The sequence below is a fragment of the Perna viridis genome, chromosome 13 (assembly GCF_037379345.1).
Source record: "Perna viridis isolate PV_CMFRI_1.1 ecotype Kerala chromosome 13, ASM3737934v1, whole genome shotgun sequence".
In the NCBI taxonomy this organism is placed as follows: Eukaryota; Metazoa; Mollusca; class Bivalvia; order Mytilida; family Mytilidae; genus Perna; species Perna viridis.
Window position 1 is genome coordinate 5,977,106 of NC_142457.1, and position 141,490 is coordinate 6,118,595.

Sequence of the window (141,490 nt, forward strand, 5' to 3'; positions counted from 1 at the left end):
TGTTGATAATTTAATGTTTAAAAATCATATTCATAATCTAAATTGAAAATGATAACTTTTTTTTGTCTAAAAGTAACTTTTAAAATCATTAGCAACGGCAATAAACAACATGATTCACCTTTCCGCCTCAGCTAAACGAGAGCGCGACTTCTATTGTTCTCGTCGCGGTAGGTTTCTGTCTGTTATACTTTCATAGAATTTGTGCTTCATATCACGAGGTTTGTACCTGAACACCTTTGCATGTTTGTACTTGTTAGTATTTCCTGCCAATATGATGACAATATTACATAAATGCCTTAACAATAGATGGAAAGGATTCTTATCCCTCAAAAGTTAGTACTGCATTTCAGTTTGTGAGGAAGTAAGCCGCAATAAAAAAAATACGTACTTGGCAACGCAATCAGAGAATCACCATGAAAACCCACCCATTAGAAGAAAATGTTTATTCTCTTTGTAACCAAAGCAAAGAGCTGATCTGTTCAAAACAACTAGGCTTTTTCTAAGTATTTGAATGTTTCCTTTCCATGCCGAAACCTCTCATTACTAGGTACTTCTTTAGAAATTTACCACAGATTATTGTTGAGCTAATATGTAAATTTCCTACGATTGACAGAAAGCTAATTCTTTTGTGTACTGCATTCTACAAGCATAAATACAGTATCAGTGGTGTACTGATACATGGAAACAGACATGTCTACCTTTTTTTCTGTGCATCCTGAAGCGTATATTTTCAGTGACACATTCTGCGGCTTGCTGGCTTTTATACTCTGCAGTGTTTTAATTAATACTTAGGAAAAAATGGGGATATGGGAGTCTTTGATATCTCTTGGTAGATACAGATTTATAAGCAGTCACTCCTGTTTACCAAATGCTTTCAGGAAAACAATCCAACTGTGTCGTACGAAGATTCATACTCCTGTATAAGACATATTGTCCACTGGATCTGGTTTTTTAAAGGTTTTACCTCGTAACAAGAATGTCTTGAAATGCCTAAAATGACGCATACAACGTTTGAGCCGTTCTCTCACATGGACAATTATCAAAATAAAAAAATCATCAAAAAGCAATAAAAGCGACGTCGGGTAAAAAATGAAGAAATTTGCAGAATGGACATTAATTAGCTGTCTTTGTAAGAATCATGCAAAATCTAAAAAATGTGATACACCCCGCAAAAAGGCTACATATTTTTATTTTTGTAATTAAGTTGTTTTATGGGTTTATATTATGAAATGTGTCATCATTCATTCAAAACTGCCTGCTCTTAGGAGATAATCAACTTTGAAAATCCAATAGATTCTGTTGTATTTGAGTATCATTTGTAGAGTTATCTTCTTAATTTTCAAATCTACAGTGCATTCTATATAATTTTTATCTCCTAAGAACACGGGTTATATGAAAAACTGAATGTTAGTTTCTGTTTACTATGGCAATTCAAACAAAATATCAAAAATAAAAATATGTAGGCTTTTTACCCATGAATCACAATTTGCATGATTCTTAGCTGGAGTGATACTTAATAATTAGCTCTTAACTTCTTGAAACATTAAAAAGTTTTGCTAATTAATTTCCAAGTGAAAAGTGAAAAAAAAATTATGGTCTTCATTTGCATTTGATACTATCAATGCTGCCTTACTTTTCTGTTTCCAATAAAATACGTCCAGACGGACGCTCGGAAAGACGGAGGGATAAACATACGGACGTACGAACTGAAACTTTAACGGACCAAAACATCAAAGCTCTGCAACTCTTCGTTGGATATAATGAACACGTTTATTTAAATTTATTACTTAAAAGTTAACGCTTCAATACCTTTTCCCGCGTTTTTGCGTTAAAAAAAAAACAACATTTCAAGAATAAAGGGACGAATGAACCACGATCCTAGGTTTACAAAGAATAGATAAATATGTTCTTGTGACGAAAACGTAAGTTTTTTTTATGTTTATAAGGCAATAGAAAAATGCCAGTCGTTTAACAGGGAAACCCCCAAAATTTCCTTTTTTTTAAACAAAATTATGCGTTTTTTTGACAATTTTGATATAATTTTAAAAATATGGTTTATTTTTAAACGACGTTTTTATTTAAATATAATTTGATTTTGAAATACTCAAATTTTGCTGTGTTTGCAGTTTAAAAAAAATTGTGACCACTTCCCATTTTTACGACCAAGCAATTCTGAAAGTACAATAAAAGACCTTTCCAAAGATATATAATGTAGCCGTGTGTTGGGTAGGTGCATTAAAAACCTCGAATCCCCTTGTTCGGTAGTCGCCTATTATTTGTAAAAATAACTCAATACCATAAAGTCTAGAAATTAAAAAAAAACAAACTTTTATTTTCCCGTTTAAAACGAACTGCAACATTTATGTACTTCGAAATGTATCTATAAAACTTCCACACGATACCACGACAAGATCCAGTCCTCCGTGGGCTAGTACATGTTATCATACTTTAATTCCTCTACAAATGGAACATGAATAACATATCTGATTATTTAAAAAAATATATTAAAAATTCAGCGTTCTTAAGTACCAGTCCACATAAATTCAGACACTACCTACAGTAGAGGGGAAAAAACAACACGAAACAAATGATGCTTTTTTTCGGTCAACGTATGCTATATTTTTACGTTAGATAGCTTTTTCTGTGTTCAGATCAGTATTTTATTTTAAAGAAAACCTTAAATTCATATCTCACTAAAATTAAGCAATTCAAGAACGACAACTCATGATAGTGCCAATTTCATACAAAATCTATATAATTTTATCTCGAAAGTGAAACAGCTTAATGAAAAACTATGACTGTTTTAGTGGTCTGTAACTCTTAAGTGAATAAAAATAAAAGTTTCTGACATGCATGAATTACCTCCCTTGGTTTTCGAATATAGTTCCAACTTTGGTAGTAGGTACCTTCCACATTTTTCATATTTTTACTGGTAACTTATTTGCTGAAGTTTTGCCTCTAATTGGTAGAAAATAGGTTAAAATTACATGGGATTTTTTTTCATTAATCAATTCTGACTAAAAGTTGTGATTTGTTTCAGTGGAAGAAGGTTAAAATTTAGGACTTTTCACTCAGTTCATTTGTCATGTTTACACCATCTCCGAATTATATGTATTCATTTCAGAAAATGATGGTAAAATTTTCTACAATTTATATATAAAATCCTGTTTGTACATATCTTTAGGCCAGAGAAGTTTTATTCAGTTTGCGCCGATGAAATTTTTTTAATCTGCTCAAATGTGTATATTTAAATGCACTTGAAAATTAATTGCGGTCTCGTGCCTGCTACTTAAATGCTCAGCACACAAGTTAATATTAGAATTATACAACACAGTTCTGAACTCAATGGAGAAAAAAGAACAGTTGTTTCGTCTTCTGAAGACATAGAAAATATAATAAATCACGATTTAAGAGAATTGAATGATTGGTCCTCTAAATGGCTTATGTCATTTAACCCAGATAAAACTGAGATCATGCTGTTTTCCAATAATGAATTACAGGAGCCTTTTGCTGTCTCATTCGATGAAGTACAAATACAAAATACAGCTAATCATAAGCATCGTGGATTAACATTCTCTGATAATGGTAAATGGAACACTCACATTGATAACCTTATTCTAAGTGTATCCAAACACTTGTGTGTACTACGAAAATTAAAATTTAGGTTAAGTAGAAAAAATCTCGATAAGTTATATCTCGTCTTTATACGCTCCCTTAGAATATGCCAGTGTGGTCTGGGATTATTGCGTATCACCTACTCTAACAAACTGGAAAAATTGCAATTAGAAGCCGCGAGGATAGTAACAGGTCTTCCAGTATTTACGAAATGTAGCTATTTATACGAAGAAACAAGTTGAGAAAAATTGTCTGAAAGGCGAAATACGAGAAAGTTAAAAATGTTTTACAATATACAAAATGGCAATGCTCCAAGCTATCTCCGCGAACTTATCGCCTTCTTGTTAAGAGTACAACAGTCTATCCGCTACGTAATGGATCTGATATTCTTTTACCCTTCTGTAGATTATCATTGACTAGTGTATCATTCATATCATCTGTTATAAGAGAATGGGACAATTTAATTGAAGACACCCGAAATGTAAATTTAATATCAAGATTCAAACGTGCAATCCGAAGCGAAAGCACCTTGCATAAACTAGACATTCCCCAATATTTTAATTTTTAAATATTTGTTTGACCCAGCTACGATGTTCTGCGTCTTTCCTTAACTACGATTTACACAGAGTCCATATTGTAGCTGATACAGCGTGTAGTTGCGGTGCTCCCATTCAAACTGTCTACCTTTTTTTTTCGAATGCAAAACATATACTGAAAACCGTTTTACACTATTTGAAGGTTTACGCTTAATTCCTTTAAGAATGGGGTTTACGCTTAATTCCTTTAAGAATGGATGTAACACTGTTCAACAGGAGCAGTACTGACCTAACGTACAAAGAAAATATACTTATTTTTTATGGTGTCTTCATATTTATTTAAAGGTCAAAAAGATTTCTGACCTAATATTATGGAGGTAAAATCAATGTCGAACAAGAACAGCGCATCCATCCGTCCACTTATGTTTCTCTTCAGTTTTGCACATATATTTTTGGTGTTTTTTTTTCTTTTTTTTTCATTGTACTGGTGTTTTTCTGTTTTTTTTTGTATCTCATTGTATTGATGTTTTTCTTTTCTTTTTTTCTCTTCATTGTCCTGTAAAATCTAATTCATAATTGCGTTTTTTAATATTCATAATGATTTAATGTCCTCAATGTTCTACTTTATGTATTATGTATCATTGTTGGGAGAAGACTTCATAAGTTGGTACAACTTATGTCCTATCCCTTTTGTAAAATCAACAAATAAAATTGTTGTAAACTAATGAAGTAGAAAAAATGAAATATCAATTTTTGTATTACCAAAGAGTTCAAAATGTCAGTCCAAAATGCATCATAGAGAGTTGAAGTACTGTGAAAAATAAAATAAAACCAATTGTTCAGTGGTATTACTCTACCTTAGTCTTGTTTTGACAATAAATTAAAATTTTATCTCCCAGCGGAGTACGTACAAAAAATGTATTTTGTAATAAATGTTCAGGCGATCTTGTAAACCAGCTGGAATCAATGATAATAAAATGTCGGCGAATGCGGGGTTTTCCCTATAACTTTCATTCAATAAAACTGCATGAGGCGATCACTCCAGACTTGTGTAGAAGGTTAACAATGTACAGTGTGTAGAAGAAAGTAGATAAGACCTCCTCGTTGCAGCACAACTCGATTTATTTAAATCCTCCGTGAAGGCACATTTGTCAACATAAAAAAATGTGAGAACTTACCTTACTTGTATTAGGTTCCCAAAATTTCATAAAAATCAGTACATAGAAAGGTATATAGTTGGATGCTCATCTTGCTCCACGGAGGAGCAATCCATTTACCTTACAAAGATATTGCCTGTAGGGAAGGACGGTCAGCAAGCTTGTTGCAATACCATCTACTCTCGCAGTGGCATATATCATTTGTGGATAGTTAAAAAGATTTACATTAAAACCTAAAATCCCGCAGATTTTCGGAAATTAGTCCTCTTCAAATTTTGACTTCTCAACTCTTTACATTATGTTGCCTCATTATAAATTAAAATCTTGTTTGAAAGGACTTATTTGCAAATCTCTTGCTGATTGGAAAAAAATTATGTTGTTCTTGGTAACAAATCCACATATTTTTCTAAAACATCGCAGAAGGGTATAGTGGTAATTATACTAAATCCTCTAACTTTACATACTGATGATGTATTGCTTATTAACAACCCTTCTTTTGGAAAATGGTTACCTTAAATATATCCATCAGAGCTCGAGATAAAGGAGACTACAGAGACAGCTTGTTCTGCATTTTTGGATCTTCATCTCGAATATGACAACAGTGGTCATCTAAGCACTAAGATTTTTGTTAAAAGGGGACGACCTTAATTTTAATATCATAAATTACCATTACCTGTGCAGGAATATATATCTTCATCTGTATATGCCATTGGCATAATAGTTTCACTAAACACAAACGACAAACATCTAAGTAGTAATCATTAAAATTTGAGAGGATAAATATGTACTGTAAATAGTTGTTTTCGCGATGGACAGAAAACCGCGAAAAATAATACCCGTGAATTTGATTTTAACACTATATAACGCTAAACATTTTTGGTACCCGCCAATATGGACCTCAAAAATTAGCAACCGCGAACATTAATACGTTTACAGTATTTATTTGACTTCTGAACTCCGAAGGGTAAATATTGTTTCAGGTTCCGTATCCTGTGAAGTGGATTTAATGGAATACACAAATACCAATCATATACATGGCACATTTCTGTATATTGTACACGTGTATCACGGAGTAACCTCTCAGCAGCAATAGAATGCAAAGGAAGAACTAAATCAAATATATGATTGTTTACAAGAAACATTCAAAACCAAAACAATAGAAATAGGTTCATCCAAATCCACCATCGAGAGATTTAACCACGTGCAATATAAAGAATGAAGTCTCAGTGTTTTAGGCATTATGAAATTTGTAGTAATGGAAATTTGGATAATTAATAAACATAATCGTATATATTTCGGGATTAGCCAAATCTGACTACTATATTGGGGAATACTCCAGTGGAGCTACGGTCTAACAGCAACAGGATCGACCCAGTGGTTACTAAATACAAACGTGCCAATCGTAATGTGAGAATTTGGTAAAACTGTCATGTAGACTGAGTCTTTCCTCAGACTTGTCCTTCATATATATCAGAAAAATCGGAAACAATTTTCCCTTGTAAAATGGATTGGAGTAATCACACTTTGCATATGGTGACATATACTAGTTTCGTGTTTACCAAAACCTTTACTCTTATCGTTCATTATTAAGACTGTTTTAAAATAGAATCAATGAGTGACAACAAGCAATACCGAATGAAAAGTCATCACGTTTGTCGTATAGTTTGGTCATGAGTTTTCCTTTTCCATCGATCTCTAAATGTAGGTCAAGATGTGAGCCTGACTTTATATTATAGTATTTGAAGTGTCTTTTATCTGAAGTTATTAAGTCAGCTTCATAAAAGTGAAGGAATAGGTCAGCGAATAGCGGAGCACATTTTGGTCACATTGGAATGCCTACTGTGTGTTGAAAAACGCGTCAACCACACTTGACACATATGATTTTAATAAAATATTCAAGCATTTTGACAACATCTACTTTGGTATATAAATGGAAGATGAATTGTCTTTTTTAAAGCATAAAGAATCTTTACCAAGTACTATGTATTTGTATCTAGGTGTACGTATTGTTTGGAGTAACGAATTTAAAAAAAAAAACAAGTTTGTACGTGAATTTCTACTAAGGCAAGGTATCAACCTCTCCTATTCGCAAAATAAAACAAAACAGACTGCAGTGGAGAAAATATTCACACAATGACTTCAATTCTGTATAGTTACTTCAGGTAAAAACACACCTACAAGTATATTGCTATTATACAAAACCTGGTGCAAAGTTTCATTGCTACAGCGATCCCTCATGGCATTTTCACCTGTCGAAGTGACTAAGAGAAATGCTGATAAAGTCCGTTCAAGTCATCATCTATACAAAAAATCCGAGAAACAGTTTTTAGGATACATTATTCACAAAAAAAAAAAAAAAAAAAAAAATCCAAAAAGCTGAAAAAGAAAGTGGTCTGAAAGTTTAAATATGACACTGGAGATTTTGTCCACATTTCCCATAAACATCACAAATTTCAACGAGGCTATCAACAACAATGAGCGGAGAAAGTGTATTAAGTACTTCTCCGTCTTAAAATCAGGTAAAATGTGTATAAAGTGTGGCGCAATTTGGCCTCCTGTGGCGGAGCGCAAATGTTCCTACTCCTATCGAACATACCACAGCAGGGTTCTTTTACGTGCGAGGAACGTGGCATCTTTCCCAACACGGTGCACCACTATGGTTAGAGGACAGGTTTTCCATATTATAGCCTGACAACCCCAGCATGTAACATGCCAGGGGTACCCCATTCCACCACCTGGGGCACACATACCAATTGCTCTGTGGGCAGAGCGCCTAGTCCCCGGCTAGAATCCTGAACACTATTTAGTCACTATTTTACGACAAGCTTAGCGCTGCTGCAGGCCTATTCTTTCGACACCCGGATCTGCACGGAAGAGAGTTTCTTCGGTTCGACAGAATTATCCTCTAACAAGTATACGTAGAATTCATTAAAAGACACATCGCCATTCGTCTTAGATAAGACAAAATACTACTATCAAATTCATTTGATATTATATTACTGTGTGTATAGGACATCTCAATCAGATCAATACTTATATAACAAGCTTCATTCATCAAGGAAGCGTGTACGACACTTTACGTGTGTTTCTAGAAAAGCAGAGGACGCTTCCCTACTGGTGCACCTGGTCCATGCTCCCAGTTTTTAGTGGAGTCCGAGTTGCTCATTTACTTTTGTTACTTTTGTATGTATGATTTTAGTTACTTTATGTTCTTTGTTGTGTATGTCTGTTTTCCATGTCTGGTCTTTGTCCCTGGATTACATTCTTTTGATTACCGCTATAACCTTGGTTCCCCTGATTACTCTTTCATAAAAAGGAAAGTAAGTACATGAGCAATCCAACTCCTCTCAAACATTGGAGTATAAACCATGTTCACCAAAATGGTAGGCGCTCTCTGCTTTTCGAGAAACATCCACCGAGTTGCTTACAAGATATCACATCTGGATATATAAGACGAAAGAGGAAAGTCAAAAGGGATTATTCTGCATTCCCACCTATAATAAATATTTTGATGTATTTATGCTGGAGCTATTGTATGGACACATTGACGATAAGGTTCAGTAATTTTAATTACAACATCTACAGAACATTAAAAATGTTAAACATAAAGTCAAAATATTCAATAAAGAATTTATAAACTCGCAGTTGACCTTGTGCTACAATAGAAATTAGCTTCACCAATTTAAAAGTGAATTAAATGTAGAATTTTTTATGACTTTTGAGAACAATATAGAATTTATCATTCAAACGTTGATTTCTTTTTTATCCAATCAAATCTGAATTCCCAGAATTAAGATATCAATTTGCAGACAAGTATTGCTCAAAATGAAAAAAATGCTATACCATTATATGTTAATTTTCGCATTTCAATATAGTGATAATTTACTCCACTGCATTTAGAACATTAAAAATATTTTGTCACAGCAAAAACGCGAAGATACATACCACTTTATGTGTGTTAAAAAACCAAAATATTCATTACATTAAGATAAACCTACAACACGAGCATTCTTTCACTTAGATAAACCTACGACACGAACACGATTATTTTCTACACGTAGATAAACCTACAACAGTATATTAAGAAACGCCAAACGAGCATTCTTTCACTTAGATGAAACTACGACACAAACATTTCCTACACTTAGATAAACCTATAACAAAACATTTGCTATACTTAGATAAACCTACAGCATGTAGATGTCTTACACTAAGGAAAACCTACGACACTAATATTTCTTACACTCAGATAAACCTACGACAATAACATATCCTAAACTTAGATAAATTTATGACGCGAACATTGTCTACACTTTGATCAACACACGACACTAATATTTACTACATTTAGATAAACCTACAACAGGTATATGTCTTAATCTGAGGGAAAAAATACGGAAAATAAAAAATGTGTTGAACGTAGATACAATTACGGCACAAACTTTTCCTTCACTTAGATACAACTACGGCACAAACCTTTCTTTCACTTAGATACAACTACGGCAAAAAACCTTTCCTTCACTTAGATACAATTACGGCACAAACCTTTCTTTCACTTAGATACAACTACGGCAAAAAACCTTTCCTTCACTTAGATACAATTACGGCACAAACCTTTCCTTCACTTAGATACAACTACGGCACAAATCTTTCCTTCACTTAGATACAACTACGGCACAAACCTTTCTTTCACTTAGATACAACTACGGCAAAAAACCTTTCCTTCACTTAGATACAATTACGGCAAAAAACCTTTCCTTCACTTAGATACAACTACGGCACAAATCTTTCCTTCACTTAGATACAATTACGGCACAAACCTTTCTTTCACTTAGATACAACTACGGCAAAAAACCTTTCCTTCACTTAGATACAATAACGGCACAAACCTTTCCTTCACTTAGATACAACTACGACACAAACCTTTCTTCCCTTCACTTAGATGCAACTAAGGCACAAACTTTTCTAAACTAAGATGCAATAACGACACAAACCTTTTCTTCACTTAGATACAATAACGACACGAACTTTTCTTCCTTCACTTAGATAAAACCAAGACACAAACCTTTCATTTACCTAGATAAAATGACCTTTCTTTAACTTATAAAGATATGATTTAATGCACAAACCTTTCCTTAACATATATAGATACAATTACGACACGAACATTTCAAACAATTATTCAAAACAAAAACACTAGCTAGCTTAACCATCACTGTTATGAAATTACAACACAAACGTTGTTAACACTAAGATAAAACAACACATAAATATTATTTCCACTAACTATTCCTACACTAAGATAAACCTACGACAATAACATTTCCTACACTTTGATAAACGTACGACACTAATATTTATTACATTTAGATAAACCTACAACAGGTATATGTCTTGATCTGAGGAAAAAATACGTAAAAAAAAATTAAAAAAATATGTTTAACGTAAATACATTTACGGCACAAACATTTCCCTCACTTAGATAAAACTACCTCAAAAACCCTTTTTTCACTTAGATATAACTACGACACAAACTTTTCTTCCTTCACTTAGATAAAACCAAAGCACAAACCTTTCCATTACCTAGATAAAATTACGACACAAACCTTTCCTTCACTTAGATACAGTTACGACACAAACCTTTTCTTCATTACGATATAACTAAGGCACATACCTTTTCTAATCTAAGATGAAATAACACACAAACCTTTCCTTCACTTAGATACAATTACGACACAAACCTTTCTTCCTTCACTTGGATAAAACCAAGGCACAAACCTTTCCTTCACGTAGATACATCTACGGCACAAACCTTTCCTTCACTTAGATACAATTACAATACAAACCTTCCCTTCACTTAGATATAATTACGACATTAACCTTTCCTTCACTTAGATACAATTAAGGCACAAACCTTTCCTTAACATATATAGATACAATTACGACACGAACATTTCAAACAATTATTCATAACAAAAACACTAGCTTAACCTTCACTATTATAAAATTACAATACGAACGTTGTTAACACTTAGATAAAACCACACATGAATATTATTTCCACTTAAATAAAACTACAACATTTAATTTCAATTTTTGCTCCTTAAAATATAAACGATTTTTTTTGTACTGATACCACAGTGTATCATGATTATGTTTCACATTTTACTTACGAACATTTATCAGTTTTTAACAAATTACAAGAACATTTTTCTCAGTCATATTTCCCTGACACATAAACATCTAATACACTTACAAAACAATAAACAGTTATGTTACTTTCTTAAAAAAATACAAACATGAACATGTATTACACTTTCTTCAAAGAAAATTCCTCATAAATTCGACTTTAAATAGGACTAAAACGAACTATTATTACACATACTTCAAACTAAAATGCTTTCTATATTTTTCTTCAATTATAAATTTATTTGACGTACTTAAAACGGGTAAAGAAGGGACCAAAAATTTCGTTCTATTCAAGCACATGTAATAAACAAACAATTACTTTACTGGCATACAAGTACTACTCACACTTTTCAATACTTGCATTAAATGTAAGTTTTTATAAGAATCGAGGAAAATAAAAAAAAATACAAGATACATGCATTTCAAAACCCCACCGATTTCACTCAAGGATACTTTCTGTAAAGACTATTATTTGATTCACTGGATTAGCTCAGAAATTTTACAATGAAATGTTAGATAAAACCAGTTTTTGTCAGAGTTATCTGCCCTTGAAATGATCATTTTGGGTGCATATCAATGAAATATTAACTAAATCTACAAAACTGATATGGAAAATATTGTCCTTTTTGCTTGATTTTGATGGTGCAAATAGTAAAAATACACTTTCAAAATAGTCTTTATATCATACCATGTTCAACCCACTGCCTGATTTGTACAGAGACTGACACTTAACATTTACACCACAATTGATGTTTAAACTTACACACACGTATATGTAAATCACGATTACTTTATATACTAACATACATGTACAACACAAACATTTTCTATATTGCCATAAATATTCATGTGCAATACAGGTGAACTAACGCCATACATGTACACTACAAACAATGACACACACACGAATAAACAAAGAAACAAAGAGCACATTTCACATATTTGTATAAATATTAACATTTTAAAATGAAAAAAAAAATATTATTACGAATAAAACCATGCCAAATTTTTGCAATAATAAATGCATTACAAAAAAATCCAAATAATTTGGTGTCTAAAGTACCAAGAAAGTAAACACGTACCTAAGTCTATCTGAATATTGCATGTTATAGAACAGTGACATCAGCCTACACAGAGATCAACAGTGACATCAGCCTACACAGAGATCAACAGTGACATCAGCCTACACAGAGATCAACAGTGACATCAGCCTACATAGAGATCCCTGTGCTGAAAATACAGTCCACATTAAGACTTATTTACACCATCAAAGTTTGTCATCAATTTTTTTCAACTAACATTAAGGTCAAAAAAACTACTTCAAAGTTGTCTGTTTAACTCGAGCAAGGTTTAGTAATCAAAATCTGCCATAAGAATGGGAAAGAAATCAGGCACCTGCTTTTTGTCTTTTATTTACATTCCGAAAACACATTTTCAACGCTCCAAGTTCGCCAAAGTCGATTAAAATCGATTTAGGATTGTGTGAATGGACCGTTAAGTCAAATCTATGCAGAACGTTGGCATAAAGGAATTGTGTAAATGTATTGTACATACAGATGTCTAATTTGAAAGTTCGGTTTAAACTTGTATAACTGTAATTATCATAAATATGATAACACCTAACTGATAGGAAGAGCGACCAAGGCAACCAAGATGTTTGAAAATGTATTGTTCAAACAGGTGTCTGTTCTGAGAGTTCGGTTTGGCTTTGTGTAACTGTAACAATTATAAGCGTGTTAACATCTAACTTATTTGTTTCCTCTATATCATGTGTCATGGAATAAACATTCTTTGATTATTTTTTCGGAATCTGGTTTGTGTTTCTGAGAAGAAATCTGGTGAGTGTGCCAATGTCTTCAATGTCTTTGTCACTTTCACTCTCACAGGAAATGCTCTTTTTCGGTGAAATGATCTTTATCTGAACAATTTTCTGTAAATGGAAACAGAATTAATAGTCTAAAAATGGTTATACTAAAACAATGTTAGAAAATTTTAATCATTTTTGCCGTTTCTTGTATTGTGTAATTGAAATAATTAATAGAAAGAAACGTGCTGCATGCATGTAAGTAGCTCTCCAGATAAGAATCATGCAAAATGTGAAACATGGTTGGAAAGCCTACATATTTTGTTTAAAATGTTACAAAAATTAGCATGTGGTTTAACACGTAGGACCATTGTTCATAAGAGATAAGTATTAAATAGAATGCACTGTAGAATTTAAAATCGAGGGAGATAACTCTGTAGATGACACTAAAATACATTAGAAACTATTGGATTTTCCATGTTTATGGTCTCCTAAGAGCAGATAGATTGGAATCAATAATTATACACTTCATCATATAGACATGTAAAGCAAATTAAAACAAAAATAGGAATATGTAGCCTTTTTTTTAGATGTACGTATCAAGTTTCGTAGAATCTCTATCATTTTTACAAAGACTGTTACTTAAGTCAATTATAATTTTTGTACTACCCACTGTTTTGCCCTAGCAAGCCAAAGTAATATTTCTGTCTGTACTGGTATTCAAACAATTTGACAAAAGAAAAACAAAGACTAATTACACTCTTTTAAAATTGTAGGTAAAAAAGTTGCTATTTGTTCTGAGATGTGACAAGATTATTTGTTCTATTATGTTGTTTTGGGGAAACTGCAGCCTGCCCTGTCGTGTGAAATTTTCTTCGTCGATGAGGAACCAAGGGTGCCATGAGTGGACATTTTTCATCCCGTTGGGGTTGCTTTCTCTCTGACATATTTACCATATCCATTCTCGTTATATTGTATACTTAAAACGATATTCTTTATTACCTCATTTTTAATCATGGCTATGACTGAGTCTGGGTTAATGCTTTTTTTCAAGGTATAACCATTCTGATGCAGGTATGCAACTGTGCAAACAACAGTAGACAATAGAAAATAACTCTCCTTTGGTTTTAAACGCCTCATTCCAACCAATTCTCTCACACTTCGACATTCCAAGTATAAGTCATCACGGCGGTCTACTAAAACTATCAACGCTTTGTATTCACTTTCCAAACCTGTAAATAGTTCAGTGAAATGCTGCGGTCTTTTTTTGTATTTGAAGTACTAATAAGAATATGGGACAAGAAAGGCAATTGAAATATGACAAACTAGAAATAAAATAACGGCAAATAAACATGATAAACACCAGAATTGCCAATTAAAATATTTCTTTGCATGCAATAAATTCAAGTTAGTAAATCAATTGAATTCTGTTTATTAAAATATTAATATTACGTCTATTTCTTTTTCTGCGAATTGTTGACTTGTTCATAACTTTTGCTGTTAGACTCCTCAGAGCAGGAATTTTCTACGTTGAATATAAAAAATGTCATAATATGTTACTCATATATTTGCATAAATTTTCAGAAGTAACCAGCTTTCTGATTAGATAAAAAAATCGTCTTGATATTTAATTAAATCATTATAAATGTCTGATATTTTGTTATATCAATCTAGAAAAAGCTCAATGTATTTGGTTAACAAATGAAAATAACCCACTTCTGAAGTTATAAATAGAGCACCACGTCTTTAAAGTTATTTTTTCAAAGAAAAAAGGAAAATAGACACAAGAAAAATGTGTTTTCATTTGTTTAAAAACATATAGAAATATATATTTAGGACCAGTATGGTTAAATATGTTTTTGTACTTTTAGAAATATATGAAATCATATGTTATATGGAATAACATGAAAACCAAACCCTCTTCATATATGACGAAATCATATGTTATATGGAATAACATGAAAACCAAACCCTCTTCATATATGACGTCCTATTGAAAAGATGTTAAATTTTCTTTAATTGTATTTCATGAATTAATTTGTTAGTCAGAAACATATGTTTTCATGGTGGTCCTGAACATATGGAAAACATATGATAAACATATTCTTTTTCAGAGAAATCAAGGGAACCAAGGTTATAGCGGTAATCAAAAGAAAGTAATCCAGGGACAAAGACCAGATGTTACAGGTGTTTCCAATACATATGAAAAACATATGTTGCAATTCGCATGTTTCTTATGGTTTAGATTATTTCATCATCTACATATACAATACAACAAACAATACTCAAATGAAATCATCTTTTTATGCTGAACGTTTCTTTATGTTTAGTTCATATTTTTTGTCAAGCTCCGCAGAGCGGCAGACGTTCGTTTTTTCTCTTACTAACCGCTGCAGACATTATTCAAATCAAACGTTGTTTGACAATCGGATAACGTCGCGTACACAATCTTTCACTTTTCTTTCATTTTCTTGGATGGCTGTGTGCAGCCTCAGAATTGAATTTCGAACGTCAGTCGTTTTTTGGAACATGATTTTTTGTATTTTATTTCTTTGATTTTGACAAAAAAATGTATTTTGACTGTTCCAGTCAGAAACTTCCACATTGAGAATGTATGTCTTGACAACATGATTGCATTTGATATTGATTCACTGTCAGTGATTAAATTAGAACCATGTTATAACTGGGATAACATCAAATTAATAGTACTGATTAAAATCGGTATAGGTTAGTTATGTTAATTTTATTAATAGATTAAGTTCTACACCGGCAGTACTTAATCTTTACTTACCTCTTTCATAACGATGGAGAATGTGTACAACAGTGGATTTAAGGCAGAATTTATTGGCAATACGAACACAGCTACCCACAAATAAACATCAGAAGAAAAATCATGTCCTCCTAATGCAAAGATGCCTAAAAATAAGTTGAATTTTATATGTAAAATATATTGTCTTACTAATGATTTACAATATTTTGAGATTAAATTCACCAAAATTTAAACATGAAAGTATCAATCGATTACTTGTACAATAATTATGAAAAAAACTGTTGTAGGTAATACATTGTGTTGTTTGTCAAAATCTTTTCAGCTTATCATCTGTTAGTAAATGAAATACCCCTCTTTCCCAAATTTATGATTTCATCTTTTGGTAATACTATTGTGGTAGTTTAATATATACATAAGCTGTAAAAACTACAACCATACAGCTTGCTGATCCATTATATTCACTACATGTATAAACTGATAAAGTCGGTATATTTTTTTTCTGAAAAAATTTCTAAGCTTCGTTTTCCATTTTAATGTCAAATAAGAAACGAGAAGGAAGAAGAAAAAGGGTATTTCATATGTCATTTGTTTAACATACCCATCAATCCTATCGGAAACCAGCACAAAAAGTCGGTCAAAACGACAAAAAAAAGTCGTCTAGCTAGAGCTATATCCTGTCTGGAATTCCTAGCAATTACTCTGTTGCTACTATTTGCAGATTTGTAAATATTGTTTTGGCAAACTACAATCGTGAGAAATGCCATCGAGTTGTAAAAGATGAAAATAGCTGCAGAGTATTCCCAGCCATACGTCTTTCTTCTTGAAAATGGGAGAGCTAAGCACACAGCAGTTCTAGAGTAGAACTCTTCAGAGAAGTAAGTAGTGTAAACAACTGGAAGAATGCTGAGGAAAACAACAACTAACCAGCATATGATACTGGCAATTTTGGCCCATGTCATTGTTATGTGTTTACCTCCAAATGGATATTTCACCTTTAAAAGACAGTCAATCGATGTTAACATTAAAAATGTAACGGACGCTTCTGATGACACCATTGATAACACTCCCGCAAACATACAATACAAACTTTTTCGCCACGTACGGTCATGAAAAACATAGTCTCCTTTGAAATAAACATCGGCAACAGCAATAATAATGAGATAAATACCCATCAGTGAGTCGGAAATACTCAGATTTAGAACGAAGAACCCATGTGGTTTGCGCAGAGTTTCGTGTGGAATTGTAAGACGGTAGCATATAACACAAGCGTTCCCTATCAGTGCGCTTAATCCAATTATCCAAAGACTAATGCGTAAAATATCACTTTTCATAAGATCTCCGCAAGATGAAAACTCGTCCTTTTGTGGATGACAGTTTTCATGTGAAACTGATTCGGGTTTAAGGCAACAGAAAAGGTAGGAATCAGTTCTCATAGTCTTCAATACACTCAAATTGGTAAATACGTCCACGGGAATTGTTTCTATAACATTGTGTGTCATGTCAATATGCTGCAAGGATTCTAAACCATTAAAACCATAATCATTTATGGTTTTTATCATGTTTCTCGATATATCAAGAAACTGTAGACTTTTAAGACCAACAAAGGTATTTTTTCCTACTATTTTCAACTTTGTGTTAGTAAAATTGAGCTTGGTAATATGATGTAGTGATAAAAATGCGTAAGGTTCGATCGTATGTAGTAAAAAGTTTCCTGTAATATTCAAAATTCTCAGCTTTTCAAGACCGGAAAATGTTCTTGAAAGCAATATCTCGATTGCATTGTAACTTAAGTCCAAATATAACAGGTTAAAATTTTTTGAAAATGACGCCGAAGATAAAGTCTGTATGCTGCAGTTGTGCAATATTAATTCGCCCAGAAACTGGTAGTCAGGAATCGAAAAGTTGTTTTCTATAAAGTTTGAATGACTCAAATCTAACTTCCTAACATTCTTAGTCGCAGAGTTGTAAACAAAACGTACGTCAGTGTGTTGGCATACCAGGACATTCATACTACAAGAACAGCCTGGTGGACATATTGATATTGAGTCACATTCAAATTCATCATCCCTCATTGGACAGTCTGTGTTGCCATCACAAACTTTGTCTATCGTCAAGCATGTTGTAGATCTCTGACATCTGAATAGTCCAGGACATTGCAAAATACCTGAAAAATGTAATAAAATTATCATAAATAATTGAGAAAAAATCAAATACCCTGTAAATTTTCAGATTTTGTGTCAAGTATATCACTGATTTGTTTAATTGTCTTCATACAGAATCGTTGTCATTTTTGTTCTTATCATTATATCTATTATCAGTGTTGTCTGTTGACTTCTCATTATCTACATTTATCAAAATGTGTATACATGTTTAAAAGTATAATGTTATTTATTTATATGAGAGTTATCATAAATGTATTCTACTCCATATATATGTACATAGGAAAAATTGCAACATATGTGTCTATGTCTAGGACCATCATTATAACATATGAAAAACATATGTGTAGGACTAACAAATGAATTAATAAAAAAAAATCAAATGGTAGTTATATGCCTTCCGTATGACTTAAAGTATGAAAAAGGTATAATTTAATAAAATATTTCTGTTTCCTTATGTTGTTATAGACAAAAAACATAAATTTCCATATTGGTCTTAAACATATGTTTCAATATGTTTTAAAACATATGGAAACCTATGTTACAATTTTGTCCTGTGACGCAATTTAAGTATAAAAATTTCTTTTCAATTTGTAATGTCGATAATCAATAATTAGTTTTGTTTCTAACGATTACATACAAATAAGTGTCAATCTCTGTAAGAATCAGGCAGTGGGTGTACATGGTAAGGAAGAACCCAGTAAGAATCAGGCAGTGGGTGTACGTGGTAAGAAAAAACCCAATAAGAATCAGGCAGTGGGTGTACACGGTCAGGAAAACCCATCATTTTAAGAATCAGGCAGTGGGTGTACGTGGTAAGGAAGAACTCATCATTGTAAGAAACGAGCAGTGGGTTACATGGTAAGGAAAACCCATCATTTTAAAAGTTTGATTTGATTATTTGCACAAACAGAACCAAGAAAGAAAGGAAATTTTTTTATATCACATTAGTAAACGGGGTTGAAATGTCATTGAAATGCTCTGAAAATGAAAATTTAAAGGGAGATAACTCTGTAAAAACCTGATTATTCTAATTCTATTGAAGCATGTCTGTGCAAAGCCACTATACGGAGATCAAACAATGATATTTTATGTGTTTCTAGTGTCTCTTACAGCTACGCTAAGACAACAAGTAGTTACATTTTCAAACAGAAAAAGAAACTGCAGAATCTAAACATTGAGGAATACTTAAAATCCCATCTGACATAGGACTGTGCTTCTTATCTTTTTAATTACAGCTCATGTCATCACTGGAGATTTGAATGAACCTCTAGTTAAGGTAGTTTCTCATGGTCCTAAATTAAAAATATCACAACGCCTCAATGGTAAACTTTATTTCAAAACCATAATGGATGTGTTGAAGTTTATACCAGATCATGGATAAAGAGAGAAAAAGACCACAAACTAGAAATGGAGTCCTTGTCAAATTAGTTACGTGCCATCCGATCTTTGGTATAGAATCGTGTTCACAATCTCTAGAAATGTGTCAAAAAAGACCCAAATCCGTATTCAACAATTGTGAGGCACTTGAATGCCTTTCCTCACTACATGAGAAATATGTTATCGCCCCTGCGGACAAAGCTTCAATCAATATTATATTTGTTTGTAAAGCGCATTACCTCAATTGCATTATTAAAGAAAATTGGGCATTGATAGTAACATTCCAGGTAATGCCACATACAAACGTACTACTTTTGATTCTAAAGATTTACTTCAAAACATAAAATCCCTCAGCTTTTCGGAAATTAGTTCACTTCTACTTGATAAATTAAAATCTCGTATGAAAGGACTTATTCGTAAAACTTTTGTTGTTTCAAAAATATATGTTGTTCTTTGTTGCAAATTCACATATTTGTTTTAAACAATTGCAGAAGAGCAAAGGGTGCTACACAGAAATGCAGTTTTGCGATATGCTTGATTTCCTCATTGATAACATATTTGTCATATTTGGAGGACCTATTTATCAACAAGTTGGCATTCCAATGAGCACTAACTGTGCTCCTCTCCTAGCTGATTTATTTTATATTCATATATACGAGACTGAATTCCTTCAGATCCTCGTAAAGAATAAAAAAATAAAAGATTCTAAATTCTTTAACCTTGTATACAGATATATTGATTATGTATTGTCCATCAACAACCTTTCTTTTGGTAAATGATTACCGTCAATATATCCACCAGGGCTCGGGATAAAGGAGACTACAGACATAACCCGTTCTGCAGTTTTTTGGACCTACATCTCAACAGTGGTCATCTCAGCACTAAGATTTATGCTAAAAGAGACGACTTTAATGAGTAATGCTTGATTTTTGTAAAATGTTAATCTCCACTGGTATAGTCACGCTGCAATGGAAGAGGGAGGTTAAGCGCTCTATAAAACCTAGATTTAAGCAACCATTTCGTTTGAAGTGCCTGTACCAAGTCAGGACCATGGCAGTACCAGCTGCTCTAGTGGTGTATTATCTATTTTGCCAGATTTATTTTGGAATTGACTTGATTATGAATCGGATTAGTGTTCGGTAGTTTTGTTGTTTAATGCCGATTTCCTTACCTAAGCAGCAATATCCCTTCATCACCTGCATATGGTGTTAATATTTCACAACTGATTCGCTAGATTTAACCTACCATTTTGCTTGAATTGTTTGTTGCAAGTCAGGATAGATGTAGCAGCTGCTCCGGTTTAATAGCAATTTAGCCAAATTTATTTTGGACTTGACATGATTATGAAATGTATTAGTGTTCGGTTATTTTGTTGTTAGCCTTATTTTCAAATAGGGAAGTATCCTTGAGTGAAATTGTGTTATAAGATCGGTGGGTTTTCGATATACATGGCTTCGATTTTTCCCATATTGCCTGATTCTTACAAAAAACTTATACTTAAAATACCGATGTTCATATTTACATTTGCTCCGACGGCTTTATAAATGCTGCAGAAACCAAGTCAACGTCTAAATGAATTATATTTTATCTCGTCAAAAGGTGTTCATTTAACTACGATTGTCAATCGTCAACAATCATAGGTAATCTATCGTTGTCATTTGTGACTTTCCTTGTTGCATGATACCACAAACAAAATAACATTTCAGTTAACGCTATGTACCTTATTTTGAACTTGAAATATTTTACTTTTTGCAAATTAGTTAGATCTTTAATACGGACTTTTAATTTGAATTAACACCAAAAATAATTATAGCGGGCATAGCTAAAGATACGTCGAAACCGCAGCGAGAACGGAAAGCTGCACGTCAACATGTTCGTGGAAGTTAGCGGGTTACATAAAGATAAGACAAAAAATCTGAATTAAAATGTGGCGGAGAGAATGTAAAATTACAAGTGTCTCAAAAATTACTTTAAAAACTAAAACGATTTGTAGAAAGTCTACAAATCTATCTAAAATAGCAATCAAGATCGAATGTACGAACATTGTTTTACATTATGAGAACGTCGCATTGTGTCAATGAACAAATGCATTTACAATTCTATATACATACATAGATATATTTATATTTTATATATTTTATGAATAATTTATATATTTCAATGATAATCTAATTTCAAATGAACATGAATAGTCAACGTTCGCTGCTGACTAAGCACTTCTCATGCATGTGCCTACCAATATTTGCCATTTTCAGCGAAACTTTATACTGGTAAAAAATGCTGTGATTACTATGTCTAGTCCATATCATAAATTATTAACTTTCTCATTTTACTTACCGCAATTCAATTCGTCATTGCCATGTTGACAATGTTTGATGCCGTCACAAACCATTTCAGAAGAAATACAGAAGCTTTTAGGACATTTGTAGAATCCTGATGGACATGGAAAATGCTCTTAAAGTAAAAACAAATGTTAGGACCATTGACGTTGACTGATTGAAATTAATTTAAAATTGACAATAAAAAAGAAATTTAGTGTTTGTTTCACAACATACTATTTTTCATACTAGAGTTGCCTTTTTTGGTCGATGTTTACAATAAACAATGAATTACAATGCCACTTTATTGAAATAATTGTCTTATTTGAAAAAAAAAATCATTATATGTAGGAGGAGGTATACTCAATACTTAATTCAAACACTGATAATTAAATTATTTCTGTTTATTACATTGTATTTCTATACACACTTTTAGGAAACGGGTTTAAGAATAACAAGGATTTCAAAGTGTTGTGAAATCAGTTAAGATATTTACGTTAGAACAATATGAATAGAAAAAAAATGATGGGTTAGTGTGCTTGTTTTTGAGATATAAGCATTTGAAATTTTGGCGGGAAAAGGATTTTTCTGGATTTTCCAATGGAGTTTGTCTTTGTAGGTTTTATCTACTAAAACACAGATTTCATAAAATCTTCTTAAATAACAATTCAAATCGTGTTTAATGAAATTGTAAAAAAAGAAAGAAGGGCTCGCTGGGCAAAGCATATTCATGCTATGAAATGGATGAAATCAATGGAGTCCGAAACTCTTACCAAAAATAACCATAGTAAAGCAGCGAATATCCTTAATATTCATTCAACGATGAATTGTTTAATTTTACGTAGATAATTCGTCTGTGTTAATTGTTTAGTACATTAGTACTAAGTATGCATTCAAAATTATAATTAAATTTTGAAAACTTTTGTCAGGAGCTATAAGCTTAATCTATTTTTTTGTGAAATGTCATGCATTGGTTCATCTTAGAAATGAAGAGCCTAACTTACCACAATATTGGACATGAGACAAATCTCTGCAAGCTGCATAATCTTTATATAAAATGCAGTGATCTGTTAAGTTGTACATTACTCCATTTTTGCACATGCGAGTATCTGAGGTTGAATTAACAGAAATATCTGAAACAGTATTTTGATAGTGTATTATCACAAAATTGAAAGACATACGTGTAATGTAAAAACACAGTAATTAAAATAATAAAACATCCTGAGAAACTGCAATCCCAATAATACTGTATTCGGCCAAGTTATAAATTCTATGAAATGCGCTGTCCTGCATGCATTTCCCGAAGAGGTTTGGTAAAAATTAACATTGTTTTCTAAAACTTATACTAAGAAAAGGAGGTCAACGGCTAGGTTATTTTTATCTCGATCTGAACTTCCTGTTCGGAAATGCAAATAATGTTATGTTTAATGAGACCGGCAAAATATTAGCGATGAACTTTGAGCTGGTCTTGGACTTAAGAAGAATGTTAGGGCAAATGCAGATTTTTATAAGAAATATGACACAAAAATTAGGACAGCATAAATTTGTGCAGCTTCTTCGTTTTGATTTCCTTTTGTTTTCGTTTCATGATGTTTTTTTGTATGAATTATTGGACCTGATAGAAAAACTTAAAAGAGGACAAGACACAAACATTCACACAATATATACAGTACGTTACGATATCAATGTCATGTAATAAAAAAGTAAGTTTAAAGATTCAGTATTATCGTTTTTTTAAGATATCGTAATATTTTTTTTGATAAAGATGGCTAAGTTCCTTTACATTTGCATATTCTTTCGGGATTTGTGTGTAATATATTGTGATATACAACATACGCCAAGATTTTAAATATACTTATTATTACAAACAAACATTTTTAAAGGTAGTGAAATTCATTCCCAAACTATAGTTACAAAGAGGGCAGATCCTGTTTTGTCTTGGTATTCCGGACCATCCATCCTCCAGTTTCAATCGGAAATTTGATATTTGAGCAAATAAGTTTTGGCTATGTATTTTCGACCAGACGTGTTGAGTCTAAGTAAATAACGTTCATGTTTATTTTTTTCTTTAAAAAAGGGTATTATTCTCCTGTCGAAGAATTACTCCTTTAGGAAAATCAGTTCTGAATAAATTGGTCATTCAGAGTATGCTTCATGAGACTTTTTAATAACAATCTGTCCATCGGTATATAGATATTACATGCAATTCATTTAAATATCAACGGATTCCCTATATGAAGTTTAAACATCAGCCTGTACACATATATTGATGACAGTTTATTATCATTTATAAATTTATTCCGAATCATGATAATTTTTTGTATTACAATAATTTCCATAATTAAATACAATCCAAAGATAAGAATATGAATAAATACTTTCTATGATGTTTCCATATATCTTATAATCATGAAAACGTTTGAACTTCTTCCTGCATACAATTTCAATTTTAGTCTTTTTTGTATTGATTCTTAGTTTTCATATGTTACAATATTGTTCAAAGGATTTCAGGGTTCGTACAAACCCTCTGCAGTTTTAGATAATAATACTATATCATTAGCATATAGAATGATAAACAACTTAACATACATAAGTAATGACTATTGAAATAAATCATCTTTTGTTTTTAAATTTTCAAAATTTTTTTTAAACAATATTTTTAACAAGGAGTTGTCTGACAAATTTGACTCATAAAGACTTTGGTAGGATTTATTATAAGGATCATTTCAGCAATTGCAAGTTTCTTCCTACCTACATGTATTATAGTTTTCAAGATATTAGCTAAAAACTGTTAAAACATATTTGTTTGCCTTTCAAGGGCAATAACTCTAACAAAAAGTGGTTCGACATCTAAGATCTCTTGCAGACTATTGTTGGCCTTATAATAAGTATCATTTGGCAATTGAAAGAATTTGGCTAAAGCTGACTGTTTTGGAGAATGATGAGAACAACATCGGACCCCTCTGCTCTATTTTAAATAACCGCGGCCATGTTTTTTATGTATCAATAATCCCCACATCAGATCTATGTAGAATACCCTAAACAACATGCATACCAAATTTGGTTCGAATTGGTCCAGTAATGTCAGAGGATAAAAATGTAAAAAAGGGCAATACTTCCAACATAGCTTAATAGATTAGAACAATAAATTGACCACATATATATCTCGTAATGCAATGCACTTAAACCCCGAAAGAATTTGACTAAATCTAATGGTTTTGGAGATATAATAAAAAAAAAACCCAAAAAACTTCTGTTTGAACCTATGGGCTATTTTTACTAACAGCAGACATTTGTTTCAACAAAATAGAAATCCCAACATCAATTCTATTTCAAATATCCGAAGGAACATTCATGCCAAGTTTGGTTTTAATTGGTCAAGTAGTGTCAGGGTAGAATAGTTTTGAAAAATAGGTAAACGACGACGGACGAAGTACGCCAAGTGATGGCAAAATCTGACATGGATTTTGGCAAGGTGAGCTGAAAAGGTGATAAATTTTCTCCCTGTTTTACGCATATATCACAGATGAAAAAACATCTGACTGTATTTTACCTTGTTTACACACGTTTTCAAGTTTTGATACATGTTATAAATGACATTTATCAACATTCCTTTTATGTCATATTTCTGCTTCTTTTGTCATAGCCCTGACCTCCATACTGTATCGAATGCACTTTTAAAATCTACAAATGTGCAAGAAAATTTTTTCCAAGAGAAAAGTAAATTGTTATTAATGCATGCAGGACTAAAATATTGTCAACTGTAGAGAAACATCTTCTAAAACCAGTTTTTCCTTAGATATAAGGTCACGTGGTCTGCATAACTATTTATTCTATTATTCAAAATTGCATAAATAGTTTTGCTGAAACAAGAGTTAAGGGTAATTCCTGTATACATTTCCGGAACCATCTTAGATGCTTTATTTTTGAAGGTAGTAATCATTATATTAATAGACCAATATTCAGGTATTAGACCAGTATCCAAAATCAAATCTTTAAAATAATAACACTAATGAGCATGAAATCACATAGAGTGTCTTCGGTATATTCATTTATCACATAAAACACAGAAACATGAAAGTACAATGTATTCCATAACAGTGAGACCGGGTAAAATTTCAATTAAAATCATATTTTAGTTCTCAACGCTTGTGAAAATTTTACAATATATATTAATCAAGGTTTGAAAAATTATCACACAGATGCAATGTACATATGTATTTTGATATATGAGCTTATATGACATATGTCACTTGGGTAAGGCGGGTTAGAATATTTTTCTTTAATAAAGTTGTCTATTCAAGTTATTCAACAAATTAAATATGACAAATAGTCAATCATCAATACTTGACATTCGAAGAGAAAAGCATATTGTTAAAATGTATGATTAACGAGATTTAAAAATATCGACCGGATGACCAAAACGAAGAATCTACTACTGAAAAGACTACTTCATTAAAAAAATATTCTGATCCGTATTTCCATCCTCCGTTTCGGTCATTCGTTTTAAACTGTCAAAGTTAATTGACCTACCAGATTACCTTCTACGTCTATGCTTCAATTGGCGACAGTTTCATTTTATTCATAGAGAAATGAATACATCCATGCTCCTGTTTTGTGCTAGAAATGGGTTATCATACTAAACGCATTTTCAGCGTAATGGGTGATATAATCTCACTTTGATTTTGCCTTATCTCATATAGAGCTGTTGTAGAGCTGTAAATGGTATTTATAAATTTTATCCAAATATGATATGTAGGTAATAGAAGAAGTAAAAAAATTCACCTCTTTCAGAAAGTTAAACAAGTTTCGCATACGTTTTGTATAACGACAATTTTCAATCATTTTAATGAATCATTATTTGAGAAAACATCATTCACGCGCTACCGGAAATGTTATCATAACGAAGTTAAGGGCGCGGAAGAATTTAACATAAAAGTATCTCCAGTAAATCGCTGACTATCCTGGAAAGAATGATAGTGTATTAGTGTTGAATTGTGCTCCCTAGACTGGAGACATTGAAATCTTTGTCCAAAATAAGAACTAATATTGGCTAATTAAAGCAATTAACTTGCATAAACTTCCATTTCATAATGTAAGTGAACACATGTTATAAAAAAAATCAACAATGTTTCTCATCTTTTCAGGCAAATTAAAGATTAACAATTTACTTCTAACTGAGGAATTACATGGCTTAAGATTTTGAATCTGATATCATGTTTTTGCTTTCATTTTTTACAAGGATCGTGAAACATTTATTTGATTAAGTGTAGAACTACAAAAATATATATTTAAGATCCTGTTATTTAATTGTCAATACAGCAGTGGCAATTGGAACAAGTAATATGTATGGAGCATCAACAACGTCCTAATTATGTAGAATGTAGGATCCACACGTTGAGCTCAGTCCATTATAGGCATTGCCTAAAATCACATTAAGACTTAAGTTTCCTTCTTGACTTTATGATATATTAGACAGAGAATAATAAATATATATTGGCATATTTGGTTTTCCTCGTTGATAAATTTGCAAAATATTTTCTGACCAGTTTCCAAAAACTGCTATGGAATACATTCCAACAGAAACGCGACAATCCCTGGTTCAATAATACAATCAGGCGCGAAATACGATAGCGAGCTCACTTAAGAAAATCAGTACTAAAATCCAAAAGTGATAGGCATGTAGAGAGATATAAAGGTTGATAATCTGAAAAAAAAAACTGAAAGAAAATATGGACACTATCATTAATAAAATGTATTTTCACCTAAAACATACGGAAAATAATGAAGAATCTGATTAAGTAAAGTAAAGGTTCATCAAATATTCCCATTTGAAAAATGTAATTTCTGACCCTGTACTGAAAATCGACGCGTATGACAATATTTGCAAATGTGCACTCTTAACTTAACATTTTTCATCAATTTTCTGACTTGACAATGTAAATATAAACACTCATTCAACACTTTGAATTAAGGAATGAAAATCACATGGAAACGATTTACATTGATTTAAGTGAAATCGTGAACATTATCAATTTATTAAAATCAAATAAAACATTGGGTCCAGATACCATAAGTCATGTAATGTTAAAAATATGCTAAAATAAGAAAGTAGCTAATGTAATACCACTATTAAAAAAGGATGACTATTCATTACCTTCAAATTATTGACCAATGACGCTCATACATATGATTGGCAGGATTATAGAGAAGATTGTATATCAAAGAGTAACCAAGGGAACCAAGGTTATAGCGGTAATCAAAGAGTAATCAAGGGAACCAAGGTTATAGCGGTGATCAAAAAAATGTAATCCAGGGACAAAGACCAGACATGGAAAACAGACATACACAACAAAGAACATAAAGTAAATATGTACATAACCAACTTTTTGTCAAATTCTCTCATACACGAATATCAATCAGAATTCCTATCTAAATATTCTACTATGCACCAACATGTTGAAGAGTAATCAAGGGATCCACGGTTATAGCGGTAATCAATAGAATGTAATCCAGGGACAAAGACCAGTCATGGAAAATATACATACACAACAAAGCACATAAAGTAACTGAAATCATACATACAAAGTAACAAAACAAATGAGCTCGGACTGCACTTAAAAATTGGGAGCATGGACCAGGTGTACTGGTAGGGTAAGCCTCCTCTGCTTTTCGAGAAACACTCATCGAGTTGTTCATAAAAAGTCAAGTCCGGGGTAGACGAAAGAGGAAAGGAAAACTATGACACATCGAACAATTCCGTTTTCATGGCGCAGACGGATATATACATCGTAACGATCCACGAGTTCATGATGCCCACCATAAAAGTACTTGTGTCCAATCCATTTTGTTATTTTTCAAATGAAATGTGTTTAAACTATACTGAAAACTACTAACTTACTAGACTCACACACCACAGGGCCAACTTCAACAGTGGAAAAGCTTTCTTTACTAAAGTTTTTTTCGCTATAAGAAATACTTCTGATTGGTAAAATCCTTTTGTCTGTTAGAGTTATCCTGTCCGAAAGTGGTGTATTGATGTCTTTATTTGTCCAATTTGTTCCTCCCATGCACTGGCTTCTACAAGTATCAAGAATAAATTGAGCATTGAAAAGAAGTTTCAACAATCAAAAGAGCCGATATTTAATTTGACTTGCATATATGATTTCCATTGAAATAAAAAAATAACACAATTCGCAGGTGCATAAAGAATGTTACAAAAAATTAAAAGAAAGTTGACCGTAAGGAATTAGAAGTCATTGCATTTGTTTCGTATAGTTCAATAGTTTTCTTATACCACCGATATCTAAGTGTAGGTCAAGATATGAGACTGATTTTTCATCTTCTTCTTTCTGATCATGTACATCTAACATAAATTGAATATTTATGTCAATAGAGATCAAAAGATCTGGCCGAACGATGTTAGATTAACGAAGCAAATTTTTGGCACTCCCTCCGCGGGACTGGAACACGTACCGCTCTGACATCTATGGCCGGGTCATTCCTCCTCGTAGGATTAATCTAGGGCTGTAACTCAGTATCCAATGTATGCTAGTACGGGACAGGTCATCTAGGTGTTTTTATCAATTTAACAATATATGTCACAACAAATCAATCATATACAAACGTCTCAGAATGTGAAGACTCCATTCGCTACACTGCTTCTTCGGATCAAATTGATACAGTGAAGATCATGTAAGCATAGATGTTTCTGCACAACTCAAATTTGCGATGGACTTTGTGCAGGCAGTGTTATGCTTACGTTATCTTTCCATGAATTACCAGGGCAATTTGCAAGGAGATCTTTTTGCAAATCTTTTGAGATAATACTAACATTGAATATATAAACATTGAATATATATTCTGCTTGAAATAAAATAAATCAAAGTTTCTAGAATGACGTTTTAATATTAGAAAACACTGGTGATGTAATAAAGACCCATGTTCGTTTCCCTATGTTTTGCCGTGTCGGTACCAGTGGTAATTCTTTTATATCCTCAAGCTTGAGATAAACATTTTATAATACAACAAAAAACAGTCAAAATGAAAAAGTTTGTTCTCATACCTCCCGTGGCAACACTCTCTAGTCGATGTTTCTGCCATAGTAAAATTCAAATAAAAATCGACAATGTCCTGGTAATAACACATCAGATCTATGGTTTGTCTACAGTTGTAAGCTGGATCAGAAAAGAACAATCGAAGAATCGTATTTGACAAATAGCCTCCGGGTTTAAAGTTGATTAGTTTTGATATAAAATATGTCCTTACGTTAACTCTATCGTCAATTATCTCGAATTTACAAATAACTTGAACGGCATCTGAAATAGAAGAAGTTTAATTTAGAGGTAAGATTCTTGCATATTCAAATTCACATGAAAAATGTATAAACATTTCAGTATTTATACATGTGACATTTCATATTTCATCCCATATATTTCCATTATAAATTCCTAAGTAACACTATCTTCTACCTGTTAAATGCAACATATACGTTCCACTATTTCTAGCTCCAACTCTCCACCATTCTTCACAAGACCTTTGGGTATAACGAAATCTTGGACACCGATTTGCTGAATTAATTACAGGTGTATAGCGTTCATCTTCAAATTTTTTTCCGGAACAATCAACAATTCCATCGCACTGATATTTAAAAGGTAAACAAAATCCTTCGTTGCACTGAAAGACACTTCGGGAGCACCCATTTACTGAAATATACAATCTGTGATTTAAGGGTCATTGATTCATACGATGAAATGTTTCCTAACATAAAAACTTACGATATTTTACTTTGACACTTTTTCGTGGACAAATGTTTTATACATTGCTATTAAATCATACGTGTTGTGTAACTGTCGGAAGGTGTAGCAGATGTGATGCAACGTTATCGTGGGTTACGTTACTAAAGAATGTCGGAATCATTTTTTTCCAAATAACTGTACAGTTTTTCCCCTAATAATTTACGATCACTGTCAATGTTTGTGTGAGTTTTTGTATGATCTTAGATTTGAGCAACGATCACCAGTAAGAAAATGCTAAATTTATGTCATTGAGATGCGGACAACAAAGCGCAATGACAAATGTATTTAAAATATTCGAGGAGGTAGATTTCGACAACGACAATAACTTACGACAGTTTTGTTCATCAGAACCATCAACACATTGTTTGACAGAGTCACATCTTTGTATTTTTGGTATACACTGGCGATTGAGACATGTCCAGTCTTTCTCTGAACAGTCAGGCCAAGCTGTATATAAATCAAAACAATCACAAACATAATGGTGCACGCGTTGTCGTGCTAGGTTTACCCCAACTCGTGAAGGAAGTTCATATTGAACAGCAACCAGAATCGTTTTTATCCAATGCCTCATCCATATCAAGTTATATGCCTAATCTAAAATAATTCCATCCAGTGGAAATCGAGATATAGTGAAAAAAAAGTTTTACAAACAGTAGGTTGATTTCCGACAGCACTCAAAATCGCTAACAACATGTGTGCCTTGTATGTATGGCGGAATTCGGATGGACAGAAGGACGTAGGGATGGACACGTAAATAAAAATTATCATGCACTCGTTGAGTTGGGTATCATGCTTATATTTGTCGTAAAATTAAGACCCAATTAACAAAAAAATGTATTCTATCAACAACTTAGAGATCTCGAAACAGCTTTAGAAGCGATCTGATATTAAGAAATAATAAACTGAATTATCCTCTTTTAATCAGGAAGAATGACGATTGATAATTTGATCAAAGAACAAAAATATAAAAATACCACATGATTTAAACTTTTCACCATTTTATAGACGACTAAGTTTTTTTGTAGCTGAAAATTCAATTTTGCTCTAATTTACAAATTTTGTTTACAACTTGAAAAGTGGAAAAACCCATTTTATTCCAAAATCTTGATGCCGGTTAGATTTCTCTTACTTTCAAAACGAAGTATATGTTTACTTTAACTTCATTTATTTCTAGCACGTGAGCTACCCCCCATGTGCTCCCTCTCAGTCATCATCCTCAATGTGAATTTCCTAGTACCCTAATATCTCCTATCCACAAATCAATTTGTCGCCAAAAATTAAACTAAAGCAGTTATGTACTTTTTGGTCACTTTTTATTCTTCACTAAGTAAAACAAACATTTTTTTTTGAGCAGTTTGAATCTCAAAACTTTTACTTTCCACAAAACTTTGTTAATTGATATATATGGATATCAACACGCTGCAAAATATCTCAGATTGGTAATGGTGCGTATGAACAGATGGTTTTCAATTAATTACCAAAATTTATCCCTACTCTACCATAAAAAATGACTGGCGTGACATCACTCCGTTAATATTTATTGTAAAACATGCATATTTGATATTTTCTGTTTGGAAACATCACACTTGCAAATACTCGGGTTCTTTTTCTTACTTGTGGCCATTTACATAGTTCAAATTTCTCATAACTTCATAAAAAAAGGGAATTTTGCATAAAAAGTCACATAAATTTTCGACCAAATCGTCAATAAATTATTCAATTTTATCAATTATCAAACAAAGTAAAGCATATCACAACAATCATTATTAAAAAAATCATGTACCTAACTCATACTTATATGTCTATCAAATGACTGGGTGATGCGTACAGTGTGTGTGTTGTAGTGTTTGTGCTTGTCACTCCCGCTTTCAGCCACACCGTTGGATGGCAGCTTGCCCCAGTCTCCCAGTTATAGCCTTTCACTCAGTAAGACCTATGTGTCCTAGAAATAGGACACTCTACGAGGTGGTAGATGGTAACTGGGTACCCAGGCTAAAACACAAGGTCTAGGAGGAGGCAAGGCCCACTGGTGTGTGGACCCGCCCTGATGCCTACTTTATAACAGATAAAAAATCCAAAAGGTCATTTTGTTAAGGATGCCTATACCAACTTTCAGTGCATTCTGTACAGTAGTTTCTGAGGAGAAGATTTTTTTAAAAAATAATAACATTAAAAAAGTAAAAAACGTCCAAAAAGGGCAATAACTTCAACATGGGTCAACAGATTTTCACCAAATTTTGACCACATATAGATTGCATCGTGCCGAACACTGTTATCCCATGTCAGAATTTGGCTAAACCTAACGGTTTAGGAGATATATGCGAAAAACTACTGTCTGACCCCTATGTTCTATTTTTAGTAACGGCGGCCTTGTTTTTCGACGGATAAAAAAATCCCCACATCAGCTCTATGCAAGATACCCCAAGAAACATTCATACTAAGTTTGGTTCAAATTGGTCAAGTAGTTTCAGAGGAGAATAGTTTTGAAAAATTGTTAACATCGACGACGACGACGGACGACGATGGACGCCAGGTGATGGCATAAGCTCACATGGCCATCGGCCAGGTGAGCTAAAACCCGATCCTTCAGTATGTTCACGTAGAAAGTTGTCATAGGGCTAACTATTCTATACGGAAACCTTTTGTTAAAGAAACGTCAAGGTGGAAAAATCATTCAAACAACGAGCTGGGTAAAATAGGTAGTATTGATAGTACTATTATGAAGCATGGAAGTCAAAACCGAAAGGAAGCAACCATGCAGACGCCCCTGTTTTCACCTAGACACAACAAATTATTTGGCACATGTAATGCTAAAACAATGCATGAAGCTTGAAAAACACACCAAAAGGCAAAAGAAATGCAACAATACCAACTGTCTGTTCTTGGACTTTGTTAGACCAGGTGGATTGACGTAGGAAAAACGAAATCAATAATAGGTGAAACACTATTATACTCAGGCCATCAAGAAGCAGGAGCACCACATACTGAAGGTGTCGGGTTAATGTTATGTAAGAGTGCATCAACATCTCTGATAGATTGGAAGGCAATATCATCACGTATTATCACAGCAAGGTTTTACACCAAACTCTGAGAATTTTTCATAATAGAGTGTTATGCACGGACGAATGACACAGACGACCAGATTAAATCAGAATTCTACCAACAGCTACAAGCAGAGATTAACTCTAAGACAAAGAAAGATATACTCACAGTGATGGGAGATCTAAATGCAAAAATAGGAGATGAAAATACAGGACATGAGTTGGTTATTGGAAGAGAATGTCTTGGAGAGATGAATGAAAACGAAATGTTTACACAGACTCCTTTACCTTTAACAGCTTGGTAATTGGTGGAGGTGTATTCCCACACAAAACAATACATAAAATAGAATGGTATCACTTGATCACCACACAGAAAACCAGATAGATCCCATTTGTATTAGTAGCACCTTCCGGAGATTACTTGTTAGAAATAAAAGAGGGGCTGGCGTTGGATTAGATCATCACCTACTAATTTGTAAAATTAAATTGAAGTTTCAGAACTACCAAAACATAGATAGGAAAACCTGCCATAATTATAACACCGACCTAGATATAGAAACATCGAACTGGAATACCATCTAGAACTTTCCAATCGCTCTCAGGCACTCTCAGATATTTCTGATAAAACACTACAGTGGAACAGCAATGGGAGAAGATAAAATATGTATGGAAGGAGACATGTGACAATGTCATAGGGAAAAAGACAAGGCAACACCATGAATGGATTAGTTTACACACACTGTCTAAGATCAAGGATAGATCATCATTTTGGAAACTACTACACCATCATGGCATTCCAGAAAAAAAAGAATATAAAAATAATTAGATCGGCATATATATGAACCAAGCATATGCCAAGTTATTCACAAAAACACACTTACTGAACCTTTCAACATATTAACAGGAGTGCGCCAGGGATGTCTACTATCACCTTTTCGTTTTTTGTTGGCTTTGAACTGGGTTAACGGGAAGATAAGATTCCAAATGAAGAAATATGACAAAGGACGAACCAGTTTCCTGCAGAAATACAAATAAGAAGGAGAAAGTTGACCTGGATAGGGCACACTATTAGAAAGCCAAAAAACACCGTTGTAAACCAAGCTCTCAAGTGGAATCCACAAGGCCAAAGGAAGTAAGGACGACCTAAAAACTCATGGAAAACGATCAGCGTTACAAGAGGGAAAACAACAGGGGAAGACATGGGGTCAAATTGACAAGCTAGCCCAGGACAGAAGGAAATGGAAATCTTTTGTCGACGACCTATGTCCAGGAATGGAAAACAGGGTTTAAGTAAGTCAACACATATGAACAATACAGTTTTCCACAGCTGGTTTCAATAAATCATAAAAAAGGAGTTTTCAAAATTGCAGATTTTCTTCTTTCTTTGGCGGTTGATTTGGCCGTCGTAAAATTTGGCGATTTTGAAGCAACAAGATTTATCAAAAACTTTAAAATGAAAGTGGAAATTTTGAACTTTTCAAGTCTATTTAATTGAAAAATTGCCGCCCGATCCCAGACGAAAGTACCTCAACATGAACCGCAATGCAGATTTTAGAATATAATGATGTAAAAATAGACGTTAACCATTTTTATTCATATTGGGGTTACTAAAGCTGGGTAAGAGTAGTATTTATGTTTTACTGGTGTTAAAGAAGTTTAATGTTTAACTAATAATTGCAATATTAATGTTTTAAATGTACAAAAGGTTGTTTGAAGTATTATATTTGAAAATGAAAATTTCAGGTGAAAATCTGAAATTTCGATAATATCTTCTACTTGTTCATTTTTGTAAACTTAAAACCGAAAATTAAGCCATTGAAATATGTTGAAAACATCAAACTCAATAGTGCCCAACATACCTTCTACATCGGTTACATGCTAAAATAAAGCATTTTGGTTTTATGTTTAGATAATTTTTTCATGTAATTGTGGAAACCAAGTCTGAATTAATACAAAAGTTACAATAAGCGCTTTTCATCTTAATTTTTTGAAGCGGTACATTGTGTAACCTACAACTTTTGGTTCCGTTAACATGTCTGTAGGTCTGCACACCTGTCTTTGGAAAATAACAAAAACAAAGGCATCAGATAATATTCTTTGACGACAACTTGATTCGTAAATATGAGATATAAAGAATAATAAAAATCATCATGACTGGGGTGCACGGTTGAACCCGCCATCCCATGGACTCTAATTTTTAGACGGTCTTCTCCGTTATTTAAACTTCTTTAACAAAGGTAGATTAGTGACTTTAAAAGTGCCTTATGTAACACAAAAATATATTGGGGATTTTAAAAGTCGAATTACATAAAGTTCATTCAAAGTCGAATTTGAAATTATTAAATCCTGTTATTATTGAATGAGAACAATATATTTAACTGTGAATTCAATTGACAAATATTAAAATTCAGCAAAGACGCTTAGGGTCAGATGCCATTCATTTTAGAATATCCGTAATATGAGATAGGCTATCCCTAAATTGCTCACGAAGAATAGCAGCATATCAGAGAACACACTTTCATTAGCAAAATTAGGGAACATTCATATGTAAATAGCCCCTGTTCCGCCGTAAATGTTTTGGGTCGTATTTAATACAAATTTTAAAATTTCCAATTTAAATAAAAAAGTCAATTATCCGATGTTCTGACATGGTGTATACGCAGCATTATTTTAAGACAACGATTATCATGCCCTTCTTCTCACGTGATGAATATTTGAAAAGAAAATTGTTTTTTTGGTTGTTTAAATATGATTAACGTTTAATCTCACAACAGAAATCTTCATCGGATCCGTCTTTGCAATGACGCACATGATCACAGTAGTGTGTCCAATGAATACTTCCACCATTACCACATTGAAATTGGTTGGCATTACAACTCTCGTCTTATGAAACAGATAATTATAAGTAAGCTACCTTATCAGTGTGAAAAAACACACACACACAAAAAAAAAAAACAAACAAACAAAACAAAACAATGTCTGATTGGCATATATTAATTAATACAAAGAATTATCGCATGTTTACTGATGATGCAACTATGATACACAAAATATCGAATGTCTTAAGTTTTGCAATTATAGGCGAGCCTTGTAGATGCACTACTGTTGGACCTATATACTACATATAATTTGATTCTCTTATGTCATATACTCACTACAATTGTTCTCATCAGAGTTGTCAGAACAGTCTCGAAAACAGTCACAGATGACAGAAAATGACACAATTTCACCACTGTTGCACTCAAACAAATAAGAATTTAATTCACTCTCAAATCCTTGTGTTTCGTGACTAATTGTCCAAGAATAATCTAAATAAATATGGAAAATTTGAATGCATGCTGTGATTAATTGACTTTTGCAGTGTTGAACTTTATTAGTATATATATATATATATGTATATATATATATATATATATACATATAAGGGTCTGAAAAATTCCCAACGATGTTAGAACTGTCAAATTTGCGAAGCGAAAAATTTTGGTTGTACCCTCCGCGGGACTCGAACTTGTACCGCTGTGACATCTATGACAACACCGCCAGCACTTAATCCAGCGCCCTAGACCACTCGGCCAGCTAGGCTATATAAAAATATAGTTTTCGCTGGCCGGGTCATTCCTCCTCGTAGAATTGATCTAGGGCTGTAACGTAGTACACGATATATGGTAGTACGGGATAGTTCATCTAGGTGATATTATGTAGGATAGAAGATCAAATTAATGATGCATGTCACAACAAATCAATATTATACAACGTCTCAGAATGTGAGTCTACTCGCTACACTGCTCCATTGGATCAAATTGATACAGGGAAAATAACGAAAACTTATAGAAGGGTATGAAAAATTCCCATCGATGTTAGAACTGTCAAATTTGCGGAGCAAAGTTTTGGTTGTTTCCTCCGCGGTACTCGAACTCGTACCGCTGTGACACCAATTGCAACACCGCCTGCACTTAGTCCAGCGCCCAAGACCACTCGGCCAGCTAGGCTATATTTTTTTTGTGTATTGGAAATAAGAAATGTCAAAATTGAGAGGATGAGAAGATATGTTTTATTCAGAAGGTCGTATCCAAAAAAAAAAAAACCAAAAAAAAAAAAAAAACCCCAAAAAAAAAAAACCAAAAAAAAAAACAAAAAACAAAAAAAAAAAAAAACAAAAAAAAGCACGAAATTAAAATCTTCTGAAATAAATACTAAACAATAAACTATATGTATATCACCTGTTTCTGTCTTGTTAACCGTCATTTCTTTTTCACATACAAAAAAATGAATTCTAGAGTATCCACAAAGAATATCATGCCAATTCCATACATTATGGCCACTGTTAAACACCATTGCTGTGCATAACTCATCTTGAAATCCATCAGGCTGAGGAAAATTGCGGGACGAACCTTCAAACCTAATGCATAGATGAAAAAAGTACATAAAAGAAAATTTTAATCGTTTAAACTAAATAAGTTTGCCTTGTGTTTAAAGGTGATAGTTATTTCATGTCTCTTTTCAGTATAAATTCGAAGTAGTTATATCGAAGATATATGAACTAAAGGGAAGTAAATCTTGTACAAAACAATGCAGGAAATACTCAATGAAAACTCACAAACAACAACTCAAACACTTAAACAACATAACACAAAATAGTTGGTAAATTAGTCAACCTATGCCGGAAATGCTAAATGAAACGCAAATGATGGTTTTCCCTTTGTGCTTGTCATTTACTGATTTAAAAACTATTGCAATCGTAAATTTGGGAAACTCTTCCTGATGATATTATCAAATGACATTAAGTTTATTATGGAAACCAAACAAATGGTTCAAAACCATATTACCATGCTGTGTAGACCATAGTTTCGCCATTTGTCCAGCGAAAATCTGTGAATAGTTTTGAGGAATTCTGTTTGAGTAGTCCTGTGTTAAAAAAAGTTTTTACAAATTTCAAATTTATTATTAGAGCAATTGGTTTGTTGGTCAACAGATCAATAAATAAATAGATATGAACACTCCATACTCAGGTGCTGAGGGGATGTTCCCAAAGATGGAAGGAAAGTTGACAATTCTGAATGAAAAGTCATCACGTTTGTCGTAAAGTTTAGTCAAGATAATACGTCATCTATATGGCGGAAGATGAGATTAAGAGATCTTGCTAAACGAAATTCTTTCTTTCCGATCAGATCAGCAATAAAGTCAGCCTCATAAGAGTGAAGGAATAGGTCAGCAAGTAGAGGAGCACAATTTGTTCCCATTGGAATGCTGAGCCTTTGTTGAAAAACGCAGCAACCACACTGGACAAATATGTTGCAGTATTTTGTAAACATATTCTTCTGTATATTTGGAAGATGATTTTGAATTGTTTTTCACAACTTATGAGGAATCTCTACCAAGAACTATATATTTGTATCTAGATGTACTATTTCTGGGGAAAAACAACGATGTATAATGTTTTCTTTAAGTCGAGATTTTAACTGAGTATGGGGAATAGAAGTATACAATGTTGGAAAATCATAGGTGTTAAAGCTATTATATTCTGATAATAGACTTGAACTGATTGTTTCCAAAAGATCTTTCGAATTTTTACGGATCAACATTGAATTATTATCACTACGGGAGTAACAAGTGTTGTGGTAACAACTTGATGGCAACAAGTCTGTATAATTATGAGGTAGGGTCAGAAACAGGAGTGTCAAGACTTGTTTTGTAAAGGGAGTGTAGTAGAGTTAGAGGTTAAGAGCTATGGAATAAAGTTTGGTTCTAATGTGATGAAGTCCGAGAGTTTTTGTATGAAAGAACACCATCTATGCAGACATCATGTTACTTAGGTGGGCTTGATTCCTCTCCCGTCTTTCATTTTTGTCAGATAAATTAATCACACTAATGTTATAATTATATTGGCTTGAAAGGTTTCCTATACTTTCGATGCTGTCCTTGCATTCGTAAGGTATTGCAGTACCTAGTCTGCTATACAATATTTGTTTACATTATATATGTGCGTTATTTAAACTCGTGTATGAAAACGTTCTTTAATTTCATGTAGTTTTACATGCATGAGGAAACACATGTTTAAAAATTGGTGCAAAATATTTGATTCATCATATAAAAAGACAAACACATTAAATACGTTTACAAATATGTATGTTCAGAAGTAAAATAATTAGTTCATGGAATTAGTATTTTAGGATTATTGCATGCATACTGGGAAATATTATACTGATTAGAATTACATATTGAACGAGTTAACGCAGGGTATGATTCCCCAGTATTCATGCAATAACCCTTTTATTTTATGGCAATACAATTAAGTTTCGCTTAAAATGAACTGTAGTTAGTGGATAACGTCACAAACCGCATTTGTAGTGCAATATGGAAATGTAATACACGCTGACGTTGTATTGCTTTCTATATTTGGGGAAAATATTATGCTGTACAATATTTGTTTACATGATAAATGTGTGTTAATTTGAACTCATGTATGAAAAGGTTATGTTCTTTAATTTCATGCGGAAACACATTTTTAAAATTCGGTCCAAAATATTTGATTCATCATATAAAAAGACAATGTGCAACTGCTAGAACAATTTAGTTTGTGAGTCAAGTAGTCTGGTTTGTTCCCAAATTATTCCTTTAAAGGCATTCAATCGTACAAAAAAACTTTTTTGTGCAAAAGGGGGCGATACAATACCACTTCATTTTTATAGTCTAAGCTCATATGACATGACATATCCTTAAGGTAAATAAAAATCAAATAAAAAAAAACACAAAACTACTTGTTTCAATTTGAATGCAATAAGAATAAAGAATAAGAAGTACTTGTACCTATATGAACCGAGAAATCTGTAGTAGATGTAGACGATACCAGATGTAGTAATATTGAAAAAATAAATTTCTGTTCGTCTTCAGAACCAATGACAACTAGGTGACTACCATCATTCTTACATTCTTTCTCTGCTCTATGATGATTAACATAAGAAATGTTACTAAACGTATAACAGCTCTGTTGAAACCAGTACTGACCTGGATTACAACCTAACAAAGGGATAAATACTTTCAAAACACATAAGCTATGCTATGGTTGATATATCTGAATACCTAGCTGTGACATATATTCCATCTGCAAGTCTTTGGTTATGGACAAATATTGTACCAGGAAACGTGGATTAAAAAGGACACTTTTGTTAACGATACACTTCAGTATAAAATTAGACAATCACAGTTTAAAATGTATCTTAGCAGATTAAAGTAAATAGGCAATCGTCCGGCGCATTGATTTACCTGTAACTTAACATTTGAATAATTAGTCAGATTTAAAAGAGAACGAAACTTTTACTTTCAACATTTTAATTTTTTGATGAGTTTATTTTTTTCACTTATTATTCTGATTTGTACTTACGTTCATTTGCAAAATTCTGGAACGGTTGGAATCCTTTAGTTTCGTACCGTCCGAAGAAACCTCTACCTGTTACGCCACTACCAATACTATATTCTATTTCCATTCTATGCCAACTTGATTTCAAAGTTTTATGAATTAATGTATTATAAATCCTACCGAGTGATTCACGCCTTTCCCCACTTTTATCCAGGTCGAAGATCTCTATAAAAGTGTCATTTCTAGTTAAACCAACTACATGCAGATCTATAATATATAATTCAATGTACTGACCAGGCTGTCCTTCTAGTTTCCATGTGTTAGACTCTGAAGTTGTCCAGATCGATGGATATAGGTAAGAACCAACGTAAGCTGACTTTAATTTGCACTCCATATGAACTGAACCGTCAAAGCCACATCCTGGATAATCTATAATTGTATGAAAACAACCCAAAATAATTAGCTCATAGTAACTGATAGGATATTATGATAATAAAACAGTAAAATTAAATAATAAAAAGGATGAAAAGCTGTGGGTAAATAGATATTAATGTTTCCATTCTTTCTGTCAGATCATGCAATTAAAATGGAAAACATATTTAGGGATACCGATTTATAATTTGGGCCATCTTTTCGATAGGCTTGATTTACTTAATGACAAATCAACATTGAACTATAAAAGTTACGTATCCCCATTCAATGAGGCTAAAACATCGCTAAACGTCTTAGTAATGTTGTGTTCAAATGTCTTGGTTAAGTATTGTACATTTTTAAATGACTTTTTTTCCAGATTTTTATTTCTTCATTAGAGTTAAGGTAGTTTGGTATAAACTCGAAAGGAAATACGGCATCTTTACCGACAGTTTCGTACTGAAGTTGAAACATTAACCCATCTGCTAGTTTATACTGGAAACACGTTGTGAGTATTATGTTTACATGGTGTTCTGAGGATATGAAGGAAGCATATCGATATTCCTTCTGGTCTTCATAAGTAATCATAATATTCTTATTAGTGCCAATATCGATAGCTAAATTATCTTTACAGTAACTTCGGTTGATATCTGTATTGCCTATCTGAAAAAAAGAATTAGTTTGTCTTCTTTAATAATCAAATGACTTGACAAATTTCATTAATATCGCCAAAGGAATAAATTACATTCAAACATTAGCTGATCGGACAGAAGTTACGTACTCTTTTGTATTTTTAGCTGATATATTGACTACAAATTTATTTTTTTACTGCAACCGTTCTATTTGAGCAGTCAAGATGCATTGACTTTATCTGTACAAGTGAAATCTGAATGTATTTATCTGTAATAAGTCACAAGAATTGCATTGCTTATAAGTTGCAAGGATGTCGGCCGCTAAAATAAATATAAAAAAATAACGTTGTTTTTTCTTGATTTAAACCCTCTTAGCATAGTCAGCACTTTCTGATTTTTATAATTATATTTTCGACAAATTCTATGATGCTTATACAAGTATGTTTTAAAGATTAACACCGTACATAACAGTTTAATATCTCATTTAATTATATAAAAGAAGATACCTGTCTCAGATACGGCATGGTAGCCGTTTCAGCAAGAGACACATATACTATTGTCACTTTTATATACTGTTTGTGTCCATCAAGTTTGAATCTCATTTTAATTCCTCTGGGGTAATTAGATGGAAACATAGGTGATAACAATGTACCACGTTCACTTCCAACATGTATTATTGACATGTTACTTAGTTCGGAGGTGATTTCTAGAAAGAACATTAAATAGTATTTAAATATTTAAAATGATAAATTAGTGGAAAGTCATTAATGTGCCCTCTAAATTTAAGTTTGAAGATTTAAGTGGCATTAATTTGTGAACATTTGCTACTAAAACAAACCATCAATGAATCAGTTTGTTACTGTATTTCGCTTTGAAAAAAACTGCTTTTAACGAAAGGATACAAACACAAATTACACGGAACGGAAATTAACACAACCAAACAAAAGAATACCCATACTCAGTTTTTCTCTGGATCACAAAAGTAGGTCGGAATCATCCTAGGCAAAGACGGTATAATGGTTTTAATCATTAAAGATATAATTTGTTTTCATTTGGATTGGGGTAAAAAATGCAATTTTTGAGTTTTGATGGGAACATATAAATATATATCCATTCTGGTCATAAACATATGTTTCCATATGTTTTGAAACATATGAAAACATGTTTCTATTTTCCTGTGTAACGTACAACATGAACATACAATGCTAATTCACGTGAAAAAAATCAAATATATTGACAAACTTATATAATAAAGTAAATGCATTTTATACATAGATATTACTGAACATATGAAGAAAAAAATTATTCGTACTTAATATTTCTTCTTCACAAACTCCGGTTCAAAATTTACCAAATAAGAAAAAAATCTCACGAAAAAAACCATAACGATACAGCATCCACATTTCAATTTTAAATTCATAGTGTTAAAACGAAATTATTTTTAAAAATTAACGGATCAGTGTGCTTTATACCTGCTAAACAAAGTCGTTCGGATACAACAGCACTGTCGCTTTCAACTGTTTTCCACAAATCTCTAAAATGTCTGTTATCCATTGAAATATTGACAAAGCAACAAATCTTAGTTTTGTTATCAAACGAATTTCCTATGTAACCATAACTGATAGTTTTATTCTGGCATTCTAACAATGATGCAGTGTCTTTCTCGCAAATGGTTTTAACTTTGTCACTTCCCTTAAATTTCAAGCCTTGAATACGTGCAAAACCTAAATCGACCAGACTTTTTTCGCCATTGCAATTTGAGCTTCGACTAGCTACAATAAAAGTTTAAAGGTTTAATATTCTATGAACTGATTTTTCAATACTGATGAAATTAAAAGACAGACGTTATTGTGTGTAGTTAAGTAAATGATGCATATTTAATGTTTTTTTCTTCGACATTTAATAATGCAGTACATTTAATTTAAATCTAAAAAAACAAGAAATTTGTACATTTTCTAAGCCTAACCCAATGAATGCACATTCTTGATCAAGTTGACATTCGTTTCATCTTTTACTAACCACCGGATGACGTCGTGTCAAATCATTAACTTTTCTCGAGTTTGCAAGATTCTTGCATTTTCTGAGAGGGCTGACTGTAGCGTCTAGGGTGACCTCAGAACGTTGGACGCTGTTTTGACCTCATTGCTTCAGGTGAAAACGTGTCATTATTCTGAGTAAATGATATAGATGTTTAAGCAAAACCATTCTTATTTGTAAAATCCATATGCAAATACATGTAGCTCTTAAATCCTTAAAAAAATTGTGTCAAATAAACATTTAGAATCACCTCCTGCATAAACAGTCAAAAGTGCCACAAATGAGATTCATATGGATTGAAACATATGATTATCATATGAATCGAGCGCCATATTTTTATTATATGACGCCTGTTATATTCGTATCGGGTTTATTATCATATGAATCGAGCGCGATATGTTTATCATATAATGCACTTTTGCCTGATATATTCGTACCGAGGTGCAAAAAGTAAAATTAATTTGCTCATTGAAATAAACTCCAAAACATACTGAACTAGAACTAGAGGTTATGGAATTCATCGACTCACTGTAGGCATACTTTTTACATTGACCTGCAGCCAACTAAAGAAACAGACGACTTTAACATCTGTTTTGCCGACTACCATTTACAATGTGGCTATATTCCATATCATTTAGAGTATAAGGTCTTTCAGCACAAACGATTTATTTAGAATTTCAATATAAAAACAATTAATTTTCTGGAAATAGCTCACTTGCACGGTTAAAGGCCGTGAGGTCTTTTATTCTGAAACGAATGAAAGTGTTTAGTAGGTCAATGAGTGCCAAGTCTACATCGGTTTTCAAAGACCCCGATGTAGCAAAAAACATTGTCTACTATACATGACAAGTATGTTGTCGTCCCAGCAGACAAAGCCCAAAACAACATTGTTTTTGTCTGCAAAACGTTTTGATTTTTGATTTGTTCCATTTCGTCCATAGGTGGACATAGGGCGACTACAGTTTCTCTCCATTCGCTTCGGTTTTGGGCGATGGTGTTACAATTCTTCCACGTTAGTCCTACTCTCTTCAGTTCAGAGTTCAAACCCCTCCTCCAGGTGTTCTTTGGTCTTCCTCTTTTTCTTTGCCCTTGGGGATTCCAATCTAAAGCTTGCTTTGTAGTGTTTTTATTGTTCTTCCTTAAAGTATGACCAATCCATTTCCATTTTCGGGTTCGAATGGTGTTTTCTATTGGTTGTTGTTTTGTTCTTTGCCAGAGTTTCTTGTTTGTTATTTTTTCTGGCCATCTGATATTCAGTATATTTCTTAGGCACTTGTTAACAAAGACTTGTATAGATTTCATGGTGTTTTCTGTTTCTCTCCAGGTCTCGCAACCATATAACAGGACAGACTTAACATTGCTGTTGAAAATTCTGATCTTAGTAGCCGTTCTCAGTGTTCTACTTTTCCATACTGGCTTTAGAATGGAAAAAGCCTGTAATGCTTTCATCTTTCTGGCTTGTACATCTTCGTCAGTGCCTCCAGTTGTACTCATGACACTTCAAAGGTACGTAAATTTATCTACATTCTCTATCTGTTGGTTATTTACCAATATTGGATCCATCTGGTTTTGTTGGATTCTCATGGCTTTGGTTTTGGCTGTGTTGATATACAATCCTGTTCTTTTAGCTGTTTCTTCGAGATGGTTGACCTGGTGTTGGGAATCTTGAAGACGATGCGATAGTGTGCATATGTCGTCTGCAAATTCGAGGTCTTCTAGACGAGATGTTAGTGTCCATTGTATACCATGAGGGTCGTTGTAAGCTGTTGTTGCTATCCAGTCGATGACTATGAGAAAGAGAAGGGGAGAGAGAATGCATCCTTGCCTTACGCCAGTTGTTACAGGGAAAGGATCCGTCAATGTACCAGCATGTATGACCTGACAAGAGAATTCTTCATACAGTAACTTAATCAACGAAATAATCTTAGGTGGAATCCCATAGTGTCCTAGAATGTTCCACAAGACCTGATGATCTATGCTGTCAAATGCTTTCTGGAAGTCAATAAAGTTTAGATATAGGGATGACTGCCATTCGATCGTTTGCTCAATAATTATTCTGAGTGTAGCAATCTGGTCGACACATGATCGTTCTTGTCTAAATCCAGCTTGTTCATCTCTCAGCTTGCTATCAATCTCTTCTTTCATTCTTTGTAAGATTATACTGCATAGGATTTTACTAGGAATGGACAAAAGAGTTATTCCTCTCCAGTTGTTGCAATTGGATTTGTCCCCCTATTTAGGTAGTTTTACCAAGAGTCCCTTTTGCCAGTCTTTTGGATTTTTTTCTTTTTCCCATATCTGGTTTAATAGCCCAAGAAGATATTGAATGGTAGTGTCATTCATGGACTTGAGGGCTTCTGGTGGTATGCCATCGATTCCCGCTGCTTTCCCATTCTTAATATGTTTTAGGGCTTTTCTTACTTCATTTTCGGTAATTCGGTAATTTTGTCAGTCTCTATGTTAAGTGTTGGACCTTCTTCAAGTATTGGTGGATTTGTTGGTGGTGGTCTGTTCAATACCTCACTAAAGTGTTCTTTCCATCTGTCAAGCTGATCTTCTAGCTTTGTGAGGGTATTGTTGTTTTTATCTTTGACTGGTAAATTTTCATTTTGAGAGATCTTTCCACTGAGTTGTCTTGTGATGTTATACAATGTTTTGATGTCTCCTTTTAAGCAGGCATTTTCAGCTTCTACTGCTAACTTTTCAGCATGGTTTCTTTTATCTCTTTTACAGCTTTTCTTCACTTCTCTGTCTTTTGCGCTGTAAAGGTCTTGCAGGTTTTTCTTTTGCTGTCTGGTTTTGGCACTCATCAACTTTTCTTTTATTTCCCTTCTTTCAGACATTGTATCCCATGTTTGATCTGACATCCATTTCTTTCTTTTCACTTGAATGAAACCAACTGTTTCTTCGCATGCCTCCAGAATGACTGTCTTTGTTGAGTTCTAGATGTCATCAATATCATTGTTCATTTCTTCGTTGTCAAGATCTAATAAAGTACTAAATCTGTTCCTGAGTGTAATTTGGAAGTTTTCTTTCACTTTCTGATCTTTAAACTTCTCAACATTAAACTTCCTTTTTGTAGTCTCTCTTTTCTTTGTTGTTAAAAGCTTGAGTTTAATTTTTCCAATTACAAGGTGGTTATCTGATGCTGCGTCTGCTCCACGTTTTGTTCGTACATCTCGTAATGAAGATCTCCATCGACGGCTTATTGTTATGTGGTGTATTTGGTTTTCAGTGTCTCCAGATGGTGAAATCCAGGTGGTTTTATGACAAAATTTATGTGGAAACCAAGTACCGCCAATTACTAGACTGTTTATAGCGCAAAAGTCAGCAAACATCTCTCCGTTCTCATTCATTTGCCCTATTCCATGTGGTCCTATCTCCCTTTCTCTACCTCCTCTGTCATCAACGTTTTACACCCAATGTTTATTATCAGAGGTAGACGTAGAAAATAATAGCAGTGATAAGACCTATACTGCAACCACACTCTCCAATGAAGAGATTGTGGAAAACCATAAATCTGTGCTTTCCTCTTTGGTCTCTCTACCAAAGACGATGATTGTGATTTGCCGTCTATGTACTGGATTCCTAAACTCAACAAGAATCAATACAAACAACGTTCCATAGCTGGATCTGCAAAGTGTACCACCAAACCTCTTTCAAAACTTTTTTAATTCTATACTCACATCTCTCAAAGAGGGCCTTCAGTCTTACCACAACACTTGTTACTCTTGTAGTGGTATTAATTTCATGTGGATCCTGAAATATTCAAAAGATCTTTTGGAGACAATCAGTTCAAGACTATTATCTGAATATAATAGCATTAAAACATATGATTTTTCAACATAGTATACTTCCATTGCCCATACTCAGTTAAAGTCCCGACTTAAAAACATTATACAATAATTGGTACACCTAGATACAAATATATAGTTCTTGGTAGAGATTCCTCATACAGTGTAAGTTATATCATATACAGAGGAAGATGTTTACAAAATGCTGCAATTTCTAATAGACAACATAATTATCCAGTGTGGTGGTCGTGATTTTCAACAAACAGTCGGCATTCCAATGGGAACAAATTGTGCTCCTTTACTAGCTGACCTATTCCTTCACTCTTATGAGGCTGACTTTATAGCTGATCTGATCCGAAAGAAAGAATATCGTTCGGCTAGATTCTTTAATCTCAGTTTCAGCTATATAGATGACGTATTGTCTTTAAACAATTCTAATGTTGGGGATTTGATACATCACATCTACCTCCAAAAAACTTGAGGTAAAGGATACTACAAACACTGTGAAGTCAGCCTCATATCTTGACCTAGACTTAGTAATTGATGGTAAGGGAAAATCATTGACCAGACTTTACGACGAACGTGATGACTTTTCATTCAAAATTGTCAATTTTACATTCATTTGTGGCAACATCCCTTCAGCATCTGCGTATGGACTGATAATATCACAACTCACACGTAATGGCAGAGCTTGCCGAAACTACGCAGACTTTTTGTATCGCGCTAACAAATGACTCTTAACAAATAGGCTTCAAGAACAGGGTTATGTTGCTACAAGATTGAAGTCATCACTACAGAAGTTTTATAGTCGTCGTCATGAACTCATGGATCGTTATGGTATATTCATCTGCACCATGAAAACTGATTTATTCAACGGGTTATAGTTTTCCTTTCCTCGTTTGTCCACCCGGACTTGACTTTTTATGAGCAACTCGGCGGATGTTTCTAGAAAAGCGGAGGACGTTTATCCTACCGGTTCACCTGGTCTCAGTTTTTAGTGGAGTCCGAGTTGCTCATTTGCTTCTGTTACTTTGTATGTATGATTTTAGTTACTTTATGTTCTTTGTTGTGTATGTCTGTTTTCCATGTCTGATCTTTGTTTCTGCATTGCATTCATTTAATTACCGCTATAACCTTGGTTCCCTTGATTACTCTTGTATATACAAAACGTTCTGGGACAAGACTCATCATTCCAATTGTTTATGTTTGCTGCCATGACTTGATCAACCTAAATGGAATTTTCGTCTGGACAGTCAAAAAGCTGCACTTATTTTATTATCTATATTTTTTGCATATATCTTCTTTTTTCGTGGACAACTTAGTGTGAAAAGACTTATTTAATGTTATGTGATTGAAGTCATCACTACAAAAGTTTTATGATCGTTATCATGAACTCGTGGATCGTAACGATGTATCCAACTGCGGCATGAAAACTAATTTGTTCAACGTGTCATAGTTTTCTTTACCTCTTTTTTCTAACCTGGACTTGACTCGGCGGGTGTTTCTAGAAAAGCAGAGGATTCTTACCCTACTGGTGCACCTGGTCCATGTTCCCAGTTTTGTGTAGAGTCCGAGTTGCTCATTTGCTTTTGTTACTTTGTATGTATTATTTTGGTTACCGCTAGAACCTGGGTTCCGTTGATTACATTTAATTAAATGCTTCAAAATAATTTCCTTATTCCCTTTCAATTTGAACATCGAATAACACTTACTATAGACTGGACATCCTACAAGTTCTACTTTCATACATGCTCGAGACTTATCTAAGTCGACAACATTAATCTTGATGTATCTAGCAACAAGAAGTTTCCAAAACCAGAACGTCTTAAAACTATTAACATTCACTTCTGCATTAACATTGAAAACCTACAATTAAAACAAAGAAAAAAACAATTTTTTTCTGGTCCATGTTGAACTATTTTCCTTTCATAATTAATAAACTGATTATTATACTATAGTTTATCTATTTTAACAACTCAAAATTACCTTTGGACGTCCATTTTCCTCACTGTAGAAGGACAAGTTATTTTTCATGACACCGTACTCAACGGTAAACTTGTTGATTAAACCTGATTTTTCTTGTTGAAACCAACCATACAGTATTACTGCCTGGACTTTTGTGGAGACAATCAAATCTATCTGTAATACCCGATTAAACCAAATTACTAATCATTTTGTAAATACGTTTTTGCTAATATCGTATAACATACTGAAGGAGGTAGATCTAAGGTAAGGGGCACAAATCTTACAAATCACTTGAATGTTTGTATTCAGCATTTTGCATCAATCTTATGTAAGCATCAAAGTATTTTGGATTGATTTCATTCTGTTTCGTAGTGAAATTGAATATGATACAAAAATACCATTGATTTCAAGAGTCATGTCCCTTACCCTAGGTCTACCTCCTTAAATATCAATCTTAAATTATGTACTTTAAGTTTAAAATGCTGAATATATGTTTTTTTAGCGAATTATATCGTTTTATTAGAACTATATACATAGGATAATTGATAATTAGAAAAAATCAGCACTCTACGGGAGGTGCTCGCAACTGCAAATATATTCCCTTTACTGGTAGGTTTTAATCACATCTTCACATGAGGATTTTAGAATTAGACAGAGTCATATTTCATTTCTTAAAACAAGTCACTGATATGTGATTATCAAGTTATGTATTAATGAAAGTTTTGATCTCGAACATTCCATATACAGTCAAACCTGTGTTAACGACCACCTGTATTCAGCGACCACCTGTTTTATGCGACCTAATTTACGTCCCCCAATTCATTTTTCTATTATTTTTAACTGTATTAAGCGACTCCCTGCGTAACGCGACTAGCGACCGTATTATTCATGTCTAAATGGTTAAAAAACCTGACTTACGCGACCTTCTGATTTTAGCGGAAGTGTTCGAAAACCGGAAGTAAAGTAATTTTAAAACAAAAAATTCCGTCAAAGTTACAAAAATATCCGGAAACTCGCGGAAATAAATACTGACGTATGAATAACAATCAGTTGAAAACAGTTTACATTAGATAAGAAAATGGCGACGAAAAGAAAAGTTTTAACGTTAGAACAAAAAGTAGAGGCAATTAAATTGTTGGACAATGGAAGTCCAGCATATAAAGTAGCTGAAAGTTTTGGAGTAGGAAAAACACAGATTCAAAACTTGCGAAAGCGTAAAGCTGAAGTTCTCGAAGATTTGGAGAAAAACATAGCGGGCTCATCAAAACGGAAAAGACATTAGACCGGCAACGAAGATATAAATGACTTATGTTTGGAGTTTTTTTTTTAAAGATGCCGTCAGTAGAAGAATTAATGTGACAGGACCACTTCTAAAAGAAAAGGCATTACGATTTGCAGAGGATTTAGGGATTACATGTACTACATTTAAAGCATCTAATGGTTGGTTAGAATCCTTTCTTAAAAGAAACAACATCAAATTTGGAACAATGAGTGGAGAACGAGGGGACGTGGACAACGAGACTGTGAATAAGTGAAAAAAGAAACTTCCTACACTTTGTGAAGGTTTTCTACCAAAGGATATATTTAATATGGATGAAACCGGACTTTTTTTATAAGGACACAAGCAAAAAAACTTTTCATTTTAGTGGTGAGGATTGTGCAGGAGGTAAGCAGTCCAAGGAGAGTATTACTGTTGCCTTGTGCTCGAGCATTTTAAAATTATTTTCCATCATTTCCATATTATTCACTTTTTGAAACTTTGTAAAATTATATAAGAGTAATCAAGAAAACCGACGTTATAGCGGTAATAAAAAAAAATGCAAACCAGGGACAAAGACCAGACATGATAAAAGACATACACAACAAAGAACATAAAGTAACTAAAATCATACATACAAAGTAACAAAAGCAAATTTGCAACTCGGACTCCACAAAAAACAGGTTCACCGGTAAGGTACGAGTGCTATGCTTTTCTAGGAACACCCGCCGAGTTGCTCATAAAAAGTCAAGTCCGGGGTAGAAAAACTATGACACCTTGAACAAGTCAGTTTTTATGCCGCAGATAGATACATCGTAACGATCCATGAGTTCATGATGACGACCATAAAACTTCTGTGTGATGACTTCAATCTTGTAGCAACATAAAACTGTTTCAAAAGATTATTTAATAGAATAACAGCGTGATACAAAAAATTCTGCGTTGTTTCGGTAAACTCTAGAAAACGTATGAGTTGTGATATTAACACTCCATACGTAGATTCTGAAGGATGATGCCACAGATGAAAGGAAAGTTGACAATTTTTAATGAAACGTCATCACGTTTAATGTAAAGTTTGGTCAATAGTGTTCGTTTACCATCGATTTCTCAGTGTAGGTCAAGATATGAGATTGACTTCACAGTGTAGTATCCTTTATCTCAAGTTCTTTGGAGGTAGATGCGAGGTATCAAATCCCCAAAATTAGGATTGTTTAAAGACAATACGTCATCTATATAGCGGAAACGGACGGGGATAATAGGATCTAGCTAAACGATATTTATTCTTTTGAATCAGATCAGCTATAAAGTTAGCCTCATCAGATGGAAAGAATAGGTTAGCAAGTAGAGGAACACAATTTGTTCACATTGGAATAGTTGTAAAACATATGTCTAACCAATCGAAATCTACAAAAGTACTTTTGGATAATTTCAAATATCTAATTATTAATCTTTTTATGTAAACTAAATAATAAGTTTGATTAATGACACATTTGCTTTCTTGGTTTTACCTTACTTGATTTCTTATTTTTCATATATACCATTAACCAGGGTTTTATATCATTTTCATGAGAGCACCATCCTTGTCTTCCAAACAGAGCCCTGATAAATCGAATGTCTCTTTGATTTGAAGACGTGACCAACTGGTATTCTTTGATATCACCAGTAATCATTCCTAAATGTTTCCCACACCCAGTTCCTAAATATATATGAATTTTCCTGATATATAATACTAGTGTAGTATAGACGTTAAAAAGTAAGCGTTTGTAGTGCAATACATTAAACTGTTAGTGATATATCAAATCGATGGTTGAATTATATAAATTAAACGTATTTTCAATACATATCTTCAGATTGTGGGTGTTTTTGTTTGGCTTATTTTTTTTCATGTTTTTATGTTTTTTCTTGCTTTGTTTTTGACTTTAGATTTTAAAGTCAGATGTCTGTGTTCTTCTTTACAATAAAGGATTTGATAGTAAATTTTAAACTCTGTACATGACAAAAATACTTTTTGAAGCATTTCTATTCAAGCTTAATAAATATTGATTGTATATCTTACCTGAGCCGTACACGTCGATGTCAGACACAACTAGAAAAGTTGTTTGGCCAATATTCTCGATGACTAATGTTACATATTGTCCAGTAATTGGGCGACGACACGCACATTTGTTGATAGGCCTGTCATTTAGATTTAGTTTACAAAAGTTACATGTCTTAGCCCCTCTATTGAAAAAGTCCCACTGTTCCATACTAATGTACACTAACACGTATTCGTCTTTCGCTGGCAAGACTAACCAATAATTTAAAAACAAATAATAAATGAAAAAAAATGAGATTTGCATTCGCATTAATCTGTGCTATGTTTAGCATTTGTATTTCTTGCAAAAGAATGGTTTCAACTTTACAGTTTCAGTACAAAGCTGTATTGATCGTACATCGTAGAATACTAACTACGACCTTTCCCTATTTTTTCAGCTGTGTTTGAAAATGAAAGTATTAACTATATAAATATCAGTGATTTACAGAATTTTCCTGGTGTAAAAAATTTCGATAATTCACACTGTGAATTAATTTCAGTAATATCACTATTAAGTTTATTCCCGCAAAAACGTCACAAAACGCCACGACACAAATATCAATCCGCCGTTCACAAATTTTAAAATCTATGTTGAAAATAGCAACCAAAAATGGCGAAAATTTATATATTAAATGTGATAACATATTGGTTATCGTGAATAATAAGAAAGCGAATTAAGATTATCATATTTTTATCCAGTTTTTCCAATAAATTATCCTATTATTCTTAATATGCAGTAAACTCCGATTAATGTTAAAGTTTTTGTGATTATTATTGAGAATTGTATTGTATTTCAATAGTACATACAATACCAATTGCTGGAAACCCCATAAACTTTTACAAACTGTTGTAGGTCTATCTGAATCCATGGTCTATGCACACTGTATAGACGAAATCTCGTAAGACCGAAGTCGTAAACAACTAATAAAACAAATATTAAAAAATGTTAATTTTGTCTTTGGTAGTTTTTTTTTTATTTTCATTTGTACAAACAAGGTAAAATTTGTAGCCTGGTGTTTTTATTCAAAGGATTTGGTTGGTTTCCCGTACATTTTTGTAATGACATTGTATTTTTTTCAGATAATTGAGTAATGCCGGTCATTTAACCAGTTAGAAGTGTGAATCGATCTTGTGGAAATTCAAAAGAAGGCACATATATGCTACTGAATTTAAACATCATATGATGCTTTCTGTATTTGATCTCTGCATTGTTGGATTTTCTCAATAATTTTCAATTATTTTTTTTAGAAAATGACCTCTAAGACAGTGTTATTCCTTGCTGTTATGTGTTATGGGCATGGCAAGATCATTACTTTTGTCTTAATTAATCCATTTACAATTTCTGAACTTGCGAAAACCAAACTCCGACACATAATGTTGAAAACAATATTTCTCAGCATATTCTAGATATTTTCCTTCGCGGTGGCTTCCGGTTGTCCAACTTTGTAGTGCTTTAATACATGAGTAGGTTTCTCTCAAATTTTGAAATGAATTTTTTTTTATCTTAAACACTTTTTAAGGGTTGACTTTCAAAACCTTGCAAAATATTTTAATAATACCGACTTGGAAATTTTTGGTCATTTAAGTTCACATGTTTGTTACACAAAACTCGCATAATTAATAGCATTGTTTGTTAGAACGAAAGCGTAACACTTCGAAATAATATATACAAAGCAACAGAATTAGCAACACGGACTCCAATAAAACTGGGAGCATGGATCAGGTGCACTGGTAAGGATAGCGTGCTTGCTCTGCTTTTCTTCGTCTGAATATAGCTGAAATATTGCTGCTCGGACGTTAAACCCCAACAAACAACAAACAAACTCTGCTTTTCTAGAAACAACTGCCAAGTTGCTCATATAAAGTCAATTTCGGGGTGAATGAAAGAGCAAAAAGAAAACTATGACACGTTGAATAAATCAGTTTTTATGATGCAGATGGATACACGTAACGATGTACGAGTTCATGATGACGACCATAAAACTTCTGTAATGATGACATCAATCTTGTAGCAATATAACCCTATTCCAGAAGCCTAATTTTAAGAATCTAGCGCAATACAAAATTTTTGCGTACGTTTAACGTCCAGCTCAGGCAAAACGTATGGGTTGTGATTTGACGCATGTGCTGAAAGGATGATGTCACAGGTGAAAAGAATTTTGACAATACTGAATGTAAAGTCATCACGTTTGTCGTAAAATTTGGTCAATAGTTTTCCTTTATCATCGATCTTTAAGTGTAGGTGAAGATACGAGGCTGACTTCACAGTCTGTAGTGTCCTTTAAAAGATCTAGCGAGACGATGGTCTTTCCTTCGGATCAGATCAGCTATAAAGTTAGGCTCAAAAGAGTGAAGGAATAGGTCAGCAAGTAGATGAGCACAATTTGTTCTCATTGGAAAGCCTACCTTTTGTTAAAAAACGCGTCCACCAAACTGGACATATATGTTGTCGATCAAAAATTCTAGCATTTTGAAAACATCATCTTCGGTATATTTAGAAGATAGTTTTGAATTATTTTTTTACAAAGTATGAGGAATCTCTACAAAAAAAAACTACATTAATGTATCTAGGTGTACCGTCTATAATGCTGATTTGAATTGACAGCATAAAATACCCAAGAGACGTTTATTGAAAATGAATTTATTTATAACTGTTAAATTTCGTTCATATTTTTTTAGAATAAAAGAAATAAAATTGCACACATCTAAAGAAGTAATCAGACCAGGCATAAACAGAAAACAGAAACGAAACGACAAAACGAAACGTTTCGTCATTAAGATTCTAAGCGTGTAAATTGCAAGGAAAGTCATGTAATATCATAAATTACAAAATAGTATTAAATAACGCATATTCATATTCAAGAAATGGTGTTTTGTATTTAAAAATTAAGGTGTAAATTACAACTCAATAAAATAATGAATAAGGGTGGGTGGCACATGATGGGTTCCAAATTGTGATTGAATTTGCTTTTTAAATGTTCATTTAAAATGGTGAATTTAAATTATTTGAAATACCACTTAGTTAAACTTGTACTACCAATTTGATTGGTGAACATTTTTAATTTGTAATTGTTTATGAATTATCTCCCTTTTTCCTGCATATTCATATTCAAGAAATGGTGTTTTGTATTTAAAAATTAAGGTGTAAATTACAACTCAATAAAATAATGAATAAGGGTGGGTGGCACATGATGGGTTCCAAATTGTGATTGAATTTGCTTTTTAAATGTTCATTTAAAATGGTGAATTTAAATTATTTGAAATACCACTTAGTTAAACTTGTACTACCAATTTGATTGGTGAACATTTTTAATTTGTAATTGTTTATGAATTATCTCCCTTTTTCCTGCTTTTCCTTTGTAAACATGCCTTAAAATAGTAGAAAGGTATAAGTCTAAAGATGATTTCTTTTAATTGAACAAGTTAAAATAATTAATGTATGTTTTTTAATGATTACTCTCTTTCATAAAAACATTTTGCAAGAAATACCGAGTATTGCATGCAAGGCTTACGATAAACGGTCAGTCAAACCGGAATAGGTATAAAACCGACCCACAGGCCGGCATAAATGGGTCAAGGAAGTAAATTCAAAGTGGAAGTAGTCTAGAAATTGATCTAAAATTAAAATATATCATTCCACAACCTGAAAAAAAGTATCTAGGTCCGCTACGCTGAACTAATAAGGGAAACCGTTTACCTATCCTATCTACCACCTTTAAGCAATTTTCCCTTTTTCAATGCCTTTACCAACTTAAAGCCATGCTCGGTTGTAGGCTGTGCCTAACTCATATTATTCATGAATTATTGATCTAACATGAGTCACAACCCTGACTTACTCATAAAGCATCTTAAGTTTAAGAAGTTATAATTCAATTTTATTCTGTTCTTATATCGTATGGGAAGTCACCATTATTGAAAGGAGTTTATAACAGACTCATTTTAAGATATTCATTTGTCCCTAATCAGAATTAAATTTACAATAATAGTTAGAAACTAGTTTTTGAGACGCTTTTCACTGTTATTACATGTAAATGACCAAACCTAATCAGCAAACAATAATGTACAATATAATATTACTAAATGTGTTTGTTTGTACCACTTGAGCGAACATGTTAATCTTACAAAAGATACGAATATAAAGGTCAAACAGTTTATAAATAATTACTACACCATATCTTACATGCATTATTTCTTTTTTCTCTGACAAAACAATATTTTTGCATCTGAATCGAGTAGATATATCATGTATTATATTGTTTGACGTTGCACTAATATTAGAAAACAATTTTAATCACACGCTTATATATTACTATTTCCTCTAAAAAATAATGTTGTAGTAAATAGTTTATGCCAGTGTTCCCTTTCACAATGTACTTAAATGTTTAACAAATACATGAAAAAAACTGTAAATACTTACCGGTGCCATACAATTTTAGGTTAGGTGCGGTATAAATAGGTTTTTCGAAGCTGTATATTTCAAAGTTTTCGAAACCTGCAAAACACAATCCCAATATACAGCACTGTTGCCCCACCCCCCTAAAATGTAACTTGTGTAACACGTGTAATACAGTTATAAAGAAATCTATTTAAAACAATTAAAACGACATGAAAGATAAAAAATGCAGAAAAGAATGACACTAACAAATACAAACTTGAAATAATGGTATGTGTTATCTTTGAGAGTTGTAAAAACGAAGAGAATGAAGAAAAAGCTAATGAGATAACTACATTTAATTTAATTCTGTCTGTCTACTAAAGAGTTATTACCTTCTTGCAAGATCGTTCACAAATATATCAAAATTATCAATCTGCGATGTAGAATACACTACTCATAGTCATCATATAATATTTCCAAAATACCTTAATCCCCGGTTCCCAATACAAACCGTAGAACTTGCCATCATTATTCCGAACTTTGTTTTCACTTTAACATTGAGAAGTTAACAAAATTTTAATGAGTGCTAAGCTAAACGTTATCTTGATCACCAAATTTCTATTCATTGCAATACATGTAAAGTGTAGTTGAAACAATATGTTTTCTTTATCAGTGGCTCATAGAAATAACCTTTATATAAAAGTGTTTTAAGTTCTTCTCTAAGAACCAGAAAGAAAGATTTAGCACACGAAGAATAAAAACACAGATTTTTTAAGTACTTAAATAATGTTTGAAGCAAGAATTGGTCTTGCCAAAGCATCAGCTGACAAGTAGTATGTGTGAATGCAATTTTCCATTCTTTTTCAAGTCATTCATAATAATGTAAATATATGCACCATTATGCCTGAATATGGAGTAAAATTGTTAATGTAGGAAGCACGCATTAAATATTTGTCACTAATGTTCTTTGCAAGAAAATAATATTATCATAGCATTCATTTAATTACTTTTTCACTAACATGATTACGTCGGCAGCTATTTTATATTCTTGACATTACTATACATAAAAAGTAACAAAATTAATGTGTAACACGGACTCCACTTACAACTTGGTGCACCGGTTGGATAAGCATCGTCTGCTTTTCTAGAAACACCCAACGTGTTGCTAATTAAAAGTTAAGTCAAGGGTAGACGGAAAGGGAAAAGAAAACTATTACACATTGAAGAAATCAGTTCTCATTGTTCAGATGGATACATTGTAATAATCCACGAGTTCATGATGAGTTCGATCTTGCAGCAACATAACCCTGTTCCTGTTGTAAGAAGTCTCGCGCGGTACAAAAGTCCTTACGGCAAGAACTGACAAAACTAGTGATAAGAAAACGCTATACGCAGCTGCTTATGAATTATCAAGTGAACCAAGATTCTAGCGGAAATCAAAAGAATATAATCCAGGGACAAAGACCAGACATGGAAAACAAACACTTACAATAAAGAACATAAAATTACCAAATTAGTACACACAAGGTAAAACGCACAACGTATGAGTTGTGATATGAAAACTCTATACGTAGGTGCTGAAAGGATATTGCCACAATACTGAATGAAAAGTCATCACGTTTGTCATAAATTTTTGTTCATTAGTTTTCCTTTACCATCGATCTCAAGAGTAGGTCATGATATGAGACGTCACAGTGTCTGTAGTATTCTTTATCACAAGTTCTTTTGGGGTAGATGCGATGTATCAAATTATAATACGTCAACCGTATAGCAGAAACTGTGATTAAAGGATCAAGCAAAACGAATCAGATCAGTTATAAAGTCAGCCTCATTAAAGTCTCCCAATAGAATGCCGACCGTTTGTTGAAAAACGCGTCCATCACACTGGACAAATATGCTGTCGATAAAAAAATTGCAGCATTTTAAAAATATTTTCTTCTGTATGGTTGGAAGATAATATGGATTTTACAATCTCTACCAAAACTACAAATTTGAAAGAGCAATCAAGGGAACCAAGGTTATAGCAGTAATCAAAAGAATGTAATCCAGGTACAAAGACCAGACATGGAAAACAGACATACACAACAAAGAACATAAAGTAACTAAAATCATACATACAAAGTATTCATATTAAAAGACCTCACAAGCCTTTACCACGCGGACAGTAAATCAATTTCTTCTTGTTGTCGTTATACCCATTTTCTTGCAAAGCCCTTCAAGGCACCCATAAAAACTTTAAAATTATTAAGTTATAATTTCAAATTATAGGGAATAATTCACGTTACTTGGGACCTTTAAAAATGACCTTACGGAGAAATTCGTTTTTGTTGATGTTTAAATCTCCCGTAATGTCGTGATCGGAAGGACTATATTTGAATGGAGAGTTTATACACGAACAGTCAGGTGGTTTAGCCTTGAAGTCCTTGAAGACAAACTTTGCATTTGTTTAACTTTGTATAGTGAGTAAATGTCTTATTTACATCAGACAATCAAGGTAGACAATTGAAAAAACTTGGCAATCGGCTGTGGCCTTGTGAAGTCTGTATGAACATAGGTATTTATTATACAAGAACGCTAAATTTCTTGGAATTAATTAAGCCTACGAATTGTTTCATTCGTTATATTAATGATTTGAGGTTAGGTGTATTGTATTTATTTTTATGCACTTACTTTCTTGTTCTTGTGTACTGTTTGGTTGGTAGTAGCAAAATGTTAAACCAAGATGAGTATTTGTCATCAAAAGTTCAGGTAAAGATCCTGACAATGATGCAATATTTTTCGGTAAATATATGGTTTCCTCATGGACAGTCATACTTTTCATTCGCGGGCACGGCTGATAACTTGATCCCTTCATAAAAAGAGTTACTAATATAAAACGGGAAAGAAAAGATTAGTACTTAATTGCACAAAAAATAATTTTGTAAGACATGTAACACATTATGTGTTTAATCTTGTGGAAGACTTTAAAGAAGTTTTCATTATTTATGTTTACAATACCTCATTTACTAAATGTACATGTACAGAGTTTATTTAAGCACATGAAAATGTGTATACTTACTTTAATTAGAACAAATGGGAAGTCATTAGGCAGTGTGTCCAAAGACAGGTTTCTAGCATTATCTTGACAGCAAAACGGAACAAAAATGTCTCCAGTATTGTTGACACCATTCATGAATCCTCTTGCCTCGACATTCTGTCCTTTGATTGCCATGATACTCTCTTTAAAGCCTTTTGTAAATACATGTGTTATTTATATTAAATTTAAATAGAACAGGCATTTTCAATTGCAAGTTTTACTGACAAACTGTAAAATTCATTGGCTGACAGGACCTGCCATGCAATTATTACAAATTACCAATTATTAACTAAATGATGACGCTCATGAAAATGCCTTATAATTCACTAGCTAAACTTGTTTTATATCTTTAGATCAATTAAATTTATTTTTGAGAAAAAAGGGGGATGGTGGAGAGGAAAAAAGGGGGTTCTTTGAGGTTTACAATTTCGATGCTCCTTTGTATTTTGCATCATATATATCAAATGCCAGCATGACAGCCCAAACTTAGGTCTTTGAATAAATTTCCTTTAAATACATTTTCATACATAGGGACTTATAAATGAAACATTAAGCAATGATGTGTAATGTATTAGTGAAACCATTTTAGGATGCCAATTGTTGAAAAACTTCGATATTTTTCACTCAGAACAGATTTAGCCAGCCAGACTGACAAGAAGTTTGATGAACTAACATACTACAATCATGTACATGAACAAACATCACTTGTACATGTACATGTATTAAGTCTCCAAAACGAAGTATTGTTTTGCTCTGTTTATTATTATTATTATTATTATTATTCCTCTGAATGTAAAGATACCCTGACAATTTCTTAGAGACTGTTCATTCCGTTCAAACCAAACTTGGCCCAAACATCAATCATCTTTAGAGGATGTGCAATCATTTTTGAATTTTAAAATGGCTAATGCATTTAAAATGGCCAAATTTCAACATTATTCGATTTTTGAATTCAATGGCGGATTCAGAATATATTTCCCAACCCTGTGGTGGGACCTCTTTGTGCATTTTGATGCGACCCCTAGGTTTAACCTAGTACAACGAAGTGATGAGAGTTGTTCTTGTTTGCTGTTATTAAAGGATATATCAAATAAAGACTTAAGAGTGATATTAATACATGCACGTGTGATTTGCATAATTATATATTACTGCTATACATTAAACTGCTGATTGGTGCCGTGTTTACAGTCATATATTCATAATTCAAGCTTTAAAAGAGATCACAATGTACCTCTTAAATGTCATACACATGTGTTCAACGGGTTTTTTTTGCTTGCATGAGAACGGAAAGTTTACATTAATAGATAAAAATATCGGTTAGCATTATCAGGGTTCCGCCGATATGCAATCTGGCTCCCTGGTCAATATCATAAGCGATTTAAAAATTTGACAAGAACTTGTGGAATGAAAACATTACCCACGCTTCCTGGGGACCGTGTGTTTCGATTGCAAAACATTCGGGTCTTCACGGTTACGAAAGAGTAATCATATAGAGAGCACCAACATTCTTGCGGAAGTCATCCGATTTCAGAGCATATCCCATTCGTGTCATTTCAGTGACAAAATCAGTGGCATAGAATATTTGACAATTAGCGAATTTGAAGACTTCAGTTGTAGATTTGTAAAAGTGTCCACAATAAAATTTATCGACACGAAATTCGTTCAGTACATAATATGCTCTTACAAAGAGTTATTAAAACCTTATTTGATATTCAGGTAACCTTAACTTTTAAAAGTAGTTATCTCTAGGCATCAAAGGGGTAAATACATGCTGGAAAATTGTAAGTGTCAGATTTTCCAAAAATTGGTATATACATGTATGTCCATAAAGGGACTGTATTTAAAAAAAATTATATCAAATTTCTAGACACACATTCGATTTCCATTGAAACCAATGAAAAACCCAAAGATATTACTCAATAAAATATCCGAAAAAAAAAAACAAAACAAAAAACAAAAACAAAAAACAAAAAAAACAAAAAAACAAAAAAAACCCAAAGATTATACTTTTGAATTTTTCAACAATCTACCTGACAGATGGTTGAACATGATGATTTGTTTAAATGTTCAATGTAGTTTGGACATAATATTTCACGGATTATGTAAAATCAGAGCATACTCTGACTAATAAGTGTATGTTTCCTTTACAGGATTGATATTTATTAATGCACTTTAAGTAAGGATACAGTATTGAACAAATACCAAATACAGATATACTTTAAGACGATTAATACATATGGGTATCGCCTCCAATGCGCCTTCAACCAATAAAACTGACAACAAAATAACATATATGTATGTAAGGGTTTGAAAAATTCCCAACGATGTTAGAACTGTCAAATTTGCGATGCAAATTTTTGGTCGTTCCCTCAGCGGTACTCGAACTTGTCCCACTGTGACATCTATGAGAACATCACCTGCACAAAGTCCAGCGCCCTAGACCACTCGACCAGCTAGGCTATATAAAAATATAGCTTTTGCTAGCCGGCTCATTCCTTCTCGTAGGATTAATCTAGGGCTGAAACTTAATACACGATGTTTGGTAGTACGGGACAGTTTATATAGGTATTATTATGTAGGATAATTATGTAATTCTAACTAAAATATGGAATGGCAAATAAACGTTCAGGGAGTTAAGACAAGTCATTTCCAGTTGCATTATCACACCAGGTAATTTTGAAGTTGTTAAGCGTTGGAGATTACCAAGTCAGCATATAAGTAGTTGATATTGAGACATTCAATGATCAGTAAGCTAGAACACATTAAACACCGTACACTATCAAAGAAATCTTTCTACCTATCGAACATTTCAAAGTGTTAACTGGCCATTTACACTGTAAAACGTGCACATACAGAAGACTCCCGTTACACATTCATTTGCATAATTATATATACTTTATAATAATGTTAATAATACTAATACCTTTTGGGCATTGATTCTCTGTTCCAAACAAACAGTAGTTCCCAACTGGCCAGGGCGAGTTTTGGTTTGTATCGTTTCTGCCGCAAAAATTAATTTGGAATGACCTGGTAGAATATGGACCTAAGATCTGTAAAAAGCTTGTGTTGTTGAATTCAGCTAAACAATGATCTCCTTTACATCGAAACAAAACGTAAGTAGTTGTCCAGTAAATGTCGTCAGTCGGAAGACTAAGGTTGATGTATTGTATTATCCAACCCGTCTCGGGACAACCAAACATACTTGCAGGAAGTGCATATTTTCCTAGGGGCCAAGCTGATTGGTTAGGTATGTCTGATATATATATATGAAAAAAAATGAAAATGTTAAAAAAAAACATCTTAAACTGATACATTCAAGAATGTCATCAAAACAAATATGTAAAACAAGTAATTAATAGTGAGAAAATAAACAAGAGTATATCATAAGTATGTGGTATTGTCTTTTTTTTGTTTTGTATTCGTTTGACAAATTGTTTGTGTTATCTCATGCAGAATGTACAATTCTTTTAAGTAAATGACATAGCAGATATTTGTACTTAATTTGATTCGTCAGATATATACATGTATTGCAGATTTCAGGCGGTACACAATTTTTAGTGCGTTTTTTTTTCTGGTCAGTCTTTGTAGTCAGAGAGTAATCAAGGGAACCAAGGTTATAGCGGTAATCAAAAGAATGTAATCCAGGTACAAAGACCAGACATGGAAAACAGACATACACAACAAAGAACATAAAGTAACTAAAATCATACATACAAAGTAACAAAAGTAAATGAGCAACTCGGAGTCCACTAAAAACTGGGAGCATGGATCAGATGCACCGGTAGGGTAAGCGTTCTCTGCTTTTCTAGAAAAACTCGCCGAGTTGCTCATAAAAAGTCAAGTCCGGGGTAGACAAACGAGGAAAGGAAAATTATGACCCGTTGAATAAAATTGTTCCGATGTTTCAGTCATTTTGATACAATTTCTTTTTTGAGGCATGTCTATTATTATTTCACTAACCTGTAAGAAATTCAAGTTTATATAATTCCGGAAACCTTAGTAAATGGATTTTATAAATATTTTTACAATTTGATGCGATTGGGTAATTTACTTTAGGTCTGTGTGATTGAAAAAAAAGTAATGTAAGGAACCACGATTCTAGCAAAAATCAACGAATGCAAGCCAGAAACAAAGACCAGACATGGAAAACCGACCTACACAACAAAAAAAAAAAACATAAAATAACCAAAACTATACACACAAAAAAAAAGTAAATGGGCAACTGGAATTTCCCTTTAAAACTGGAAGCATGAACCAGATACACCGGTTGAATGCATGTTTAAATATGTTATTATATGTGTTGTCATAAAGTCATTACATTTATATCCATGTTGCTCCAAAGCGCTTTTTGATGTAAAGAAACTTGTAAAAACATATTTGTAACATAACAAAGAAAACAAGAACGACACTTCTGATGTAAATGTTGTTGACCTTAATTTAAGACTAAGTGTATATGTTATTTTATATAAGCATCCAAGAAAGGAAAGTTATGAAACTTAATCTCATTGTACCATTCACAATTCATCATAACTAAATTACATGAATTGGATCTTTACCTAATTTAGGTACTTTATTTTCTATGGAAGTTTGAATTCCACATATCTGTTGATAAATTGGTACATGATAGCCTAGTGTCAAGGATAGTATAATGAATTAAAAACATAAATAACTGCAATATTAAATTTCGTTACCTGTTTCAGGATCCATGGGAATACTGAAAGCGTTTATGGAAACTAAAAATGTCCCAAAGTACATCAATATGAAAAGCATCCAAATTTGAGATATTAACATCTTAGTCAAATAGATGTTTGGATTATTTTTGCTGAAAAAAAAGTGATTGAATTACGTTACCCAGTAAGAGTAGAAGGGGCACAAACACACTCCTTAATAAACACGGTATCAAAATTAAAATCAGTGTTCGTCTCTGTAAAAATCAGGCAGTGGATGGAACATGAAAAAACCACCATTTTGAAAAAAAAAGAGATATATTTGACTGTTTGCACCATCAGAATCAAGGAAAAAAAGACAAGATATTCCACTATGCGCTGAATTGACTGAAAATGTACATATCAAGGGCAGATACCTCATTTTTCTAACATTCTATTGAAATATTTCTGAGTAAAGCCAGTGATGCAGAGATCAAATAATGATCTTTTCAAAACAGAAGGCATCCTTGAGTGAAATTATATTCTCAGATCAGTGGGTTTTTGACATGCATGTTTCTGATTTACTTACACTTAAATTTTCAAAAAATGTACAGTAACTGGAAGCCCTGGAAATGATTTCTTACCAAACGTTTGTATCAAATATGAAGGATTTACAGCGACGTTTTGTTTTTATTGACAGGGATGATATGAATATAATGTGTTTACATTATACGTATTCCTTTCCAAATTTATAAACGCTTCTTTCAAAATACTTCATTTAATTATCTTTTGATACAAATATCTAAAAATGTCTTCAGCTGGAAGAGATCTACAGAATTCTCAATTTTTGTTAAAGTTGTTTGACGACGACAGTTTGGAGTTCGTGCTCTTTAATTTCAAGAAATGGTAAATTTTGAAGATTTTAGCGCAAAACCAAAATACATAGAAAGAAACCCTCAATCGTTGAAATATTCTTTATGAATAAGCTTACAAAAGTTCCGATAGAAACCTTGTTGTATAATAACTCTTTATTTGAGTTATTGCCCATCAAAGAACAAAAATCAAATAGACAAATTCTTGGCTTTTAGCATTAAACTTAAACACTTTCATAGAAAGAAATAAACGTATGATTATTAAAGGGGTCCTTTACAGGACAAAAGGACCTTATGATAAAACATGTTTTTTTGCTTAAACTTAAAAAATCTTATGCCAGTCTGTTCCGCTAAAACTTTTCAAACCCCTTACCCATTTGTTTGTGTATGTCACAAAATGAACTATGGATACAACTTTCTTACAGTATTGTTCGAATCGGTCTGGAAGTTCATATTGGTTGAAGACCTAGGGCTACATATATGTCCATAAGCAAACATTTCTTATTGATAACTGTTCGGTTATTGTTAGAGTCGGTTTATAAAGTCCCATTTATTTCTAAAAATGTCTGCCTGAATCATAGAGATCTGACAGTTCCATTTTTAGTTTAATTTTTCCGTTAACATTTTCACGGTTTCGCCTAAATATTATCAATATTGAATTTTCAAACAACCCTGTATCCATGACTTATTACAATCATGAGAGGTACCAGAACATATCGATAGTCGATGGTGTATGTATTAATTGAAAAACTGGTGACATATATGTTGGCAGTAGTTTGTAATTATTAAATCCGAGTTGTTTCTGGATCAAACATGTCTTACCTCTGTTATATTTTTTTAAAGATTTTATGAGACTTGATATGGTAGGATGTATAAAGTATGCTTGAATATGCATTACGTTGTAAATGTTTTATTACCTGGTTTTAAGTCGAACTAGCAATGTATATATCACCAACATTTTAACTGTTTTAATACCTAACCTCTCTGTTAAAGTTTATCTCAAATCAGTTAATAATTCTAGCTTCAAAATGCAAACCTTATTGTAAATGTTTAATTGTAATTACCTGGTTTTAAGTCCAAATAGCAATGCATAGCAAAAAAAAGTTTTAACTGTTCCGATACCTCATCTCTGTCTTAAAGTCTGTCTTGAAATAAGTTAATAATTCTAGCTTCAAAATGCAAACTTAGTCCGTTAGGAATCTATTCCAAAAGAACCTCGTAATTGTTTCCACTTTCTGGATGTATTGTTTCAATTATCCAATCAGATCCCTTATAGGCAACTGGCTATTCGCTTGTACCACTAAAAGGCAGTAGATCGTCAATACTTTTCTCCCCTTGAAACAATTGTTTGCAGATAAATTACCATAATCTTTCATAGTAGAAAACAGATTTTGGATTCCAACTGACATTTGAAGTATGAAGTATGACATATTAATAGCAAATGAGAAGAGATATTTAACTAAATGTTATAATTCATCCTTTTTTCTCATTTGTTTTTATTGTTTATATATATAAAACATATGCATGTGTCATCGAATAAATATATGTTTACTTCCAGATTTTTTATTATTTACAATATCAGTCCTTGGTTGAAAGATACTCAGATTTTTTTCAATTATTCTGTATGCTTATATGACTACTGATTTACCAATTAAGACACTATAGCATGCAAATGCTGATTAATCACCACCGGTATTTTCACGCTGCAATAGAAGAGGGGGAGGTTTGACGCGCTGTAAAACTTAGATTTAGGCCACCATTTCGTTTGAAATCCCAGCTTCAAGTCAGGACCTTTGTTGTACCAGCCGTTCCGGCGGTGTAATATTTATTCTGTCATGTTTATTTTGGACTTGCCGTGATTATGGATCGCAAAATTGTTCGGTAATTTTATTGATTCATGTTATTTATGATAGAAACATATCGACTAGTAGATTGGCGTGCACAATTACTGGGCTATCAGAACGTCGATAATTTGTTGAAAAAGTGTCCCTTTTAAAGTAAACAAATGTTGTCAAACCCTAGCAAACTGATCACTTGTTTTGCCAATATTCTTTCTGCTGCAAATAAATTAAGGGTAATTTTTTTATGGTATACCAACTTACAGACAATCTAGACATTATCATCTTATCATTTCAAAATGTAACTTTAAATTATTCACCGAATCCATTTATGATAAAATGTTTCTCTGAATGTCAGTTTTAAAAGCTATGAGAATATTGTCATTGGCAAAATAATAAAAGATTAAACATGAAAAGCTGAAGTAAATGAAACAAACTAATTGGTTACTAATTACTTCTCTCTTCTTTTAATTGATGTAAGCAATATTCGAGCTAAGAATCATGCAAAATGTGATACATAGTTTGAAAGACTGATTTCAATTGAAAAATTATTTCATAGTTTACATATATACGCACAATAAGCCCGTAAACTGGCCTTGCTTACAAATGTCCATTAACTGGTCTTTTACGAAAATCGATATTTTGTTGTTATTTTACGCTATATATTGCTTAAATTAACTACTTTAACATTATTTTGTGTTATTTAACGATTATGTATTTGATTGTATTAAATTTGCACTTTTTGGAAGACATAACTGTTTTTTGCCAGTAAACTGGCTTTCTAGAGGCCAGCTTACTGCTAAAACCTATATACGGGGCCAGCTTACGGCACCTATTTTATGTTCATGCACAACAAGCCCGTAAGCTGCACTATGTACCTCGTGACCCCAAAAAGTTAGTGGGATGAACTGGATTGAGATATAGCATTCATTGACGTCATATATAAGAAATGAACGGATCAGCTGGACCTAATTTAAGTTGTTTATATTTAAATAATGGTGTTGTTGGATCTGATCTCCATGTGCACATGATGAGTACAGATGAGAAAGGGGTAAATCCCACACTGTGTGTTTGAAGTTTAAGATGTTATTATAATTGTGATAAGTCTTATTCGAAGGAAATATCATGCAGTAAAGAAACGTCTGTTTATTATCATAAAGCGTGTGCCGATCACGTTGGCGCCGATATGGACTTGTAATATATACATGTATCCGTAATGAATCCAGTGACGGGATCTTGAATTCAGTTTTATTCAGCAAGATATAACATTTCACCAATATGATGAAACAAAATGTGAATAGCAGAATGAAAGTTTATTGATAGTCATGCCTCAAGGTAAGCAAAACTGTTACAAGGTCAAGATCTAGGACATTCATTGTAAAGTCAGTTACAATACTTAAACAATATTGATCTCAACTTTTGAGACAGTGGGATTAGCAAACAGAAGGGGTACATTGTACACAGGGCTGTCACTTTAACTGTGAAATATACTAGAAACATTATTGATCCAAGAAGAAATTGACCATTTAGAAATTATTGAAATAAAAGCATCATATGTAGAGTGTGGTGTGGAAAAAATATAATAGGTTGGTATGAGCGTCTTGACATTGAAGCTTGGCCATAGTCATTTGATAATCAACGGTAATTTGACATTATATTGGTGAAAAATGGACAAAAATTTCAAAAATCCCCGCACGTTAAAGAACCCTACTGTGGTATTTTCCTGGAGTAGGAACCATAGGGCTCCGCCACAGAAGGCTAAATTGCCTGACCCTACCCACCTCTCCCTATTTCCAGTGGCAATCAAAATTTGTTGACCCCATTATCCTTGTCTCCCATCTCATTTTTCATTTCATTTCATGTTCATTTTATCATCCACCTCATGTTCATCACCTAAATATAACTGAAATATTGCTGCTCGGGCGTTAAACTCCAACAATCAATCAATCAATCAGTCAAAAATCGTAAGCATATACTGTAGTTGCATGTATGTGCATGTACATGTATGACTTGTGGATCTCACACAACCGAACCTTACAGGAATTTTGTTAGCTGTTAGTCTATAATCAATGAATGTTGGTACATTTGTAGCAATTGTGGATAGAGCCAGTCTGACTTCGGAATACATGTACTGTTCAAAATGTACCTGACCGACAAACTTGTCAGGGTATGTCCTGCATTGCAAATGGCCCTGACAAAGACCATAAGGCCAACAATTGTAGCCCATATTCTTTGTTTTTTTTTTTTTTTTTACATTTTATCGATACATGTATTTTATTTACATGTAATTCCTTTTTACCTTTTAAAAGTGGCTTTTGTTTACTTATACAATATTCTTATTTACAATGTACTTTTAATTTGAGCCACTTCACAACATATATGTTATTTCAAACCTAAAGTAGGAGGTGAATATATATGTACATGTAATAAAGATTCTGTGAAAATTCATACATATTCTATTCAGTGGTGTAGGAGGATTAATGGATGAGTCCAACTTTCTGTAACAGAAGGAAGGAAGTATGGACAGAAGGACTGACACCCCTATCATTATGTACATAAACATGTACCCCCCCACTCTGCAATCCAGGACTTGTTATTGCTAGAACATGTTTAAAATTGGTCCTTGAACCTGGGATTTATAAATAACATTTAAGTAGCACTCCAGATATGATTCAATCAGTTGTGATTCATTTATTGGAAAGCGTACATATTTTTTTTGGATACAATTGTATTGTGTTTGTTTTAATATGTTTAAAAGTAAACAGAAATTGATATGTGGCTCTTCATATCACCCTTGTCTTTAGGAAATAAAAATCATAAAGAATGTACTGTAGAATTCAAAATTAAGGGAGTATACTCTGTAAGCAGGTGCAGGTCCAAAGACTGGCGTGCTGGGTGTACACCCCCCTTAAATTGATAAGAAAAAATTTTTCACCACAAGTTTCACCGCACAATATTTTTGCCTTGCTGTGCATGGCATTAAATTCAATTAACACCCCCACTAAACTCAAATCTTGGATCAGCCCCTGGTAAGTGACACTAAAATACAACAAAAGCTGTTGGATTTTCAATGTGAATTATCTCTAAGATCAAACAGATTGGAATGAATGCTTATATAATTTATCATATAGACCTATTAAGTAACATAATAACAAAAAAATGTGTAGCCTTTTTTAGGATGTACAATGTATCAGGTTTTACAGAATTTGCATGATTCTTACAAAGACTACTACTTAAGACCTTTCTGGAACTTTTTATCTCATAATTTTTGACTTTATAAGTTGACAATTAATTTTGATAGTACTGGCTACACTGGGGAGCTAGGTAAAGATTTACGCCTATTGACTGGTTTCATTATACATGTATTCAGTTTCGTAGTTTTAATTGGATATGCGCTTTGAAGATATGTGACAGACAATTATTATTATAAATACAGTGCTTTCATTACTTTTACCCGGCTACGGTAACGTCTGGCAGAATAAAATAAAAGCAAAAAAAAAATCATTAGGAAAACTAGTAAATAAATATCTGAGATCGTTCTGTCTGTAGGTACCAGTATCGTATTGCATATCCCTAAGCGGGTGTACGTCAAAACATGGATGCTATAAAAATATAGTGCATTTTCTTTTTGCCTCTCGACAAACTAGTGTTTTGTCAAAAGATATGAACAATGACTTATAAAATAGAGCTAACATCACACTGTAAGATGAAGAACTTTTTTAAAAGAAAATCTAACATAATATCATAAAAATGTTCCACTGAAAAGGTTGGTTTGGTGAGTGCAAAACGAAAGTGAGGGTAGGGAAAACGGCTATTTATAGTTCAAGACTACTTTTCTGTCCGATCTTCATGGACTCACCCTATTTTCTTTGCGGGAAATTATTTTTTCACATGTCCTTAGAAATGCTACATAAGTGAAAGTTTTATTGAATCAATTTACATATTTTTTAAAAAATCCTAAAAATATGCACTTCACTATAGAAGTCTATGGGAAAATTAATACGATAATGAGACCTGTAGGCTATGTCTCCAAAATCGCAATCTTTAGTTTTTATTATTGTTTATATTGGTGTCTTCGTCGAGGTCTGCGTCGGAATCTAATCGGTAAAGCGCTTTAACATAGGACGATATAAAGTAGTATCCATTTGTTGAAAACATGTGGTGACTTAACCACCGATCATTTTTTGCTGAACAAAAAGCTTAACACAAGTAAAGATTCTATGAAAACGTGTAAAAAAAATGCCGTTCGTAGTTGGAATTGCCCCATACCCGTCATTTTTCCCGATATTTGTTGTGATTTGTGCAGACGAGAATAGGAAGTTTTAGTGTTGACAACGAGTCAACGTCGTGAAACAAACTTGTACAGAATATAATTTAAGAGACGACCATTCGATTCAGCGGGGAGGGGGAGTTTTTGTAAAAATATTCTGGCAACCCTAAGTTGAAAAAGAACATGTCTGGCCTTTGCTCAAAAGAATTTAAAAAAAAATATTGGATCTGAGATTCAACACTGCTATACGCTGATCATTAAAAATGCCTAATGCCCTCACGTTTTACCGAATTTAAAGGAGAAATGCCTATTTTTTTTTCGGATTTACATATTAAATTCGATGTTCCGAGTTAAATTCCGACTTGTGCCGTATAAAATAATTAAATTAGGCTATCAATTAAAATTCGGGAAGAAAAAAAAATGGCGGATGAGTGAGTTGACAGAAGTATACGCTGTACATAAAAAGACTATTCTTGTGTGTTTTATGAGGAGTTATAAGTGCTTAGAGTGATATTGATGTATTTTAAACATTTGAACATCAACTGAACATTTAAATGAGTACGAAAACTAACCAGAAGCGACAGAAAAACGATCTTAGCCACTCAGGGGAGACACCACCATTCAAGTCAAATATGGCGGCCTCCATACAACAACAACAAAATGAGACCTCAAATGTTATAGCCCAAGCTCATGAGACCTTATATAAAGCTCCTAATTTGAACATAACAGGATCCCCTGTCCAGCCACAGCAACTTGTGTTTCAATCTACACCAGTCCAACCACATATTCAACATAGTACACCTGTACCAAATCAAAACATTATACAACCACCACAGTATAATTATACTCAGTGCCACCTCCTCCTCTAAACACTGTGAACAAAGAATACATGCAGATCCCTCAAATGACATCATTGAATCCAAATAAAACATACTCTGTATGTGCACCACCAACTTTAGATAATATGCAATCTGTAAACATTGTTAAAGATATTCATATAATCTCACAAAAGATGCAACATCTTGAATCTATCCTACATGAAAAATTACAGAAGCTTGATGTTCTAGACTCAATCCCCAGGAGATTTGATGCACTGGAAGAAAATATCATCAACATGAGAGGTGAGATTGACAATATAAAGCAGGCTCAGAAAAATCAAGGTGAAATTACTACAAGAAAGGAAAAGCATCATCATGAAATAGAAGACAGAACTCAAGAGTTGAAACGACAAAACCAATATCTTGAGGCTAAAAACTATAACTTGAGAGAAGACTTTTTGAAACTTCAAAGTCACTCTATGAAGTATAACCTGATATTTGGTGGAATTAGACAAACCAATGAAGATGAAAATACTGAGGTGGTAATTCGTGAGTTTCTAGAAAGACAACTTCATATTGAAAACGTGGAAGGCATACAATTCCAAAATGTTCATAGATTGGGTCAGCGAAACGATGACAAACCAAGGAACATCATAGCTAGATTTACAAAATATAGTGATCATGAACGAGTTTTAAGAGCTGTACCAAGGGCCCTTAAAGGAAAAAGAGGCTACACCGTAAATCAGCAGTACCCAACAGAAATTGCAAATAGACGCAGAGCGTTATTACCAGAACTCAAACAACTTAAAAGGCAAGGCGTAAACGCTAAAATGGTGTATGACAAAATCTTGATAAATGGCAAACCATATGAAAGCGCAACCCCTGAGGGACCCCACGTCGACTTGAGTAAATAGTACAGTCACTCGGACACAATCAATACCAACGAAACATCTGTAAATAATAACACTGGACATTTAAATCCCAATGAATTAAACTGTTACGATAAAAAACTAAATGTTACATATCTTAATGTATGTGGATTAAAATCGAAATTGTTAAATCCTGACTTTTCAGAACTCATATTAAAATATGATGTACTTATTTTTGTTGAAACAAAACTAGACGAACTTGATACTATAGATTTACCAAACGATTATCTTTTTTATTGTAAAAATCGGAAAGGGTGTAAACGTAAATCTGGGAGTATTATTATTATTTACAAAAAGTGTTTATCTAACTTTATTAAGTTTATTGATTCAGAATCAGATGTTGTTCAATGGGTAGAATTAAATCTAAACCTTGAGAGTAAAGTTTATCTTGGTTGTGTTTATATACCTCCAGAAAATTCGGTCTATTCGTCTGAAAATTCTTTTATTGAACTAGAAAATGACATCATTAATTTTTCACAAAAATCGAAGTATGTGCCACTAGTTGGCGACTTTAATGCAAGAACCGCCCGACTTCCAGATTATGTTACACCTGATGAAAATTTGTTAGAAGAAATACTCCATATTGTAGATGATGATTTAACTGAAAACATGTATACTCACAAAATTTTAGAAAATATAGGTATTCCTCTTGAAAGATGTAACAAGGATGAAGGTAGAATTAATCCATATGGACACAAATTATTAGATCTTTGTAAACGGTGTTCTTTATTTATAGTTAATGGTAGATTACACGCTGATAAACTTTGTGGTAAAACAACTAGCAAAAACATTAGCACTGTTGATTATCTAATAATGTTCCCATTGTTAATCCAATATATTATAGAGTTTGAAATATGTGATTTTAATCCCATGTTCTCTGACATACACAATAGAATACACTTTACTATCTTGTCCAAAATTGACAAACATGATAATCGTGCTAAAGTTAGTGAAGGGGAAAAAATTATTAAATGGAATCAGGTGAAGAGTCAAGAGTTTGTGAATAATCTTAATTCAGATGAAAATGATTGCATTAAAGAATTAGATGAAAAGGTCAACTCCGTTTGTATAGAAACCATTACCAAAGGTGTTATAGATGATTTGTTTTTAGATCTTCAAAATATTTTTGTTGATAATGCAAAAAATACATTTGGGACACACACTCCTAAAAAGAGATTAAATGATCATAATAAGTCAAAACCATGGTTTAATAAAACTTGTGCTGAAAACGCAAAGAATTTAATAAACTCAGAGATAAATATAAACATGATAAATCAGATCAAGTCAAAAATGAATTAAATCTAAAAGGAAAAGAGTTCCGAAATGCTATGAACAAAAGTTTTGAACTTTTTCAAGAGCAGAATGCAACAAAACTTAGACAAACCTCTAAATCTGATCCCAAAGAAATGTGGAAAATACTTAATAATATGAACTTTTCAAATAAGAAAGATGCTAATATTGATATTGATAAATTATATGAATTCTTTAAGAAATTAAATGATACCAGTGAAGATGTTGTTGATGAAGATGATTCGGACGCTTTCCTTGATAACATATGCGACAATGATCTTTTTGATGTAATAATTAATGGGGAGATAACTGAAGATGAATGTAAATGAAGCAATTAAAGGGTTAAAGAATGGTAAAGCTTCAGGTATCGACGAATTTGTAAATGAATATTTTAAATGTTCCTCGCCGCATCTCGTCTCTATTTTTTGTAAACCTTTTAATATTGTGTTTGATTCTGGTATTGTGCCAGATACCTTGTTAAATGGAATTATTCGTCCGATATACAAGAATAAAGGTGATCCAAATGATCCAGATAATTACCGAGCTATTACACTAATTAGCTGCTTAGGTAAATAATTTACATCAATTATCAACAGTAGATTAAACTTTCTTTCTAGTGAGTTTGATATTATTTCTAAATGTCAATCCGGCTTCAGGAAGGGTTACTCAACCACAGATAATATTTTTATTATGCATGCCCTGATTTCATTATATTTGACTTATGGTAAAAAATTATATTGCACATTTGTCGATTTTCGCAAAGCTTTCGACACTGTATGGCGAGTTGGTCTTTGGAAAAAGTTACAAAATTATGGTATCAAGGGAAAGTGTTTCCGAATAATCTATAACATGTATGATAATATTAAATCTTGTGTGTCATTTAACAACCAGACTTCTGATTTTTTTCTGTGTCTCAATGGTGTTAGACAAGGTGAAAACCTTTCACCTTTTTCTTTTTTCAATATTTCTAAATGACTTAGAAAAGTACTATGAAGATCTTAATGTTCTACAATTGACAGTCATTAAAGAGAAAATTGAAAACACACTTCACCATTTAATTAAAATTTTTGTATTGTTATATGCTGATGATACAGTTATTTTTTCTGAATCTGAAGAAGGAATGCAGAAAGCACTTGATATTTTTCAAGAATTTTGTACTAAATGGAAGCTTTCGGTAAATGTATCAAAAACTAAAGTTATTATTTTTAGCAAACGTAAATCCAGAAAAAATCCTGTATTTGAACTAAATGGTATAGAGTTAGATATTGTTGATTCGCTGACATACCTTGGTATTGTTTTTAAATTTAACGGCAATTTTAGCGATGCAAGAAAAAAACTTGTCGAGCAATCACAAAAATCTTTGTTTTCAAAAAAATTAGAAACCATAGTATACCTGTAGATGTGTAACTTAAGCTATTTGACTCCTTGGTTGAACCTATTTTACTCTATGGATCTGAGGTCTGGGGTTACGAGAATCTTGAGATAATTGAAAGAGTGCACCTACAGTTTTGTAAAAGGATACTCAATCTCAGACCTTCGACCCCAAACTCCATGGTGTATGGAGAACTTGGACGTCACCCATTACATGTTCGAGCAAATATGAGAATGGTCTCGTTCTGGTGTATACTTTTAACGAATGAGACAAAACTTAGTAGCATTCTTTACAAGTTGATGCTAGCTTTAAACATTAACGAAGGCATGAACTTTAGATGGATTGCCCACATCAGATCCTTATTTGACAATACTGGCCTTGGATACATATTTGCAAATCAACTACACATTGAATGGAATACTCTAAAGCCTGTTTTGTATAACCGCTTTAGGTATCAGTTTATTCAGAGTTGGTTTTCGAATATAGTGAATTCATCTAAAGGGGATTTTTATGAAACTTTTAAAACAGATTTTGGCATCGAGAATTACCTCTTACGGCTGCCGGAGTCAACAAGAAAATATATTACGAAATTAAGAACATGTAATCTAAAACTACCAATCGAAACGGGTAGATGGACTAGGACCCCTCGACATGAGAGGATATGTCCTCTGTGTAGGAATGGTATAGGAGATGAGTACCACTATCTATTTATCTGTGATAATGAATCTATTGTTCAGCTTAGGCAAACATACATACCAAGGTATTATTATGTGAATCCCAGTGTTTATAAGATGAAAGGAATGTTAACTTTTTGTCATGTAAAATTGTTATCTTATATTGCAACTTTTGTAAGCAAACTTAACAAATATTTTGTATGATTATTGTATTACTTTCTGTCAACTTATTCTTCCTGTCATTGTGTATTTATATATTTATTATTGACCTCATGTTACCTTAATTGTGTCTGAGTGTATCAATAAAATCTTGAAATCTTGGACCTAATACCACTAAAATATTAACGACAAAAAAAAGACGCGGTAATTTGTAAAATTTGAACGTGAATAGGCTAACGTGAGTAATAAATTAGCGTACAATAAAAAAAAGAAGTATTTTTATCATATATGATAATATTAATTAATTATTGAAAATAAATAAAAAGTAATAAGTAAAAAATACATTATAACGGGTATTTGTAATTTCAGCTCCTCATTTTTAAACATACGATTGTAAAAAAAATATTTAACCATCTTTTACGAAAATGCTCAACAAAAACATAATAGTCTGGCTATAAGGAATAACGTATTAATTCAGGACTTCAGTCCCAATAATAAAAAAACGAAAAACAAAAAACGAAAAAACACTCTATCTAAAGTCAGTGGTCAAAACAAAATGTGAATTATTTGCATGTGAACGAAATAATAAATACTTATTAATAAATATATCATTTGATAGTCTGATCTAAATTACATTTCGAACATGAAGATTACATGCGTTGTCGCGCTAGGTATATCGCCACTTGTACAGGAAGTTAATATCAGACATCAACCCAGACATCGTATGTATGCGCCATCTATATAAAGACACCCACCAAATTTAAAACCAATTCATCAGTTGTGAGCCCTAGAAGTGAAAATTTAAAAAGGTGAATAATGAAAAAGGCTCACAGAACAGGATATCGGAGAGAATCCAAAATCACTTACAACGTATGCCCTTTGTAGGAAAAGCCTAACACCAAATTTAAAAGCCCTGTGCAGGTCCGGGTGTCAAAAGAATAGGCATACAGCAGCGATCAGCTTGTCGTAAAAGGCGTTTAAATAGTGCTCAGAAACCTAGCGGGGGGGGGGGGGGCTAGGCTCTCTGCCTACAGAGCAACTGGGATGCGTGCCCCAGGTGGTGGAATGGGGTACCCCTGGCGTGTTACATGCTGGGGTTGTGAGGCTGTAATACGGAAAACCTGACCGCAAACCATAGTGGTGCACCGTGTTGGGAAAGATGCCACGTTCATCGCACGTTAAAGAACCCTGCTGCGGTATTCGATAGGAGTAGGAACCTTTGAGTAGGCTAAATTGCCCGTCCCTACCCATCCCTCCCTTTTTCTAATGGCAATCTAAATTTGTCGACCCTGCTGCCCTTGTGTCCCATCCAATTTTTATTTCATCATCATTTCATGTTCATTTTATCATCCATTTCATGTTCATCGTCTGAATATAACTGAAATATTGCTGCTCGGACTTTACATCCCAACAATCAATGAATCGAAATTAAAAATCATTCAAGCCATATTGGCGAAATGACAGACGGACGGACGAGTAGTCCACTTGTTAAATGGGGGTATAAGTTGCACAAACGGTCGTTTACAATTGAATTGATTTCTATCGATGCAAGCAGGTGTGACAACAGATAATGTGTGTATTTAAAAAAATATATATATCAAAATTGTTTTTTATTTTCATTTTTATTCTTAAAATTATTTACATTTATTTAAAAATATATATATTTAAGTAAACATTTTGTTGTTATAATAAATTTTCATTCATATTTCGTGAATTCAGTATGCCTTCGTTTGATTTAAAAAAAATATACTGTAACAAATCATTTTGAATACATGTAATCAATTTATCAGGTAATTATAGAAAAAAAACTTGCCAGCGACAAGATGGATGAACTACCTCCGAATTCTGTTTACAGTCAACTTGCAATCTAAACTGACTGAAGTACATGCACATTGTATATATCCATAAAAGTTGTATTTTACCTAATTCCAAAAGAAAATTTTCGTAGAATTAAAAGCTCCAGTAAACACCCATTAACCATGCCCGTATTCTATGTCGTATACTTGTTTTTTGATACAGTTTTTTTTATTAAGTCATTAAATAATAGATTGCAAACTGTGAAATGCGTTTGCAAATAATGGAAGTTGCTAGCTGACACTATGCACAGATAAAAGAAGTCGCACGTGCTACCACACCAATCGAGTCACTTTCGCGATAAATGCAAGATGTTTATTAAACTCTCAATTTCCAAATTAATTCTATTAATCGCATTTAATTACATCGGCTTTGTTTATTCTAAACATTCACATGTTTCACGCACTATAAAATACATTCTAAAGTGTTAGAAGAGCGTTCCCTTGGCGAGCATGCAGAACAAAAACCATGGTACATGGAAACCACTAAAAGAATAAAAGTATCACACACTTATTAGTAAGAATGTCTTGTGTCAAATATTGATCTACTTTTCTCTAAGAATTGTTATAATATACTGTATACCGAATAAACCAGTGATATGTGAAAGACCTCATTTATTTAAAGCATTGCAAAATCAGGGGGAGGGTCATTTTACATTAAAAAGGGGGGGTGTCCGATCCAGATTTGTTTCACTCTTCGGTACGTTGACTTACTTTAGCGTGTTTAATACTCTTAGACCCGCATAGGGTACATTTGTATGAGAGTGAGCCAGGAAATCAACACCGCCGCTTGGCATAATATTTAAGTGGGTAGAACTCCTACCACAGTATTTAACTCATCAAAAAGTAATTAAGGGATTGGCTATGATAACTGTTATTGAAACCATTCAGGAATTTGTGAAAATATGTGATAGTGTGATTTTGATATTATATTATTCTGTGTCAAATATTAATCACAATCCAAGTTTAGATACATGTACATCTAGAATAGTTATTAATTTATTTAGAGTTGATATAAACGATTATTGTTGATTTCAGTCTGGCCATGGACAAACATTTATGACCACAGCATTAATGTGAATTAAACATATCTGACCCGTTTTAGTACAAAAAATAGTTTTTTGATTACTTGAAGTATGTTAAACGAACCACGGAAAACAGTGGCATAACGACTGTTTGAATTTTCGAGACATACACTTAGATTTATGCACGTACGCAGAATATACGAAACAATGCGAAGTGCATTAGGCCGTTAATTACATGTATATCGCACTGTCAGTGCAAGGTGTTTACATTTATTTTACAAAACCGTATCCACAGACCCCTTGTGAATTCTCTTGACAGTCGTGTGTATTGCATAGCCGACCGTAAGTAGGTAATCAGGGCCCAGGGTCGAAGTCATTAATTCATGATTAAGATATTCCTTTTTTGTGTCATGGTTATATAAATACATCTAGGGAAATAATTTATTATCTAAACAAATATTCTATCGAATTATTATGTTGACAACTAACACAAAATTGAGCTTCAGCTTGAATTTAAGTACTCGAAATTTTAACGTTTGCCATCCGCCTCGGCGGGATGGCACATATAACGATGCACTCTACTTTCGTTTTACTATGAAGCCTGTAATTAAAGAGTTCATTTTTGGAAACTACTAAGATAATAGCAGTGTACAGTAAGCTAAAAAGGGGTTTTGTCTGTCTTTTTAAAACAAATTCTAGCCCCGTGCGGACCCGGGTGTCAAAAGAATAGACGGCAGCAGCGTCAGGCTTGTTGTAAAAAGCAACCAAATAGTGCTTAGAACCTTGACCGGTGGCCGAGGCGCTCTGCCCACAGAGCAGTAGGGTTGTGTGTTCAAGGTGTATATGGGATAACCCTGGCATGTTACATTCTCAAATCGTTAGGCAAAAATACTGAAATCCCGACTGCACATCATAAAAGTGCAATTTGTTGGGAAAGATACCGAGCTCATCGCACGTTACAGAACCCTGTGTGGTATTCAATCGGAGTAGGAATCTTTGCTCTCCGCCACAAGATGCTAAATTCACCGACCCTACCCACCACTCGCTATTTCCAGTAGCAAACAAAATGTTTATACCCTATTATCCTTGTATCCTTCCCCTTTTTTTTGTTTTCATTTCATCATAATTTCATGTTTATTGTAACATCCATTTTATGTTCATCGCTTGGATATTCTTAAAGTTTATATTTAATTGCACATATCTTTAAATGACAAAAGATTATCTGAAAACGAATTGTTCGAAATCAACTTGATAACGTGATCTTTGAAAATTTTATAAGATATTACTAAGACAGGATTTATAAAGGGTTAATCTTATCCGTGCACCGACAGTTTATACCAGCATCAATTAAATCTAAGCGTGTAGTTTACACACTTTAAGTAAAGTGAAACTATCAAAATCCCTACATATTCCGTCCATCTGAAAATAGAAAAAAATAACATACATGTATATGTTATTATATTATATACTTAACAGCGATTTAAAAAAATGATAAAATCAACGAGATACATATTTGAGTTGTTCCTTTGCTGAATGAGAAACTTTTACTGCCATAAAAAAAGTTTTGTTGCGCAACGGAAAATACTAACAAAAACATGTGTTGTTTTTGTAAAGAAGTTGTAGTTCCCCAAACTTGTGGCGTGTTTGTGCATATCACATGTACAAAGCATAATTTGAATTGCCTTTTAATATTTTTTCCCCAAAATCGTTGACAGTTGTGTAGAACAGCACAGCGGCTCATCCCTATCACATCGGAAGTTACTCCCCAAAGAAAACCTCGAGGTTGAAGACTCCGATTTTTCAACAAGCCATACACGATTAAGAACAGAATGTTTATTTCATTTATGTAATTAACAGGTAGTTAAAAGTGTTCATTTTATAAAACTACTAAGATAATAGCACTGTACAGTAAGCTAAAAGGGGGGTTTTGTCTGTCTTTTTAAAACAAATTCAAGCCCCGTTCGGACCATAGTACGTGTCAAAAGAATAGACGGTAACAGCGCCAGGCTTGTCGCTAAAGCCGACTTAATAGTGCTTAGAACCTTGTACATGGGGTAACACTGGCACGTTACATTCTGGGATCATTAGGCAAATATACGGATATCCCGACCGCACATCATATAAGTGCAACTTGTTAGGAAAGATACCACGCTCCTCGCACGTTACAGAACCCTGTGTGGGGGTCCGTCTAAACACCGCAAAGACCGATCTTAGTGCACTAAGACCATAAGAGTTGCACTTAGACCAATAAAAGAGCCCCGTACAGGTCCGGATGTTAAAAGAGTAGGCCTGCAGCAGCGCTAAGCTTGTCGGAAAAGGCGACTTAATAGTGCTCAGAAACCTAGCCGGGGGCTAGGGCGCTCTGCCCACAAAACAACTGGGATGTGTGCCCCAGGTGGTGGAATGGGGGTACCCCTGGCGTGTTACATGCTGGGGTTGTCAGGCTATAATACAGAAAACCTGACCGCAAACCATAATGGTGCACCGTGTTGGGAAAAATCCCACGTTCCTCGCACGTTAAAGAACCCTACTGTGGTATTCTTCCGGAATAGGAACCATAGGGCTCCACCACAGGAGGCTAAATTGCCCGACCCTACCCACCTCTCCCTATTTCCAGTGGCAATCAAAATTTGTCGACCCCATTGCCCTTGTGTCCCATCCCTTTTTCATTTCATCATCATTTCATGTTCATTTTTATCATCAATTTCATGTTCATCGTCTGAATATAGCTGAAATATTGCTGCTCGGACGTTAAACCCTAACAAAAAAAAAAAAAAAAAAACAAACCAGTAAAAGACAATTTTCACAAGTAAAAGTACTACCAGTGGAAATGACATGTAAAACTGCACGTAATGCTCTAATTAATTATAAAAAAGTAATTACATCGTCAGATTTTTAGACTTCTTTTGTACAAAGTTTTTCCGGCACGTCAGCCATTACGTGGGTAACATACCCTGACCTGGACTCTTTGATGTCTACAATTGGGTGTGGATATTTTTATTTATTAGTTGAACATTGGTTCAAAATATTTAAAATCAGACGTGTAGACATCCGGTAGTGCCTAGGTTTTCATTTATTATTCAATTGTAGATAATTTATTCATTAAATATTTCATGTAATTTAAAATCGCAAGAGTAAAAATTGAGTTGAAATTAAAACAGGAAATGATGTGAAAAATGAAATCCCTTAAAAATTTATTCAACTTGAGCAATAAAATTAAATGCATGCATTTTCATCAATTTGAAATAAAAAAACAACACAAATATATATGAGAATTCGCTTGTTCCTATTTAAAATCAGCCATGCGGACATCCGGCAGTGACTATGTTTTCATTTACCAGTATTATAACTATATGGGGCAACCATCGATAATTTATTATTTCATGTACTTTAAAATCATAAAAGGATATCGTTTTTTTTCCGAACTGACAAGTGATTTTAGTACATGTTATTACTTGAAGAAATGACATGTTCTTGTTATTGAAATGCATCAGAATGAGGTTAAAGGAAATTTGAAAAAGTTGTTTCTATCTGATTTTTCTTTTAGTTTCATAGTTCTTCCAAATATATAGATATGATGGATATGATGATTAATTGGATAGAGTAAAAAACCGAAACGTGATCACAAGTGCCGAAGAACACCTAGAATTAACAGTTAAATCTCAAGATATTATTATACTTTGGTCATTTACAATAACCAATTGGTTACATATTTATCTTATAGATTTTCTCAACAGTTTATAGCAATTTTCAAATAAATTTTAAATTTACCAGTATTTTGGCCTAGGAAAATCCGAGAGCGGAACTAAAGGCTTTATTTCACATGTGAATTTTAGAAATTTATTATACATGTACAGGGAAAAATCCATAATTTATTGTGATCTATATCATAAATACATTGACATCAATTTGTGTTTTACGTCTGTGTGTTTACCAACAGAAGTAAGTTCTACCCACCACTCCCTATTTCCTGTGGCAATCAAAATTTGTTGACCCAATTATCCTTGTATCCCACCCCGTTTTTTTCTTTTTTCATTTCATCATAATTTCATGTTTATTGTAACATCCATTTTATGTTCATCGCTTGGATATTCTTAAAGTTTATATTTAATTGCACATCTTTAAACGACAAAAGATTATCTGAAAACGAATTGTTCGAAATCAACTTGATAACGTGATCTTTGAAAATTTTATAAGATATTACTAAGACAGGATTTATAAAGGGTTAATCTTATCCGTGCACCGACAGTTTATACCAGCATCAATTAAATCTAAGCGTGTAGTTTACACACTTTAAGTAAAGTGAAACTATCAAAATCCCTATATATTCCGTCCATCTGAAAATAGAAAAAAATAACATACATGTATATGTTATTATATTTACAGCGATTTAAAAAAATATATAAAATCAACGAGATACATATTTGAGTTGTTCTTTTGCCGAATGAGAAACTTAAATTATTACTGCCATTTTTTTTTACGCAAGGGAAAATGATAACACAAACATGCATTGTCTTTTGTAAAGAATCTGTAGTTCCCCAAAGTTGTGGCGTGTTTTTGCATATCACACTTACAAAGCATAATTTGGATTGCCTTTTAATATTTTTTCCCATAATCGTTGACAGTGCGGTAGAACAGCACAGCGGCTCATTCCTATCACATCGGAAGTTACCCCCTCCTCCTTTCCAAAGAAAACCCCGAGGTTGAAGACTCCGATTTTTTAACAAGTGATACATGATTAGGAAAAGGATGTTTATTTATCGCCCTCGAGCGTCAATCAATCGGCACGTAGTGTGTGCTCGCGTTGTGTATGTAAATGAACGTTTACAGCTCACCAGTCGGGTCTGTCAATAAACATAATATGTAGATATACATAGTGAAGAATGTTGTTTGAGTCGTGCGTAACAATGCTTTTCCTCCACAGCTTGCAGAAGAAGTTTGCTGAGACACTAACATAGCTGTACACAGCACATGTGGTTGCACTGCAGGGTAAGAAACTGATGGACCTGTAAAATGCTACCACAGTGGAGACGATCATGGCCTTCTGTTAAATCGAATTAACTGTTTTTGTTATTTTTTGGGGGGGTTGTTTTTTTTCTTCTTTTTTTATTTTATATTCATAAAACTTGAAATAACTTGTAATTGATTAATAACTCCTATAATGTTTGCTCCTGAGCTAGTGAGTTTTTGTATGTTGTGTCACTCATCTAATTTCCCTTTTTATTCTTAAAATGAAATTTGTCATTGTGAAAAGCTAGGATTTAAAAGTTATTACGTAGTATTCGCTTGAGAATATATGCATGTACAATTTACGTATTGACCATAGAGTAGTGACCTCAAGCATTAAAGCTATACAATGTATTATATACAGTCCTTGATACAGTCCTATAAGATGAAAAGGTATTGCGGTTACTGAAGTACGTGTTTACAAAATTATTTTTTAAGTAGACCTGAAATATTTGTTTGACAATTTACTTTGTAAAGTTAATTTCAGACGTTAAATTGTAATTATAAGGTCATCCAGATTTCCTTTTTACAGTTTGGTTGAATATTATAATTTTCTTTAGTACCGCACAATCATAGACCTGTAACTATAGGTATATGGCACTACCCGTGGAGACATGTAATGCAGTAGATAGCTGTCGAATACTAGTAAATAAAATCATTAGAAACAACGTGTGCATGCAAAAATCTATAGAATGTATAAGAGTCATAAAATTTTTCCAGTCTTGTATAATACCGATTTTTTTCTTCGAAAGATCACCCATCAGTTAGGAAGCTATGGACCCGACCGCAGTTGACACTTTTAATGTGCACAATGTATTCGTAGTAGATAAATAAGCTAAAAATCGCACGTACAGTACTAGTGTACAGCCGAATCTGTTCGAATCTGCTTAAAAATATGACATACAGAAAATCGGAATTTCACATGGTTGTCTTACTGTAAAAAACCAATACACATCCAAAAATACAGCATCAACCTTTCTATCTACTGGCCCGAGACAATTAAGCAATGACACCAGTATTTTAAAATCTAGCAAGTGATATTATAATTATATAAGAGGATGGAATTCCACATTCGTCTATGCTCTGCTCTCATAGTTCCAAGTTAAAACATTTATTCCTTGAGAAATACCCGTTCACTATCCGGCTCCTATAAAGCTGTTTTAATTTACAACGGCATAAAGTCTATACTTTTTTGTAGTGGTGATATCTATTGTTCATAATTTTATATTTCATTGTTACACCACAAAAATTCTTGTTGTTGTACATTGAATCCAACACCTTTTAGCATGTTCACGTTTTAATTTTACAGATTACCGCGTCTTTAAAGCATTTTCTCCGGGCACTAGCATTTTGTCTTTACGAAGAGCGCCACCTACACTCGTGAAAAATTTAGGTTTCAAAAGAAATTAATGACACACTTTAAACAAAATTAGTGAAAATTTAACTTTAACATCACCGAATTTAACCGAGAACAACGTCGAATTTAATTAGAAACAAGTTCGAATTTAAATGGGAACAACCTCGAATTTAAATACGTTGTGTATCCTAATTTTATCGTACAAACCGAATTTTCTCGGGAATATCCGAATTTTAAATTAATAGCCTGATTTAATTATTTTATACTAATTTTAACGGCACAAGTCCGAATTTAACTCGGAACATCGAATTTAATATGTAAATCCAAAAAATTAGGCATTTCGCTTGTGTTGGCTAGCAAATGGGCGTGGAAATATATAAGTAAATGCGTAACATCTTTAATGACAACAACCAGAGAGTCCAGAGATTCCAGAGAGTACAATGTACCTATGTCGTCAACCAAGAAAATCAATTAAATCGCTATTAAGCTTCACTGAGAAAATAATTTATCGATCGGCACCTAACATGCAGTGCAAAATTGCGGTGCACTCGAAAATCAATCGGCCTATCATTAAAATTAAAGTCAATAAACCTACAAAAATTATATCTAATTATCAAAATGTATGTAATTAACCATCGGAAGTATATTTATACAAAGATAAAGTAAAAAACTCACCAAATTAATAATATTTCCACCAAATGAACACAGAAAAACAATCGTGAAATTACAACGGAAGTACTCGAAATAGTAAACAATAACACTGGATGGAAAAGTGATAATCGAAAATGATGATTAATGATATTTGGTTTAACGGTGGAAATGAACTCTACATACCAGCCCCTTAATTGTGAAGCATAGCGAGCAATTACAATGAAACAAAAAAAATATAAACCATAAAAAAATACAAGAAATACCCTCACAAAATAATCAAAGTGAAAATGTCAACATAACAAATGAAACATATCGCAAAATGTCCCTACTAGGTAAGTATACATAATACCCTAAACTAGTCTAAATCCAACATGTAAATTTCTCTTAACATTGTTCCATTTTTGCCGTTCTTGAAGAATTGTTAGGTATTCACATAACCATCGACTCCAGAATAAATTGGACATGTACTGAATTTGACGCCACCTACGTCTGCAGTAATTGTCAGTCTTAGAAAATAATCCAGGAGGAAGAACCGGCCTGCATTTCATCAGGAGCAAATGGTTTGGCGTTAATGCTTCTAAATCGTTCGGATTGTCAGAGTTCATAGTAATAGGTCTGCTATTCAGTATAGCTTCCACTTCACACATCAGTGTGTGTAGACCGTCATCGTCTAGAACTTATTCCTTGATCACACTTGAAATTATTCTCATGATACTACGAATCAACCTTTCCCAAATACCTCCGAAATGGGAACCACTAGGAGGGTTGAATTTCAATTCAACACTGTTTTGAAGCATCGAACTTTCAATCTGATGTAAATTCCATTCGTCAATAGCTCGTTTCATTTCCCGTTCCGCACCAATGAAATTAGTTCCGTTGTCAGATCTTATGAGTGAAACTTGTCCTCGTCGAGAAACGAATCGTCTTAGAACGTTAATATACGAATCAGTGTCCAATGATGAAGCGATTTCCAAATGAACTGCCCGACTGGCCAAACATATAAATATCACTCCGTGACGTTTAACTCTAGATCTGCGATGTTTAACCTCAAAAGGTCCAAAATAATCCACACCGACTCTAGTAAAAGGCGGATCGTCCGGTAACACACGATCTGGCAATTCTGCCATTTTTTGCTCTCCAACTTTAGCACTTACACGACGACAATTTACGCACTTGGACATTATCTTTCTGATGGCGGAAGGAGCACTAATTATCCAGTATCTTTGCCTCAACGCTGACAACATATGATTACGACCACTGTGTTTCAAAAGAATATGAACATGATGTAGTATCAAATTCGACACGTGATTGTTCTTTGGCAGTATAACTGGATGTTTACTGTTTTCTGGTAAGCTTGAAGAATGTAAGCGTCCTCCGACACGCAATAAATTTCTATCAAGAAAAGGATCAAGAGTTCTTATGCGACTGTCCTTGTGAATTTTCGGATTTCCTGACTTCAAAGCACCAATTTCCTTTCCGAATGCTTCTTGCTGCACAATACAATTATAATAGTGTTTTCGGATTCTTCAAGATCTTTTAAAGACAGTTTATGTCTAATCCTGTGATCTGCTTTTGTCTGTACTTTACGCAGACGCTTCAGTAATTGCTTTTTAACTTTTATTATCCAAGCTACGGCACGTTTTGACCTATATCATGAGGAATAATGCTCGAAAAGTTTTAACATAATGTCAATGTTTGTGTTGTTTAGTCTTAACACAACTGTAGCAACTTTCGCATGCTTTATTTCTCGATCTTCCGTGTCGATGTTCCCGAGATCTTCTGTAGGTAGACTAGGCCATTCATCCGGATGCCGATTCAAGAACGCCGGTGCATCGATCCAACATTTTTCTAGCAAATCGTTAGCAGATGCACCTCGAGACGATATGTCTGCAGGATTCATCTTCGTATTAATGTATCTCCAATCACTAACACTCGATCCCTCGTGAATAACTGAAAGTCTATTCGCTTCGAATGTTTGAAATCTAGCGGTTGTGTTGTTGATATACCGAAGAACGGACATACTATCAGTCCAGAAATACGAATGGTCTATCGGAATTTCGAGTTCGCTTATAATCATCTTGTTAGTCCTAACAGCGACCGTCGCTGCCGTAAGTTCCAACCGGGGAATAGTAACTTGCTTCAATGGCGTAACTCTAGCCTTGCTCATTACGAATGAACAGTGAATTTCGTGGTCGACATTTTCAAGTCTGAGATAACTTAATACACCGTAACCCGATTCGCTGGCATCGGCAAAATGGTGAAGATGAGCAGATAACACGTTTCCGAAATCGGGTGGTTTGAAGCAACGAGGCACACTGAAGCTAGAAAGTCTCGACAAATCGTTGTACCAAATCTCCCAGTTCTGCAATAGTGCGTCGGGTATCGGATCGTCCCATGCCAATCTCAACTTACATAGTTCCTGAAGAATAATTTTCGGTCTCAAAGTAAACGGAGCCAAAAATCCCAACGGATCGTACACACTACTGACCATTGATAAGATTCCTCGTCTGGTTTTTCGGTTTGTCTTGAAGAGATATCTTAAACTATCTTTATCTTCAACGCACCATTGAACGCCTAACGCTCTGTCGATCGGCAAAATCTCTTGATCTAAATCAATGTTCTTCACTTCTTTGGCTCTATCTGATATCGGTATCGATCGCATAACATCTCGACTACTGCTAATCCATTTAGCTATCCTGAATCCACCTCTCCGAAGAAGCGCTTGTAAATCCTGAACTAACGTAATAACACCGTCAACTGTTTCCACCGATTTAAGACAATCGTCCACGTAAAAGTTTCTCAATACCGTATCTATCACTTTATCGTTGAAATGACCTCTGCCTTCTTCTGCAGTTTGTCTGAACGCATAATTGACACAGCTCGGTGACGACGTGGCAACAAAAAGGTGAACGTTCATTTGATACTCGATCGGTTTCGAGTTAGTGTGTCCATCTTTCCACCATAGGAATCTTAAGTAATTTCCATCTTCAGTAGGCACGTGCACTTGATGGAACATGGAATCAATGTCACCCATTATTGCAATGTCATCTTGCCGAAATCTAATCAATGTTCCAACGAGACTGTTCGTAAGATTAGGACCGTGAAGTAAGCGTTCGTTTAATGACGTACCTTGGAATCTTGCCGCACAATCGAAAACCACTCTGATCTTGTTCTTACGTGGGTGATACACACCGTGATGTGGTAGATACCATACATGACCATCGTCCTTTAACAAATCTTCTGATGATACCTCCGACGCATATCCTTCACCTAAAACGTTTTTCATGAACGTTACATACTCATCTTGAAAGTGTTTGTCTTTTTCAAAACGCTTAGCCAGTAACATCAACCTCTGTTCTGCCTGCTTACGATTATTCGGCATCGAGTTTTCGTTCGACTGAAACGGAAGGTCTACAACATAGTGTCCATTTTCGAGAGTTATCGATCTTGAAACATTATCTAGAAATTTACGATCTTGTACGGAAGGCGAATTATTGACATCATCAATAGTCCTTTCACAAAAGTCAAAGTCAAATTGATTGCGAATTTGATCTTCCAGCGAAACGTCTATACGATTCTCGGACACAACTGACGCAGTGATGCGATTGGCTCTGACGAAATTACAAGAAGTATTTTCATCTCTAGAAACATTCAACGGACCGTTTATTACCCAGCCAAGCACAGTCTCAACCGCGAAAGGTCCACCATTAGCACACGGTACCACACTCCACGGCTCCATTGCACGAGGAACATTAACTCCGATTAAGAGTCCAACGTGATCGTTACTAATCCTTTGTAATGGAATATCACGCAAATGTGGCCAATTTGAAATGTCACTTACTGAAACCATATCACTACTAGTAACTGGTAATTTCTCCTGTGAAAAAGTAGTCGGTAAGGATATAACATTATTACCGTTTAAGTCACTGATTTCCAAACCACTAACTACGTAACAGTCTTTCACATCCGTTTCCGTCTGTGTCATTGTAAGCAAACCGAGTTTTGTTTTCTTTCCTTCGACATTCAATTCACGCATGATAGTTTCTGAGCAAAACGTTGCGGTACTGCCACAGTCAAGAAAAGCGTACGTTTCAACAAACTTGTCACTTTTCGCACATTTAATTCTTACTGGTAATATTGGAAGTGCCTGTTGGACGACATCTCCATCCCCTGTAGACGTTGCAGAACTAGTAACATCTCTAACCGAATTGTCATTACAAGTTTCATTTACTTTCTGTTTACGTGAATCGACATGAAGAATTGACGGATGACCCTTTTTACACACGGAACACGTTGCCTTCTGACTACATACAACCTTCTGATGACCGTATTTCAGACAACCGAAACAGAAACCTTTAGACTTGAGAAAATCGTATCTGTCTTTGAGAGACTTACTTGTAATTTTGTCGCACATCTTCAGTGAATGACTTGAGTTTCCACAGTAAACACATGGTTTCGAAAATGCATTAGGTTTTGAGTCCGTACTATCGTAACGATCATTTTGAGAGTTAGATTCAACTGACGTGGCCAACGTTTTACGATTACCATAAGACGATTCTTGAAATTTCTTTACCGACGACGGTGTACGCATAACGTCTTTACCGTAAATAGGGTCATTAGCCTTTTTTGTTTCTCTCTTAACGAAATCTACAAGTTGACTAAATAACAAAGTTCTTCGCTGTGACTTTGTTTCATACACTATATTACGCCACTTGTCTTGTAAGTTGAACGGAAGTTTTCGAACTAGAGTTTTCATATTGTCCGAGTATTCTAACACCCTGACCTCATCGACGTTCTGAACAGCATACAAACACTCGGTAAGAAATATCGAAAAGTCATCTAACGCTTTGGGGTTATCTTGCTTAACCACGGGCCAATCTAAAGCCTTTCTAACGAACGAATTAGCTATCACATCCGGCTCACCGTACCTGTCCTGAAGTTCATTCATTGACGCTGTATAGCCTGTTTCCGCATCCAAGTGAGAAAACCCTTTTACAATACGATGTGGCTCTCCAAGGGTAAACTGTAACAAGTAAGTTAAACGTTCATCATAGGAAGCCGTATTCGATTCAATTCTAGCTTGAAATTGTCTCTTAAATCCATTGAACAACATAGGATCGCCATCAAATTTCTGTATGTCGATTTGAGGCTTATTCAGCTTGCGGACTATTGAAATACTTTCTGACGGAACGACAGTGTGTTTCTGTTTACTAAGTCGTAGTTCTTCACCCTAGGCGTAGACTTACTTGGAATCCATTCAGATGCTTGCGGATTTAAACGTGACGTTTCTTCCTGTACATACGTTTTCATACGTGTTGCCTCTGATTGTCTAGGTTTCTGATTGTAAGATACTTCAGTTAGATTTTCATGTCTATTGAGTTTAAATTCTAACAAATCGTCGTCTCTCATACTTTCCTCCAGCTCCTCTATCACCTTTGATTTAGCGTCACTAACTTTAAGCTCCGTTTTTATTTCCAATTCTTCTTCCTGAATTTTAAGTTTTAACTTAGCTTCCTCGAGTTGTTTCTTCTCACTTAACGCTTCGGCTCTTGCTAGCAATTCTACCTTACGTTGTTCTTCCATTAACTTGGCTTTGGATATATGACTTGCATTACTAGATCTCGCACTTCTGTGTGACCTTGCACCTAAACTCCTGTGCGATCTTACGCTCCCGGATCTGTGTGATCTCTGATCATCTTGAACTATATGTTGCGGTGATATTGTTTTCGCTTTATTCAATATGAACCAGTGCTTTGCTGATTGATTTGTTGATAGAAAGACTCGATTTTTATCCTGGAACGAGGCATTGTCTACTTGTTTATCGTTCAAGTCAGTAAAAATTGCTTGGTACTTATCATGTGTCTCTAGTAATTCCTCGTATATACCTATCCACTTAGAATACACTGGTCGGACCAAATCAACGTCTCCTGGTTGCGATATCAATCGTTCAAGTTCACCACTTAGGATTGTCAATGATTTTATAAGACGAGTACGTTGGTTTCTATAAAGATTCATGGAATACATCAATCCCTTTTCCGTAAGCTTTCTTTCTCTACTAGCTTCTACTAAGTCTTCCGTATTGTCATCCATTGTCACTTGATAAATTATTAATTTGTAAATAATGTGTTGGCTAGCAAATGGGCGTGGAAATATTTAAGTAAATGCGTAACATCTTTAATGGCAACAACCAGAGAGTCCAGAGATTCCAGAGAGTACATTTCATTAGCTGAACAAAAAAATAGATGATGTTGACGATTTACTGAAAATAGAAAAACGAAATACAATGTACCTATGTCGTCAACCAAGAAAATAACCAATCAAAACAAAAAATACAAACACAATAGTAATACAATATCAATAGAAAATCAATAGAAAATGACACAAAAGCATGAAAATACAATATGTAAAAATAACTTAATTAAGATTTAATTAATTAAATCGCTATTAAGCTTCACTGAGAAAATAATTCATCGATCGGCACCTAACATACAGTGAAAAACTGCGGTGCACTCGAAAATCAATCTGCCTATCATTAAAATTAAAGTCAATAAACCTACAAAAATTATATCTAATTATCAAAATGTATGTAATTAACCATCGGAAGTATATTTATACAAAGATAAAGTAAAAAACTCACCAAATTAATAATATTTCCACCAAATGAACACAGAAAAACAATCGTGAAATTACAACGGAAGTACTCGAAATAGTAAACAATAACACTGGATGGAAAAGTGATAATCGAAAATGATGATTAATGATATTTGGTTTAACGGTGGAAATAAACTCTACACCTCTTTTAAATTCGGTAAAACGTGAGGAAATTAGGCATTTTTAATGATCAGTGATATATTAGAAAATAAATGCATTGTAATGTTTAAAAAATTCTGACCATCTGAAAGCCAACCAGACTAAAACTGCCAGCCTTGTTCTTTTTAAGAAGCAACGAATTTTTTATCAGACTATGATTTTTAGACCAACATTTCATAATAAGACACATGCAATTGCTCTACATGTCACAGTTATAATTATAGGCAATAAACAACAATGAAGTTTTATTATGAAGAATTTTAATTTAATCAGCACCAGGAACCATCACATGTTATGGAATTTCATTAAATGTTTAGTTTTGTTCCTATGCTTTTATTTGCATGTGTTAGTGTTTAAATTTTGCAACAAGTAAATAAAAGCCTGAGAACAAAGTATGACATTTATCAGAATTTCGTATAAAATGGCATAGTATTAAACAGTCAACAAAGTTTATCAGCATTAGTCTAGAAATGTATATGGTGGGAATCATGGGGAGCTCCTGGATTTCTGGGTTTTGAGACTAAATCAGTTACGATTCATCATATATCTTGATTTCAAATTTGTGTGTTTTAATTGAATCAAATACTGCAGACTTAATCCCATATTTTCAAGCCAAAATTTAACAAGAAAGGCTTACATCCAGGAGCTTTCGGGGGGGCTTTGCCCCACCCCACCCCCAGACTTCCTACAAAGGGTTGCCGCGGACCCACTGGGGCCTTAAGCGGCCCCAGACCCCTTGCTGAATTTATTTGGTAACTTCTACTTTCTTTAAAGAACCTCCGGCTTGAAAAATTAATGAATCCTCTGATGGTTAAAAATCTCTATAGACTGAGATATATATGTACATGTACATGGATGAATTGTTTCTTTTACTTTTCAATCAAATTTCTTAGAACTGCCAGACTATCAAACTGTCAGACCATCAACCTGTTGGAATAAAGTACTGTCAGACCATTGGTACATCCCATTTTATTTAATTGTATTTAAGATGTGAATTCAAAAAACATTTTTTAGATAACCATCTGTAATCAAAAGATAGAAGAATTTAATTTATGAATATGATTATGCATAACCAAGTTGATTTATTTAAACAATTAAGGAAATAGGTATTTCATGATTGTGGCACTGGATACAAAACATATTTTAGTAATTCATTCATTTACATTGTACATGTAAGCACAGGGTTTTAATCTTGTTTCTTTTTTATTTATAGTTACAATCTACGTGTATTGCTGAAGCTATAAAAGACATTTTGACATTTTCGACTTCTTTAGAATTACATAAAGGGCTTTGCCTATCCTGATAAAGTACATTATGCCAGCATAGTAGTATCAAAATACAATTGTGCATCGGTCTTTGAAATGCCAAAGTCTTAGAATAAAATTTCAGTAAGAAAGCTTAATGAAGGAAACACTCAAACGACATACACAAGTTTTTAAATTCTGTGACACAACAGATTATGAAAGCAACGTATGAATATATACATGTATGTTGTAGCATAACAATGGGGGGAAACTGAACAAGTGCATGTACAAATGCAATTATACATGAACATATAGGTTAACAGTTTGCCTGAACCCATATTATTGTAAATTATTACATGCATGAATGTATATAAATAATACATTGATACTCCTTTGTGTACATGTACATCTGGTTTTCATTTTTAAGACAGGAACAATAAAAATAACGAAGGTATGAAAAAATATTGTGTTGATCGTTCTTTTACTTCTTAGACTAGTAAGGGCAATATACACGGTACAAAGAAATTGTAGTATTTTCATTGATAATTTAAATAGGAGGGAAAAAATGATATTCAGTTCTTTATGCAGAAATTGAATTGTAAGAAATATATGTACATGTATGTGGCTATGTTTCCTGGCTGCAAGGCTTTAATTTAAAACATGGAATTGTACATACAATGTATCAGTACATGTACTGGTATATAATTTTAAGTTATCAATTGAATTATATGTATGGAATGTACATAAGAAATTACTGAAAAACTTGAAAAGGTTAATATTGTCAGTATAGGAAAATAAATACTACTGTTTTTCCTATACCTGAATGCAGGGTAGGAAACTCATTCAAATTCTAGCCAGTCCTGAATACAATTTTTCAATATATTTACTATATGGCTTTATAGATTTTTGTTGAAATGGTCACCCTTGTCAAAAAGTCTCGGGCTGGCGGGCAGGCTACTATTTCTTACCGTGCTAAATGGTGTTTTTTAATTTTTCAACACATGCAATGCAACATCTTAATAAGTGTATTACTATGGAAAAAATAACCGGATAACTTTCTGCGGACACCCCTTTATGGCGTAAATACACACTTTACACCTGCATGACTTTATGTGGAAGTTTTCAATGTAGGTGCACACTTTTTATGTATATCTGAATGTAAGTATCACTCACTGAATGTATTTTTGCCCCTTTCAATTGATATTTTATCTACAAATAATGTTTTTATGCAGTTCTTGAGGATTTTGAGAAAAACAGTTATTTCCCTTTACATATGGTAACTTAATATCATTTCATTCTTGTAGACCTTTTTTTTTAAAGGTGCAAATTACTGTTACTATTTAATATGTAAGAGAGAGAGTTACAGTCCGAGAGAGAGTTACAGTCCTTGATCTGCTAAGGTGTATTGAGGATAACTCCGACAAAAATTGATTTATTACAAATTCAATTGAGTGTTGTTTATCTAGATTTGTTCCGGAAGTTCCTAAGACATTAACGTTTACACGTAAAAGCATTTTGATACATTAGAAGGCAGTATTCTGATTGTAAAATAACTTTTTTCGTTGAACGAAACAACAATAACAAACATGGCGGCGTTCTATTCTGATGTTGCGAGAACAGACACTAACGCTAGTGGTGATAAAAAAGTTGATGACAACCCCAATTCTGTGAACCAATTTTCGTAAAAGACAGTGATATATTTGGTTCTGTAATTCCCAAAAAGAATCATTTGTCACACATGTTGAAATATACAAGGCTATCGGCGAAGTAGTAGACCCATGTACAATCAAAGGTATCCAACGTATTCGTCGTATGTGGCGTATATATATGGACAACCAGGAAGGTCGTTTGTCGTTGTTAACAAAGGGCATTGCGCTGAGGGGCAAGCAAATAAACATTCACACACACAATCCAAACAACCCTTTGACTGCAAACCCGGCCATAATGAAAGTTATAGTGAAAGGGGTCCCTCTTAGTGCTGATGATGGCATTATTAAAAGAACAATAGAACTTAAAGGGGTAAAAGTTGATTTCATAACAAGAGCACACATCAGAGTTGATGGGAGACTCACTAACTGTGAAAATGGAGACAGGATCCTATTGTGTAAAACCTTTATAGAACCTCTACCTAAATTCATGAAAATGGGGAGATACAGTGCTATAGTCTTACACAGTGGCCAGCCTACAGACAGTTATTCAAATGAGTCAAATGTTAAAACATGCAATAAATGCTTTGAAACTGGGCATATGATTCTAGAATGTCCAAATGATTGGAAATGTAAAAGGTGTAATGAATCAGGGCACAGACAAATGGATTGTCCAGAAGCATTAACACCAGAAATGTTTAGTGACAATGAAGGTAAAGATGATGATGATGATGTTGAATTAAGTGAAAATGAAAATGATGATAATGATAGTACAAAAGCTGATGAGCCTGAGATACAACAAGAACAATGTGAACAACAAAAACAGACAATAAAACAACAACAGACAATGAAACAACAGCAGAAAGAAAAAGGTGGTCAACAGTCAAATGGACAGGCCTTTGGGCAATCTGACATGACACCCCATTAACAAGAAAAACCAAGAACTGGGAGAAATCAAAACACTTCCAAAAAAAAAAAAAAAAATGAAAAGTCTGTTTCTTTGTTAAATCTCAAGGTACAATTGACGCTTCTGTAAACACTCCAGAAAGTAGAAATCAACATGGTAAGGGTAGAAACAAAAATCAACACACTCCTCCAACACCTGAGGAGAAGAACAAAGGTAAAAAAGCAAATAAAGGTTAATTATTATGTAATAGTGTAATTTTAATTAAACCCCCAAAAAAAACTTTAAAAAAAGATAAAAATGGTATGTAAAAACAAGCTCTTCAAAAGAGTAAACATTGAATTGTGTTTTGGTGAAAAGATAATGATTCTTTTCTTAAAGTTTGTTGTATTGAATTAAATTGTGATGTATATTTCACATAGAGATGATATTAATATTTGTGTGAAGGATTCTAATATAAAGAAAATCAAAACTTGTTTTAGTTTTTCTCTTGTATGCAATACATCTTTAATGTTGTGTAACACTATAATTAAGTTGTACCGTACAGGCACTTACTTTATTACGTTGTTACAAACTATGAATAAATGTAAAACAATACAAGGTTCTAATGTAAAATCAAAATATTTAATAGAAAGTGGTAATAACAGAGTTGCCAAAATAGAGTTAATTATGTCCAACTATGCAGCTGATTTAATTTACAAAAACTGTGAAATGAGTTTTACCAACAATAGCTTGTTAAATAATTCGTTTACAAACAAAAACGAAAGAATAAAATATGTCAAGATCACATATCCTATTTATGTTTACAAACGTTTATTAAAACAGCTGAAGTTTGTTTACGTTTTATTTTGGATTTCACCTATTCTATTTTTAGCACTAGACAAACTATATTTGGGTTTTTGTTTATACCGTTTTATAGTATGTATGTACGACACTGTCCATTTAAATTCTGATTTAAGACCAAATTTTGGAAATTTACTTATCACTTCATATTTCATCCGATGTAGAAGTGGTTACAATATTTGTCTCAATCGGTGTTTCTATAACATCTTATACGTGTACTTGCATATGTTACATGATGTCTACAAAAAATATTTGCTAGCTTATACTGAAGAAACTGATAAAATCGAGAAATACTCACAGTATTTTATCCGTTTGTGTCTCGAGCTCCACGTCTTTGTAGGGTTTGCTGTCTCGGTGCATTTCAAAGAACACATTGATAATTTTTATCTCGTTTTGAGTAAGGAAACACTTGTTCAATCCGAATTCATCACATTTTGTTCCAAAGTTTTCATCTTACAGCTAGCTTTCACAAAATACGCAATTGTTACAACTTACATTTTTTATATTTCTCAGGCTAATACCCATTGTCACTTCAGAACAATAATTTTTCCACTTTTTACGGATGTTCATGTTGTTTTAGATGAAAAAAAGTGAATATCCAGGTAAAATAGCACACACTCTTGACCACATGTTTTGTGTCTATCATTATAAAGCTTTGACCCAGACAAGGTCAATAGGTGCTATCAGGTCACGTACACTTTACCCAATGTTTGTACCCGTTTTAAATATGTTGTGTAACTATATCTGTGTCATCGTTTGTGTAAAGTTTTTTGTTTGTGTAAATGTTAATAAATGTTATATTGATATATATGTATTTAATATAAATATTGTTATCACTATTTACAATGGGATCTGAAAATGTATTAAATCTAAATACTTTAAATATAAACGGTTTGAAATGTAGAAATAAACGGAATAGAGTTTTTGAATGGATTAAATCACAAAAGTGTTCGATTTGCTTTTTACAGGAAACACATTTTGATATTAATATTGAAAAAGAAATGTTGAAATACGACGAATTTAAAGTTTATTGCAATAATGCAACAACAAACAGGTGTGGTGTTGCAATAGTAATCAAAAAATCATTAAATCATAAAATTATTGATACATTTTCAGATGAGAAAGGTAGAATCATTTTGATTAATATTGAAATAGATAATTGTATATTCTCTTTATTATGTTTATATGCGCCTAATTGTAAAACTAGTAGAAATGCATTTTTTAAAAAAGTAAATAGTATGCTTAAAGAACATGGGATTGGAAATCCTATATTGGGGGTGATTTTAACGATAATTTCAGAAGTATTGATAGGAAAAGTACTAGAGTAGGGACACAAAAAAACCAACCAGTTAATAGTCTTAAAGTTTTAATAAAAGAAAATAAGTTAACTGATATCTGGAGACTTTTAAATGAAAATAAACAACAATTTACTTGGCGGAGAAAGGATAAGTCTCAAGCGAGTCGCATAGATATAATATTGATCGGAAAAGATTTTATTCCGTATTTTAGAATGTTGTAAAATTAAGCCAGCTGTCATTAATTATACAGATCATCAGAGCATATTTTTAAAGTTTAAGACCGGTGCGTCAGAAAAAGGGAGGGGTTATTGGAAGATAAATAATTCGGTTTTAAATGATGATGTTTATGTAAATACGATTAATCTATTAATTGATAAGTGTTTTAAAGATAAACAAAATACTAATGACATACAAATGGCATGGGATGTTTTCAAAATTAAGGTAAGGGAGATAAATGTTGAATATTGCAGAAATAAAGCAAAAACAACTAGGGAAAATTTGAAACTTCTTGAGAAAAAATTGGAACATAAGTTGAAGGTAAGGGATGAACAAGACGTAGATTCAGATATTACAGATAAGGAAATTAATAATCTTGAAATTGAAATTGGTAAAATTTACGATGAAAAGGCAAAAGGGGCACAAATCAGATCTAGGGAAAAATGGATTGAACTTGGTGAAAAAAATAATTCGTATTTTCTTGGTTTAGAAAAACAGAGACAAATTAAGAAATCAATTAACAAATTAAAGTCCGGGGATGGAAACATTCTAACAGATCAGGGGGAGTTGCTAACAAATATTAAAAATTATTATGAAAATTTATATTCATCTTCTTATCCAGACAAAATACTTAGTGACCAATACATATTTAATACTAATCTTGATCCTAAAATAGGCGAAATTGACAAATCTAATTGTGACGGAGAAATAACATTAGACGAATGTACTAACGCTATTTTTAAAAAGAAGCTTAATAGGTCACCTGGTTTAGACGGACTAACTGTCGAATTTTACAGAAAATGTTGGGGGAAATTGAAAAATATTATAGTTTCGGTTTTAAATACTGGCTATAGAAACCAAAACCTCACATATTCACAACGTACAAGTGTATTAACACTTTTATTTAAAAAGGGAGATCCTTTGTCTTTGGATAATTATCGCCCAATTTCGCTCTTAAACGTGGATTTGAAACTTCTGTCATATATTCTGGCTCAAAGGTTAAAACAAATTTTACCTGATATCATTAATGAAGATCAGACTGGTTATGTTAAAAATCGTTTTATTGGTTTCAACCTGCGGCAAATACAAGATGTTATCGACTACACAGAGTTATATAAAATAGAAGGGGCAATTGTATTTGTTGATTTTTCAAAAGCGTTTGATTCCCTAGAATGGAACTTTATGTTAACTGTTCTTAAACATTTTGGTTTTAATGATTCATTTATATCGTGGGTTAAAACGTTGTATAATGGTATTCAAACTTGTGTCACTAATAATGGATGGATTTCTGAAATATTTAAAAACACAAGGGGAATACGCCAAGGATGTCCTTTATCTGCTCTTTTATTTGTATTATCTGTAGAAATAATGGCATCACGAACACGAAGTAATAATGACATCAAAGGTATCAATATCAAATTAGACCAAAGAAATCATAGTATAACAATTTCTCAGTTAGCAGACGATACTACTCTGTTATGTAGCTCAAAGCAAGAAGTAGAATTTGCTATGAACGAAATTGAAATTTTTGGGTCTTTTTCTGGGTTAAAATTAAATCGAAACAAGACGGAGGGAATATGGGTAGGGAAGTTAAAATCTTGTAAAGATAAAGTTGCAGGAATTAGTTGGACTATAAATCCAGTAAAAGCTCTGGGGGTATATTTTGGCTATTGTAGGGAAGAATGTGAAAAATTAAATTGGGAAAATAGAATAAATAAGATGAATAGACTTTTTGATACATGGGGAAAGAGAAACCTAACAATTTTAGGAAACATTTTAATAACAAAAACACTTGTCTTGCCAATTTTTACATACATAGGGTCCACTTGTATCGTACCAGAAGTGTACATTAAAGAAATAGAAAGTAGATGTTTTCAATTTATATGGGATAATAAACCCGATAAAGTAAAACGAAATACAATTATTGGTAGATATGAAGTAGGGGGATTGCGAATGGTAGACATAAGGAGTTATTTTTGTTCATTGAAAGCCGCGTGGGTGCAAAGATTAGCTATCGGAGAAATTGTAAATTGGAAGGTTACTCCTCATAAATATTTTAATGGTATTGGTACAAATTGGTTAATTTTTATGACGAATAATGATAATAGTATAAAACATAAATATTTTAAAGATATTCCTGGTTTTTACAAAGAAGTATTAAAATGTTGGAATTTATCAGGTGGGGGCAATCAAGAAAAACCTACTACCTTCACAGAAATAAGAAAACAAATATTATGGAATAATAAATATATTAAATTTGAAAATAAACCTGTAATTTTTGATAATTGGATTAAAAGTAATATAATTTATATAAATCACATAATAGATGCAAATGGATGCATATCTCAAGAAATCATTTTAAGTAAATTGAAAAACAAATCTAACTGGATAGCAGAAATTCAAACTTTGAAAAAAGCCACACCTTTCGAATGGAAACAATCTTTATCATCAGAAAATTCTGTAAAGAGTGTGGTTAATTTTAAAAGATTTCAAATTTGTTGGAAAAATATAGATATAAATGTAAAAAAATATTTCGAACAAGATATTGTATGAATCATTTATAGTTAAAAAACTTTAATCCTCTATTGGAGTTAGCAAATGGTTAAGAATTTTTGATATAAAAGACGTGTTTTTTATGCCAAACATTTATAATTTTATTTTTGGTTATTTACAAGAAAACAAATTGAAGATGTTTAGATGGAAACTTCTACAATTCATAATTCCTAACAGAAAACTATTATGTTAGCGGAAAATAACTCAAAATATTCAGTGCAACTTCTGTAATGAAGACGAAGATTATCTTCACTACTTTATATCCTGTTCGTGCTTAGATAATTTTTGGTCAAAATACAAGAAATTCTTCGTGTATGCAACATGAAATTTGAGATTACTTTAAAACATCTTGTTTTGGGATATAAAATATTTGATGAAACGTGTTTTTGGTTAAATCTCTTATTAACTATAATAGGTTTTTCTATTTATAAAGCATACTACGTATCTGAACATAGAACCAAACATGTTAACAATTTTGATATCTTTGTTAAAGAATTGAAGACTACAATTAACTCAGTTAATAGTAATTCAAAATTAATATTCTTCAAAAATTATGTATCAAACAACTATTAGAAGTGATATTGTATGTTAAGTTGAATGTATTTATGTATTAGTAAATTTATGTTTGAAATATTTTATTTTGACACTTTTTACTACTCTGGGTAACTAGTGATTATGAACAGGGAGCGTCAGAAGGTGCTTGGACTTCTGACGTAAACTGTAACAAGCTTTATTGATAATAAAGAATATTATTTGTAAAAAAAACTATTTAATATGGGGTAGGCATCGCCTCAATCAGCGAGCACCGTGAGCTTTACCATGTATCGTCTGTGCGAGACTTGTAAAAATAATAAAGGATATTACAAGGGGAGGGGGGGTCAGCCCGCATGAAATTTTTGCCTAGTAAGTGCAATATTTTTATTTATATTTAAGCAAAATGAATATTTCTATTTGAAAAACAAATAAAAATATATAGGTTAAGATTACATTTCAGTAAAAAAAAATCATCTTTCTGATAGTTTTCAAGTCTTTTTCTAATTTGTTATACTTATTTAATTTGAATGTTATGTTTATAAAATCTTCGGGAAACATGTGAATATAAGAATGTGTATCTCCGCTGCTTAACCTGGAAGCCCGGGTAATATTTTCTTTCCACAAGTTTCTCTCAAATATAACCCTGGGTCACCAGTGACGTCTTATATTTTTTTACTGAAACATAATCTTAACATATATATTTTTATTTGTTTGATTGAAGGAAATGATGAATTTTCTCCGTAAGGACAGTCACTTTTTGTTACTTCCGGGACATGACTTTTATTTTTTATAAGTATATTGGGGAACCTAAAGGGAAATTTAGAAAGTACACATAATAACGGTAGAGCTTGCACTGCTTCGTGGCGCTCGCTATAAATATTGTAGTTTACGACAAATCTGGAATAACAATTTTTATCATACTTAAGTCATATTTCTTCTTGTAAACCTGAATTGTCTGTTACTCAGTCCGAGGCTTAATTGTCATAGCATAAAACATATGAATTTCATGATTTTTGGTAATATGGCGGCAAATTGTGAAAATGTTATAAATACAGTATTGTGCCTTTCATAGGTTTAAGCAATCAAGAATATATGTCAATTGCCAGGTTTTAGAGGTTAGACTGAAGAACTGTGCCCTGCCATTGCACCACAGCTTCATGTATTTTGACACTTGATTTGAAAATAACCTTCTTGAAGATTTATGTAAGCATTTTTATTTGTTAGCATATACCACACTATCATATTGTGTAGTTAAAATGCTGATTTTATGCTTTACCAGTAAAATAACAAACTGCATTTTAGTTAAGAATATGTTTTTCATTAACTTATTTCCCGAGGCCAATGGCAAGATGTGATAAAAATAAGCAAATTTTACAGTGTTATATATTATGGCTATGTTTCTCTAGGAATTACACTACTTTATTAAACTAATGATGAAACAAGGGTGTATTTTGTTCAGCTTTCATTATTTATGTAATGAACAGAATGTAATTTTTTTTTTGCAGTAGGGGAAAAAACTGTCTTGCATGATGCGCACATTGATTCTGATATGCCCTGGCAAGGATCAAACCAAAGTACGAGAGCTCTGTAACTCCTTCTTTGTGTAATGAAATGGATAAACTTAGTGAAAAAACACTTTTACTGTTGGTTCATTCTGATAAGTGGAGGTAAAGACACTGTTTTTTCCAGCTGAAAAGATCTTTTGTAACAAACTTCGATAAAAAGTATGATATATCCTTTTGTTAGCTAGGAAAATGTAGGGCAAAAATTTAGTTTTAAATGTAATATGTGTAACTTATTTTTTTAAGGCTGTAATTCTATACCTACATATAGCCAACTATACAATTTTGTTGGTGCACATACATGTACATTGTAACATACATGCACATTTCTTTGAAAAAAAGAAACTTATAAAAATAAGAAAAATGGCATTGCTATTAAGGTTATCATTTCATTATTTTTCTGGAAGTACATGTATGTATTACTGCATACATTGTGCATATTGGTATCACCTTGTCTGTCTTTCTATGAAAATATTTTTACTTAAAATTATTCCGCTCCAAAGGGATGGATTTCAAATTTTATATGAGGATTTATAAATGTACATTTAAAATGTAAGTAAGAAGCAAGTTGTTCTCCAATGTCACCTTTCTGTACGAGTTAGGGTATACCTAGCACTACACTGCATTTCATGAAGATATCTAAAATTTACATATGTACATGGCACGTTTATATGTTAAATTTATTTACAGGCATCAAAGTTGAATTGAATGGATCTGTACTGCAGTCTGGCTTGTAAACATTAGCTACTAGATTATGCTCTTGATGTAATAAGGATTCAGGTATTTAAAACATGTTCTTATACTCCCTGCAAACAAAGTTAGGGAATATATTGGAATCTCTCTGTCTGTCTGTTTGTCCAACTGGCCACAGTTCTTGTTAGCACAACTCCTAAACCGCGGAAGGGATTTTGATGCTACTTTAAAGGAAAGTTTGAATCCTTTGTAGATGTACATAAAGGAATATAGTTACAGTTACGGACTCCAAAGGGAGGTAATCCAACTTAAGGGTTTTTTATACTGAGCATTGCATGCGTGGCAAATGATAGACTTTCAATCAAACTGGAATAGGTATCAGATAGGTCCAAAGAAATTGATCAAGGTAGTGAATTCAAATAAAAAAGAATTATTTACAGTATTTACATGAAGGTACAATACACTGACTTATTTAAACAAAAATGGACAACATCACTGTTTACCTATCCTATCTCTCCCCCTTTCAGCTGTTGTCCCTTTTAAGCTCACCTGGCCAAAGGCTTTATGAACTGTTGGCATCATTTAGCAGCCCTCTTTGTTAACAATGTTTTAAACTCTTCTCTTCTGACACTAATGGACCAATTAGAACCAAACTTGGTATTAATGTTTCTTGGGGTATTCTGCACAGAACTGTTGTGTGGAGTTTTGATTTCTTAAATAACATGGCCACCATTACTAAAAATAGAAAATAGGGATAAGACAGAAGTAGTTCGCACATATCTCCAAAACCATTATGTTTAGCTAAATTCTGACATCACTTGAAAGTGTTTAGAATGGTGAGATCTATCTCTGGTCAAATTTTCATTTCAATCTGTTAAGCCATGTTGAAGTAATTACCCTTTTTTAATGTTTTGTCCATATTTTTAATGTTGTTTCTTTCAAAAATCTTCTCTTTTGAAACTACCAGTCCAATAAGAACTAAATTAAGTATGAATATTCATTAACTTATTCTATGTAGATGTGGGGATTTTTGACCCATGGAAAATATGACCGCTGTTACTTAAGATAGGACAAAGAGGTCAGTCAGAAGTTTTTCTATTACAAGTACATGTATATATCCAAAACTGAAAGGTTTAGCCAAATTCTTTCATTATCAAAATGATCCCTATTATAAGGCCTACAAATGTCTTTTGGGATCAAGTTGTCAGACAATTTCTTATTAGAGTTATTGCCCTGGAAAGCCAAAAATAAGGTTTTTAGCAGTTTTTAGCCAGTATCTTGAAAACTATCGTAGAGAGAAACTTTCAATTAATGAAATGATCCTTATGAAAAGTTGTATCAAAGTGTACATGAGTTAAAATTGTTGGATGACTCCTTGTTAGAGTTATTGCTCTTGAAAGGCGAAAATTTAGCTAGGTGAGTAATTCAAATCCTGGGAGCCTCTTGTTTTCTAAAGCTTGCTGCTAATGAGTTGATTTGTTGTATTTGAGTCTACCATGATGAGTTACAGATCAAGTTTAAGTTTTTGTTGCACTTCATTGATTTTTTTCAGAATTAGGGGCCTTGGACTTTGCAAATTTTACAAAAATTAAAGTTTTTCAGACACTTGCAATTAATGGGCTGATTGTTGGTGTATAATGCGACGATGATGAGTTACAGGTCAAGCATATTTTTGGTACCATTCTGCTGATTTTTACCAAAATGACAAGCTTATTTTACAAAAATAACAGTTTTTTGAACTTTTTTTTCTAAACACTTTCAGATATTGAGCTGATTTTTTGGTATGAGAGAATTCATTGTGCATTTTTGTACCCTGATGACTTCAAATCAAGTTTATGCTTCATTGAGATTTTTTTGAATTAAGGCCCTTTAAACTTTCCTTTAAGCTCACATGGACCAAGTTCCCAGTGAGCTCATGCTTTGACTTTGTGTCCATTTTCTCTCATGCTCATGTACGCGAATTTAACCAGTTTTAACCTAATTTGGCAGAAACAGTGTATGCAAGAGTCTCTACAAAAGATCCAATTAATGGTTCCCCTTAATAAATCAAAATGCCCCCCTGAGAGGCCATTTAAGCTTCAGATTGGCCAATTTTCAATGATCAACTTCTGAAATCACAAGTATCAATGTTTTGAAACATGATAGGGTTAATGACTTTGATGCCTTATACAAATGAATCACCTTTTGTGGGGCTCAGGTAACTTATGGGGTGGCTGCAACCACTCGAAATTGCCTTTGAAATCCTATGGGAAAACACATTTTGGTCTTTATCTTTTCTTTTACAAAGCGGCCAAAAGTGACCAGACTTGGCAGAAATAATAAAATGTACAACTTTAACATTTGATTATATTGATTCCACTTGATTAAACAAGATTGCAGCCGGAGGCCATTTAAGCTTCTGATTTTAAGAGTTTTCAATAATCACCTCCTCTGAAATGACAGGTGCCAATAATCTGAAACTGAGTAGGGTTAACTACCAATGTCTTCTGCATGATCGACCTTTTGTGTGGCTCAGGTGGCACAGTGGGTGGCTGTGGCTTATGAAACCCAATGGGGAAACACATTTTGGCCTATATGTTTACTTTTCTACTTACCAAAATTTTGAAACTATATAGGGATAATGACCTCAATACACCTTACAAATAGTCTATGTTTTGTATGGCTCTGGGGATGGTAGGAATGATGTAAGTATAGAAAACTCTCTTAATCTTTTATTTAAATGATCAAATGATATGACCACATCATTCCAAAGTTTTAAGGTGAGTGATTCTGGCATTCTAGTTTTTTTGAAATACATTTTACTTGAGTTTCCAATATGTGAACACAAGGGTATGTGAGCATTTATAATACCCACCACTTGCAAAGGGGGGAGTATTTTTGGGAATGGGGATGTCTATCCTTCCAACAATCCTTCCTTCCTTCTGTTATACAGGGGGAAATCATCTGTTATCTGTTACTCCTGAATGGAATTCAGTAGAATTTTAACTGAATCTTTATTACATGTTCCCATTGTACACCTTCTTTTAAAGCTTTTGATCTGAATCAACTCTTGCATTTCACATAGCAAAGCATGAATTTTGTCGTTTGTGAATATGGGGACATGGGGGACACATTTCTTATCTGTTACCATGGTTACTCCTCTTACACCACTGAATGAAATTGAATGGAACTTTCACAGAATCTATTACATATTCCCATTGTGCACCTCTTATTTTAGACTTTGATCTGAACCAATATGGGGGTTTCTATTTTCAAAAAATAGATTTTGTCATTTGTGAATATAGAGACATGAATTAGGGAACCCATATCTTATCTATTACTCCTCCCACACCACTGAATGTAATTGAAGGGAACTGTCACAGAATCTTCATGACATGTTCTCATTGTGCACCTCCTATTTTAGATTTTAATCCAGATCAATTTTGAGGTTAAAAGGTGCATGTTGTTAAATGTGGAAAGGGGTACCAAGTTAATGAGCATTGATTACAGTTTTGTAGTTTGTATTAGTCAATTTAGTGTAAGCTCCGTTTTGATTTTTACATATTTTGGATTTTACATTGTTGGGTTATCGGATTTTATTCATACAAATATTGGCCAACTTTGTTTTTTTAACCATAACTCAAAAATGCTTTCACCAAATGCAACATTGACATAGTGAATTGTTTATTTCTTTTGATCAAGACTTTTGTTAATTTCTACTAAACCCTATGGCTACAGAAACAAAATTCTAATGTCTATAGAAACTCTTTGTTCATCATTCTGTTGGTCTGTTCATGTTATATTTTAAAAGTCTAAGTGCATGTATTTAAGATATTTGACTGCTTCCATTCTGGGTAAAATATATTCTGTGTCATACATTTATTCACAATCAAAATTAAGAGAATTATATATCCATATTTGTCACATCTATTCAGGGTTTGACCTCTGCTGATGTATCTTGCTGCACGTTGTGAAACATTTTATTTCTCACCCTTTGGCTTTTATTGTTTTTTTTTCAGTTGATTCTGTTTCAATTCAATATGCGAAAAGGCCACTGCTAAAATTAAACTAATATTCAAAGGTAAAGTCTCACTAACCACTTCTAATGTTTCCAGGTCTAAATTACTTGTAAAAACTAGTGACACGTTAAAGTTGCATAAGTTGGGAAATAAGGCTTTCAAATTCATTATTCTAATGGTACAATGACTGTATAAATTCTTCACAAAATTTACTTGAATAGAAAATACTGAAAATCAACATTTTTACCTTTTCTGCTAACTGACAGAATGGAGGCAAATTACTCACACATGTAAACAATATTCGTACACTTATGTAGTAATTCGATTTTAGAGTACACATTCTCAGCTTTATTTTAACTACTTTTAATCAGAATACACACACATAATGCACATACAATGCATATTTTAGGTTCAGTGTGTTTTTGGTACTACATAGGGGGGAGGGTGGCCCTTTAACCCAGAAGTGGTTAGTGAGACCTAAGGAAGTTAAATGGACAGCATTTTCAGTCAGAAACAAAAAGTTCTGTACTTTGATTGATTCACAACCTGTATATTCTTCAAAGGAGAAGGGGTGAATATATACCGTGATAACGGGTCTTATTGGCCTCAAATTCAACTGAAAATTAATCATAAAGTGTTCAATAATTTCAATTATGAATTTTGAGACTTGAATCAATCACAAATGAGAAAACATAAAGACTTCTAATAATTCTTGAATTTAACGGACAGACAAATTGCTTGAAGTTTACTAATATTAAAATTTATATTGTACTTTTTTGTCACTTTCTGGTCATATTTTTGGCAAGAAACAACTTAGTTACTACATTCATTATTACATAAACTATCATATATATGTAAAAATATAAAGATGTTTCTTAGGTTTTGACATAGTTTTCTGGATGTATATGTAAATAAGTCTGAAAAAAAAAAAAAAAAAAAAAAAAAAAAAAAAAAAAGATTTAAAATTCTCAGCATTTTTTTGCTAAATTATGTAAAAGTATGGCACCATTTTGACTTCTTTACAATGAACTAATGCCACAAATGATTAGTTATGTTTTTAACTAATTTTACAAGAAAGTTGATATTTTTGGGCAATATTCATAGCTTAATGCCTCTTCACCTTTAGAATTTGGACCTTTTATTTAATTTGGTTTTCATTGGGGTTAAAAGGGATGAAGTTTAACTTTATGTTGATTTAAAAAAATAGTTCTTTTGGAATTATCAATATACTAAATGTATCTGTAAATTCCACTTTTCACTGAATTTTTTTAACAGTTAAATATCTGATTATAATTCTATATTCTATGATCACATTCAACATTATGAAGATAAAGTTAAACCCTAAGATGTAAACACATATGTTTGATATTGTATCTAACTTAAACTATTGACTGTACATGTACCTGCTCTCTATTTTCAGTTTTACACCTGTAAGTTGAATGAACTGGCACATGGAGATAAATTAAATTATACCCCCACTTGAAAAGCTGGAGGTATATAGTGATGATGTGTCCATCCGTTCATCTGTTCCCAACTCCACTGAAACTGCTGAATGAAATTTGATGAAACTTAACAGATTCTTTAATACTGTGAAAGCATTTTGATTTGTAGATTCTAATTTCTATGGAGCAGGGATGAAACATAAGTTTGTGGATTATTGAATTTGTGGTTTTGAAGTTTTATCAATGGGAACCTACTTTTCATTGGGAATCAAAGAAATAGGTCCTGTTATGGCCAATTTTGGCCTCAAAATTTGGAATTGTTCAAAATAAAGATTTTTATCCTTTTTGTACACATAAGTGTTTACACCAGCTAGTTTGATAAGATTTAAGCCAAAACAGAAAAGCATCTCATCATTGTAGCACAAACAAAATTGCCTAAATGATGAAAAATCCATAAAATCTTGATAATTCAGCATATATTTGATGGTTTTTGTGAAAAACCAATTTGGTCACATGCGTGGTCATTCTTTATCTTTATATATTGTAATTTGTAAGATACAACATTAATGTCAATATTTGAATGAACACGGATATCAATCACCACTCCCTTTTTAGGCAAAAACCAAGGAGAAATATGTGCAAAAATGCAACAAAAGTAAAGATTTCACTACTATGTGTTAATTTTGACTGCTATTAGGTCAAATACATTCATGATATCACAAAAATCGGCTGAGATGTATTTACTTCAACCATTATCCTTTCAAATAAACTAACTAGTATAGACCAAAACATATCTTTCAAAAATGTTGAATACTGGAGCCAAAATAGGGCCTTACCAAACCTATTCCTTTCATGGTTTGGCCTTCCCACTAAAACCATGAAAATTGGTACCCCGGGAACAATTTTACTTTTACAGTACATGATTCCATACTGCATCTCCTATTTAGTTTTCCCATCTGATTGACTTTTGGGGTTTCCTGATGGAAAATATTTACTTAGTCATTTGTAGACCAAAAGGAGACCCTCTGCAAATCGTCTACTTCTCTGAAAATGCTAAATGGACTTTGTTGAAATTTTCATAGATTCTTTATTACATTATACCTTTGTGTACCTCCTATTTTATTTTCCATCTGAATGCTAAAATCGCTTATGGGGTATCATATATGGTTTCTGGGGAGGGAAATCACTTGTGACGGTATCAGCATGTAAGCTTCGCTCACAGTTTCCTTAACTTACCAGGTCAAAATTTTATTGCTAAAATATTCTTTTTTATTTCAGTAGATTATATGAAGCCTCCAGATGTACCAGTTATATGGTCTGTAATCACTTAAAAAAATTGAAATTGTATAATGGAATCACCCTGTCATTCTGGTCATTGGTGTCTCTTCACTTTGGTCTTTTTATGATAACATGAGTAAAACAAATTCAATTCTTTTAAAGCTTTGTTCCTAAGGACAGACATGGTGGAGGACTCCATAGTTTTAGGTGTTTTTTTGCCCCAACTGCTTTGAAAATATGTACCTAAAAAGAGGAAAAAAAGGTGAAATCATTTGAATTGATAGAAAAAAATTGTTTTAATTCTATTTTTTTAGGAATTTAGTGTCAATTTGTTCCTCTTAAATTTTTTTTCTTCAGATTTCTTTAGAAGCATATTAGGGGTATTCAGAAAAAAATATTATCTTTCCATGATGAGTTACTATCTTATCATGGCAATTTATCATCTTGTCGTAGCAAGTTACATATCTTACCCGAGTTGCTGTCTTCCCATGGTTTCATTTTATCTTGCTACAACAGTTTTTATTTTGCCATATGAAGATACTCGTTGATCTTTGAAAGTCCATTTCTTTGAATATTTGATGTGCTATTTAGTAATGAAATCTATAAGAATTAAGTGAAATTGAAAAGTAATGCATCATATTTAGGAAAAAACACACTAATTTGACAATGTGAGCAAATATTTTATGGTCCATTGAAGACAAAATGACAGCTTGTTCATCTTAGAAGTTTCAGAGGATGCAGAAATATAATAGAATGGTTGGGAAAATGAGCTATCTCCCTTGCAAATGCGTTTAATTTCACAACATTATCTAGGCTTGTTGTGGAAGAAATAGTTTCTTTTTGAAAATAGTGTTTAATTTGTTTGTGCAATCTAGATAGTATTGTTGGTTGTTGTCATAAAAAAAACATATACCTTGGTGACCCCTAATTGCTACCCTACGTAAAAACTAAGTCATTTTTAGCTTATCTGGCCTAAGGCCATATGAGCTATTGCCATCACTTGGCGTCCGTCGTTGCCCATCGTTGTCGTTAACAATTTTTCAAATCTCTTTTCCTCTGAAAATACTTGACCAATTGGAACCAAACTTGGTATGAATGTTTCTTGGGGTATCCTGCATAGAACTAAAGTGGGAAATTTTGATTTGTGGAAAAACATGCCCGCCGTTACTAACAATAGAACATAGGGGGTCAGACAGTAGTTTTTCGCATATATCTCCAAAACAGTAAGGTTTAGCCAAATTCTGACCAGATAAAAGTGTTCAGCATGATGAGATCTATCTGCGGTCAAAGTTTTATTTTCATCTATTAAGCCATGTTGAAGTTATTGCCCTTTTTCAAAGTTTTTTTACTAGTTTTAATGTTATTTCTTTCAAAAATCTTCTCCTCTGACACTATTTTGCCAGTTGAAACAAAACTTGGTATAAGTGTTCCTTGGGGGTATCTTGCATAGAATTGAAGCTGGTTGTTTTGATCCGTTGAAAAACATGGTCACTCTTATTAAAAATAAAACATAGGGGTCAGACAGTAGTTTTTTGCATATATCTATAAAACCGTTAGGTTTAGCCAAGTTCTTTCAGTTGCTGAAATGATCCTTATTTTTAGGACTACAAAAGTCGTCAGGCATAAAATTTGTCAGACGCCTTCTTATAAGAGTTACATGGGAAAATGACAAGTTCAACCAGGTGAGCGATTCAGGCTCCTGGGAGCCTCTTGTTTTAGTACAGCACTACTTCAAGTCTTACCTAATTAAGTACTTAATAGTACTACTCGAAATCCAGTCTACATTTTTTATAAAGTTTATACAATGGTGCATTTATTGGTTTTAGCATTTCTTTTCCTTTTTCGATTAATTTGAATCAGTGCTTTTACAATAAATGTACTGTATAAGCTTTCTTAAAGGTTCACCATTTTAAGTAATAGTCACTTAGTTATCTGACAAGTAAACCTATTTATCATACTAGAATACTTAATTATCTGACTAGTAAACTTACAAGACAAAAATTGTCTTGGTCATATAATCACCCCGTCGTCTTAGTTATGTTAACTTGGGTTAAACTTGTCTGGTCTTTTTTGAAATTTCAACACATTATTCCTAGGGACATGGTGGAAAGCCATATTGTTTTTTTGAGGTTTTTATCCCATCACTTTTAAAAAGAGGTCAAATGAGTGTTATAATTGGAATAAAAAAGAATGTTCTAAATCTGATTTTTATGAATCAAAAGTCAATGTGTTTCTTTTAAAATTTTGTTTTAAAAATATTTACAGGGTAGTCTTTGGAGTAAAGGGGATACAAAATTGGGTCATGCAAATTTTTTTGCTCAATTTTTGGTCAAATTTAAAAAAAAATGTATTTTGTATTGGATTCCTGCATGTGTTTTTTAATCAGATTTCTGTTTCTCTTAAGGTTTTCAAGTCATTAAAGGTCAAAGAGGCCACACCCTAAAAAATGCGCTTTAATTTCAATGACATTTGATGTATATAGTTAGTATTGTCTCCTTAGTTGAATGGTAATGATGCAAATATTGCATACCATGATTTAACTTCATGTTATGTTTTTTTGCAGCAAATGCATAGCGGTCTAATGGCCCCACCCACCCTTGACCAAATGGGATAACAAGGCATAGAGCAACCCCATCCTAAATTTTGTTGAGGGATTCTAAAATTTCCTACACCTCAGGTACTCTTTTTCTGCAATATTTTGGTGAAACATGGTAACAAAGCGTGATACCTTTATTAATTTGGTTAATTAGGCTGGGTTTACTATGTGAGTGGCCCTTTGCAAGTCTGGGTGTCAAAAGAATAGGCCTGCAGCAGCGTTAAGCTTGTCATAAAAGGCAATTAAATAGTGCTCAGAAACCTGGCTGTGGGCTAGGCGCTCTGCTCACAGAGCAACTGGGTTGTGTGCCCCAGGAGGTGGAAATGGGTACCCCTGGTATGTTACATGTTGGGGTTGTCAGGAAAACCTGGCCACAAACCATATATAATAATATAAATAATATAAATAATATATAAAATACTTATATAGTGCATATCTAATAAAATTACTCTATGCGCTTTACAAATAAACATTAAAAATAAAAACAATCTAGCTAAAAACATTGTTAGAAACATTTGAAAGTAACTACAAATTGTAAATAGAGTAAATATAAATACATACATATATGGATATCAGTTCAGTCTTAAAAATAAGTATATCATAGTAAAAACAATGTTGCACAGTATATAGAGAAACACCTAATCACCATACGCCAGTTTGAAAAGGAACGTTTTAAGATGTTTTTTAAATGACGACAAGGATTTTCGTTCCGTAACTGAGTTGGTAGTCCATTCCACAGGTTGCTAGCTGCTTTGTCGAAACGACGCTCTCCATATGTTTTAGTTTTTACCTTCGGTGTGACAAGAAGGGTTTCAGTCTGAGAACGCAGCAATCGTGACGGTTTGTAAACTTCAATCAGTTCCATAAGATAGTCAGGTGCTTGTCCGGTAACAGCTTTAAACATATATAGCAATTATACTGGCAGCCAATGTAAACGTTTTAACACAGGTGTTATGTGCTCACGTTTCTTAGTTCTAGTAACCAGTCTAGCTGCTGTGTTTTGTACCCTCTGTAGTCTTGATGTAATGTTCTTGTTGACTCCATATAATAAGACGTTGCCATAGTCTAAACGTGATATTACTAACGAACAAACTAGTGTTTTGCATGCATTGTCTGATAAAAATTGTCATTTGGAAAAAACAGGCTCTAGAAATGGCACTAATCTGCTTTTCCATACTCAGTAAACGATCAAAATAAACACCAAGATTTTTCACGATTTCAGAAGCGCCAACGATGGTTCCATCAAAATTAAGCTGACAGTTCTTTAAATCGTTTATGTGGCGTTTTGATGCAAATACAATCAGTTCGGTTTTGCTTTGGTTAAGCTTAAGTCTGTTTAATCGCATCCATGAACTTATGTCTGCTAAGCAATTTTCCAGCCGTGTGGAAAAATTGTCCCAGTTATCAGATGGTTTTAATATGAGATACACCTGAGTGTCATCAGCATAGCTGTGATAGTTCATGTTATGGCGACGGCAGATTTCTCCGATTTGTTTAGCAAACATACAGTACAACTTAGGTACCAATACAGAGCCTTGCGGAACACCAAACGTTAACTGTTTGTCGTTCGATATCGCCGATCCTACAACCACGCGTTGTTTTCTGTTTTGAAGGTATGACTGAATCCACATTAACGCCTGACCACTAATTCCATATGAGTGTTCAAGCCGTTGGATCAGAATCGGATGGTCTATGACATCAAATGCTGCCGACAAATCAAGCATAACGAGAACCGCGGAACAGTTGTTGTCGAGGGCTGAGGCAATGTCGTGGTGGACTCGTAGAAGTGCAGTTTCCGTTGAGTGGCGTGCACGGTACGCAGACTGAACTGGATCATGAAGAGCATTCATTTGAAGGTGATGATCTATCCTGGAAGATACGATTTTCTCTAGGATTTTTGAAACAAACGGAAGATTTGAAACTGGTCTATAGTTTTTAAAATCATTTTTATCTAAACCTGGTTTCTTAAGTAGTGGACGAACAATCGCTTCACGGAAAGCAGATGGAACATTCGATTCTGATAAGGATCTATTTATAATTTTGGTTATTAATGGTACCACAGTGTCAACATTCGCCTTGAGTAGGGTAGTTGGCAATGGTCAAGATCACATGACTTCGGTGGTGCCTTTTGCACTATTTTCCGTACTTCGTCCTCAGTAGCTGGTGTGAATATTGTTAGACGTTCACCATCGAACTGAATATCAGCATTAAGCACATTGTCAGAACCACAGGTCACACACAAATCAGACCTTATTTTATCAATTTTATTTTGAAAGAATTCGCTAAAATCATTTGCAAGCGTAACTTTATCTGAATGGAACGGCAACACTGGCTCGGATTTGTTTCCTAATAGATTGTTCGTAATTTTGTACAGTTGCTTCTGATCGTCTCCTGCTTCAATGATCTTGTTGGAATAGTATTCAGTTTTAGATTTCACTAAGGTGGTAGTCAATAAATTACATTTTTGCCTGTATATGTGCTTGTGAATTGTTAGACCAGTTTTCCGCATTTGACGTTCGGCTTTCCTTCGTTCTCTCTTAGCACATCGCAGTTCATCTGTATACCATTGTGTGTTTGGCCTGATTTTAATGATTTTTGTTCCTTCAGGAGCTAGATCATCAAAAATAGATCGAAGATTTGAGTTATACGAGAACACGAGATCGTCGAGAGATCGGTCATCACTAAATTTATCTGTTACTTTATTCATACTGTTTTGAAAGGCCTGACTTGAAATATCGCGATATTTCCGAGTAACAATGGTCTTCTGAGGTCTAGGTGGTTTTCCTACTAATAATCGACTAAGTACCACGTAATGATCACATGACAGGTAACCCTTGTTGTCACTTATATGTGGCAAACTTACAACTGGTTGATTAATAAAATAGAACTGTCATCTCTTGTTATAACGACGTCTAGGGTATGGCCGTGAATATGAGTTGCTCCAACAACATTTTGTGTAAGACCATGGTCATCTAGAGTTTCAGTAAAGATAGATGCATTTCTATCGTATGCATTGTCAAGATGAAAGTTTAAGTCCCCTGTTATGACTAATTCATCTGGGCTAACGACAACATTGTCTAAAAACGTAGACCATTCTTCAAAAAATGTAGCAATCTTATGATTGTTCGATTTCGATTGTGGCGGACGGTATATCACACAGAGACGTATTTGTTGTGTATTAATCTTAACACTACAGTCTAGAAGTTCAAAATGAGTAAAAGGATTTGAATTTGCTAATAACGCAACATCAATAGTTGATTTAAAGATGACAGCGCAACCTCCGCCCCTACGGTTTCTTCGAGGTATATGCACAATGTTATAGCCATCAGGGAGTAGCTCTGCGATTACACTGGTATCAATGGACGTGCCAAGCCAAGTTTCAGTGAGTGGAACAATATCTGCATTATTAGATGATATAAAATCACAAACTGATATTGTTTTGTTCTTTACAGATCTACAATTCATCGTGAATAGGGATAAAAATTTATCACATCTGTCATTTGCATAATCTACTTTTAAGCTGGGCAGTTGTTTAAGGTTGCAATAAGATGGTCTTTGATAAAAGTTACATGAAGGGAAAATATCATTTCGGTCACTCACCACTGTCTCTATAGGTAGAATGTTTCTCCGTCAAGCTTTTGTCCCCCGTCTCGTCTTTCGATGAGATACCACTGTTAACGTACTGTATTTATTACCAGTCAACCACGGGTGACCGATCACTAATGTTGTTATTATTGTTGCAAAAAATAACTTTCCTTTGTGTAATGAAAACATATTGAAGTTATCGTATTGTCACAAAAACACTAACTACTCCTTCAATGAGCTTTATGAATCAAATGTTCGATAAATAATATCCTCAGTAGCATACGTAACAAGTTTCTAGGTATAAAAGTACACACTAACTATAAAATATAGTATTTACGTCTCTCGGAAATGGGAGCTGCCATTAGGCGCTAACCGTACATACAACTTAAGTGGTGCACCATGTTGGGAAAGATGCCACAGTCCTCACACTTTAGAGAACCCTGCTGTGGTGTTCGATAGGAGTGGGAACCTTTGTGCTCCGCCACAGGGGGCTAAATTGCCCTACCTACCCATCTCTCCCTTTTAACTTGTGACAATCAAAATTTATCGACTTATTATCCTTGTGTCTCATCCTTTTTCATTTCATCATCATTTCATGTTCATCGAATGAATATAGCTGAAATATTGCTGTTTGGGCTTTAACCCCAACAATCAATCAATCAATCAATCAATCAAGTAGGTGAGTGATTCAGGCTTTTCAAGAGCCTTTTGTTCTTTTAAATTGTTTCTTTTTTTTATATATTCCTCATATGTCGCGAAAGTTTCGCGACATTTGAGGAATCTAATAAAAAAAAAATTAAGATACAATTTTTAAGGTATTACTTCTTTGATGTTTGCGTCATCTTTAAGATTTCCAATTAGATCACTTGATTATGAAGCACTAAATGTGCTACATTTATGTTAATCATATCTGGTATGTAGTTGGATTAGCATTACTACATCACATTTCAGTTTCATTTTTTGCATATGTGTTTGCAGTCATGTTTTATTGACTGTATTGATTTTGAAACTTCAGATTTAAATGTTAAGTTTTCTTTTTAGATCAGTTCAGTATGAACCACTTGTGGTAGATCACTGAATCAAAATTATATATAAGTTTATGCATATGCTCCGGCATTCACGATCTAGTGACTTTGAAATTTTAAACTCTTGTAAGGTTGTAATTTGCTGTAGTTTTGCCTCTAATTGGTAGAAAGTAGATCTTGGGACTTTTTTAATTATTAATCAATTTTGTGATTTTGTTCAGTAGAAGGTTATTTATTGTGAAGGACTTTCAACTCAGTTCATTTGTCATGTGTACTCCATTGCTGGGGCATATGAATTAATTACAGAAAATGATAATAATTTTTTCTGAAATTGATGTATATAATTCAGCGTGTAAGTATCTTTAGGCCAGAGAAGTTTTATATAGTTTGCGCTCGTGAATTCCTTTTAATCTGCTTAAATGTGTATATTGACATGCACTTGAAAATTTATTGTGGTCTAGTGCCTAGTAGGGGGTATCAGAAATGTTATTTGATAGTGTTTGCTGGGGGTAATTTGATGTTTATTTTCAAGAATTCTGTGAATCTACATGAAAGAGTTATCAAGGGAACCAAGGTTATAGCAGTAAATCAAAAGAATGTAATCCAGAATCAAAGGCCAGACATGGAAAACAGACATACACAACAAAGAACATCAAATAACTAAAATCATACATACGAAGTAACAAAAGCAAATGAGCAACTCGGACTCCACTAAAAACTAGGAGCATGGACCAGGTACACCGTTAGGGTAGCATCCTCAGCTTTTCTAGAAACACCAGCCGAGTTGCTCATAAAAAGTCAAGTCCGGGGTAGCTGAAAGAGGAAAGGAAAAATTTGACACGTTGAACAAATAAGTTTTCATGGCGCAGACGGATACACAGTAGCGATCCATGAGTTCTTGATGACGATTATAAAACTGTTGTGATGACTTCAATCTTGTAGCAACAAAACCCTGTTCCAGAAGCCTATTTGTTAGAGTTCTAGTGCAATACAAAAAGTCTCATAGTTTCGGCAAGTTCTGGCATAATGTATTAGTTAATATAAACACTCCATACGCAGGAGCTGAAGGAACTTGCCATAGATGAAAGGAAAGTTGACAATTCTGAATGAAAAGTCATCATGTTTATCGTAAAGTTTGGTGAATAGTTTTCCTTTACCATCGATTTCTAAGTGTAGGTCAAGACATGAGGCTGACTTTGCAGTGACATTAGTATCCTTTATCTCAAGTTCTATGGGGTAAATGTGATTTATCAAAGTCCCGAAATTAGGATTGTTTATAGATAATACATCATCTATATAGTGGAAACTGAGATTAAAAAATCTAGCCAAACGATGTGTAATGTTTTTAAGTCGGGATTTTAATTGAGTATGGGAAATAGGAGTATACAGTGTTGAAAAATCATAGGTTTTAATGCTATTAAAGTCTTGAACTGATTGTCTCCAAAAGAACTTTTTGATTTTTTCAGGATCCACAGTAATACCACTATGGGAGTAACAAGTGTTGTGGTATGACTGCAGACCCTCTTTGACAGTTGTGAGTATAAAAGTTAAAAGTATTGAAAGAGGTTTGGTGGTACATTTTGCAGATCCAGCTATGAAATGTTGTTGGTATGTATTCGTGTGCAGTTTAGGAATCCAGTACATATACGGTAAATCACAATCATTGTCCTTGGTAGAGAGACCATAAGAAATGTACTCTGATTTTCCATTGAAACTGCACTTTACTTTTGCTAGGGCTGCTAGGTGTGAAATATAAACCAGTGAGCAATACATTGCTCAGCTTTGAGATTTTCTGGACTAACTGTGCACTAGGAACATTAAAACAACCACAAAATTATCTGTGAACAAAGTTTAGACTGAAATCTGACAATTTAGTTCATTTTTATGAACCCAATTAATTAAATATGTCAAAATCAGGGTTTTTCACAGCCTTGTCTTAGGGTCTATAAAAGCACAGGGTTGTGTTTTTTATTTGTTTTGAAATTTTTGTATTTGCTAGAGAAAAAAACAGTTATAATGTGAAAGAAGACCTCATAGATTCATTCCAATGACATTAATACATCTAGTCAATACATGTATATTCATGTACCTTATGAGGTCTCAGAAATACTTTATTTAGAGTAAGTCATACAAGGTAACAGACAAATTTTGTAGAAACACACATAAAATACAGCTGACTGTTGGCTTATGTATCTTATAAGCTTAGAACCTTACATTATTTCACATTTGTTTCAGCTTTTTGTTCAAAGCCAAAATAAAGGCTAGCATAAGATAAAGGTCAAAATCGCACTTGAGCAAGCTATGTAAAGGTCTGGTTTAAAATGATCTGAACTGACACTGTTAGCTTTGAAACTATTTCGTATTATTTTTAATGTACATTTTAATATATATAGGCCACTTCAAGGTTTAAGTTGATCCTTTTAAGTCACTGTCAGAATCATAAAATTAGTTTTCATACCGACCCCTTACGTGGTCTTAAAAAAACACAATGTTTTGCCTCAAACCAATTCTAGCTCTTGTAAATTGAAGTACACGTGATGATGCAACTGATGTAAAACAAGTTACCAAGTAACTTTTTAAAGGGCTCTTATTTATTTTGACCACAAGACATGTGAGTCATGGAATGAACCACTGATAGTTCCCCATCTCCAGGTCATATGAATTTATTCCAGAAAATTTGTTAATTTTTCTAATATTTATATATAAAATCAGGCTTGTAGGTATCTTAAGGCCAGAGAAGCATTATTTAGTTTGTGGTGGTGGAATTTTAAAAATCTGCTCAAATGTGTATATTGAAATGCAATTGAAAATGTATTGTGGTGTCTTGCCTATATTACAATATCATATCTGTTTCATCCATATGCTCTGCAGGTACTATCAAATATTGAACAACAATGACCATGCACAACAGGCAAGACATACATGTATCTCTGTGATAACAGTGTTTATTTTTGTAAAACAAGGGTATTTTTGTTTTACATTAGAAAATGTATGAATATTTGTCATAATTTGTTTTTATATAATTCCTAGAAATATTTTAACTTTAAGTTAAATGAATGCATTTTTATATGTTTGTTGGTATGGTTTACAACGGCCAAAGGGATCACAGCAAGCTGGAACCAGTGGATAGTTAGAACAATGGGAATGTATTAAAAAGACAGAACAAACTGTACCATTATAGAAATAAAAAAAAATATAAAATTCTAAAATATGTATATTTTTTTAACAAGTCACCCATGAAGACTTACAAGGTTAGGAATGCAAGTCCACTTGAGCCACAGGCTATCCTGTTAGTGTGTCTGCTATCTTGTCTATAATTACTCATACATGTATCTTACTAATAATGTGATGTTAGTGTGCATGAGTACTTAAGTGCAAGGATACATGAAGGTTAATAATAGAGCAATATATAAATAAGGCCAAGTATTAATCAATTTATCACATATTTTAATAGACGTTTTGAATTATTTACTGATTTGTATTCCCAAACAAAAATCATGAAAGGCTAGTGGATAGAGTTGGTGGTCTATTCTGTTAATTCTTAATGTTTCTGTTGCAAATGACTTTCATTGGTGCTTATAGCAGTACTACATTCTGTTATGCCTATTGTTGTTCCAATGTTCTTACTGCCTGCCTGGGAAAAAGTTTGTTTTGTGCTGGTGTTTTTACCTGGTTATGTAGTCCATTGACATACAATTCACAAATCTAGCTTTCTTAAGTTCTTGGTCAGTACTGTTACTCATTAGAGTGGGGACTACATTTCAATCACCATGTCCACCAGTCCATCCATCCGTTACACCCTTTGTAACAGACGTCTCTGCTCCTACTGGAGGGACTGCATAGATATTTGGTATACTGCTTTCTCGTGATGACCTGTACCATGTTTCCCCTTTTCAGGTTCGTTGCTCATCTATTTCCTGTGTACTGGTCGATTTAGTATATTTTTAGTAGCTGCATGATGGTAGGCTTCGTAACAGATTACTCAGCTTCTACTGGAGGGGTGCATAGATATTTGGTATATTGCATTCTCATGACGACTTGAATTGGGTTTCCGTTTTCCCAGCTTTTAATGAAATGAGTCATTGGGGGTGAAACCTCTGGAAACAGGACATTTAACACCTTATTTCTTATATTTCTTAAACAACAAGGTAAATGTAAAGGATATATAATTTTCAAGACCAGCTTACTGTAGTTTGCGGATTTCTGACACATTTGCTGGCATCGGAAGGCCAGTTTATGGTAGGAATGTTCTTCACATATATATTGTAACAAGTAACTTGAATATTGCATATGAACACAGTCCCTGCCAACAGATAGTGAAAATAATTTATTTTTAAAAAAATTAGGGATACTTCTTCATTAAAATGTTTTTCACTGAAAATATGTGCTGATATCTAGAAAGGCCTCTGTTTTCTCCGATAAAATGACATTTAACTTTTTATCTCCTATATTTCTTTAATAACAGCTTACTGTTTACAGTCCCTGCCAAAAGATAATGAAAACAATTTATTTGTTACCAAAATGAGGGGTATGCAGTTCGTATGGTGATTGTTGTCAAACTAGTTGATATTTTTATTTATTTAAATGTATGTTTAAATACGATTTCAGGAATCCGAATCTAAAATATTCCTGTGTTATATGGCAAAGAAAATATAAAAATGAACTACTTAATTAAAAAGTTTTTCACGGAAAATATGTGCTTAAATCTACAAAAACTTTTCTCTGATAACATGACATTTAACGTCTTACTTTCTATATTTCTTAAACAACAAGATAAATGTAAAGGATATATAATTTTCTAGATCAGCTTACGGTAGTTTGCGGATTTCTGTACATTAGCTGGCATCGGAAGGCCAGTTTATGGTACGAATGTTCTTCACATATGCACTTAAATATTGATTATGGACACAGTCCTACTAAACGTTAGTGACTATAATTTAGTTTTACAAGGAAATAGGGGTACTCATATGCAGTTCTTATGTTGATTGTTATCAAATCGGTTGATGATTGTTTATTATTTAAATGTATGATTATATATGATGTAAAATAGTCCTTTGTTACGCGGCAAAGAAAATTAAAAGTAAACTATTTTATTAAAAAGTTTTCTCACGGAAAAGAAAATATTTGCTGATAACTACCAAAACTTCTCTTTTCTCTGATAACATGACCTTAATATCCTATATTTCTTAAACAAGAAGGTAGATATAAGGATATACATAATTTTCGAGGCCAGCTTTCTGTAGTTTGCGGAATTTGTACATAAGCTGGCATCGAAAGGCCAGTTTATGGTACGAATGTTGTTTACATATGTATTGTAAAAATAACTTAAATATAGAGTATGGATACAGCCTTCGTCAATAGATAGTAAATATAATTTATTTTTACAATGATCAGGGGTATTTTGATTCAGTTTGCATGGTGATTGTTATTATTTTTTTTATATTTTTATTGACTTTATATATTTACATATGATCATCGGAAATCAAAATAAGTATTCCAGTATTACGTGGCAAAAAGAATTTTAAAACATTCTATTTCATTACATATGTACAGTTTCTGTGTTCTGGTTTCTCTGATAACATAACATTTAACCCCTTATTTTTTATATTTCTTCAAAGGATAATATATAATTTTCGAGGCCTTATGATAGAACTTAGCATAAGAATCATTTCAGTAAATGAAAGTTTAAATCTATCATAGTTTTCAAGATATTGGGTGAAAACTGTAGAAAAAACCTGTAATTTTCCCCTGTCAAGGGCAATAACTCTTATAAGAAGGCGTCTGACAAATTTTATGCCTGAAGACATCTGTAGTCCTAAAAATAAGGATCATTCCAGCTATTGAAAGAATTTGGCTAAACCTACCGGTTTTGGAGATATATACTAAAAACTACTGTTTGATCCCTATGTTCCATTTTTAGTAACAGTGGCCATGTTTTTCGATGGATCAAAAAACCCCACTTCAATTCTGTGCAGGATACACCAAGGAAAACTTATACCGAGTTTTGTTTAAATTGGTAAAATAGTGTCAGAGGAGAAGATTTTTGAAAGAAATGACATTAAAAATAGCAAAAAAACTTTGAAAAGGGGCAATAACTCCAACATGGATTAATATATTAAAATGAAAATTTGACCGCAGATAGATCTCATCATGATGAACACTTTTACTTCTTGTAGAATAGGCTAAAACTACGTGTTTTGAAGATATATGCAAAAAACTATTTTCTGACCCCTATGTTCTATTTTTAGTAACAGCGGCCATGCTTTTCGACAGATAAAAAATCTCAATATCTGTTCTATGCATGATACTCCAAGGAACTTCAAAGGATAATATATAATTTTCGAGGCCTTATGATAGGACTTATCATAAGAATCATTTCAGTAAATGAAAGTTTAAATCTATCATAGTTTTCAAGATATTGGGTGAAAACTGTAGAAAAAAACCTGTAATTTCCCCCTGCCAAGGGCAATAACTCTTATAAGAAGGCGTCTGACAAATTTTATGCCTGAAGACATCTGTAGTCCTAAAAATAAGGATCATTCCAGCAATTGAAAGAATTTGGCTAAACCTACCGGTTTTGGAGATATATTCCAAAAAACTACTGTTTGATCCCTATGTTCCATTTTTAGGAACAGTGGCCATGTTTTTCGACGGATCAAAAAACCCCACTTCAATTCTGTACCAAGTTTGGTTCCCATTGGTCAAGTAGTGTCAGAGCTGAAGATTTTTGAAAGAAATAACATACAAAATAAAAAAAAAATTGTACATAAGCTGGCATTTGAATAATTACTTATAACAAATAAATTGAATATAAAATTGGCGAAAAGGTAGAGAATATAATTTATTTTTACAGTAATTAGGAGAATTTGATACAGTTCGAAAGGTAGAGAGTAGTATTTATTTCTACAGTTATAGGGGTACTTGATACAGTTCGAAAGGTAGAGAACATTATTTATTTCTGTAGTTATAGGGGTACTTGATACAATACGTTTGGTTTTTGTTTTTGAATTTGTTGACATTGTTATTGATAAATCGCAAATTTACATACACAAGATCGGAAATTCGGTGTTTAGATTTCCTGTATTGCTTAGCGATGAATATTTTCAAAAACATGTTTTGTTAAATAGTAGTACATGATTTATATGTGATAAAATCTAAGAGAAAACTTCTCCTTCTGTCTGACACACCATGAATTTCCCATGATAATTTAACAAAAAGGTAGAAATAAAAGTTATGTAAGTTATCAGGCCTTCTTACTGTAGTTTGTTTTTATGTAAACTAGCATCGGATGGCCAGTTCATTTATGGTACAAATGTTTACATGTAACAAATTATTCACATCTACTGACCTCCAAGTTTGTACATGAGCAGAAGATATGGAAATTCCGAATATTTTTGGCAAGTGATAGTCTTCCATCAAATCTCATCCAAGTCCCAAGATGGACTCTTGGACCTTGGTCCCATCCACCGACACCAACATTGGTACATAGGTAGTTAGGGGGCCCCCTTATATAAACAAATTCTTAACGACAGAGAAAGATATGGAAATTCCCAATATATTAGGAATAAATAGTCTTCAAGTAAGCCTTAAATCTCATCCCAGTTTCAAGATGGTCCCAGTCACCCTGTTTCTACTCACCGTCCTCGAACTTGGTACATAAGTGGTAAGGTGTGCCCCTTTTAAAAATTTTCTGTACGGCAGAGGAAGATATAAAAATTCCCACAATGTTGGGAATTGATAGTTCTTAAGAAGGCCTAAAATCTCATCCCAGTCCTAAGATGGTCCACCTCGAATTTGGTACATAAGTGGTGAGATGGACCTCCTTTTTGTAATGTTCTTCAAATAGGCCTAAAATATCCTTCTCTAAAAATGGACTAACGGATCTTGGTCCCACACACCCACTTCGGATTTAGTTCATGAGTGGTACAGTACCTGAACCGATCCGTGCAACAAAAATTGCGATCGGTCAGAGATCACCGATCAAATCGATCCATTGAACTGGTGATCGCATCACATGACCACAGCGCTAGTGCGGTCAATGTAATTTACAGTTTGTTTGGTTTGTTTTTTTTATTTTTGTCCATTTTACACATATTTACATTATGTTACAGATTTCATCATCAATTTATACTATTATGTTACATTTCTTTCATTCTAAATAGATCTTACGTCATTTTACATAACAAAACTGCGATCAGATCGATCTCCGTCAAATCGTTCCGCCAATCGGTTTAAGGACTGTAAGGGGGAATCGCTGTTTATTTTTTTCCTCAACAACAGAAGAAGATATGGATATTCCAAATAATTAGGGAATTGTTAGTCTTCAAGTAGGCCAAATCTTATCTCTGTCCCAAGATTGATTAATTGACCTTGGTCCCTGACACCCACCTTGAAGTTGGAACATCAGTGTTGTGGGGGGTCCTTGTTTAAAATTTTTTTGCCAACGACAGAAAAAGGTATGGAATTTCGGGAACTGATAGTCCTTAAGTAGGCCTAAAATTTCATCCTATTCTTAAGATGCACTCATGGACCTTGGTCCCATCCACAGACACCAATGTTGGTACATCAGTGGAAAGGGGGTCCCCTTTTTAAAATTTTAATGACAGGGTAAGATATGGAAATTCCTAATATTTTTGGAATTGATAGTCCTTAAGTAGGACTAAAATCTAACCCCAGTCCCAAAATGCACTTATGGACCTTGGTCCCAGTCACCTAACTCGAAGTTGGTGCATAAGTAGTAAGGAGCCCCCATTTTAAAATTTTCTCGGTGACAGAGAAGGTTATTGAAAAACCCAATTTTTAAGGAATTGATGGTCCTCAAGTAGACCTTAAATCTCACTCAAGTCAGAAGGCGGACTAATTGATCATGGTTCCAGTCACCCACCTCTAAATTGGTCCATAAGTGGTAAGGGGTAGCTTTTTTAAAATTTTCTCAACTACAACGGAAAGTATGGACATTCCCCTTATTTTGGGAATTGATAGTCCTTAAATAGGCCTAAAATTCTATCCCATCCCAAGGCAGACTAAAATATGTTGATCACAGTCACTGGCCTCAAATTGTGTACATAAGCGGTAAGGAAGGGCCCCTTCTTAATATTTTTCTCAATGACAGAAGATATGGAAACTTCCAAATATTTTGGGTATTGATAGTCCTCAAAATAACTTAAAATTCTTATCATAGTCCCAAGATGGACTTAAACTCCTTCGTTCTATCCGTCGACCTTGAATTTGGTAGATAAGCGGCCTCGAATCTCATCCTATTCCTAAGATGGACTAATGGACCTTGGTCTCAGCCACTGACCTCGTAGTTGGTACATAAGCGGTAAGGGAGTAGCCCGTAATACCCGTAATTTTGGAATTGAAAGTCCTCAAGTATGCCTAAAATTTCATGCTACTCCCAAGATGGACTAATGCACTGTGGTCCCAGCAACCGACCTCGAACTTGGTACAAAAGCGGTAGTGAGGACCTGTTTTGAAGGTTTTCTCAACGGCAGAGGAAGATATAGAAATTCCTAATATATTAGAAATTGATACCCCTCAAGTAGGCCTAAAATCTAATCCCAGTCCCAAAATGGACTAATGGACCTTGGTTTTTTAAGGTTTTCTCAACGACAGAGGAAGATATGGAAATTCCCAATATCTTAGAAATTGATAGTCAAGTAGGTCTAAAGTCCTATCCTAATCCCAAGGTGGACTAATGGACATTGACCTCAAATTTGGTACACAAGCAGTAAGGAATGGCCCCCTTTTAATATTCTTCTCAACAACAGAGGTGGATATAGAAAATTTCCGAATATTTTGAGAATTAATAGTACTCAAGAAGGCCCAACATTCTCATCATAGCCCCAAGATGGAATAATAGTTCTTGGTCCCATCAACCGACCTTGAATTTGGTAGACAAGTGGTCAGTGGGAGGCTTTTTCTCAGTTTTATGTGTGGTATAGCTGTATTTTATATACAAATATAATGTTGTTCATACAGCAATATTGCAATTGCACGTCATATAACCGTTACCTCTTCAAAACTTAACTTAAAAGTATTCTTCTCAGTAGTTGGTATATTTCGAAATCTTACTTGCAAAATGAAAATAATAATAATTTATTATACAGTGTACGTGTTCGTCCTATTTAGTTGATTGATAAAATCTTACATGAACTTTTACATTAATGTGAATTATGCTTGTGTAAATACATTCGATATACACAATGTTTAAATGTCTATAAATGTTTTGATATAAAATCACTTTAATTTTCGTTATACATCATACATTGTGAAAACATTGTCATTGGTCTGGAACAATAAAAATGTTGATTTTTATTTTTTTTAAATTGAAGGAAAATTCTAAAAAAAATATGTTGATGAAGTGCTTTTACCATACAATCATGTTGCTTTGAATACCAAATAAATAGAACTATGTTTAAGTGTAAAAAATGTCCATATTTGTTGTATATGGATCGTTGAGAACATATTTTTCTTGTTCCAGGAGAACAAAAATGCCAAAATTTCATGAAAGAGTAATCAAGGGAACCAAGGTTACAGCAGTAATCAAAAGAATGCAAACCAGGGACAAAGTCCATACATGGAAACAGACATACACAACAAAGATAACGACGACCATAAAACTTTCTTTAGTGATAACTTCAATCTCGTAGCAACAAAACCCTGTTCCAGAAGCCTACTTGTTAGAGTTCTAGCGCGATACAAAAAGTCTCAGTTTCGTCATTCTCTGAAATAACGTATGAGTTGTGATATGAACACTCGATACGAAGTTGTTGAAGGGATGTTGTCTCAGATGAAAGAAAAGTTGACAATTCAAAATGAAAAGTCATCACGTTTGTCGTAAAGTTTGGTCAATAGTTTTCCTTTACCATCGATTTCTAAGTGTAAGTCAAGATATGAGGTTGACCTTACCGTGTCTGTAGTATCCTTTATCTAAAGTTCTTTGAGCTTGATGCGATGTATCAAATCCCCGAAATTGGGATTGTTTAAAGATAATACATCATCTATATAGCGGAAACTGAGATTAAAGGATCTAGCCAAACGATATTCTTTCTTTCGGATGAAATCAGCTATTAAGTCAGCCTCATAAGAAGTAATGATAAAAAGTACTCTTTTTTAAAAATAATTTAGCTATTTTAACTAGTGTAAACCATATTATTTATCTAAAAAAGAAAATAGTGCATTGTTGATATGAAAAATGTCCATTTTCTCATACATGAAACATTGCAAAAACATTTTGATTAGTCTCGGAGTATAAAAATATTGAAATTTCATAAAATTGGGGTAAAATATTCTCAATTTTAAGATAATACAGTATATTTGCAAACTGTAACTGTAAAAAAAACAGAAAAAAAAAGAAAAAAAACCCTGTCATTTTCCCCTGTCAAGGGCAATAACTCTTATAAGAAGGCGTCTGACAAATTTTATGCCTGAAGACTTTTGTAATCCTAAAAATGAGGACCATTTCAGCTATGAAAGAATTTGGTTAAACTGAACGGTTTTGGATATATGCGATAAACTACTGTCTGACCCCTATGTTCTAGTTTCACTAACAGTGACCATGTTTTTCATCAGATCAAAAAAAAACCCACTTCAATGCTATACAGGATACCCAAGAGAACACTTAAACCTAGTTTTGCTTCAATTGGTAAAAATAGTGTCACGGAAAAATATTTTTGAAAGAAATAACATTAAAAATAGCAAAAAACTTTGAAAAAGGGTAATAACTCCAACATGGCTTAATAGATAAAAATGAAAATTTTACCACAGATAGATCTCATTGATTAAAACTATTTATTATACCATCATAAGTGTGATAGGGTTAACAGCACATTTCTTATGGTTGACAGTCAATTTATTCGATTTCAGATTCTAATTTGATATTCAGTTCTCCAGTTTAGTCAACTGCGGACTAACAAACCATCAAGAAAATTAATATCGCCCAGGAATAGCTCTACTTTACTCAACAATGAAATGCTTTGCAGGACACAGCTTGATACGAACACAGAGGTCAAATCTGGAACAGCTAGGGAAATATGGACACCCTTATTCAAACTTGATACAACTTTGAACTTAAGATTTCTACATTTTTGTATTAGATATTTAACACAGGATAAGTATATGACCTGAATCTTAGTTCCTACTTTTTGGCCTTTATTCTTAATTGGTTTCAGTTAAAACCTTAAAGGGCACCTTGTAGTTTCAGGCACCTTTGTGCTCCAATATTCTTACTTTGCTCTACTAACAACCCAAAATACTATTCCCAGTCTTCCTTTCATCATATGGCAACTTGTACTAAAATTCATATCAGATCCATTCACTTTTTCTCAAGTAATTGTCCGGACATAAGGAAAATGCTTGTTCCAGACATCTTTTTGGCCTCTTATGCAAAAATACTTCAAGTTTTAATCCACAAAATCAATCCAAGTCTTTTGGTGATGAAGCACCTTATAATACAGTCATATTCGAGGAGATCACTTTAATAATACATGTAAAAGTCAAATTATTGTCTAGACTTCAGGAAAATGCATGTTTCTGGCCCCCTTTTGGCCTCTAACTTCTAAAATGTTCAAATCATATACTCCCAAAATCAATACCAGTCTGAGTATTGTCATGTAGAATATTGTGGAATACTGTCATAGTCATTCATATTCTTTAACTGGAGTTATACATTTAAATTTGATAAAATGCTTGTTTTTGGCCTTTCTCATGTTGGTAATTCTAAACCGGTTAGAACCATAAGCCACAAAATCAATATCAACCTTCCTTTTGCAGTTTGTAGCCTTGTTAATAAATCTTGCAAAAATCAACAAACCAAAGTTCAAGTTATTGACCCAAAACAGAATGTCTACTGATGACGGAGACAGTGAAGACACTGACAATGGCAACAAAGCATCATACCATTATACAACCACAAAATTTTTGCACTTGATTAAAACCATTTAATATACCATAAGTGATATCTGTAGTCCATTTTTCAGCATTTTGTCAAAAACATCAGATAAAATATTCAGGTTATTTAACTCACAGATACACATTGGTCAGCAGACAGTGGTTCCGCTCCACACTGTGGCTTTATTTCACCAATTAATCAGGGAATACTTCTCCTTGCTGAAAAAAAGTTTTAGTTGCATGAATCCAGTAACAATCATGTACTATTTGATAAAAAAAACATTTGATCTTTATATAATGTAAGCACCTGTCTTAAGAAATTTAATCAACTTCAGTCAGGTCTCCAACTTATAAAGTTTGTAATGGTGAACAGATAAAGTTTAAATTTCTTTACACTATATACTGGTAGTTCTCCTTTCGGACTTAAGCATTCATAAATACTGTTAACAACAGTATACCATTCTGACTATGGTTGTACTTCTACATAGAATCACATATTTTGATGTCATTACATTAGTATCACATGTCACTTTACTCTTGGTTGTTGTAGTACAGAATTCAAAACAGAGCAGTATTCAATATGTTGCATCCAGTTTTAGGCCAATAAAAATCACACATCAACTCATTATCATCTTTACTATTCAAAGATGCTTGTCTTAAAATAACATTCCCATTTCCAAGATGTAGCCAAGATTAAGAAAGCAGGGAAAAACTGAAGCTTGCAAGTGTGATAGGGTTAACAGCACATTTCTTATGGTTGACAGTCAATGTATTCGATTTCAGATTCTAATTTGATATTCAGTTCTCCAGTTTAGTCAACTGTGAACTAACAAACTATCAAGAAAATTAATATCGTCCAGGAATAGCTCTACTTTAATCAACAATGAAATGCTTTGCAGGACACAGCTTGATACGAACACAGATGTCAAATCTGGAAAGGCTAGGGAAAATATGGACACACTTATTCAAACTTTATACAACTTTGAACTTAAGATTACTATTAGATATTTAACACAGGATATGTATATGACCTGAATCTTAGTTCCTACTTTTTGGCCTTTATTCTTAATTGGTTTTAGTTAAAACCTTAAAGGGCACCTTGTAGTTTCAGGCACCTTTGTGCTCCAATATTCTTACTTTGCTCTACTAACAACCCAAAATACTATTCCCAGTCTTCCTTTCATCATATGGCAACTTGTACTAAAATTCATATCAGATCCATTCACTTTTTCTCAAGTAATTGTCCGGACATAAGGAAAATGCTTGTTCCAGACATCTTTTTGGCCTCTTATGCAAAAATACTTCAAGTTTTAATCCACAAAATCAATCCAAGTCTTTTGGTGATGAAGCACCTTATAATACAGTCATATTCGAGGAGATCACTTTATTAATACATGTAAAAGTCAAATTATTGTCTAGACTTCAGGAAAATGCATGTTTCTGGCCCCCTTTTGGCCTCTAACTTCTAAAATGTTCAAATCTTAACTCCCAAAATCAATACCAGTCTGAGTATTGTCATGTAGAATATTGTGGAATACTGTCATAGTCATTCATATTCTTTAACTGGAGTTATACATTTAAATTTGATAAAATGCTTGTTTTTGGCCTTTCTCATGTTGGTAATTCTAAACCGGTTAGAACCATAAGCCACAAAATCAATATCAACCTTCCTTTTGCAGTTTGTAGCCTTGTTAATAAATCTTGCAAAAATCAACAAACCAAAGTTCAAGTTATTGACCCAAAACAGAATATATACTGATGACGGAGACAATGAAGACACTGACAATGGCAACAAAGCATCATACCATTATACAACCACAAAATGTTTGCACTTGATTAAAACCATTTAATATACCATAAGTGATATCTGCAGTCCATTTTTCAGCATTTTGTCAAAAACATCAGATAAAATATTCAGGTTATTTAACTCACAGATACACATTGGTCAGCAGACAGTGGTTCCGCTCCACACTGTGGCTTTATTTCACCAATTAATCAGGGAATACTTCTCCTTGCTGAAAAAAAGTTTTAGTTGCATGAATCCAGTAACAATCATGTACTATTTGATAAAAAATATATTTGATCTTTATATAATATAAACACTTGTCTTAAGAAATTTAATCAACTTCAGTCAGGTCTCCAACTTATAAAGTTTGTAATGGTGAACAGATAAAGTTTAAATTTCTTTACACTACATACTGGTAGTTCTCCTTTCGGACTTAAGCATTCATAAATACTGTTAACAACAGTATACCATTCTGACTATGGTTGTACTTCTACATAGAATCACATATTTTGATGTCATTACATTAGTATCACATGTCACTTTACTCATGGTTGTTGTAGTACAGAATTCAAAACAGAGCAGTATTCAATATGTTGCATCCAGTTTTAGGCCAATAAAAATCACACATCAATTCATTATCATCTTTACTATTCAAAGATGCTTGTCTTAAAATAACATTCCCATTTCCAAGATGTAGCCAAGATTAAGAAAGCAGGGAAAAACTGAAGCTTGCAAGTGTGATAGGGTTAACAGCACATTTCTTATGGTTGACAGTCAATTTATTCGATTTCATATTCTAATTTGATATTCAGTTCTCCAGTTTAGTCAACTGTGAACTAACAAACCATCAAGAAAATTAATATCGCCCAGGAATAGCTCTACTTTAATCAACAATGAAATGCTTTGCAGGACACATCTTGATACGAACACAGAGGTCAAATCTGGAAAGGCTAGGGAAAATATGGACACACTTATTCAAACTTTATACAACTTTGAACTTAAGATTACTATTAGATATTTAACACAGGATATGTATATGATCAGAATCTTAGTTCCTACTTTTTGGCCTTTATTCTTAATTGGTTTCAGTTAAAACCTTAAAGGGTACCTTGTAGTTTCAGGCACCTTTGTGCTTCAATATTTTTACTTTGCTCTACTAACAACCCAAAATACTATTCCCAGTCTTCCTTTCATCATATGGCAACTTGTACTAAAATTCATATCAGATCCATTCACTTTTTCTCAAGTAATTGTCCGGACATAAGGAAAATGCTTGTTCCAGACATCTTTTTGGCCTCTTATGCAAAAATACTTCAAGTTTTAATCCATACTGTCATAGTCATTCATATTCTTTAGAAAATCTCAATAATAATTGATGACTCATTATATGATTTTCAATTAAGAGGTAAAGTGATGGGTTCTCTGCACAGACAGACCAGTACTATTTCTCATTTTCAGGTTGGCCTTTCATGTATCCTATTTAAGTAAATACTTCCGGACAGCATGATTGGACAAATTTGTTTTTATTAATTCCAGACTCTAACATTATCATACTTTAAAACTGCATAACAATTTTTGTAAACTATTTTATGTAAATATATTTATATTAATTTAATTCATGTGCCTTTCATAGAAATAGGGAACTTTGATATTAAACATCATCTGCTTAAAATATCAAAGAAAGGAGACTGTTATGCTATGACTTTGCTCACATTTTAAGTAAGGGAAATGAAGATAATGACTGGAAAAGTCGGTTTATAGTTCAATCATTAATTAAAGGGGTCAATTTTTGAAAAGTTTTACTATTGTTGCCTATAAAAGAAATAAATAGTACCGTTTAACCTAAATCCATGAGCCGTTAGGGTGCAAATTCTAACACTTTTCAAGTTGTGGGGCATATTTTTCTGCAACTTTTCTGCCAATTTGTGGTATTGTACAGATAATTAATCTAATTGATTCCAGTAAAAGTGTGACTTGGTGGATTGCATAAAAAATGGACCAGTATTGCAGTAACCAATCGTTGGGACTTTTAAATTAAGTAAAGTCACAGTTTAATTATTCACTTTCCTTATCCTGAAATCAAAATTATAAATTAACATATATGGTATATGTATGCTCATGAAATCATTATGACTCACCACGGCTTGTTTATTGACATTAAATATAACAAAATACTGAGGCATGAACAATGGAACAGTTCAAACATATTAAAATCCAAATATATGGCCCTGAACATGAAAACTGGTTATAAGTTTCCCATTTTTTCTTTTCTTTCTTTTCCCTTTTTTTGTTTTGTTTTGTTTTGTTTTATCATAGGGCCACTACTTAAGGTGATGCATATAAAAATAAGTACCTGTTTGTTCTCATTTTTTCATGATTTTAACTTTAAAGTTTGTGTGAAACTAAGCATTTTTGAGAAACACCCAGCTTGTACAGAGTAGTAAAATCCAGTGAGGATCTGAAGCTTTCTGGACAGGTTAAAGCATGCACTTTACACTTTTTTTTTCAAGTATTTCACATATTTACATGTAAGCCCTTTACTACCAACAATCAACATCATTTAGTTTCACCTATTATTTTTAAATTTTACTAAATTAGACTGGGCCTACTTTTGAGTACAAAACAGTGCACCTCAATGGCATACAATGTAGATCTGTAAAGTGTAACTTGGGTCAATGGCAATGGGACTAAGAATTCAGACACATTGAATAATTCTCAATCATAAAAGGCCTGATTTTCCAAGATCAAGAAACATGGTGGAAAATGGCAAAATCAGAAGTAAATATATAGTAAGAGTAATCAAGGGAACCAAGGTTATAGCGGTAATCAAAATAATGTAATCCAGGGACAAAGACCAGACATGGAAAACAAAGATACACAACAAAGAACACAAAGTAGCTAAAATCATACAAAGTAACAAAAGCAAATGAGCAACTCGGAAAAATGAATCATAACATTAAAATCTTGCATTGAAAAATCAGAATTCTGATATAAAGTGAAGTCAGGTCTGTCTACAAGAAGATTGGTGCCCAGTTTAACAACAAAATGTTTCCCAGAGCACAGCTAGCATTATAATTTAGAAATGTGTATATGTTGCTTTCCTAGATGGCAGAAAAGCATCAGTTACAGTATGGGGTAAGGGTTAACTCAGTTATGGGTTAAAGACAAATTAAGCCAAATCATTGACGATTGTCATATTCATACTCATAGTGTTATTGTAGTAAATCAACACTAAATCAATAAGTCACTTTGTTTCAGAATTCTTGAAAGTGTGAGACAGGGTGCGCTTTTTGTCTGTCTTGTAATATTTAGTCTTTGTTAACAATCTATTGTATGATACTGAATGTTCAAATTCTTATACCGGTATTATTAATATTGCTAGCTGTGCCCTTATCCCAGATGATATATTATGCATCAGAAATGATGAGGCTACTGTCCAGTGAATGCTGGATGTCTGCTTCAGTTATTCATAAGAAAGTAGCTCTTTAGTGCAAACAAATCTTCTTTTAATCATTTTTATTGAATATAAGACCTGTTGCAGAAAACTGTGTATGGAAAATAAGTGGAGACATTTTATTTGTGTTAAAATTTAAACTCGTGAAGGTATTGAACTGAACTAGCATTTCAAATCTTGATAGTATTGCACAATAGCTGCAACTTTGACATTTGCAAATTTCTGTTACAGTGAAATTAGTACCTGGTATAATTTTATTAGGAAATTTTTGATACATGGTCAGACATAATAATTGAGAAATTACCAGGTACATTCATGTTATAATGATGGGGATTTGTACTTATCAGGAAAACAGATGCCAACTGATCTAAAAGACTGGGAACCCACTTAATTAAGGAAACTTTGTCGTCACAACATTATTCAGTCTTCTGCCCGATATAATCGACTTACTGCCAATGCATGATGTACCCCAACACTCTATTTTTTGTCAAGGAAGTCTATTTATAGACTGAACTTGACTTAGAGATCGTTGGCAACCACATTACGTAACAAGGATAGACATTTTAACATATAACTACCAACATAACACTCCACGCGTATAACAATATTAATGCTATTTAATATGCGTTGAACTGCAAGATGATTTCAATGATTATATGATATTAACTATTTAAATTTTGACACAGAGAGCTGGACTATTTCATCAAATTGACCTGAACATTCGCAGGGAGGAAACCTCAATCGAGATTTGCCAATTTATTTCATTCATTCTGACCCTTCTAATGAGAAGTTGGGAGCTTCTAATGACAGATTTTCGAAGCAGCAATGTACACTTTTTGTGTAGTAAGTATAGATTACAGTGGCAGATCCAGGGGAGGGCACCCCTCCTTTTTATTGGAAAATGTCATGTGTGATTAATTGAACTTCTGTACATAAAATGCAAGCACAGTGTACATATATGTTAATTACTGCATGTACATGTCCATAAATAAAATAAAATGGTAAACACACTTGTACATACTTGTAGCAAACAATGAAGTTTTTAAAATAGAAAATGAACAGAATTGTTCAATTATTATGATTTAAAAGCAGAGACATAAACAATGTCTCTGTTTCAACAGTAAGGATGAAAGGAGGTCATGTGGCATAATCATCATATTCCATAGGTTATCTTGAACTATCAAAAAGGAGGGCCCTAGTGAAAATAAACACTGGAATTCCACTGGAATTCCATTAGTATACCAGTGGGCAAATTCGCCCAAATTCCTTTAGAATTTCATTGGAATTCCAGTGAAATTTCCACTGTTATTTGGTTGAATTTCCAGAGGAATCCACTGAATTTACAGTGAAAATTTGGGCGAAATGCCCAATGGAATTTCTACTGGAATTCACTGTAATTCAGTTGAAATTCAAGTGGAAATCTACTGCAGTTGACTGGTCTGTGTCCTATGAAAAGTCCAGTGGAACCCACTATACACTCCACTGAAATTTACTCGAACTGAAAGATGATCTTGTGGGGATTCTGGGTGTATATTTTAGTAAATTTGCAGTTTAATATTCATGTTATTGTCAACAACAAATATTAAAAGTGATACATGTGAGAACAAGAAAAAGAATTGATCACTAAAATTCTTTCAACGGAAACTGAATTCAGTGTTGAAAAGTTAAGTTTCTGCCTATCTGGAAAAAAAAATTAAAATACCCACAAAAAATCATATTCAATAAAATGCATGATGGTCTGCAAGTTTGTTTACTCTGACTGAGGTTCATTTGATTATATATATAATGCAAGCTACATGAAAAAAATACTATCTTCATTTATATTAATCTATAAAAAGTATATTTTTCTAATATTTTTCACTGATATAATTTAAGGAAAAGTTTACCTTACAGTTAAAAGGAAAAGTTTAAAATCTTTCAAGTTGCTTTTGAAGAATGCAAGCCAGTTTATTGATGCTTATTACATATGAGTTAAAATGATATCTAAATATTTCATTTAATTACTGTGAAAGTACTATTGTTCGTGGGGTACCAATTTTCGTGGTTATCGAGGGAAGGTCAATCCACAAAATTTGGTTCCAATCAAATAGGATATTTCCATTGATGTGTATACTGAAAACCTAAAACGAATTCAAGAATCCACGAACTTGTGTTTCTACCCTTATCCACGGAAATTGGTTTCCACGAATTTAAGTACTTTCACAGTAAGTGATTTTTTTCTGCATATATTTATAATTAAAAGAACAAATAAATAAAACAACTTATCTAAAGAGAGTGCCCAACTGCTATCCCTTGATGTCAGGCATTAACCCTTCTAAGTGCCAAAATTTTAATTCAGAAAACTCACATAATAATAAGTCATTCCTCACAAAAATAGTTCCTTCTTATTTCTGAAGAAAATTAATTTACTTATTGTTGTACCTTAGTTTATACAAAGAAATCATTTTATTTTCGATAGATGTACATGAATTTAAATAAAAGTTCAATAACCAGCAGAAACTTTGTTTTACAAGTTTTGTTTTTTTTTGTTTTGGTTTTCAATTGTATGTATTTCCCCGTGCAGGTCCAGGTGTTAAAAGAATAGGCCTGCAGCAGCGCTAAGCTTGTCGTAAAAGGCGACTAAATAGTGCTCAAAACCCTAGCCGGGGTCTAGGGTGCTCTGCCCACAAAGCAACGTTAAAAAACCCTACTGTGGTATTCTCCCAGAGTAGAAACCATAGGGCTCCGCCACAGGAGGCTAAATTACCCGACCCTACCCACCTCTCCCTATTTCCAATGGCAATCAAAATTTGTCGACCCCATTGTCCTTGTGTCCCATCCCTTTTTCATTTCATCATCATTTCATGTTCATTTTAGCATCGATTTCATGTTCATCATCTGAATATAGCTGAAATATTGCTGCTCGGACGTTAAACCCCAACAAACAAACAAACAAAACAATTGTATGTATACATACTCATTCGTCCTGGTTACTTTAGTTTATCAACTGTACAAATAAGTGACCTCTTGAAGATGCAGAAACTACACATAAATTATTTCTAGTCATTTGATAAGAATATATCTATTGATTGTATCAGTTAACACAAAATTGTAAACTGGCATTGCTATTAAGGAACATATGGTTTGAATTGACTTTTTATAAAGATCATCTATTTACCTAAACACATTATTGTTTTAATATATCAGAATCAAATACTAATTTAATTTCAAATGCATTCAATTATGCAACTTGAATTCTCTTTTAATATCAGTGGTCCTTTTCACAAAAAGTGTAAAATTAGTCGTAAGTTATGACGTCATTATATAGTAAGTCAAAGTACTGCAACGTCATAACTTACAACTAATTTTACACTTATGATTTTTTGTGAAAAGGACCACAGGTTTTTGATAATTTATTGAAATGTGGTGAAAACAAAATATGATTACTTTTAAATATTTTTTTTGCAAAATATAAGCCATAAATATCAAACTTTATTTTATTATTTCAAACAATTAGGAGAGACAATTGTATAAACTCATTCTGAAATATTTCTTTGGAAAAAAACATGGCAGGCTTCTCTAAAATTCCTCTGGAATATATGTATTTCAATGATAATACTTTGACTCCACTAAAAAACCACTGGAA

General features: G+C 33.2%; 2 protein-coding genes and 1 long non-coding RNA gene across 7 annotated transcripts; all 3 read right to left on the reverse strand.

The window, feature by feature from the left end:
• Window positions 1-8,859: 8,859 nt before the first annotated feature.
• On the reverse strand, window positions 8,860-75,061 carry LOC148599368 (uncharacterized). 5 transcript variants are annotated; one of them, XR_015917600.1, is made up of 32 exons: window positions 74,741-75,061; window positions 65,438-65,568; window positions 63,670-63,999; window positions 60,729-60,898; window positions 60,341-60,518; window positions 57,713-57,787; window positions 54,103-54,216; window positions 53,278-53,508; window positions 52,760-52,917; window positions 49,985-50,137; window positions 49,711-49,864; window positions 43,640-43,939; window positions 42,674-42,873; window positions 41,982-42,198; window positions 41,149-41,553; window positions 40,575-40,784; window positions 38,594-38,672; window positions 37,988-38,166; window positions 36,923-37,075; window positions 36,537-36,650; window positions 31,057-31,173; window positions 30,400-30,633; window positions 29,994-30,246; window positions 28,830-29,008; window positions 22,933-23,061; window positions 21,948-22,064; window positions 16,670-18,235; window positions 16,093-16,217; window positions 14,754-14,826; window positions 14,304-14,533; window positions 10,061-13,427; window positions 8,860-9,990 (listed from the first exon to the last, which is right to left on the reverse strand). XR_015917600.1 is itself a non-coding variant. In XM_088557082.1 (31 exons), exons 1-31 carry the CDS (start codon window positions 74,908-74,910, stop codon window positions 13,293-13,295), a joined length of 6,879 nt encoding a protein of 2,292 aa, XP_088413208.1. In that variant the 5' UTR covers window positions 74,911-75,061; the 3' UTR covers window positions 8,860-13,292. The 5 variants fall into 5 exon arrangements, 3 of the variants coding, with proteins under 3 accessions (XP_088413208.1, XP_088413209.1, XP_088413210.1); XR_015917599.1 differs by having other exon boundaries at window positions 8,860-9,428; window positions 9,530-13,427; XM_088557082.1 differs by having other exon boundaries at window positions 8,860-13,427.
• A 17,612-nt stretch (window positions 75,062-92,673) lies between these two features.
• LOC148599369 (uncharacterized) lies at window positions 92,674-99,288 on the reverse strand. The gene is made up of 2 exons (XM_088558825.1): window positions 99,253-99,288; window positions 92,674-93,766 (listed from the first exon to the last, which is right to left on the reverse strand). Exon 2 carries the CDS (start codon window positions 93,595-93,597, stop codon window positions 92,674-92,676), a length of 924 nt encoding a protein of 307 aa, XP_088414951.1. The 5' UTR covers window positions 93,598-93,766; window positions 99,253-99,288.
• Window positions 99,289-112,633: 13,345 nt separating this feature from the next.
• LOC148599370 (uncharacterized) lies at window positions 112,634-134,644 on the reverse strand. The gene is made up of 4 exons (XR_015918111.1): window positions 134,558-134,644; window positions 132,762-132,844; window positions 112,999-113,128; window positions 112,634-112,771 (listed from the first exon to the last, which is right to left on the reverse strand). It is a non-coding gene; the product is annotated as an uncharacterized LOC148599370 (long non-coding RNA).
• Window positions 134,645-141,490: the final 6,846 nt, after the last annotated feature.

Bases quoted from the DNA above. Each gene is read 5' to 3' on its own strand.
- LOC148599368 (XM_088557082.1), bottom strand. From the start codon at position 74,910: ATGTTTTTGCTAGTTGTTTTACCACAAAGTTTATCAGCGTGTAATCTA. The intron at 38,673-40,574 runs GTACAAGTACTT...TTTTTAACACAG, and splicing joins AGATTTCTCGGTTCATATAG to GACTACTCAAACAGAATTCC. The intron at 14,827-16,092 runs GTAAGTAAAGAT...TATTCAACGTAG, and splicing joins TCTCCATCGTTATGAAAGAG to AAAATTCCTGCTCTGAGGAG.
- LOC148599369 (XM_088558825.1), bottom strand. From the start codon at position 93,597: ATGGATGACAATACGGAAGACTTAGTAGAAGCTAGTAGAGAAAGAAAG.